This window comes from Peromyscus leucopus, chromosome 1 (assembly GCF_004664715.2).
Source record: "Peromyscus leucopus breed LL Stock chromosome 1, UCI_PerLeu_2.1, whole genome shotgun sequence".
NCBI classification, from domain to species: Eukaryota; Metazoa; Chordata; class Mammalia; order Rodentia; family Cricetidae; genus Peromyscus; species Peromyscus leucopus.
Genome location: NC_051063.1, coordinates 193422282 through 193544177, shown reverse-complemented (window position 1 = coordinate 193544177; position 121896 = coordinate 193422282). Strand labels below are relative to the sequence as shown.

The window sequence follows — 121896 nt, the reverse complement described above, 5'->3', positions numbered from 1 at the left end:
CTCATTTTGGATGGTTGTGAGCCACCATGTGGTTGCTGGGAACTGAACTCAGGACCTCTGGAAGAGCAGCCAGTGCTCTTAACCACTGAGCCACCTCTCCAGCCTCAAACCTATCTCAAACACTAACCTAAATAATAAAAATGATGATAAGTAAATAAATTAATAAATGAAAGTTCCCAGTTGGTTGTTGACCTTTATTTTTTTTTGAGCTAGATACTTTCTCAAATCCCCAGTCCCCAACCATGTCTTATCCCTAGGCACTTACTACTGGCTTCTGGCTTTGCGTGTATGTGTGTGTGCATGTGTGCACGTGTGTGCGTGCATTCCTGAATGTGTACATCTGCCTGTCTGTCTGCCTGTCTGACTGTCTGTCTGTTTTGTAAACCTACATGGTACACACAGAGGCAGTGAGGAGGATGTTGGATTTCCTGGGACTGCAAGAACAGCAAGTGCTCTTAACCTCTGAGCCATGTCTCCTCTTATGTTTTCTATTTCAGTCATGAAAAAAAAAATTTTTATTTACTTTGGTTTTTCAAGACAGGGTTTCTCTGTGAAACAGTCCTGCCTGCCTATCTTGGAACTCACTTTGTAGACTAGGCTAGCTTCAAACTCAGAGAGATCACCCTGTCTCTACCTTGGAAATAAAGGCATGCTGGGATTCAAGGCATGCACTACCACCTCCCAGCTCCTGGGAATGTTTTAGAACTCCTTGTCCTGTGAGGTTGTTGTGTCATGACACATACACTCCACACTGTTCCAACTCAGGGCAGCCCTGCCTGCCTTGCCAACTAATTGAAAAAAAAAAAAAAAAAAAAAAAAAAAAAAACAGTACACTCAGACTTAGGTTTTGGAAACAGTAATGGAGTGAAAAACACTCTCACAGAATGAGGACTCCACTCACCCAGGCTCCTGAGAGCTCAACAAGTTCAAAGCCTGATCACACACACTCATATACTGGTTCAAAACTAGGCAGCATAGTTCCCAACACTCTATATTTTAGATATTCCTCACCTAGGACAGAATTATACACTAGCTAGCTGGGAGTAGTTTGATATGCAGAAAAAGGAAAACTTAAAGTTTTCATAAGCGGTGATGTTAACGTGCAAGAAAGGTCAAGAGGCACAACAAAACCCACTATCAGAGCTTTATTAAGAGGAGGGAGGGAACAGAAGAGAGCAACCAAACCTGTGGAAGACATTTGCCTGTGGAAGAGAGAGAGAGGCGGGGAGAAGAAAGAGAGGGGAGGAGTCTGTGACTGGCTTTTTAAGGATTCCCCTGCACATGCGCATGTAGGCTTACAGAGCTACGCCATGCATTTGCAGATTGTGTGACTGCAATGTATACATTGCACAATCACGCAGCACACAGATGACATAAGACCCCTTGCTTGTCTACTGAACTGAGCATGTGCGGTCACATAGCTGGAGTGGCCAGAATCCTAACATTTAGTCACAAAGTTCGGCTGTGTTGTTTTTTGTTTTTTGTTTTAGTCTTTTTGCTGTTGTTGCTTTCCTTTTGTGGGGTATGTAATGTAATGTGTAAGGTGGATTACACCTTGGAATTGTCTTGGGCAGTTTGTAGTCCAAAGCTGATCTGTGAGTGGTGTTTTTCGGCTCAATAACATCATTATGAACCCGGTAGTCTCTTCCTTCTGGGGACTTCAGAGATTGCTGTTAGAAAAACTTAATCATTATTAATATCAAAACAGAAGGTTTAAACATTGGGAGAGCCTGCCAGGGGGTGGTGGCACACACCTTTAGTCCCAGCACTCATGAAGCAGAGGCAGGCAGATATCTTTGAATTTGAGGCCAGCATGGGCTACAGAGTGAGTTCCAGGAAAGGCTCCAAAGCTACAATGAGAAACCTTGTCTTGAAAAACCAAGGCAGGGGGCGGGGGGTGGGGTGCAGAGAAGGGGCCTGAATGGGCATAGAGTTGCCTGGAGCCCAGGGCTTACCCCTTCCCTCATAAATCAGTTCCCCAGCACTGCTGTCTGTTGTTTGTTTGATCCCAGGTGAATTATATTTGTGTTTATATTTATTTATTTAATTTTAACTTTTTGTTGCTGTTTTTTGTTTTTTGAGAGACAGGGTCTATCTGTGTCATCCTGCCTCTCCTGGAACACACTCTCTCTTCTCTCTCTCTCTGTGTGTGTGTGTGTGTGTGTGTGTGTGTGTGTGTGTGTGTGTGTGTGTGACTGTCTGGACACAGGAGTATAAGATATTTTATTTTTTAAAAGATTTATTTATTTATTATGTATAGTGTGCTGCCTGCACATATGCCTATAGGCCTGAAGAGGGCACCAGATCTCATTATAGATGGTTGTGAGCCACCATGTCGTTGCTGGGAATTGAACTCAAGACCTCTGGAAGAATAAATAGCCAGTGCTCTGAACCTCTGAGTCATCTCTCCAGTCTGAGAATAAGTTCTTAAGTTCAGTTCAGTCATCATGAAAGAAGGAGACAAGGCACTGAGGGCACATGAAATGAGCAGAGAATCATATTTAGCCATGGTTTGCAGGACTCTTTGATCAACTTGAATACTGCTGGAATAACCAAGAAAAAGTCCAATCCCAGGGTTGGGAGTGAGGCTGATCTCCATCTTTTCAGCTCCTTGGGGTCTCTGGACCTTCTGTTTCTTTGTTTGGTTTGTTTGTTTGTAGTGTGTGTGTGTGTGTGTGTGTGTGTGTGTGTGTGTGTGCTGTTTTTGTTGTTTTTCCCTGTCTGTAAACACACATTTCTTGCCTGCTGGTGAGGTGGTGATGAATACCTTTAATCCCAGCATTCAGGAGGCAGAGGGGCTTTGTGTTTTTTCTGTTTTCCTTTTTTTTTTCTTTTAAGTTCTGGCCCTCTAGAGGTCTAGAAAACACAGAGAACAAAAAGGACCTTGCAAAGTTTGTCACATGGTGGCTGCCATCTTGGTGAGGTCACCGGCTAAGATGGCTGCCATCCTCGTGAATGCTTCCATGTTGGTGAGGTAAACAGCCAAGCTAAAGGCAGTTCCTGAAAAGTTTAGATTAAACTAAATGTACAATAAAATAACAGAATAAATAAGAAATTAAGCTGGGTGGTGGTGGTGCATGCCTTTTATCCCAGGACTCAGGAGGCAGAGCCAGGTGGATCTCTATGAGTTTGAGGCCAGCATGTTCTACAGAATGAGTTTCAGGATGGCTCCAAAGCTACACAGTGAAACCCTGTCTCAAAAAAAAAACTCTTCAGACACAATGTGAGATCCTACTCATATTGAACCTCACATGTAATGGAGGGAACAAGTAACATGACTTTATAAAACCAAGTGAATGCTGAAAGAAAACAGGGACAGCCTAAGGGAGTTTGATCTGCAGTGAGCCCAGGGACGACTGGCCTGAGGAAGAGATAGCTACACTAAGAAATTAATGAGGAATAATATTCAGGCAGAAGGTGAAGAATAGTCTAGACAATCTGCAGCATTTGCTGAGTCTACATTGGAGTCTGTTTTCATCCAAGATGGAGTAAGAGTTATAGACATATATATATTTACCTGAAACCACCAAAGCTAAAACAGATGAGATTATTTTGTCAACAATATATAAGATAAAGTGTTACCAGCAATGATGGTCATGATCCAAACTTTGCAAAAGGAAGGGACTAAATTGGAACCAGGGAGATAATCTGGGCAAACTATTGAGACTCCCTCTAGTCGTGGAATAACTCAGTAGTAGAGTATTTGCTTAGCATGTCTGAGGCCAAAGGTTTAATTCCTAGAACTTAAAGAAACAGACAAGGAATAAAATATTTTCAGGATATCAACAAAAGAGTATCTAACTAGCCCCTGTAAACATTTCCATCTTGTAGATGTAGAGCTACTTAGTAGTGGTTATGGATCTCAGGGGAAAACAAAAAGGAATAAGTGGAAAGAGTACAACTGGATAAGGGGAAATCACTCCCACTATTCCACATCTCACAGAACAATGAGATCATTATGAATGACAACAGCTGAATGATGATTTCAAAATAGTGCAGGGGATCAATGATACTATGACTAAGATATGACAAATATATGAAGTCATAGCTATAACAACTGCCCTCATTTGATCATTCCATTTTAATTGTCCATGTCATACACATGCATGGAGATGGTGGGAGTCCAGCCCCCACATTTTGAAGGATTCTTAGGAAGAGGAGAGAGGGATAAGAAAAGATCATATAGAGGGCTGAAGAGATGTCTCAGAGGTTAAGAGCACTGGCTGCTCTTCCAAAGGTCCTGAGTTCAATTTCCAGCAACTACATGGTGGCTCACAACCATCTGTAATGAGATTTTGTGCCCTCTTCTGGCCTGTGGGCATACATGCAGGCAGAATACTATATACATAATAAATAAATAATTCTTTTTTAAAAAAAGAAAATATCACATAGAAAGAGAGATCTCGTTGACTAGAAGAAAGACAGAAACACAGGATAGTTTCAGGAGTGCCTGGATCAAAACAAATAGTTTCGAAGGCTTATTCAAAAGCCTTTTTATAGCATGCCAAGGGGGAGAGGCAAAAGACCTCCCCCTTCCTAGATCAATGCATAACATACAATCAAGTGTAGACACTACCAAACACCTGGTAACTTTGCCCATGATCAAATCATCCCCTTGTGCAGCCCTGCTGGCTAAAGCAAACTTGGATTCTCTGACCCTGAGTAATTTGGCCCTCACAAATTCCCCCTTCTAAACAATATAAATCTCAAGTGGGCATATGGAGCTTAACTTTATGCAGCTCTGAATCAGCTTTCTCCTAAGAGCTTGCAAGTAGCTGGAACAACCCACAGCAATACTCCTCCCTATAGCTGCCACATCTCCCAGTAAAGGAGTAGAGGATGATAAAGATAGAATGGCCTTTGTTGTTGTTGTTGTTGTTGTTGTTTTGAGACAGGGCTTCTCTGTGTAGCTTTGGAGCCTGTCCTGGAACTCACTGCAGCCCAGGCTGGCCTCAAACTCACAGAGATCTGCTTGCCTTTGCCTCCCGAGAGTTTTGGGATTAAAGGCATGTGCCACCAATGCCCATCCTCGAATGGCCTTTTTTAATGGATTCAAGATGTCTATAGCAGTCTTGGCTGCACCATGCCATTTTTGAAATCAATAAGCTCCTGATGCAACTGCATTAAATCTAAGAACTTTTTAGTATTACCATTAACATGAACAGATTAACAGCATAATTCTAGCATGAATAGTATGATACACAATTACAGTTCTTATAAACATATCCAAAAGCAAAGTTTTAATAGAACTATTTATACTTTACAAACTTTAGCAAACATCCAAAAACAATCTCTTAAAAGAACTATTTGTATTTCTTGCAACAAAACTTAGGGTACATTAACACAAGTTAACATTAATCCAAGCAAGGGACAAGAAATATTTATTTTTAAATTAAAGAGACCCAGGAATATTAACTCACCCCCCTTTTTAAAATAATTTTTGAAGCTGCATCTTGAGCCTGTATGGAAAAAACAATTTGTCTATACCTATACCAAGCAGTTCTATTAGTACACAAAAGGTTAATTTCTACACAAAACAATTCACGAGTCACCACAGTTAATAAAGCATATATGTATACACAAAACAACTCATAAATCATCACAGTTGGTAGAATCTATATGTGTAGGTAAAGTCAAAATTGTCCCATTGCAACTGAATCACTCCTATCCATCCTATTTCTTAAGTCTGAAAAGTTTAAAAACTTAGTTCTGATACCAGTCTTAAAGTTCCAGTAAATGTTCAAAATCAGGGCCTGGCTCATCAGCTGCCCTGAAATCTTTGTATAACTGTCCCAACTATCATAATCTTTTGCAGTTCCCTGGTGTCCAACAACCCCAGTTCAAACCAGCATCTCTGAAACTTTTGCTCTCAGCTACAGCTGTGCTTTGCAGTCTGTAGCCTTCCCCTTATGCAATTTGCTCCAGGGCTAAAGCTGTTAGCTCCACAATAGAAATCTTTGAATTCTCTCAAAGAGACCTTCTTACAGCCAGCAAACAGAAACTGCACCACTTTGGCTGCTGGCTTTCACAGTCCCAGTTATTGAATACCAAATAGCAGCAAAGCCTTTATCTTGCTCTTTTTTTTTTTTTTTTCAGTCCTATTCCTGGGGCCAGAGGCTCTCAAATGCCTCTCACCCCAGGAGCTCAAAGTTTCCTCCCAGTTGCTATGAGCCATGGCATTCATACAGCAACCCTGGCTCTGGGAGGAATCCCAGTCATGGTCAGTCATGGCTGCTGCACCCCGGCTCTGTTACCTGATCTGCCGGTGGCCTTCAAGTCCTCTGTGTGCTGCCTTGTTTGCAAAGCCAAATGCTGCTTCAGGGCCCCACATTCTGCTGCTGAGAGCTAGGGCTGCGTCAGTATCAGCAGTTCCCACAGAGCCCCGATTTGACTGTTCAACCTGGAGCACAGCCCTTACCTCCACAGCTCCTTGGGCTCTAGTGCGTTGAAGTTGCTCATCTGCGTGCTTCTTATCAAGCTGCTGCTGCTGCTGCTTCTCTGCCTGGGTCAGCAGTCTCTCTGCAAGGCTTCCGCTGCTCACTGCTGCTTGCCTTTAGTCTCTCCTGAGGAGTCTCTGCTGGGCTTTGGCCACCAGAAATTCTGGCTCTGGGTGACAGACCTGCTCTGGCCACTAGGTTCTGAAGTTTCTGCTGCTGCTCTCCAAGCCACTGCCTGCAGTTCACCTGGCTCACTTCGTGGCATCTCTGCTTGGCTTGTCAAGGTTGAATGCAGCCTCAAGCCATGTCTCTCTGGCTCTCAGAGCATCCTGGCTGACTGCACTCTCCTTGCCACAGCTCAGCTGTGGCAGAAAGCATGCAGAACCCCTCATCTTGTTCTGGCAAGGGGTGTTTGCTGTTTTTGATGGCTTCTGGAGCTTCTGAAGACACTCAAACATCTAAGCTCACTGTCTACTTGGTCCTGGATGCTGCTTTCTGTGTCCCAGGTCCCATACTAGGGGAAAAAAAAAAAACTACCCTAAGTTAAACCTTCACCAAAACTTTTTTTTATAACTTTAAACCTAACTTAATAAATAGATAGACAGAGAGAAACATAGACAGAGATAGGTACTTGCTGCAGCCCAACTTTGCTTTATATTTGAAATTCTACTCCTGCAGATTAGAATATAACTGCCTCCTTTAATTAATTAGTGGGCATGACCCCTTAACCCGTAGTGTTCCTTCTCTTTGTCCTCTGTACCTAAGCCCCATATTGGGCACCATCTATAGGAGCCCAGCTCCTACTTTTTGAAGGGTTCTCAGGAGGAGGAGAGAGGAATAAGAAAATACCATATAGAAAGAGAGACCTAGCTGAAAAGTAGAAAGACAGAAACACAGGACAGCTTCAGTAGGGCCTCAATCAACATCCAACAGCTTTGGAGATTTATTCAAAAGGCTTTTTATAACATGCCAAGGGGATAGGCAAAAGACCTCCCCCTTGCTAGATCAAAGCATAATGTACAGCTAGGTGTAGACCCTTCAAAGACCTGGTAACCATGCCCAGGGTCAATCCATCTCCTTATGCAGTCCTGCTGGGTAAAACAAGCACAAATTCTCTGACCCTGAGTAATTTGGGCCTCCACGGAAGATGTCACACTGAACCACATGATACACACAACCACATATCTACATAAAAAATGTAGAAACACAATTTAAAACCATACTTTATCAGAATATCATTAATACAGATAAATGTGATAAACAAATATATATATATATATATATATTAAAATCTATAAATATTACTGAGACAAATGGCTAAAAGACATTTAAAGAAATGCTCAACATCCTTAATCATCAGAGAAATGCAAATCAAAAAGACTCTGAGATACCACCTTATACCTGTCAGAATGGCTACAATAAAAACACCAATGACAGTCAATGTTGGAGAGGATGTGGAGCAAAGGGAACACTCCTCCACTGTTGGTGGGAATGTAAACTTGTACAACCACTGTGGGAATCAGTATGGTGGTTTCTCAGAAAATTAGGAATCGAACTACCTCAAGACCCAGCCATCCCACTCTTGGGCATATACCCAAGGAATGCTGATTCATACCATAAAGATACATGCTCAGCTATATTCACAGCAGCACTATTTGTAATAGCCAGAACCTGGAAACAACCTAGATGCCCGTCAATGGAAGAATGGATGAAAAAAATGTGGTACATATACACAATGAAGTACTACTCAGCAGAGAAAAACAATGAAAGCATGAAATTTGCAGGCAAATGGATGGAACTAGAAAAAATCACCCTGAGTGAGGTAACCCAAACCCAGAAAGACAGTCATGGTATGTACTCACTCATAAGTGGATTCTAGATATAAAATAAAGAACAATCAGACCACAACCCATAGAACCATGGAGGGTATATATATATATCATGGAGGTCCCTAGGACGACTGTGGCTTATAATAAATTTCTGTTTTACTCAATTATCGGAAAAAAAAAATAGCCAAATGAGTGAAAACACATGAACTATGAACCAAAGGCTGAGGGGCCCCCAGCTGAATCAGGCCCTCTGAATAGGTGAGACAGTTGATTGGCTTGATCTGTTTGGGAGGCAACTAGGCAGTGGGACCGAGTCCTGTGCTCATTGCATGAGTTGGCCGTTTGAAACCTGGAGCTTATTCAGGGACGCTTGGCTCAGTCTGGGAGGAGGGGACTGGACCTGCCTGGACTGAGTCTACCAGGTTGATCACGGTCCTCGGGGGAGGCTTTGCCCTGGAGGAGGTGGGAATGGGGGGGTTGCCTGGGGGGAAGAGGAGGGTGTGGGAGCGGGGAGAACAGGGGAACCCGTGGCTGATATGTAGAACTGAATGGTATTCTAAAATAAAATAAAAGGAAAAAAAAAATATTACTGAGAAATCTAAATGAACTATATTTAAGTAGTCATTAGCTCTATAGTTAAAAGATTAATTATTCAAATGCTAATTCTCAATGGTCTAATTCCCTGCAGGCCATAAGGCTTTTTTATATTTCTTTTTAAAATTTATTTATTTAATATATTTGGGCATGCATGTAATGGGGCATGAATGGAGGTCTGAAGACAATTCATGGGAGTTGGTTCTCTCCATCTACCTCTGAGTTTTAGGTATCAAACTCAGGACATCAAGCTTGGTGGTAAGTGTCTTAAGCCACTGTCTTAGTTTCTTTTCCATTGCTATGACAAGATACTTGAACCAAGGCAGATTATAAAATAAACCATTTAATTCAGGGCTTGTGGTTCTGTGACCACCATGTGGTGAGCATGGCAGCAGGTAGGCATGTGCTGAAACAGTAACTGAAAGCTTGTATCAACTGGTTCACAGCAGGAGGCACAGAGAACTGACTGAGAATTACATGGGCTTTTGAAACCTCAAAGCCTGCTCCCAGTGACACACCTTCTCCCACAGCGTCACACTTCCTAACCCTCTCCAAACAGTCGCACCAGCTATGGCCCAAGCATTGAAATATGAAAAATGAGGCTACATGGGCCATTCTCAGTTAAAACACCACACAGCAGAGCCAAAGACTTGAGAATTGTTTTCAATTGAAAATGTATTAAAATTTTCCTGTGGTGGCCTGAGAATACAGCTTAACAGGAGAATACTTACCTAACATTCACCAAGCCTCAGTTTAACCCTCAGCACTGCAAAAACAACAACAACAAATCAGTAAATGCATAGACTAGCCGAAACCTCTACTCTGCTGATTAAGCTGTTGAACTTTAAAAAACTCTGGTTTGTCACCTGTTTAAGGAACCACAGGGTCACATGCTCCACACCTTTATTCTCTGACTCACCTCCAGTCTCAGAAGTCAGATCCATTCTAGGGACAGCTTGGCAAGAACAAAGCCATCATCTGGAAGAAACACTCCTTCAATATGCTCAGGTCACAAAAGAGGAGAGCTGTAGCCTACACTCCTATGTCCCCTTACCCATCCCAGACCAGCACAAGCACCCAGTCCTCCCAGGCATAGGGCATCTACTGCATCCTTAGCAGCAAAGATGCCACTTCCTCAACCCTGATGAGAGGAAATTAATTTTCATGTTATCAAAAAAGGTTTCCTTACCTCTTCCAAGAGTGTTTTACCAATTCTGCCTTTTCCAAGACTGGCTTAATCTGCATCATCATCCTGGACAAGCTGTGCTGGGATAACTCGAGTGCTGCAAGAAGGAAAAAGGATCAGTACACAAGAAAGGGACCAGGACTGTGTACAGTGCAGTGCTTTATTAAATCTGAGTGCTACTAGCAGCCATTGTACTTTACTAGAAGTACTGTACTACACCTGCAACAAAGCACTTCACATATTTTCTCCCTGAGGCTAACTAGGTTCAAGAGCCCGCACACCCATTCTGTCCCAGACAAGACTTAAGACATTTTTTTTTCATGACAGGGAGAATTACCTCCTCCCCTCTGGATGGGAGAAGCAGTTATTGAAAATCTGCTCCCCAGAGAACTTACTCCTTGTACATTTCACTCCCTACCCATTTCCAGTAATAACCTTGCACTTCTGACCATAACGATCACCTTTTGTCTTTATAGGGGACAGCAATTCATCAACACCAGCACTTGGACTGATCTGACTAGCCTGGAGGGGGCAGGCTTACTTCCAAAACCCCGGATGTCCACAGTTGTTTACTTATAACAAGGAGCAGCTATTTTTCATTTGATGTATTTATTTCACAGGATTTCGACAACAGACAAAATCCCTAAAACAGTGTGATGTGTCTCTGGTTTTTCTAGTCTTGGGTCTCTTAAAAATGTGAATAAATCAGTAGAGGCTTACAAAGAACAGTCATAAACCAAGCATAAGAAACATCAACCATCAGGGCAATTTAGACATGGAGCAATGACATTAAAGGGATGAAATGTCTCCTGGCTAGTGCTCAATATTGCTAGCTTGTTAAATATTTTCTCTTTCATGAAACTGGTAGCCATTTAAAAGGGAAGGCCATGGATTCCAATCTGAGGATATCTAGTGATTTTCTAAAAATGCAAACACTGATTAACACACCAAACTTGTCTCCTAGGCACCAAACACTACCTAGTTAACAAATCACAGGCATTCATGAGCACAAGGACCACTGGTCCTCAAGAAATAAGCTAGGGAACAACTACCCAATGGCTTAGGTAACCCTGATGATCTCTTTGATCAGAAGCAAACCCAGGGTGATATCCATGGTGTTTATCCCTTGCTCAGGGGAAAGACATCAGGGTCATCTGGGTCCCTGACTTGCCAATGCATTGAGCACAGAGTACACACCCTGCAAAACCTGGCTCATCTGTGCCCTAGAGGAAAAGGCACAGAAGGGAATATGATACACAAAAGTAAAGGCCAGCAAAAGTCATGGGGAGGGACTTCTGGATACTGCTTCTTCAAAGAAAATTTTAAAAAACTGTGTTCAGTTTAGGATGGAAACAGCAGTGGGCCAGGCAGTGTTTGTGCCTGAGGAAGAGGTTGACACAGGCTAGGAACAAGTGCCAATAGGTGAGTGAGATGGTCAAAGGAGCTACTGGCTCACACTGAAAGCTCTGGCTGGAAGTTATAGATGTTCTTGTGTGTTGCTGGAGGGCTTCTTTCCAGGTTCCCCAAGCCCCGCAGTCCCACAATCCACTTATAAAATAATCACTCAGACGCTTATATCACTTATAAACTGTATGGCCATGGCAGGCTTCTTGCTAACTGTTCTTTTATCTTAATCTTAAATTAACCCATTTTTATAAATCTATACCTTGCCACGTGGCTGGTGGCTTACCAGAGTCTTTACATGCTGCTTGTCCTGGCAGTGGCTGCAGTGTCCCCCGCCTTAGCCTTCCGCTTCCCAGAATTCTCCTCTCTCCTTGTCCCACCTACTTCCTGCCTGACCACCTACTTCCTGCCTGGTCACTGGCCATCAGTGTTTTATTTATATAGAATGATATCCACAGCACTTGTGCTTAATGTGAATACATTCTGTGTGGTCAACATGTGTGTAGGGGGTGATGTCCACTGTGCGGAGTAATATGAAGTGGTGTGCTCTCTCTGGGTAGTTCAGTGTGGTCAGAGACCTGGAATTTACATAGATAATGTCAGTTTCTTTATGGGCAATAAACATTCAAGAAATTCTGAGAGAGCAGTGCTGTGCATTGTGGGACTTGACAACATCCCAGCCTTGGCCTGTGAGGAGCCAGTGATGCCCATAATTCCTTGGCCCAGATTAGAATTGTGTTTTCCCAATTCAAATAAATTAATTAATAAAACATCTCTCAAAGCTGTGCCAAGTCATTTGTGTTTTAGTTAATTCCTAAAGTAGTCAGGTTGATAACCAAGAAGAGCCGTCATAGGCTGCATTCGTTAATAAAAAGGAGAAGTGTTTGTTTGTATCACTCTTGAGTGACAAAGCCTTGAGTTACCTGGTACCCCACTCAGCTCTTTGGAATATCCTTTGATTATCAGAGACTTAGCCTTGAGACTTAGCCTTACTGTCCACAGGGCAAATCAAAAAACTCCGCTGTGGCCTCACATTCTTCAAAATCAAGATCCTACTTGATTTATGTCCTCTTTGGGGTCTCCAAACCTGAGCAGTCTCTGACATTGCAAGAAGCATGACTGGGCAGTGTGTCCTAGAGAAAACTAGTCTGAAAGTTTTCTTCTAGAACATTCTGGGGTAATGGGACACTCATATCTCTGAAGCTTTCTTATATTCTGATTGTATACGAAATGGAGCTCTAAACCTAGGAGGGGAATGGAGAAATGTCAATCAAAATAAGGCAGCCCTGAGCTCTTGTAGGAGCAGCCAGGCCTGTGACAACAAATTTACAGTTGTCCATGTCATGTCCAGACATTCCTGGATACCTTAAGGTTCTGGAGTCTCAGAGACCAGACAACACTCATGGAAGGAAGAAGATATAATCTCAGGGGCAACAAGGTGGATGGATGTCCTTAAGTGCTGGCACTTGAGCCAAAGAAGCAGACAGGCCTCCTCATGAAGTCCCCGGGCTAGGTGACCCCAGAAAAATAAGTAGAGAGGTTGTTGGCCGCTATGCCTCCCTTGGGGCTGACCTCACAGACACCGATGAAGCACACATTTCCTGTGTGTCTTTTTTTTAACCAATTTAAGTTCAAGGATGTGAGTCCCTTGAGAGGGTAGCTTCTTCCACCCTGTGTGGCTCCCTTTCTTCTGAAACAGTTCGTGGTGTCAGAACTCTCCCTACGTACCTTAGAATCCAGCTATTCTTTTCCTAAGGTGAAAATGATGTGTGTTCCAAAGTGGACAGAGATAGACCCAGAGGGCACTGGGACTCACCCAGGTGCATCACCCAGGAGTCTCCAGAGGATGCCCCCCTGTCCATGTCCTGGGTCTCTGAAGCCCCTTCCTCCTCCTTTCCCCCTTTCAGGCCCTCTTTGGAGCTGTTCTTGCTCTGCTTTACAGGCGAACTCTTTTGCACACTCCACTCAACATAGTGAGCTGCTACAAAAACTGTCCCATTCTCTGAGACCAGCAAAGGGCTCAAACCCTTTCTCTAGTCTTGGCCTCTCCACTTTAGCTCCCTGGCCAGGTTTCCTGAGACCCCTCCCTCCCATTTGCAACCACAGCAGCCAGGTCCTCCTGGCAGCGGCCCCTGGAAGTCGCCAGTAAGCTTCGCCCCAGCGCCAAGACCCAAGCACCAACCCTGTTCGCATCCACGGCTCAAGTCTCCACTCAAGGTCGCCACAAGAACTAACCGTACCTCAGTCACCTTGTGCCCTGGGTCAGAGCTGGCTCCACACCCAGACACCCGCCAGCCTGCTTGTTGCTTCTGGGTTCTCTGCCCCAATCACCTCACCTGCTGCTCGCCTGTGAGCTCTCACTTCCAGGTTCTTGAGCACCTGAGGGAGCGAGACCTCTTCACCTCAGAGGGGGCGGGGAGAGGGGCGCGCCTTAAGGCCACGCCCCATCTGAGGGCTTGCGCTGTGAATGTCCCCTGCGGTTGGCACATTTCCTTCTCACAGACCTCAGAGGGACGGGGCGCCATGGTAGCCATGCTCCTTCCCCTGGTAGCCACTCAAGCATTTAGTATGCTATCAGAAGGGAAAGAGTGGGGAAACTCCTGAAGCCTTGCCCACTCACACCGCCCTTGTCGGGCGAGTCCAACTGAGATCTGGGCGCTTGCCTTTCCCTAGAACACCCTCTGTCTCTAGGTTATGTGGTATTTCCTGTCTCCTAGCAGGAGGGTTAATGAGAAGCTTCCCTTTAAACAGAAGGCTGGACAGGACTCTTAAAGGTGTGGTTTGGAGGCCAGGCCTCCTGCATTCCTCAAAGCTGCAGTCCTTAGTGTGGATGGGCATCAGCAGTAGAGGGTCACATATCCAAGTTCCACTCTGAAACCTGGTGAATCGTCCAGTGTGGGTGCTGGGAAATAAATACAGATCCCCTGAAAGAGCAGTGGGTGCTCTTCTGCCTCATATTCTTGTCTTTTTTTTTTTTTTCGAGACAGGTTTCTTGTGTAGTTTTGCTTTCTGATCTTGTAGCAGTGCTGAACTCACAGAGATCGCTGTTGCTGGTGCTGTTAGGTGCGCCACCTTTTTTTTTTTTTTTGTGTGTGTGTGTGTGTGTGTGTGTGTGTGTGTGTGTGTGGTGGGTTAGGAGCATGCAGAACATACATGTTGGGGTCAAGGTCAAATTGGGGGAGTTGTTTCCTCTCCTTGTACCATAGGGCCCAGAGCATCAATCTCAGGCCCTAAGGGTTGACAATGATTGTTGGACCTGGTGGGTTTTTTGGGGGTGGGAATTTAGTCCTGGGGATGGAGCACAGGTCCTCACATATGCTAGGCAAGCACCCAACCACAGAGCTACATCCCCAGCAGATGTTTGTTTGTTACTGTGATGGCAGGGATGGAACTTGGGCCCGCCCTATGCCAGGTGAGCAGCCTACCACTGAGTGGCCCCAGCCTGCCACTCTTGTTTCTAACCTCTGACATGTTTGCATGCTACCTGGTTTTGTTAACACAGCCATGTCCTCAGGGTGACAGTGTCTTCCTGGAGATCCCCACAATTACACATACTCCAAGACGTCTGGACACTCAACTTTGGTGTCCCTGCTGTTAGAAGTAGTCAGAACCTTGATCCTTATCTTTGATCAAATCAATTTTTAAGCCAGCATGGTGGCACACACCTGTCATTCCAGCACTTGGGAGGCTGAGGCAGGAAAATCTTGGGAAGCCAGCCTGGGCAACGTAGTCAGCCACTGCCTCCATGTCTAGTTCCAGACACAAGCCAAGCATTCATACATCCCAAACCCTGGCAGGAAAGGTACATGGCACGCCAGAAATCAAGTGAAGCCTGATGGGGAAGCTGTGGCTGGAACAAGGAAGGCAGCAGCAGCAGCTGCTGGTATTCAGTGAGGGGCAAGGCCCAGGGGTGCTCAGAGGCACTGAGGTCTAGGGACCAAAGGACCCAGCAACAGGTCAGCCTGTTTCAGCCTGGAGTGACCATTTAAGGAGGAAGGGTCCTGAGTCCTGGGCCCAAAGCTGCTGGTGACTGCTGGGTTCAGGAGCAGGGCCATGGTGGGGTCCTGCTGTGATCAGAGGGTGCAGTAGAGCATCTGAAGGGCAGACAAGGACCAAAGGAGAACAGGCCACAAATGCAGAGACCTTATAGTGCTTCTATGAAGCAGCACTGGGAAGTGGGGTACAAGTGAAAGGGAGCAACAGAAAGTTTCTCTAGTGCTGGGTAGTTTAAGGGAGGGTCTCCAAAGCCCGTGGGCATCAGCACCATGGGACAGGAGGGTCTGCCATGGGAGTGGGTCCTGTCCTTTCCAAGACAGTCTCTATCAGAGAGGAAAGGGCTAGGCCTAGGAGGTAACTGGAAAGAGATGAGAGCGGGGATGTAAAGTGGTAGGAATACAATGCAACCATGAGGGAAGCAGGGACCTCAAGGGAGCATGGATGAGGTTATGTCATAATTGAGTTTTGCTAGCCTTATGCTGAACCAAGCTGGAGAGCCTAGGCTAGGCAGCCACCAAGGGGAGCTGGAGGGTCTATAGTGGGCTGGTTCTGAGTGAGTTTCTTATGGTCCTACTCATGGTAAGGCATGAGTCACGGTAGGAGGAAAGAGCATAAATGGGGCCAACATTGGCTCATGTGGGGATTGACCATGCAGGAAACAAGATCCATGTGCACTCACTTCCATGTTCCTGGGCTGCTTATAATTCTCCTGTCTTCAATTTTATTATTTTTTCTAAATCTGATAGCTTCATTTAATTGAGAGGCATGGTTGAGGTACAGAAGAATACAATACAGCTGTGATGAGTAATGTAGAGTGTTCCATGGTTGGCTAATGGTCTGAAATCTGGACTAGGCATTTAAGCCAGTGGGCCTGTTTGTCTAGGCTACAGGCTTAACATGGTTAAACAGCAACTGAGTCACTTTCCTACATCTGGGCTACATTTTTCAAGCTTTTCCTAATGCAAGTCCTGGGCAAACTCCCACTTGGCGTTTTATATCCTTTTCCTGTGCTCTTAAAGCCTCAATTGGATCTCAGTTGAGAGAGAACCAAATCTATGTCAACATGGCAGTCATCATGACGGTATCATCTGGAGTTATAGGAATGGTTCTTTTGTCTTTCTCCTAATTTCAAAAATAAGAAGGCAGGAAAAGCAAGACCTCAGCAGTCAGCCAGTCTTTACTCGGGGTGTACTGGCTGGTTTTATATCAACTTGACACAAACTAGACTCAGAGAGGAAAGAATCTCATTGGAAGAAATGCTTCTATGAGACCTGGCTATAAGTTGTTTTTAAAAATTATTTATTGATGAGAAAGTGCCCAGCCTATAGTGGTTGGTTCCATCCCTGGGCCCTATAAAAACCCAGGGTTCTGGGTTCTATAAGAAAACAGGCTGAGCAAGCCAGGGAAAGCAAACCAGAAAGCAGAACCCCTCTATGGCCTCTGCCTCAGCTCCTGCTTCCAGGTTCTTGTCCTCTTTGAATTCCTGTCCTGACTTCTTTTGATGATGAACAGTGATATCAAAATGTAAGCCAAATAAAACACTTCCTCCACAAATTGCTTTTAGGTCATAATGTTTCAGTGCAGCAATAACCCTGACTAAGATAAGGGGTAAAACACAAAACAGAAACTGACTCCACCAGGGAGAAGCAGATCCATGATGGTGTGGGTTTTTTTTTGTTTGTTTGTTATTTTTTGTTGTTGTTGTTGTTGGCTGGGAGAGGGTATGTGCATATGAAAGCAGGGGTTCTTGGAGGTCAGAGCAGGTACTGAATCCCCCAGAACTGAAGTTACAAATGGTTGTGAGCCTCCATGTGGGTACTGGGAAATGAATTCCAGTCCTCTTCAGGAGCAACAAGTGCTCAGCCACCAAGTCATCTCTTCTGTCTCCCTTTTAAAAATTACACTTATTACTTGAGGGGAGGTGAAGGATGCCTTGGCTGACATATGAAGGTCAGGGGACAGATCTACTGGAATGTATCTCTTCTACCAAGTTCCAGGGGTTGAATTGTTTTTCAGGCTTGGTAGCAAACCCTCTACCCAATGAGCCATCTCAGTAAAACTTAGTTTTCAGGGCTGGAGAGATGGCTCAGAGGTTAAGAGCACTGGATGCTCTTCCAAAGGTCCCGAGTTCAATTCCCAGCAACCACATGGTGCCTGAAAACCATCTGTAATGAGATCTGGTGCCCTCTTCTGGCCTGCAGTCATACATGCTGTATACATACTAAGAAAGAGAACTACAGAACAATCTCCCTCATGAACATTGATGCAAAAATACTCAACAAAATATTGGCAAACTGAATCCAAGAATACATCAAAACAATTATCCATCACGACCAAGTAGGATTCATCCCAGGGATGCAAGGATGGTTCAACATATGAAAATCTGTCAATATAATACACCATATAAAGAAACTGAAAGAAAAAAAAACCACATGATCATATTAGATGCTGAAAAAGCCTTTGACAAAATCCAACACCCCTTCATGATAAAGGTCTTAGAAAGATCAGGAATACAAGGAACATTCCTAAACATAATAAAAGCAATTTATAGCAAGCCAACAGCAAACATCAAATTAAATGGAGAGAAACTCAAAGTGATACCACTAAATTCAGGAACAAGACAAGACTGTCCACTCTCCCCATATTTACTCAATATAGTACTAGAAGTTCTAGCTAGGGCGATAAGACAACAAAAGGAGATCAAAGGGATACAAATTGGAAAGGAAGGATCTCTCATGTTCATTGATAGGAAGCATTAACATAGTAAAAATGGCAATCTTACCAAAAGCAATCTACAGATTCAATGCAATCCCCATCAAAATTCCAACACAATTCTTCACAGACTTGGAAAGAAAAATACTCAACTTCATATGGAAAAACAAAAGACCCCGGATAGCAAAAAGAATCCTATACGATAAAGCAACCTTTGGAGGCATCACCATCCCTGACCTCAAACTCTACTATAGAGGTATAGTAATAAAAACAGCTTGGTACTGGTATAAAAACTGACATATGGACCAATGGAATCAAATTGAAGACCCTGCACATATGAACACCTGGTTTTTTTGACAAAGGAGCCAAAACTATACAATGGAAAAAAGAAAGTATCTTCAACAAATGGTGCTGGAATAACTGGATGTCAAGGTGTAGAAGATTGCAAATAGATCCATATCTGTCACCATGCACAAAGCTCAAGTCCAAGTGGATGAATGACCTCAATATAAAACCAGTTACACTAAACTTAATAGAAAAGAAAGTAGGAAGTACTCTTAAACACATTGGCACCAGAGACCATTTCCTAAATAAAACACCAACAGCACAGACCCTGAGCACAACAATTAATAAATGGGACCTCTCAAAATTGAGAAGCTTTTGCAGGGCAAAAGACACAGTCAATAAGACAAAAAGATAGCCAACAGAATGGGAAAAGATCTTCACCAACCCTACATCTGACAGAGGATTGATCTCCACAGTATATAAAGAACTCAAGAAACTAGACATCAAAATACTAAACAGTCTAATTAAAAAATGGGCAAAATCAGAAATGAAAGGGGAGACATAACAACTGACACTGAGGAAATCCAGAGGATCATCAGGTCATACTTGAAAAACCTGTACTCCACAAAATTGGAAAATCTAAAAGAAATGGACAATTTTCTGGATAGGTACCATATACCAAAGTTAAATCAAAACCAGATAAACAATTTAAATAGACCAATAACCCCAAAGGAAATAGAAAGAATCATTAAAAGTCTCCAAAAAAAAAAAAAAAAAAAAAGCCCAGGATCAGATGATTTCAATGCAGGATTCTACCAGATTTTCAAAGAAGAGTTAATACCAATACTCAACAGAAGGAATGTAACCAAACTCCTTTTATGAGGCTACAGTTACCCTGATTCCTAATCCACACAAAGGTGCAACAAAGAAAGAAAGATACAGACCAATCTCCCTCATGAACACTAATGCAAAAATACTCAATAAAAAATTGGCTAACTGAATCCAAGAACACATCAAAAACATTATCCAACATGATCAAGTAGGTTTCATCCCAGAGATGCAAGAATGGATCAACATACAAAAGTCTGTCAATGTAATACCCCACATAAACAAACTGAAAGAAAAAACCACATGATCATTTCACTAGATGCTGAAAAGGCCTTTGACAAAATCCAACACCCCTTCATGATAAATGTCTTGGAGTGATCAGGAATAAAAGGAACATACCTAAAGATAATAAAGGCTATTTACAGCAAGCCAACAGCAAACATCAAATTAAATGGAGAGAAGCCGGGCGGTGGTGGCGCACGCCTTTAATCCCAGCACTTGGGAGGCAGAGTCAGGCGGATCTCTGTGAGTTTGAGGCCAGCCTGGGCTACCAAGTGAGTTCTAGGAGAGGCGCAAAGCTACACAGAGAAACCCTGTCTCGAAAAACAAAAAAAAAAAAAAATTAAATGGAGAGAAACTCCAAGCTTTCCACTAAAATCAGGGACAAAACAAAGCTGTGTGTTCTCCCCATATTTATTCAATATAGAACTTGAAGTTCTAGCTAGAGCAAAAGGAAAAGAAAAGGAGATCAAGAGAATACAAACTGGAAAGAAAGAAGTCAATCTTTCACTCTTTGCAGAGGATATGATAGTATACAGAAGTGACCCCAAAAATTCTACCAGGGACTCCTACAGTTAAGAAACACCTTCAGTAATATGGCAGGATAAAGATTAACTAAAAAAAGATCAGTAGCTCTCCTATATACAAATGATGAACAGACTGAGAAGGAAGTCAGAGAAGCACCACCCTTTACAATAGCCACAAATAATATATTATACCTTGGGATGACTAATTAAGCAAGTGAAAGACATGTATGATAAGAACTTTAAATCTCTGAAGAAGAAAATTGAAGAAGATATTAGAAAATGGAAAGATCTCCCATGCTCATAGATAGGTAGGATTAACATAGTAAAAATGGCAATCTTACCAAAAGCAATCTACAGATTCAATGCAATCCCCATCAAAATCCCAACACAATTCGTCACACACCTGGAAAGAACAATATTCAACTTCATTTGGAAAAACAGAAAACCAAGGATAGCTCAAAGAATCCTATACAACAAAGCCATCTCTGAAAGCATCACCATCCCTGACATCAATCTCTACTATAGAGCTATAGTAATAAAAGCAACTTGGTATGGGCAGAAAAACCAACAGGTGGACCAATGGCATTGAACTGAAGATCCTGATATTAACCCACACACTTATGAACACCTGATTTTTGACAAAGAAGCCAAAAATGTACAATGGAAAAAAGAAAGTATCTTCAACAAATGGTGCTGGAATAACTGGATGTCAAGGTGTAGAAGATTGTAAATAGATCCATATCTGTCACCGTGCACAAAGCTTAAGTCCAAGTGGATGAATGACCTCAATATAAAACCAGTTACACTGAACATGTAAGAAGAGAAAGCAGGAAATAGTCTTGAATGCATTGACACAGGCGACCAGTTCCTAAATATAACACCAGTAGCACAGACACTGAGAACAATAATTAATAAATGGGGCCTCCTGAAACTGAGAAGCTTCTGCAAGGCAAAGGATACAGTAAACAAGACAAAATGATAGCCTACAGAATGAGAAAAGATTTTCACCAACGCCAAATCTGACAGAGGGCTGATCTCCTAAATATGTAAAGAACTCAAGAAACTAAACATCAAAATAACAAACAATCGAGTTATAAAATGGGCTATAGAGCTAAACGGAGAATTCTCAACAAAAGAAGCTCAAATGGCTGAAAGACATTTTTTTTAAAATTTATTTATTATGTATACAGTGGTCTGCATGCATGTGTCCTTGCAGGCCAGAAGAGGGCACCAGATCTCATTACAGAGGATTGTGAGCCACCATGTGGTTGCTGGGAATTGAACTCAGGACCTCTGGAAGAGCAGCCAGTGCTCTTAACCTCCGAGCCATCTCTCCAGCCCGCTGAAAGACATTTAAGCAATTATTCAGCATCCCCAGTCATCAGGGAGATGCAATTCAAAACTATTCTGAGATACTATCTTACACCTGTCAGAATGGCTACAATCAAAAACACTGCAGACAGCTGATGTTGGAGAGGATGTGGAGCAAAGGGAACACTCCTCCACTGTTGGTGGGAGTGCAAACTAGTACAGCCACTGTGGAAATCAGTATGGTGGTGTAGCTAGAGTTTTCCTGCCTTGCCCACAGTCAGGACAAATCTTTGTCACCCGCCAGTCCCACAGCCACTCAGACCCAACCAAGTAAACACAGAGACTTATATTCCTTCAAACTGTATGGCTTCTTAATAACTGTTCTTATAGCTTAAATTAATCCATTTCCACAAATCTATACCTTGCCACGCTGCTCGTGGCTTACCGGCATTTTCACATGCTGCTTGTCTTGGTGGACAGCTGGCAGTGACTCCTTCTGCCTTCCTGTTCTTTTATTTCTCCTCTCTGTTAGTCCCGCCTATACTTCCTGGCTAGCTACGGCCAATCAGGCTTTATTTATTGACCAATCAGAGCAACACATTTGCATATAGACCATCCCCCCAGCACAGCCAAGTGCAGACCATCTCAGACACCTGCACTCAGGCCGTGGTCCTAATCATCCTCTATGTGGACCTGCTGGGTAAAGCCATGAGGAACCTGAGAACAGGCTCCCACAGGACATACAGAACATCCCACAGCACTGGTTTCTTAGAAAATTGGGAATCAATCTACCTCAAGACCCAGCTATAACACTCTTGGGCATATACCCAAGGAATGCTCAATCATACCACAAGGACATGCTCAACTATGTTCATAGCAGCATTATTTGTAATAGCCAAAACCTGGAAACAACCTAGATGCCCCTCAACTGAAGAATGGATTAAGAGAATTTGGTACATATACACAATGGAGTACTACTCAGCAGAGCAAAACAATGACATCATAAAATTTGCAGGCAAGTGGATGGAACTAGAAAATATCATCTTGAGTGAGGTAACCCAGACTCAGAAGGGCAAACATGGTATGTTCTCACTCATAAATGGATACTAGATAAAAAGCAAAGGATAACCAGACACCAACCCACAACTCCAGAGAAGCTAACAAGGAAGACCCAAAGAAGGATACATGGATCACCTTGACAAAGGGAAATAGATGAGATCTTCATGAGTAAACTGGGGATGAGGAGTAGGCAATGGAGGGTAAGTGATAGGGGATGAGGACTTAAGGGAACGAGATGGTTAAGCTGGAACAGAGATGGAGGGGGAAAGCAATGAAAGAGATACCATGATAAAGGGAGATGTCATGGGGTTAGAGAGAAACCCAGTGCTAGGGAAGTTCCCAGGAATCCCCAAGGATGATCCCAGCTTGGACTACTAGAAATAGTGGAGTGGGTGCCTGAACTGACCTGATTTACCCCAGTGATCAGACCAGTGAGTACCCTGTCATCACAGAGCCTTTCTCCAATGGCTGATGGAAGCAAATGCAGAGATCCACAGCCAAACAATAGGCAGAGCTCCAAGAGTCCAGTGGAAGAGAGAAGAGGGATTCTATGAGCAAGTGCATCCGGATCATGATGGAAACCTGCAGAGATAACCAAACCAAACTAGTGGGAACTCATGAAAACTGGATCAATGGCTGTGGAGCTTCTATGGGACTGGACTAGGCCCTCTGTATGGGGATACTGTTGTATAGCTTGATCTACTTGGGGGGGCCCTTGGCGGTAGGATCAGAATCCATCTCTGATGCATGGGTGGCCTTTTTGGAGCCAACTACCTATGATGGGACACCTCGTGGCTTTAAGGCATTGGGAAGGGCTTGGACTTGCCTCTACTGGATGTGCCTCCCCATGGGAGGACTTGCCTTCTTGTGGGTGGGAGTAGGGGTTAGGTTGGGAGGGGAAGGCTGGAGGGGTGGGAGGAGGGAAGAGGGGGATCTTTGATTGGTATGTAAAATGAATAAAAAAATTCTTAATAAAAAAAATTTGGCGGGGGAGAAGAAAGAAAAAGTAAATTGGCCTATTGGTATTATCACATATAAAATTTCATAAGTCTTCCTAAATGTTTGTTTCTGCTCTTTTCTACAGACACATAACACAAATGGTCTTTATGTAGTCCTAGTTCAATTAAAAATTAAAGCTCATGTTGGAGCTAGAGTGTGGCTCTTTCCTTCTCTAAACCCAAGCATGCTTATTAAAAGAAAATGTAAAATCTCTCTATCATGTCAGAAGAGCCACCTGATATGAGACAAAAGAAAAACCAAAATTAAGGGACTATTCTATTGCCAGTAATCTCATGATTCTTTGGTTCTATTTTTGATTCTTCAAAACTTTTCTTAAGGTATGAATTTTACATCAAAATTTATAAGATTTATATATGTATTTAAAACTTTTGTTTTTTCCCAGCCTTTTATTCTGAGGTGGTGTCTGTCTTTGAAGTTGAGGTGTGTCTCTTGTATGCAGCAAATGGATGGATCTTGTTTTCATATCCATTCTGTTAGCCTGTGTCTTTTTATAGGTGAATTGAGACCATTGATATTGATGGATATTAATGACCAGTTTTTGTTAATTCCTGTCATTTTTTGGTGGTAGTGTTGTATGTTTTCCTTCTTTGGTATTAGTTCATATGGGACTATCTATTGCCTGTGTTTTTATCGAGGACTATGGGGGTCCAGCCCCTCGATAGTCCCCTCCCAGGGTCCGCGGAAGACTCTATCAACCAGCTGAGAATCTATTCTTTAGGGTCGGTAAATCAGTCTACGCACGCAGAGTTCTTTGGTCCATTCACTTTTATTCCTCTGGCATAACATCCTTTATACACAGCTTCAGTTCTGTTCTCACGTCTAGCTCCTTTCTTGCCTGATTTCTCTCTATATTTATCTACTGTCCCCTCTAGGTTCTATCTTAATTCCTTCATCTAGTTCTGTCCCTTCTAGGTTCTCATCTATCTAGTTCTTTCTCCCATCAGCTTCTCTCCCGTCTCCTTCTCTCTCATCTGGCTCTTCCTCATCTTGTTCTTCCCCATCTGGCTCTTCCTCATCTTCCATCTCGTTCCTCTAGTCCTCTCTTTTAGCTCTTCAATCTAGTTCTTCCCCATCTCAGCTCGTTCCTCTCAAGTTCTTACCCATCTCGTTCTTCCATTCTCTTCTCTCTTCTTGTCTGTCCTCTGCTTTACAGTTATATATCTCCCCAAAATCACAATCCTCCCCTCCACCCAGGACACTCAGCCTGAACTTGCTCAGGCAGTGATTGTCCACTATCAGGATCAAATGGAGGGTTGATAAGAATTACAAAGAAGGGCACTAGTTGTTAATTACCATTTGTGACCCAAAGGGGAAGTGACTAATGAATCAACTAAAGGCTAAATATGGGTAATGTTTAAGAAGAGGGGTATTACGTGCACAACTATAACCTTAAATGTGTTTGGTAAAGGATGTTAAAAATCTATAAGTTGCTAGGTCAATGGGAGAAAATAAAACTGTCTTCTTTTTTCCTGTGGCTCCTATCTGTCCAAGCTGTCTGCCGTTTTTCTGCAGGGTGGGGGAAAGTGTGCTCAGTCTCTAGGCAACCTGTGTACAGCTAGATGCCTCTGGTGATAGTTAAAGGGAGATCTGGAACTGGAGGTAAGGTTTGGGAAAAGAGGAAGTAAGGCTTAATTGGCACATCCGCCAGGCCTTCTCAAACAGGTAGCCTGGATGCTCAAGTCTGTTCTAGAGAGTACAGAGGTATCTCTGATAAGGTACTTTCCTCCATCCGGTGATGGACCTGGCCAGATGCTACCAATAATGATAATTACAGGGAGGCTTGAACTGGGAGTTCTGGCTGAGCATAGCTATTAGCACAGAAGTTTATCTAAATATTCCTAGAAGTGGTTAGGTAAGTAGTTAGAGGTCTATAAAGTTAGTAAGGCTATAAGAAAGGAGGGGTCTGAGCTAAATTGTGTAAAGCTATTACTTAATGTCTACCTGACTTGGGCGGTGTCTCCTTGTGGAATTTACCTTAAGTCAGGAGACTCGCCTGTGGGCTGTTATCACTGTTAATCCTTGGAAATTGGGTGACCACCTGGGTGATGTCTCCTTTAGTCCTTGAAAGTGGCTAGGGGAGATATGATTGCAGAGAAAGCCTTTCCTGAGGCTGTTCTCCAAATACTTGGAATGTGTATGTCCAGAGAGTGATCAGTCCACACTGTTAGCCCTTCTTAGGGAAAAGTCAAATTGGGAAAACTATGAAGGCACACATGATTTTCATAACAGAATACAGCTGATATATAACAAGCCAAGTAACACCAAAAACTCCTTGGGATTTGGCTTCCTCTGGAGGAATTCTCTGATTCCTCCAGGTAGTGACTTTGTCATAACCAGCTGAGTTCTTATGATATATTCCTTTGGCTCGCAGCATGTTTTCATGGGTGTATCTAACTTCCTTAGATTGGATTTTTCCTTCAAGTGCTTTCTGTAGGACTGGATTTGTGGAGAGATATTGTTTAAATCTAGTTTTATCATGGAATATTTTGTTTACTCCCTCTATGTTGATTGAGAGTTTTACTGGGTATAATAGTCTGAGATAGCATCCATGGTCTCTTAGTATCTGCATAACATCTGACCAGGACCTTATGGCTTTTAGAGTCTCCATTGAGAAGTCAGGTGTTATTCTTATGGGTCTGCCTTTATATGTTACTTGGCCTTTTTCCTTTGCAGCTCTTAGTATTTTTTCTTTATTCTGTATGTTTAGTGGTTTGATTATTATGTGGTGAGGACTTTTTTTTTTGATCCAGTCTATTTGGTGTTCTGTAACCTTCTTGTATTTTTATAGGCATTTCCTTCTTTAGGTTGGGAAAGTTTTCTATGATATTATGATATTTCCTGTGCTTTTGAGTTGGTATTCTTTTCTTTCCTCTATCCCTATTATTCTTAGGTTTGGTCTTTCCATGGTTTCCCAAATTTCCTGGACATTTTGCGTCATGACTTTGTTGGTTTTAGTGTTTTCTTTGACTGATGAATCTATTTCAGTTTGGGGGGCACCCAGGCAGGGAGAATGGGATCTGTTCCTGGTCTGTGGCTAGGCTTCTGAAATCTGGTGCCTGTGGTGTGACACCTTGCACAGCCTTGGTGCAGTGGGAAGGGACTTGGACCTGCCTAGGCTCAGTGTGCTTGGCTTTGCTGACTCCCCATGGGAGACCTCAATTTGGAGGATATGGGGATGTGGTATGGCTTGGGAAAGAAGGCTGGGGGGTGGAAAGAGGGAGGAGGGAAGAGGGGGGTCTGTGGATAGCATGTGGAGTAAAAAATTTCTTAATAAAGAAAAATGAAAAAAAAAACTTTTGTTATGATATTAATGATCATATAGAGTACTAATTCTAGAAAAACAGTTTTATTTAGCTGCCTATACATGTTTTCATGTTTGAATCTCTTATCAGTTTTCTCCAGGGAATCATGACGAGGCCCACCATCAAATTTGAAGTGTCCAAAAAGATGATGGGGCCCCACAATGCCAATTCCACATGGACAATAATAATACCACTGAGCTGACAAACATCACCCAAAGATCAGCTTTGGACTACAAACTGCTCAGGACAATTTTGAGATGGCTAGCTGAAATGATCCAGCCTCACAGACTACTGGAACAATCAGACTACTGAGATAATCCCTGCAATTTCACATTATGCAGAGACTGGACAACAAATGATACAGCTACTGCTCCTAGGAATTGACAATTAACACAAATTTTTTTTGGATCCTCTAAAGATGCCTTCACCCCCAAATAGCAGGAAGTAATTTTAAGAGCATGATGCTTACATTCCCAAGAGGTGGGATGGTTGGTTTTTGGTCTTTCTATAGGTTTTTTGATAATTGTCATTGTTTAGGATGGTTGGTTACAAGTTGTTATTGTTAATGGTCTGGAAAAAGTCTAAACAAAGGAGATTAGATGTAAGGTACTTGTCTGAAAATAAAAAAAAAAGAAAAAGAAAAAGGAAGATCTTGATATGAGGTAGATTACTAAATCTACTCTGAAAAGAAAAAAGAGAGGTTATAGATATAATATAGATTAAAAAGAGGGTTATTGAATCTACTTTTAAAAGGCAACTACCAGTTTTAAATATTTTACATTGGATTAGATTTTTGTATATTGTATACAAATTATGTATATTGATACAAATTTCAGATTTTTTGTTAGACAATACTGTACATATATTTCTAATTTTGTTCAAGATATTGTTCTTATTTTACATACTGTTCACTTAAGTGTAATGCAATTTGCTAATCCTTGAAGGTTATAATTACCAACTAATTAGAATATAAATAAATGTAAGTTAATAGTCATTAAAATCAAATTTGTAGTCATATTAAGTATGCTTTCAAGGTCAAACAGACATATATTTTACATAGATGCTTCTTCAAACCCTTTGGAGATCTACAGAATATAGCACTTAAGATGTTTTTAAAAACATAGATGTTTTTAATGACTATGAGACTTATCTGTTCCTGGCAGCACCAATCTACTTCAGAGAAAATATAAGCATTGAAGAAACTACATATGGAGTTTACTTTCATTGTGGCAAAAGTTAGCCACCGGACAGAAAAATTCCCTCATATTGACTGCTGACTGTATGCTGTCCAAAATGGACAAGCAGGACACAAAAGAAAGGACTGCTGATCCTTGCCAAGACAAGATAGGAAGGCTCTTTAGAAAATCCTGCTTCACAGATGAGTCTGTCAAACATGCTAAGCCTGTAGGCTGAAGATGATGCCCCAGTGTTGCAGAGAAACCTCAGGTGACTGTCCAGGCAGCTGACTATTTCTGTCATAACTCACATTTTTTTGGAAGATGCTTGTTTGTACTTCTTGTTCTACTGGTTAATATTATTTCTTTCTCGGGTCTCTAAGGGAGTTGAAGATTAAATAGTATAGTTTTCTTTGCTAAGAAATTCAGAAGAGAAACTCACTAAGGTGTAAAGTACAGAAGATTGAAAGATATCAAAAGATAGTTTTGGTAATACATATTAGGATAGAAGGTAAATTAGATACAATCCTTTGGATTCACAAAAATAGGACAATGGGATATTTTCTCTGAATTTGTCAAATGCAAATGTACTAGACATTGTTGATGTATTTATTCCTTTTATATATTGTATATAGTTATTTTACTTATTGTATATAGTTTTCTTATATTAGTTATAATTTTTCTTTTAGACAAAAAAAGGAAAATGTGGTAAAATACTGTGTCCTCCAAAATATTGTGCACCCCAGTAATGTTTTACTGAGAATCAGAGGAAAAAGCCAGCCACTATATTAACATTGAAGTCAGGCAATGGTAGCACATGCTTTTAATCCTATCACTCAGGAAGCAGGGATCCATCTGAATATCTGAGTTCAAGGCCACACTGGGAACAAATCCCTGAATGGTTGTACTTGCCTTTATTCCCAGCATTAACCATCCAGGTCTGAAGGTCTCTACAGAAAGAAAGAAAGTGAGGTAACTTGGTGGACAGAGGAAATGAAATGCAGAACATAAAGGCATATAGGTGTGGTTATACAGGAAATATGTCTCTGGGTGATCCTCATGTCTTTCTCTTTGTCTGAGGATCTCCTAGCAGGTAAGAATATGGCCAGATTCTTTCTGATTTTCTAATCTTTGTTTTAACCCAAATATCTGGCTCCAGGTTTTTTATTTATAAGACTGTTTAGCAATTCATCTTACAAGCTCCCCCATGCTCAGTTCCCTAAGGGATGTCTCAGCAAGATTCTTCTGTTCAGCTCCCCCTTGCTCAGCCCCGAGGGACATCTCAGCAAGGTTTTTTTCTGCTCAGTCCACTATGGGACATCTTAGCAATCTACTTCTCTGCACTGATGAATGAAGATCTTCAAAGCCAAAACTCTTTTGAGAAAGAGATTTATTTGGGAAGGAGTCCAGGAGAGTGGTTGCCTCTACCAGGGTGGAGAGAACAGCACAAAACTGACCAGGCAGGTTGGTTTATATAGGATCTCTTGGGGTGGAGTTTACCTGGGATTGCTTAGTTTTTTTCTGCCCAGGGATTGGTTAGTTTTGTGGGCTATGGGCAGAGATGTCCCTGACCTCAGAGCCAAACTCTGTTTCTTTCACTGTCCTTTCTTGGTTTTTGACTCTAATTCTAAGGCTAGGACATATTTCTTCCACTGGCTCTGATTCTAGGGAACCAGAGTGTTTCTTTGGTACTGGTTTCAGAGTCAGAGCACATTTTCTTGTTTATGGATTTGGAGATAAAGTGTTCCTTTCTCTTGCTCAGGTCTCAGATCAAAGTTGTTTCTTTCCCTGGTTCTGGTCTCCAGGGTCAGGGTGCTTACTTTCCTGCTCTGTGATAGGTTGGTTTAACTGTTCAGTTGGCCAGGGGAAGAGGTGACTTTTATATCAGAGCCAAATTGTGTTTCTTTTACTGGCCATTTTTAGCTTTTGTACTCTAACTCTAAGGCCAGGGCATATTTCTTTTACTGGCTCTGACTCTAGGGACCCAGTGTTTCTTTGGTATAAAAAGAAGTTTAAGCCAGTTTTATGTTTATATTTCAATATGCGAGAGAATGTCTTCCATGAGTATATGTCACACACCAGAAAAGCGGGTATCATATCCCTACATGTGGAGTATCAGGTGGTTATGACCCTCCTAATTTGGGTGTTATCTGAATTCAGGTCATACCCCAAAAGAATTCTTGCTAAATGACCTGCCCAGCCCTCATAATACTTTTTATCCAGTAAGTTAAAAGGCTTTTACAGATTATCCATAATGCCAACAACAAAAACAACCAAAATAAATAAAGAAGAGGAAATAAACAATCCCTAGGAATCTGATGCACTAGTTGGGTATGCAAGCAAGACACTGCACACTGCCCAAAGAACCCTTTAAACTTGCCTAAATATCCCAGAGTGCACAACCCCAACCCCCCTCCCCACACACACAGCCATCATGCACCCCTGGCTCCATATCCTGGTCTACAACTTTGGAAGAAGACTTTTGCTTTACCAGACAGAAACCAGGGCAGATCTGGGCATCCGAAGTCAACAACTTCAGAAGAAATCAGCCTTCCTGAAGCACATGCTGGATCTAGGGTCCCCAGCCATGGCAGCTGTAATTGATGCCAGGCTCATCTTAGGGAACTCAGAGGCCCAACCAGATGTGGGGACCCCAGTCTGCACCCCTCACTTGGGCTCCATATCTTCATCTAAAACTTTGGAAGAGGACTTTAGCTTTAGCAATAGCCTGGATGGATCTAAGAATCTTTCCTTATCCCCCCAAAACCCAGAAGGGGCACTCTAATGAACCCAAAGACAACCTAGTCACCAGAACTCTTAGCCATTTTGGCCAGAAGATGAGAGGAAAGACAAACCAAAGAACAAAATGCCCATCTAACAAACACAAATACAGGAATCAACACCTAGGCCTAAAAATCACCCTAAGTCTGGATAGCTAAACACCAGAGTAAGAGCACAATAGAAAATGCAATATGGTATCACCAGAGTCTATTCTACAATAGCAAGACCTGAACAATACAACACAGCTGAAGCACAAGAAAATGACCTTAAAGTTATTTTTATGAAGATGATAGAGGTCTTAAAGAGCATATGAACAAATCCCTTAAAGAAATTGAGGAAAGACAAACATAAAATTGGAAATCAATAAATCCCTAAAAGGAAAACAAGAAAAATCAAAAATACATTTCAATACCTAAAAGCAAAAATAGAAGCGATAAAGAAAACACAAATAGAGGAACTCCTGGAAATGGAAAATCTGGGTAAGTGATTAGTAACTACAGACTCAAATGTCACCAATAGAAGAAAGGAGACAGAAGAGAGAATCTCAGGCATTGAAGAGACAATAGAGAAAATAGATTCATAAGTCAAAGAAAACGTTAAATCTATTCCTACCACAAAATATCCAGGAAATCTGTAACACCATGAAAAGACTAAACAAGAATAACAGGAATAGAAGAAGGAAATGAAACTAGCTCAAAAACTTACAGAATATACTTAACAAAATCATAGAAGAATAACCTAAATAAAGACATGCCTAAAATTTTCCCAACATAAATAACTGTAAGCATACAGAATATCAAATAGATTGGATTAGAAAAAAAAAAATTCCCCCATGCACAAAACTCAAGTCCAAGTGGATCAAAGACCTGAACATAAATCCAGTTACACTAAACTTAATAGAAAAGAAAGTAGAAAGCACTCTTGAATGCATTGGCACTGGAGACTATTTCCTAAATAAAACACCAACAGCACAGACCCAGAGCACAACAATTAATAAATGGGACCTCTTGAAATTAAGAAGCTTCTGCAGGGCAAAAGACACAGTCAATAAGACAAAAAGACAGCCAACAGAATGGGAAAAGATCTTCACCAACCCCACATCTGACAGAGGATTGATCTCCACAGTATATAAAGAACTCAAGAAACTAGACATCAAAATACTGAACAGTTCAATTAAAAAATGGGCTAAAGAGCTAAACAGAGAATTCACAAAACAAGAATCACAAATGGCTAAAAGACATTTAAAGAAATGCTCAACATCCTTAATCATCAGAGAAATGCAAATCAAAACGACTCTGAGATACCACCTTACACCTGTCAGAATGGCTACGATCAAAAACACCAATGACAGCCAATGTTGGAGAGGAGGTGGAGCAAAGGGAACACTCCTCCACTGTTGGTGGGAATGTAAACTTGTACAACCATTGTGGAAATCAGTATGGCGGTTTCTCAGAAAATTAGGAATTGAACTACCTCAAGACCCAGCCATCCCACTCTTGGGCATATACCCAAGGAATGCTGATTCATACCATAAAGATACATGCTCAGCTATGTTCATAGCAGCACTATTTGTAATAGCCAGAACCTGGAAACAACCTAGATGCCCATCAATGGAAGAATGGATGGAAAAAATGTGGTACATATACACAATGGAGTACTACTCAGCAGAGAAAAACAATGAAAGCATGAAATTTGCAGGCAAATGGGTGGAACTAGAAAAAATCATCCTGAGTGAGGTAACCCAAACCCAGAAAGACAGTCATGGTATGTACTCACTCATAAGTGGATTCTAGATATAAAATAAAGAACAATCAGACCACAGCCCATAGAACCATAGAGGCTATATATATAGTATGGAGGTCCCTAGGACAACTGTGGCTTATAATAAATTTTGGTTCTACTCAATTATTGAAAAAAAATAGCCAAATGAATGGAAACACATGAACTATGAACCAAAGGCTGAGGGGCCCCCAGCTGGATCAGGCCCTCTGAATAGGTGAGACAGTTGATTGACTTGATCAGTTTGGGAGGCAACTAGGCAGTGGGACCAAGTCCTGTGCTCATTGCATGAGTTGGCCATTTGAAACCTAGAGCTTATGCAGGGACACTTGACTCAGTCTGGGAGGAAGGGACTGGACCTACCTGGACTGAGTCTACCAGGTTGATTGCAGTCCTTGGGGGAGGATTTGCCCTGGAGGAGGTGGGAATGGGTGTAGGCTGGGGGTAAGGGGAGGGTGTGGGAGGGGGGAGAATAGGGGAACCCATGGCTGATATGTAGAACTGAATGGCATTGTAAAATAAAATTAAATTAAATTAAAATAAAAATAAAAAAATACAAAGAAGAAAAAAAAGAAAAGAAAATTCCCTTGCCACATAATAATCAAACACTAAACATACAAAACAAAGGAAGAATATTAAAACCAGCAAGGGAAAAAGGCCAAGTAACATATAGAAGCAGACCTATTAGAATCACATTGGACATCTCAACATAGATCCTAAAATCCATAAGGGCTTGGACCAATCTCTTGCAGACTCCAAGAGACCAAGAATGTCAGCCAAGACTACTCTACCCAGAAAAACTGTCAATGACCATAGGTGGAAAAAACAGTATTTAACAAATTCACATTTAAGCACTATCTATCCCAAAACCAAACCCTATAGAAGATACTAGGATAAAAACACCAACTCCAGGAAGTTAACTACACTGATAAAAAAAACAGGCAACAGGGAAGTAGGTAATCTCAAACCAGCAAAACCTAAAGAAGCAAAGCATACAGACACAGAAAGATGGACAGATACACAGACACACATACACTACAATCAGCAATAAAAAAATAACAGGAATTAGCAACAATTGGTCATTAATGTCCCTCAATACCAATGGACTCAATTCACCAATAAAAAGACACAGGCTAATGAATTGGATACAACATTCTGATGCATAAAAGAAACACACCTCAACATCAAAGAAAAGACATTACCTCAGAGTAAAGCGTTGGAAAAAGATTTTCCAATCAAATGGACCAAAGAAGCAAGCTGATTTACCTATCCTAATATCTAACAAAATAGACTTTCAATGAAAATTCATCAAAATAGATGGGAAAAGGCATTGCAAACTCATCAAGGGAAAAATCCACCAAGATGATGTCTCAATTTTAAACAAGTATGAACAAAATGTAAGGGTACCCACACTTGTAAAAGAAACATTATTAAAGCTTAAATCACTCATAGAGCCCCACAAATAATCATGTGTGACTTAAACACCCAACTCTCACCAATGGACAGATCGTGCAGACAGAAACTAACACAACAAAACTAACAAACATGATTCAAGTATACATAAAAAACACTGAAAACTCACTACTGAGTTACCACTGGGTCAATGAAGAGATAAAAAAGTTAAAGACTTCCAAGAATTCAATGAAAATGATGTACAACATACTCAAAGGTATGAGGCACAATAAAAGCGGTGCTAAGAGGAAAGTTCATAACACTAAGTGCCTTAATGAAAAATTTGTAGAGATCCCATACTAATGACTGAACAGCATATCTAAAAGCTCTAGAACAAAAAGCAGCAGACACATTTAAGAAAAGTACATGGCAGGAAATAAACAGAGAGCTGAAGTCAATAGAATAAAAAAAAAGAGAGAACAATACAGAGAAGCAATAAAAGAGTTGGTTCTTCAAGAAAAATCAACAAATAGATGATCCCTCATCCACACTAATTAAAGACAGTGAGATAATGTCCAAATCAACAAAATTAGAGACTAAAGTGGGGACATAATAACATACTCTGAGAAAATACAGAGAATGATAGCACATTTGCATCTGATCTCTATAACAACTTTTTCTACAAAAGCTTGATATCGGCTGGGCAGTGGTGGCGCACGCCTTTAATCCCAGCACTTGGGAGGCAGAGGCAGGTGGATCTCTGTGAGTTTGAGGCCAGCCTGGTCTAGACTGAGTTCCAGCAAAGGCACAAAGCTACACAGAGAAACCCTGTCTCGACAAAACAAAATCAAAAACAAAAAAAAAGCTTGATATTTAATCATTCTCCACATACCAACTAAATAAACATTACAAAAACCCTCTGAAGGTGATTGCTTTCACTATATTGTGTTCTTTCTGCCCTTCATTTTCTCTTGCTACCTATAGACAGGATAGCTGCAGTTCTCACATTCATATTACAAATGAGAGTGCATTAAGATTAAAATCATGAAATGAGATGATTTTGAAATCCTAACATTCCTGTGTCTGTTAAGTATCTTGGTTACAGGCCTATGCCACCATGCCTGGTTTAGTGGCTTCATTTCCATTTAATGAGTCATTAGATTGATAGGATGAGTAAAATGAGCAGTGATAATTCTGTATATTCAAAAACTACAAATCTACATTAGCTTGAGTTTCACAATCTGTAGAATAAGGACAGTACTCTGCCCTAGTCCCTTGATGAATTATAATAGACTCAAAGATAAAGAATACTGCTCAAAGTTGGAAGACTGGATGTTAAGCAGGGAGGGCTGCATTAGATAGAAGCCTTCTTTTGTTAGAGTTAGGATCAGAGCCCGCGTCTGGACTAACCTAACCATCCAGGCTCAGCCATTCACTCTTATTAAGTCAACTAAAAGAACCAAGTTACACTAGGTGGTGGTGGTACATGCCTTTAATCCTAACAAATGGGAGTCAGAGAGAAGTTGATCTCTGTAAGAAGAGTACAGTGCATGTCAACTTGTCCTCAGGTATGCCCCAAGCAGTGCACTCTATTATTAGAACCTCAGGCTTTCACACCCAAAGCTCACATCTCATTGTAAATGCTTGATTACCTTAGCCTTGGCAAGACTTCAGTTCAAGTCTCAGGATCTCCTCATAACCTGAATGTCATCTATAGTCACGACCATTCAGGGTTCCTGACTGAAGGTTTTTCAGGCATCAGGAAAGCAGAATATGTACAGACAAGTCAGACTTTTATAATTGCACGTTTCTTTTCTCTCATTACAGGAGGTATAAACTCAAGCAATGCTACACCTAACATGAGCTTCTGTACTCCAATTGCACCCATTTACCACAATGGAGATGAAACCACCCTTGTGGCTTCAGTTAAATGGTCAACCATCATTTAAAGACTTTTATGTTTTTTTTAAAAAAAAGACTTTTATTTTCAGTTTCTTTCTTGGTCATTCACTGTATTTCCTCTCATTTTGGGGAGATTTAGGCTTGAAGAATGTTTTAGGTACCATGTCTAAGTCATTTTCTGGTGTTTTCAATCTTACATTTCTTCTGGGTCATCAGAGATGAGGTACAGATGATCTTATATCAGCCATTCACACCTTAAATGTTATTAATGACATGTTTATGTGGTTGAATAGAATGCTCAGCACTTAGAACACTGGCTGCTCACACACAGGGCCCGACTTTGATTCTCAGCACCCACAAGACAGCTCACCATTGTTTGTACCTCCAGTCACAGGAAATCAGATGCCATCTACTGATCAGCACTAGGACCTGGCATGCACTTGGTATACACACTGGCAAAACCTATGCACTTAAAATTCATTCTCTTTTAAATCTTTTATAAGATAACAGGCACATTAAGAAAGCCTTTTTTACAATATGGAATCACATACGTATCTGTCTCTTCATCATTTGAATATCTGATGCCCTAAGAGGCCAGGAGAATGCACCAGATTTCCTGGGCCTGGAAATACCAATCTGACCAATCTGATGTAAGTGCTAGGAATCAAACTTAGGTACTGAAGAGGGTCAGTACTACTGAGCCAACTTTCCAGGCCCTATATATGTCATTATAATAGTGAAGATGAAGGTGTCCCACTGGTCCTTCTGTGTCCTATTACTTTAAGGTGAGGAAAGTTCCCAGTAGATGGTTGTCAAAGGATTCAAGTATTTCTATACCTCTGTGAATGGACTCTTTATATTGCTTCTTATTTTGATTGTTAAAATGGTCACCTTTTGTTTTGTTTTATTTGTTTAGTTTTTTTGAGACAGGGTCTCTCTGTGCAGCTTTAGAGTCTTTCCTGGAACTCACTCTGTAGACCAGGCTGGACTCAAACTCACAGAGATCAACCTGCCTCTGCTTCCTGAGTGCTGGGATTAAAGGTGTGCACCACCACTACCCAGCAACAAAGTTCTCTTAACATGAGAAACATAACAAAAGCTTTTATTGAAACCAGTAAGAGTCCAGCCAGATTACATTAGGAAAAGTTTCAAAATTTGAAATATGCTTCTCTTTTTGGGACAGGGTATGACACATAGCAATGGCTGAACTGGAGTTCACTATAGGTACCAAGCTGGCCTCAAACTCACAGAACTGACCCAGCACAGTCCCCAAATTGTTGGTATTACAGCTATCCACCTCTAAATCCAGATGATGTATGTTTTTAAATATACTATCATTGAATCAGAGAATGAAAGGATAAAATACGATTTAAAAATGAAGCATCATTGTATTGTTGGACAGCAAATTTCTTAAGATTCTATAATTCAAATGGGGAAATCAATATGTTCTCAATAACTGGTTTATTTTCTTTGTTTTGTTAACTTCTTCCATTTAAAAATGTATGATGAGCCAGGTGGTGGTGGCACATGCCTTTAATCCCGCACTCAGGAGGCAGAGGCAGGCAGATCTGTGAGTTCGAGGCCAGCCTGGTCTCCAAAGCAAGTTCCTGTCTCAAAAAAACAAAAAAAAAAAAAAAAAAAAAAAAAGTATGACTGCATTTGTGGTATACACCTGTGCCATGATGTGTATATAGCACTGTGAAGACAACTTACAGGTGTCTATTATCTACTTCCCCAACATGAGTCCTAGTGATGAAACCAATGAATCATTTGGCTGCAAGTGACCTCAATGGTACTTATTCTGGTTTAAAAATCATTTATGTATGTGCTGATGTGTAGGAGTGTCCATTCGCAAGTATATAAATTAGACAAAATCTTATAGGAGTAATATCAGACATCTAGAGCTAGAACTCAGGTCATCAGGCTAGTAGCAACCAACTTTCATGAATGAAGTATTTCTCTGGCATTCAGTAGTGGTTCTGAGAAAGTGTTATAAACAAATGTTTAGTCTTCAGAAGAAACATTTTAAAAATGTATGGTCATATAAATATTTTCATATGCAAAGATTTATTATTCAAACTGTCCTGTGTTCCTCTATCATTGTATGAAATTAAGTTTACAATCTGAAAATAAGACAATAGTTTGCCATTGTAGTATTTCTATTAATCTTATTTCAGCACCAGTGAGATGGTTCAGTGGGAATGGTCTATGGCTGAAAACCTGCTCTTGATTACCATATTAAGAGGATCAAAAGTAGAAACTACAAAGTTAACTTTGGTATCCACTTACCTGTTATGGGCCTACAAACTCATAATAAAATGACACACAGACACACTCCATAAATATTTGTTACAAAAACATCTTGATGCCATTACATTTTCTGGCATATCTGGATAATTCCCTTAGAAGGCAGTACTTCAAGATGAAGTGCCAAGTGGTTTAACTAATGGGGACAGGGAGAAGGATAGAATCTCAAATTACACATGCACACACACACATCAATTGAACATCAAGCTATGGCACGTGATACATAGGTAATTACTGATTATCTTACTTTATTACATCTTTACCACATAAGTGAAAATACTGCTTTGAATACACAAAAGAAGTATTTAACGTTTTTATATTCTCTTCTAATAAGCATTTTAGCATTAGCATTGTTAAATTGTGTTGACAGAACATCACACATTAGGAGTATATTATCTACCCCTGGATTTGCACTGAGGATGTGGACACATGAGGACCATGAGTTCAAATGTATCCTTGAATCATTACTGTTATCCAAGTCAAGCTGAATAACAAACAACAAAATGTTGCACAAATCCTAATTGGTCTTAATAAAAATTCAGAGCCAGGTATTGGGTAAATGCTGAAAGATCAGAGGAAACAAGCCACAGACACTTCTCACCTTGCCAACTCCTCAGCTGAAAGGGGAAGATCCTGTCTCCATGAATCCCCAGACTCAATGCCTCTGGGTCCCTAGTGGAAAGGATTGAGTTCCTGCCTTCTCCTGCCTTATATGCCTTTCTCCACCAGCCATACCATTTCTTGTCTCAATGTTTCTAGTGCTGGGATTAAAGGTGTGTGACTCCCAAGTACTTGGATTAAAGGAGAGAGCCATTGCTGACTGGCTGTTTTTCTTTTAGATTGGATTAATCTTGGGTAGTCTAGGGTTGCCTTCAACTCACAGAGATCCATATGGATCTCTGCCTCCCTAGTGCTAAGATTAAAGGTGTGTGCTACCACTGCCTGGTCTCTATGTTTAATCTAGTGGATGCCTCTGTCCTCTGATCTTCAGGCAAATTTTGTTGGAGTATAAACAAAATATTGCCATAACAAAATCTCAAGGGAATTTGTGAAAATATAAAAAACAAAACCAGGAGCAACCCATCAGCATTTCACAGACACCCTTAATTGAAAATTATGATCACACACTGACTGATATTTGAATAACAATGGACCACTTAGATGATGGGGATACTATTCCATACATTACAGCAGAAATATACCTATCACTAAGAAAAGGACAATAGAAGATGAACAAATGCCACACAAAGAATATAAGGAACACAAACTAAACTTCACTAAATGGATTTGTCACACATATAGCACATGTTTCTACCACAAATGATTCAAAATAGAAAATGCAGTGAATTGATCTCCACCATCTGTCTTGAGTGAATGTGGTAATTCACTTCCTTCAAGGTTACAATGAAAAGTTAATGAAACATGATTGCTTTTCTTGAAGCTAAAGACAACTCTGAAATCCAGAGTCTTTACCAAATTGTGTACATGAATAGGGGCTTACTCTTCTATGAGTTTGTCCTTATTTCCTGACTTCAAAGTGATATAAGTAGGCTTTAAAATATTTACAGCAATAGATCTATAGCTGGGCAGTGATAAAATCTTTATTTCCAGGATCAAGTTCTGATTTTTGACAACTCCTTGTGATTGCTGCTACAAGATCCAAGGGTCTAAAGTTCTCAGGAAACAGCATGCCCATTCACACACCCAGAGACACACATAAACAATACAAAATTATAATTAAAATTGATTTTTAAACAGACAATTATCACTCATGGGAGACTTTTTCTTGTAAGAACTCATTTCTGTAACAAAGATGTTAAGGCACCTAACAGCTTACATACAGTTTTTATTCACCATGAATTGGTTCATGTAACAGAAAGCTGTAACAGAAAGCAAGCACAGTCTTGAAGTCTGAGAAGTCAATCCTTCTAAGTTGATGGTATCATTTGGAAGATTTAGGAAATACTAACCTGCTGGAGGAAGTATGTCACTGAGGGAAGACTTTGAGAATTTACATCCACAAACCATCTCCAGTTCCCACTCTGTGCTTGATGCTGCAGTTAAGGATGTCAGTTTTTAACTTCCTGAAATAGCTGTCATGTCTGACACTTGTTGCCATGCCACTTTTTTGATGATCCTGTATCCCTCTGGAACCCAAGGCCAAATTAAATTGTAAGATGACTATGATACAAGGGCTCTGAAGAAAAAGGTACCCTGACTGTCAAAAGTCAGGCTATACCTAGATATTATATCACAGCAACAGAAAAGAAACTAATACAAATCTGTGTGGTGATATTTTATTTGTGCTTTCATAAATAGAGCTTGCCTGGAGATCATGGGGGAAAGGCCACCCATTTTAAGTAAACAAAGACGTCAGGCAGCACACGCCCTTAATCCCTTAGCAGGCAAGATCTCTGTGTGTTTTAGACCACAATAGGGAAGAGCCAAGCATAGTAACACATGCCTGTAATCTCAGTACCAAGCATAGAGACCTGGAGTTCTGTACAGACAGACAGAAAGTCCAGAGATGTGTAGGAAGAGGAAGTGAGGTAGCTGGGCTAAGAGAGCCAATGAGAGGGCTGAACAGCAAGGCATATAAAACCTGGGCAGAGAGGAAGTCACACATATTTGGAAGCTGCAGAGTTGGTGAGCAAAGGTTGGCTTGTGGCTATCTGTATTTCCCTGATCTAAGGCTTTCACCCCTACAATTGGCTCCATTTTTTTTAAATTTAATAAGATCATTTAGAAGTTCATCTACACATCTGAATTAGTTATTTCATTTAATTGATGAGAAGTATAAAATCTAAAAGTGTTACATTATTGTTTATCTTCATAGTGCAGGTGTTACAGCTCTGGGGGCAAAGGTATCCTGATGCCAAAAAGAAGTCAGGCTCTACCTACAACTGTAAAGGAAAGATATCCTATATACCTACAGCTATGAGTGGAAAGGTATCCTGACTGTCAGAAGTCAGGCCATACCTATAGCTGTGAAGGGACAATATACTCAATATTTACAACTGTGAGGAGAAAGGCGTCCTGACTATTGGAAAGTTTAGCACTACCTGAAGCAGTTGGAGGAAAGTATCCTGGATAGCTTGGGCTCTAAAGGAAAAGGTACCCTGAAGTGTCAGAAGTCAGGCTATAACTAAAGCTGTGTTTCATTGCGGAATGCTCTCCCTGCAGAATGTAGCAATCCTGCTCCTCTCTAAAAGAGAGCCATTACAGTTGGACTCTGCTCCACTCCCCTAATGGAATTTCCCAGCAGAGATGTCCACTTCTTCTCATCTCTAGACCAAATTGCTACTTCTCTGCTTCAGTCAAGTAAGGGGGAAACTGCTGCAGAAACATAGTGGTCTCCAGGGAGAAGTTGTTACTTTTACTCCACTCCATTAAGGGAGTTTCCCAGCAGAGTTACCATTGCTTCTCTGCTCCAATCCACAAGTGAAAAGTCTTCCCCTAAAACTCATTCAAGACATTTATTTAGGAGGGCAGAATCCAGAATAGTGGCTGCCTCTGCCAGAATGGAAAAGAGCAGCTACCACCTGAACAGGCAAAGCCCTCATATAGGGCTTCTTAGGGGCAGAGTTTTTCCAGGGAAATTTTCACGGTGGGAATTGGTCAGATTTCAATGTCTGAGACTGAACATGTTCAGATATAGGCTGGATTTTGTGCTCAGGGATTGATTGGATTCAAGGTCAGGAATTGGTTGGTTTGTGCTCACTTGGTCAAAGATAGACTGTGTTTCATTGGCTCAGGTTTCAGGGCCAAAGTGTGTTTCTTCCACTGGTTCTTTTTAACTGTTTGGGTCTTTTCTTCAGGGTCATTTGTTTCCCTCACTGACTCTTGATTCAGGGATGAAGTGTGTTCCTTTTGTGGTTTCAGGTCAATGTGTATTTCTTTGGCTCCAGCTTCAAGGACAAAGTGTGTGTCTTTCACTGGCTCTGGTTTCAGGGTCAAGGTGCATTTCTTTGGCTGGCCCTTTAACGCTATACCTATGGCTTCCTATAGTAATAAATTCATTTTTTTCCATCAGATTGTTGGTGCAAACAATATTAAAAAAGACATCCTAAAGCTTTAACAGATTTTTCACATTGTCAAGTTTTTTTCTACAGAATACTCTTGTGAAACTGATTATAAGTGTGTTGGCTAACAATCTTATCAAATACTTTATATTAAGAAGCCCTCTCTAGCCAAGATAACCATCTTCAATGGCACCATCAACCATCAGAGTCATATGCCCCCTACATGCACTGATTGGCAACAGGAAAGGCCCAATCTCCAGAATGGTCAGGCCACTTCTCTAGCCCCTCCCCTCAGCCAGTGTAGCAGCAAAGAGTGGCCAGCAGTCTTCTCCCTCCTGCACCTTTGCCATACATCCCCTGTGGCACAAGAGACCACTGGAGCCATAAGGTTCCCATGCTTTAATTGGGAAGATTGAACATCAGAGCCATACACCCCTCCTGCACCAATTGGAAGAAAAGTGACCTGGAGCAGCACATTTATGGATAAAAGGAAGAAATGGATAGATGGCAGTGTAAGAACACATTAGACAACATAAAGAGCAATAAGGCACCACCAGATCTTAGTGATCCTACAACAGCAAGACCTGAACATCCCAAAGCAGATAATCTAAGAGAAAGAGACCTTAAAAACAACTTTATGAAGATGATAGAGGTCCTAAAAGAAGACATGAAAAGTTCCATAAAAATGAAAAAAAAAAGAAAAACAAAAACAAAAAGGAGAGGAAAACAGAAATCTCTTAAAGTCAAGAATCCCAAGAAAAAAGATTCAAACAGGTGAATGAAACAGTTCAAGACTTGAAAATTGAAAGAGATGCAATAAAGAAAACAAAAACTCAGGGAATTAAGGAAAAGGAAAATCTGAGTAAACAAACAGTAACTACAGAGGCAAGCTACCTAACCAACAAAATACAAGAAATGGAAGAAAGAATCTTAGGCATTGAAGATACAATAGAAGAAACAGATTCATCAGTGAAAGAAAATGTTAAATCCACCAAATTTTTAAACAAAAAATATCCAGGAAATCTGAGACACCATGAAAAGACTAAATCTAAAAATAATAAGGACAGAAGAAGGACTAGAATTTAGCTCAAAGCAGAGAAAATATATTCAACAAAATCATAGAAGCAAACTTTCCCAACTTAAAGAAAGACATGATGACTATGAAGGGAGAAGAATCATACAGAACACAAAATAGACTGGACTACACCAAAAAACAAAAATCACCTCACCACATAATAGTCAAAACACTAGACATACAGAATAAAGAAAGGATATTAAGAGCAGCAAAGGAAAAAGATCAAGTAACATACAAAGGCAGACCTATCAGTATTACACCCAACTTTTCAATGGAAACTCTGAAAGCCAGAAGGTCCTGGACAGTTGTTCTGCAGATACTGAGACCATGGATGCCAGCACATTCTACTATACCAGCAAAGCTTTCAATCACCAAAGATGGAGAAAACAAGATATTCCATGACAACACCAGATTTAAACATTACATGTTCACAAATCCAGCCCTACAGAAAGTACTAGAAGGAAAACTCTAATCCAAGGAAGTTAGCTACAACCATCAAAACACAGGCAATAGATAACCTCACACCAGCAAATCCTGAAGAAAGAAAACACACACATACTACCATGAAAAACATAACAGGAATTAACAGACACCGGTCATTAATATACCTTAATTACCAGTGGACTCACTTCTACCATAAAAAGACACTTGCTAACAGAATGGGTGTGAAACCAGAATCCGTCCTCCTGCTGCATACAAGAAGCACACATCAACTTCAAACACAGAGAGCAATGATAGAGATATCTTAACAGAGTGTACCACTAAGTGAATGGGGAGAAATCTGTGGCTAGGAAAACCCCAGGAACTCACAAGATTTTCCCTAGCTAGGACTCAAAGCAATGGTGGATAGGGAGCTCAAACTAGCCATCCCCTGCACTCAGATTGGTGTCTACCCTAATTGTGATCATAGAATCTATATCCAATGACTGATGGAAGCAGAGATCCGCAGATAACTACTTGATCAAGATCCTGGAGTTCAGTTGAAGAGAGGAAGGACTGAATATAGCAGCAACGTGGGTGTGTTGGGATCATGATGGGAAAAACCAGAGATAACTGACCCAATCTAGTGAATGGGAGCTCATGAACTCTGGACTGACAGCTGGGAAGCCTGCATGGGACCACACTATTCCCTGTGAATGTGGGTGACAATTATGTGGCTTGATATGCTTGTGGATGCTCTGGCAATGTGATGTGGACTTACTCTGGGTACACGAACTTGATTTTTAGAGCCCATTCCATTTTGTGGGATACCTTATTCAGCCTTCATTCAGGGGAGGAGCTAGGTACAGCCTCAATTTGGTATGCCAGCATATGTTGACTACCCAGAGAAAGCCTTACTCCCGTTGACAGAGGTATGAAAATGGTATGGGGAAGATGGGGGAGTGAGAGGAGGGGAGGGAGGGAGAACAGGGCTTGGTATATAAAAGGAAAGAAAAATACTTTAAAGAAAAAATTATATAAAAAAAAAGAAGCCCTCAGTAGCTTTTTCAGGTGGTCAAAGACTATTGCAATATGCCAATGCATTTTAGGAGTACTATGTTATTCAAAGGATTAACCACACTGATTACATAAACAGGGTTTTTCTGCAGTATGGGTTCTTTTATGTTTTCAGTGACTATTGTGACATAAAAAAAAAGCTTGACCTACTGATTACATTAATAGGTTTCCTCTCTAGTAAGTGTTCTTTTATGCCTTTGAAGAATACTTTGACATGCCAAGGCTTTACAATATTCATTACAAACATAGTGCTTCTTTCCAGTATATGTACTTTTATTCATTTGAAGAGCATAGTGACATGCAAAAGACTTACCACAATGATTACATTCATAAGGCTTATCAAGTATGCGTTCTTTTATGTCTTTGAAAATGACTGGGACGCACAAAGGCTTCACCACACTGATTACATTCATAGGGTTTCTCTCCAGTATGGGTTCTTTCATGTATTCGGAGACTATTGTGATCTGCATAGGCTTTACCACATTGATTACATTCATAAGGTTTCTCTCCAGTATGTGTTCTTTTATGCCTTTGAAGATGACTGAGTCGTGCAAAGGCTTTATCACATTGAGTGCATTCATAGGGTTTCTCTCCAGTGTGTGTTCTTTTATGTACTTGAAGATGACTATGACATACAAATGCTTTACCACACTGAGTACATTCATAAGGTTTCTCTCCACTATGTGTTCTTTTATGCACTTGAAGAGTACTGTGACATACAAAGGCTTTACCACATTGATTACATACATAGGGTTTCTCTCCAGTATGGGTTCTTTCATGTATTCGGAGACTATTGTGATCTGCCAAGGCTTTACCACACTGATTACATTCATAGGGTTTCTCTCCAGTATGGGTTCTTTTGTGGCTTTGAAGATGACTGTGTTGTGCAAAGGCTTTACCACACTGATTACATTCATAGGGTTTCTCTCCAGTGTGTGTTCTTTCATGCCTTTGAAGACGACTGTAATGTGTAAAGGTTTTACCACATTGCTTACATTCATAGAGTTTCTCTCCAGTATGTGTTCTTTCATGCCCTTGAAGATTACTGTGTTGTGTAAAGGCTTTACCACATTGAGTACATTCATAGGGTTTCTCTCCAGTATGTGTTCTTTTATGCATTTGAAGACTTTTCCGCCATGCAAAGGCTTTACCACATTGAGCACATTTGTAGGGTTTCTCTCCAGTATGTGTTCTTATATGCATCTGAAGAGTACTTTGAAATGCAAAGGCTTTACCACATTGATTACATACATAGGGTTTCTCTCCAGTATGTAGTCTTTTATGAAATTGAAGATGACTGTAATATGCAAATGCTTTATCACACTGATTACATTCATGGGGTTTCTCTCCAGTATGGGTTATTGAATGTATTCGGAGACCAGTATTATCTGCAAAGGTTTTACTACACTGATTACATTCATAGGGTTTCTCTCCAGTGTGTGTCCTTTTATGCCTTTGAAGATGACTGAGTCGTGCAAAGGCTTTATCGCATTGAGTGCATTCATAGGGTTTCTCTCCAGTGTGTGTTCTTTTATGCATTTGAAGATGACTATGACATACAAACGCTTTACCACATTGATTGCATTCATAAGGTTTCTCTCCACTATGTGTTCTTTTATGCACTTGAAGAGTACTATGACATATAAAGGCTTTACCACATTGATTACATACAAAGGGTTTCTCTCCAGTATGGGTTCTTTTATGTCTTTGAAGATGACTGTGTTGTGCAAAGACTTTACCACACTGATTACATTCATAGGGTTTCTCTCCAGTATGTGCTCTTTTACGCTTTTGAAGATGACCATGATATGCAAAGGCTTTAACACATGGATTGCATTCATAAGGATTCTCACTAGTATTTGTTCTTTTATGCAATTGAATAGTACTGGGATATGCAAAGGCATTATCACATTGAGTGTATACAGAAGGTATCTCTTCGGTTTGACTTCTTTCTTGCCTACAAGGATAATGAAACATGTCAAAGCTTTACCACATTCAATAACCTGTTGAATCTTTATTGTCTGTATGAATTAATTTTACAATTTGGTCCAAATGTAAAGAAGACTTAGATATTTTTAAATCACTCATTAAGTTTACACTCATGTTGTTCCCCTTCCTTAAGAGTTGTTTTGCACCTTTGATGGTTAGATTCTTTATTACATGACTCACATTTACAGAATCTTTTTTCTATGTGAGATTTTTCACATATTTGCAGAGAACTGGAAAAACTTAGAGCCTTACCTCCCTTATTGCATTCCATCAATTTTCCTGTACTGTGAGTCATACTACATTTGCTAAGTGAACTAGGACAAACAAAAATATTTACATAGTCCTAGTACTCACAGGACTTTTGTGCAGTGCTTGATGATGGATTAATAATGAAACTGGAAAACCAATTATTTGTACACTTGAATCAAATTCAACAAGTGTATTCAAACTGGGAACTGCTAAATATCTTATAATTGTCCTGAGAGAGATATATGTTATGTCTTTCCATATCCCTATGCACATAAGGCTTATATCCAGAGTCACATGTGATATACCTAGTAAAAAAGAAACAAATTAAAGATTTCCACATTGAATTAAGTTTGACATTCTGTCCTCATAGACTTGTGGTACAGGGATTTTGATTTCTCCACAACTGCCCCTTGACACTGGACTCTAACTGCCCCTCTTACTAAACGCTGGTATCACAACAAGTATATGCATAACACCAGCTTTACTATGGATTGTTTGCTTATTAGAAGGTTTTGGAGATATACTTATCACATCTTCAATGTTTATACATTTTATAATATGAGTGGCATGAAAAAATTAGACTGTAAGTTCTGCAGCATAGCTCTAATGTTGCTATGATTCAAAGTGTGATATCACTAAAGGCACTGTTTCCTTGACTGAGGTATGTGAGAATTTAATAATTATCACTGGACTTTAAGTGGTGTTTTTGTTTGTTTGTTTGTTTGTTTGTTTTTACACTGTTGCTTTTATTTAAAACCTTCAGGACATATTACAACTACTTTAAGGGCACATTTGTATCAGCTTCCACATGAAAATTACCTTTCATGTCCTCTAGAACTTTGACAATATTCTTCAATATTATGGTCTTCCCAAATGTATCCTAAAATATAGTAGCAGAAAAATGTACGTTATATAATTGAACATTGTGAAAATTTTGACTCACTATACCTTAGAACCATGACTGATTTAGTCACATCTTTCTTCTTTCTCAATCAAATTATAGAAGAACATCAATAACAAGGAACTGCTGTCCCATTACTATAAAATATGAAGGAAAATTTAGTCTTACCTATACTAGTGAGGTTCCTGTAGGTCTCCAACATCACATCTTTGTAGAGATTCTTCTGGGAAGGATCCAGCAAGGTCCACTCTTCCCAAGTAAAGTCAATACGCACGTCATCATAGGTCACTGTATTCTAAAATATCCCATACATACGTACAACAGAAAGCATAATACTGACAACATTATATATATATAGTAAATGTATACTTCTTTGACATTATAGTCATGTAATTCTGGGCCTTCCCACACTTATTTCATGGCATAGATATTTTATAATGTAATCACCAAGTCACTTTAGAAGGAAACTGCAGTATGGGTTCTTTTGTTTTCAGTGACTACTGTGACATAAAAATTCTGTATCCTTTGCAAAAGATATGCCTATTAACAAACACAGAGACAAGTAAACAGATCAATACAGAGTACACATGAGAGAAATTTTATGAGCAATTACTAACTACAATAAAGAAAAATAAGATGGACAAACTGGGTGTATGGCCTCATGTCTTCAACCTTAGCACTCAGAAGGCAGGGACATGTATAGCTATGCAGTCAGGTCCAGAATGGCCAGAAGTACATATTAAGACCCTGTCTCCCATGCAAAAATCAGAAAACAACAACAAAAAGAAAGAACTCAGAGGTTTTCACTGAAGTTCCTACAAAGAGTTATGTATTCCTTGCAGCTCTGTATTCATCTTCAGAAACCTGAAGTGTCTCAAGTAAAACTGTAACATCAATAATATTTTACTACAAAGGCACTGTTGTGTTTGAGCAGGACAGATGAAAACATTAGCAATATAAATGTTGATCACAAATAATCAACACAAGACAGGAGATAGCTCAGTAGTAAAGAGGTCTCGATGTCCTTGCATATACATGGGCTTAATTGCCAGTACTTACATGGGAGAATCAAAACTATCTACTGTTCTAAGTTCAACATTTCTGAGACCATCTTGGATCACTATGAGGACCAGGTAACCACATGGTACATATCCACGCTTACAGGTAAAAAACTCATATTCATTTAAAAAATTCAAACCAAACACAACAGGCATGAAGAAGTTCATGCACTTACAATCCAATATCTCAGAAGACTCAGGCATTATCAATGTCATGAATACAAGTGATTCTGGGAAAAAGAATGAACCCTCTGCCAAATTTTAAAATTCAAAATATGGGTGAAGCTCACTACAACATCATATGCTTGACATCTACAAAAACCTAAATTCCAGGCCCATCACCCAAAAAAAAAAAAGCCAGGAAATCTTGTCAACTGTTAATCTCAGGTCTTGGGAGCCAGAGTCAAGAGGATCTCTGAGTTTGAGGACAGCCTGGAGTACAGAAGTGTACTTCCAGGACAGCCAGGGCTACACAGACAAACCTTGTCTTCAAAAACAAACAATTAAAACAGCAGGCTAACAAACTGCTTTAGCACTCAATACTAAATGTTTCTACTGTATTTTAGTGATTTAGAGTTAGAGTCAATATGATGATGAAGATATGACAACAGAAGGAAGCTGGCTGATTTAGACAGAAAGCAGGAAATGGGTTGAGGCTATAGAGACTCATATCACACCAACCATGAGGAATTTCATCCAGAAATGTTCCTCCTACTAAAGATTTTACAAGCAATGGAAAGAAAGTCACCATGGAGAGACACATGTTTAAATACATCATCCTGTCTGGGAGGTTTATCATTCAATCAACTACATTCCGACTCAGGTCACTATAGGCTCATGGTCATCTATGAAGAAAATGCATTTAGTCACTTCTGTGATCATCATACTCTGCAATAGTGCTTACACTGTTCAAATATCCAAAGTCTCTTCTGTCACTCAAGATAATCTCAGGATGGGGACCTTTTGTAACACAAGGAAACAAATTCCATCTTTCCAACATACAATGGCACAGAATACCATTCATATTCTGAAGGGGATAAATGGAGACATTGTGTTATGGGGGAAGATTGGACAAAGACAAGCATGAAGCAAGCAGAACAAACATCAAATCCTATATCAATGTCTCAGATGCATGGGGCTTCAGTTTCAAAGGGCTTACATGGCCCTATCCCTGAAACTTCACATAAATCTCTTTCTTTGGTTACTGCTACTCCCTATATGCAGGTAGGTCTCCAGGGAAGATGTCTTATAGGTTAGGTGTCTCAATGTCTTCTGGTCTCAAAATGCAACCCAGGCTGTTGTGGAATATTTTAAGATGTGTTATACTTGTTTGTACCGTGGAACTTTTGTTTTAATGATGCAAAGATGTGTTGCATTCTTTTATGTTGCATTTGACTAACTCTGTGAAGCTGTGATACTTCTAAAGCCTGTCTAAAACACATGATTGGTCTAATAAAGAGCTGAATGGCAAAAAGCTTGGCAGGAAAGGATAGGTGTGGCTAGCAGGCAGAGAGAATAAATGGGAAGAGAAATCTGGGAAGACAAAGGGAGGAGCAAGAAAAGAAGAGGACTCCAGGGGCCAATCACCCAGCTACACAGCAAGCCATAATAAGAAGTAAAAAAAGGTATATACAATAGAGGAAGATAAAAGCCCAGAGGCAAATGTCAATGGGATAATTTAAGTTAAGAAAAGCTGCCTATAAACAAACCAAGCTAAGGTCAGGCAATTTTTAAAAAACAACGACAACAACAACAACAACAACAAAAACCCTCTGGATCTGATTTGAGAGCTGAGTGGCAGGACCCCAAAAGAGTAAAGAATAAAAAATGAAAAGACCAACAACACCAGGCTTCAAACCTCACAGCTTCATACAGTGAACTCTTAATGTGTGCTCATTGATTTTCTGACTCTGCCATAGATGCTTGCAAGAATGCTGACAATGCTGGATAGTAACCACAGTCTAAGAATCCGTGACCTTAAATTTTGACCTTTTCTTGTTTCTAGGACCTGTACATGTTAGGTGATCCTGCAAAGTTTGATTTCCTAATTGGGATGGACACTAACATGCTTGAACTACAGGTGCAGAAGTTTTGTATGAAGTTGCTTCCTAGGACTAGGACTCACTTTGCTTACTCTTTCTATAATTGAATGTTTAGCTGCATGGAGTCTTACCCCTAAGGTTCCTTCAGTTACCCTTAGGGCTTCCATTCCATAGCAAGGGCCTTCTCTATAATGGTGATAAACTCCTTGAAAATTCCTGCTGGTTTCAGTACTTGACTGCTCTCTGAAACTATCTTTTCATGTTAATTTATTTTTGTCCCACTTATTTTCTTTTCACTGTAGACGCGAATGAGTCATCACAAATAAACATCCAACAAATTCAATATTCCATTTAAGGAATTAGCCCATTAATTTTTATTTCTGCCTTACTAAATTTCCAGGACATAGGCAAAATAAGAAAGACTTTGGAGCCAAAATATGACCTTTTGCTTAATTTTTTTATGGAATCTATCTATTTCCAACTGAAACTGCTGTTCCTCTTAACATTCCCATTTCCTAGTCCTAAAAGAACAGCCAATTAAGTTCTGTGTACTAGTTCTTATGGTTTTTGCCACCTTATGTCTTGATATCTTCCAAAAGACAATACTCCCAGCTTCTACCTAACAATAAAATAACTTTTGTTGCTACATTTTTTTTGTTATAACTTGTTTTATCCTGCTGTCATTAAATTCTCTAATCAAAAGCATCTTGGGCAATGAGTGGGTTTATTTGGCTAATTGTATCTGATCACACCCCACATTTTGGGAGATTAGGACAGAAAGTCAAGCTAACAATTCATGGCAAAACCTATTGGCAAAGATTGTTTGTTCCTGGCTTTCTCTCTTGTCTAGTCAGTGTCTCATACTCAGTTAGCTCCAATTTTTAGCCTAGACCCACTTTTTTAGGGATATTGGCACCATAGCTGGAACCCTAGGTGGAAAAGCCTTCCAATATCAATCATCAATCAACATAATCTCTCACAGACATAACAGTTTCAGGTTATTATGGACAAAGCTACTTTGAACATAGTTTAGCAAGTATCTTTGTTGTAGGATAGAGAAGCATCTTTTGGGTCTATGCCAAAAAATGATATAGCTGCGTCTTGAGGTAGATTGACTCCCAATTTTCTGAAGATTGCAAAATGATTTCCACAGTGGCTGTACAAGTTTACACCTGCAATAGCAATGAATTTTCTTGTTTTTTGTTCTTGACAGAATTAGATATCACTTGTGTTATTGGTCTTAACCATTCTGACAGATATAAGATGAAACTACAAAGTAGTTTTGATATGCATTTTCCTGATGGCTAAGGATTTTGAAAATTTCTTCAAATGCTTCTCAGCCACTTTAAAGTCCTCTACAGAGAGGTGTACCTCAATGTAATTGATTATTTGGTTTATTGGTGTCTAGTTTCTTGAGTTCTTGATTATCCTGAGCAAGAGCGGGGCAACCCATAAGCACATAGACAGACAATCACAATAATCTCAGTTAATCACAGTACCATCCATAGATGCAGAGAGGCTAAGTAACAAAATAGTTCTAGGTGAGATGCATGGCTCTCCCTGGGAAGAGGAAATAGAATAGATTTTGGGGGTACACAGGAGGCAGGTTGGGATGCAAACAGGAAGGATCAGGTTAGTAAGGAATGAACAGAGTGGGAGAAGGCAGGGAGAGATGACTGGAATAGGGGACCTTTTAGCAGGGGACATGGAAATAGTACAATACAAATTTCCTGGAAAATATAAGGGTGACCCTAGAGAGGACTCTAAGTAAGTAAGAATATGGAAGCTGAACTAGCCATCTTCTGTAAGCACATTAGAATCCCAATGATGGGACTGAGACACCAAGCTAGCCATAAAACATTACACCCACACTTGTCTTGCATGCTACATATGCTGGGGCAATGATGTCTAATAGATTCTGTAGTGGCCAACCAATGAATGGTGTAACTTGAAGCCCAAGCTCTGAGAGGAAGCCCATGCATGACACTACGTGAAAGGCCAGGAACCAGAACTTGGATGGTTCAGAACTAGGGTAGACTCAAATACAACTGATCAAAAAAAAAAAATCAATGAAGTTATTCATAACTATATTCTGCTATAATCATAGATTATTGCATATCCCAATTATCATCAAAGAGGTTTCTTCCAGCAGCTGATGGGAGCATATGGAGAGATCCATACTCAAACATTAGCTTGAGCTCTGGGAATCCTGTGGAAGGAGGGGGTGAGGCTTATAGGATGCAGTGTAGTTGAGGAAACCAGGAGAATATGACCCACAGAATCAACTAAGCAGGGTTCAGAGGGGCTCAGAAAAACTGAAGTGGCAGGTGTGGAACCTACATGGCTCTGTGCTAGGTCCTCTGAATATGTGCTGTGGTTCTTTAGCATGGTATGATTGTGGGACTCTTAACTGCAGGAGTCACAGTGTCTGACTCTTTTGACTGCTCTTGGGACTCTTTTCCTCCTATTGGGTTACCTTGTCCAGCCTTGATATAAAGGTTTGTGCATAATCTTATTGCACCTTGTTATGATGTGTTTGATTAATATACCTGTGAGGCCTGCTCTTTTCTGAAGTGAAACATCTAGGAAAATGGGGATTTGGGGGAGGAAGGACTGGAGGGAGTGAAGGAAGGTGAGTTTGGAGTTAGGAGAACAAATAAAAAGATTTAAAAAAATGAAAATTCTTTTACTCTAACTTCAATGATGCTCACAATCGGTAACAGCCCAGTGTATATGCCCTAAATCTCTTTTGATTCTTGACTATCACATCTTGTAAAATCAAGAAACAAATGAAAGATTTCTAACATAAGACATATTCCCATTCAGAAAAAGAGGAATATGAAGTATTCCAGCTCCCAACTCAGGCAGACATTCCCTTCTCATGTGCATGTCACACCAGCCAGAAGAACAGGTAGGCAGCCCATGAAATTTCTACACTCCCTACATTCCCACAGAAACAATCCCCTGCCAACCTGTCAGCTGCAACCTACAAAGCCATGTACCCATCCCAAAATCACATGGATATCCTCTGCTCAAGTACAAGCCAATAATTAAGAATAGGTAGGCAAACTGAGGCAAAGCCTCCCTGCTGGACCAGAGTCCATGATAGCCATCCGAATTCCACATAGACTGCTCACCTATAGACCTCCATTCTTTCTATAAGCCCCAACCCTACTTCCCTGTTCATCTCTGCATTGGATCCTCCATCTTGGATGAAGACTCCTTGCTCAAACAAAGGACATACCATCTTCCAGATGTCCATGTAGGCCACCTGACCAGAGATCTCCCACACTCTCTCGGTGCCCCCTCTACACTAACACCAAACTCTTCCCCTCTCCCCTTTTGTCAGCCCCAAATTTGGACAAACACTCCCTGAAGGAAAAAAAGGGCCACATCAACTGCAAGATTTCTAGCCTTCAACTTGGATTGAGAACCACGCAGACCAGAAGATCAGAGAGCAAATGGAAACCAAGGAACAAAACACCCATCCAACAAAGACAAACTGAGAAATTGGCACCTAAATCCATAGTCACCTCAAACCCAGATACCTGGACACCATCCTAAGAACAACAACAGCAACCTAATCAACAACAGCAAGAGCCATATGTCACTACCAGATTCCAGCTATCCTACTACAGCAAGCCCTGAATATTCCAACACAGTTGAAGCACAAATAAGACCAACATTATAAAGATTTTAGAAGTTCTTAAAGAGGATGTGAGTGAATCCCTTAATGAAAGCAGGGAAAGGATAAATGAAATATTGGAGAAGATTAACAAATCCCTTAAAGAAAACAAAAAACAAACAAGTAAACAGTTGATGAAGATGAATGAATCTGTTCATGACCTGAAAATGGAAATTGAAGCAATTACAAACAATGCAAATTGAAGGAATGCTAGAAATGAAAATCTTCGTATTTGAACAGGAACTAAGAAGGCAAGCTTCACGAAAAGAATACAAGACATGGAACAGATAATTTTAGGCATTGAAGGTAAGATAGAAGAGATGGATAAATTGATGAAAGAAAATGTTAAATCTAAAAATTTCCTGAAAGGTAACTGCAGGGAGCCGGGACAATCACCATTATAAGATGTCGCTGACTTTCTTGCATTCTGAAGATTTATTATTTCTAAGACAATGCTTTCGATGAAATATGCGCCTCGGCTTTGCACATGCGCAAGCTATATATTGGTCCCTAACCAATCCTGTGGTGGCAAGCTAATTTCAGCCAGTCAAGGAGCGATCTGTGCCTCTTTTCCCTATATAAGCAGCCGCTTTTAGTGCTCAGGGCCCCTCACTTCCAGCTCTCCCTTAACCAAAGGCTCTCCAATAAAGTGTGATCTGAGAAGAATCCTTGAGTGGTGGTCGTTCTTTCTCGCTGGTCGAGAGGAGACCGCCGCAGGTAACATCCAGGAAATCTGGAACACTATTAAAAGACTAAACCAAAGTATAATAGGAATAGAAGGAGAAAATTTTCAGCTCAAAAGCCTAGCATAAGCCAAGCGGTGGTGGCGCATGCCTTTAACCCCAGCACTTGGGAGGCAGAGGCAGGTGGATCTCTGTGAGTTCAAGGCCAGCCTAGGCTACTGAGTAAGTTCCAAGAAAGGTGCAAAGAAACCCTGTCTTAAAAAACCAAAACCAAAACCAAAAAAAAAAAAAGTCTAGGATATATTTTTTAAAAAATTCATAGTAAAAATTTTTCATAACTAAAAAAAGATCACAGGAGAACATAACCCAAAAAAATCACTAAGTAGGGCTCACAGAGACTGAAACAGCAATCACAGAGCCTGTAGGTGTCTGTATCAGGTCCTCTGCATATGTTATCATTGTGAAGCTTGGTGTTTTTGTGCAACTCCTAACAGTGGGAGTTGGGGTAGTTGTCTCTGACTCTTTTGCCTGCTCATGAAACCCTTTTCCTCCTACTAGGTTGCCTCATCCAGCCTTGAAATGAGGGTTCGTGACTAGTGTTATTTTAACTTGTTATGAAGGGTTCTGTTGATATCACTGGTTATCTGCTCTACTCTGAAGAGAAATGGAGGAGGAGTAGATCTGGTGAAGAGGGGAGCAGTGGAGAGAACTGGGAGGAGTGGAGGGAGGGAAACTGAAGTTGGGAAGTATTGTATGAAAGAAGAATAAATTTTTAATAGAAGAAAGAATGAAATGTGGACACAGTGTGGGAAGACAATAAATCTCGTAGTTCTGTTTTACACAGGTGAGATTTCTTTCCGAAAGGGCTTAGATAGTTCTAGTCATAAAAATCTTTATACATGTCTCTCCCTTGCTACTTCTACTCCCTGTATGCAGCTCTCCATGGCAGATGTCTTTTAGCTTGGGCATCTCAACATCCTGTCATTTCAAAATACAATACTGGCTTCATCTTCACAGCTCCATGCAACAAACTCTCACAGTATCTTCACTAGGTTTCTGACTCTGACAAACATAGATAGGTGCTACAGTGCTGAACTGAAACTACAGAGGAAGAACCTACTATAAATTTTGCATCTTTCTTCTTTCCAAAACCAGTACAACATGGGTTATCCCTCTAAATTTGGCTTCTAAGGCGTGATGGATGCTTCCATGCTTGGACCAGAGTTAGAGCAGGTTCTGTATGAAGTTGCTTCTTTGGATTAAGAAACAAGTTGCCTGTTCCTTCCATATACTGAAGGCTTGGATGGAGTCTTATCCTAGGGTACCTTCCTAGGATTCAAATGCCAAGAAGGGCCTTCTCTTTAATGGTGTTAAACTTCTTAAAATTCCCTGACTCTGCTTCACCATAGGACTGTAGTTTGAAACTATCTAGTGCTATTTTTCTCTACAAAAATGACTTTTCATTTCTTTCTGCACCACTTGTTTCTTTCCCCCTATAGATCTGAATGAATCACCAGTAATAAAAAGAATAAATACTTTGTCCAAGAAACCATACAGTTATGTTTTAATTCTGTCTTACTCAATTTCTCAGGGAATGGAGAAAATAGGAATTATTTGTGGACAAAATATTATACAAATGGCCTCTATCTAAATTTTTCATGGAATCTATTTTCCACTGAAATCCTATGACCTCAATCCCCAGTTTGCATTACTTTAAACACTTCCACGTTCTTAGTCCTATAAGAATAACTGATTAAACTCTGTGTGCACCTATGGCATTTGCCACATTCTTCCAAGTCAACATTCCCACATTTTTACCCAGCAACAAAATCACTTTTGGTGTACTACATTTTGATCTAACTTGCTTGTTTCTTGCTGTGATTGAATTCTGTAACCAAAAGCATCTCAGGAAATGAATAGGTTTATTGGCCAATATTGCCAGATCACAAACGACAATTATGGGAGCTTAGGATAGAAACTCAAGATAGGAACAGAAGGGAAAAAACACAAGGAAACTGTTTATTGCCTTTCTCTTTTGCTCAGTCAATGTCTCATCCTAAGCTAGAGCTTTTATCCATCTCAGAGCCACTTGCTTGGGGTATTGAAACCTCAGTGGAAGAGCACTCCCTCATAATCATCATTAACACAATAGTTAACTAGCAATTCTGATCTGAGCAAAGCATCAATTGATGTTCCTCAGATGATGCTAGGCTACATCATGGTGACAGCTAAAACTAATTAAAACAGACAATAATATATGAGAAGATTTTAAAAACACAAAACAATTATACTAACTATATCAATCATTTAAGCAGCAAAAACCCAAAACATGAAGATAGCAGCAACTGGGAAACATAAATTTGTCAAGAAATGAGAAGAAGTGAGCCTCTAAAATCAAGAAGAGGAATCTAAAACTGTCTCTCCACAGAAATTTCCCAAGTCAACACAAGTTCAAGGAACTCATAACATAATACAGTAAATTTTGTGAAGAAATGGTGAAGATCTATCTTTTTCCAGAGAAACAACAATAAATTTAGACGACAATTAATAAAATCAACAACATAGATGGCACCACTGACCAAAGAAGACAAAAAGATATACCTATAAACATATATCATGATCCCTTAAACAAGAACGCTAGGATTCTAATTAAAATTCAACCACAGGAAATCTCTGGATAACACTAATCTTGCTTGTGCACTCCAGTTCTGTCCTTGGCCGTTAATAGAAAAAAGATTGGATGAGGAGAGCTATTCCACTCAAATTGGAGATATTTGCTTGAAGCTTTCTGGTATTTCAACTATGCAGAAAATAGTTTTGATTACTGAAAGGAACTCATTATCTTATAATAAAGAAAATTATATTTGTTAGGATCACTTAAACACTATTTTGTTTCCTATGGCTGATGATTACCTGTAAGTCAGTATCAGACTGGGTGTTCTTGTTTATTGGGGGGGCTGCCACCCAGTTTCCAAATAAATCACACAGAGACTTATTCTTAATTATAAATGTCCAGACTTAGCTTGTCTTGTTTTTGCAAGCTTTTCTCAACTTGTCCTATCTACCTTTTACCTCTGGGATTTTACATTTCTCTTACATCTGTAAATTTTACTTTCACTCTTACTCTTTGGCTGGCTGTGTGGCTGGCCCCTAGCATCCTCCTCTCCTTGTTCTCTTACTCTTTCTCCTTTTCCTCACAGATTTTTCCTTCTGTTTATACTTTCTGTCTGCCAGCCCTGTATATCCGTTCTCCTGCCTCACTATTGGCCATTCACATCTTTATTAGACCATAAGGTGTTTTAGACAGGCAAAGTATCACAGCCTCACAGAATTAAACAAAGAGCAATGTAAGAGAATACAACACATCTTTAGATCATTAAACAAATGTTCCCCAGCATAAACAAATAACACTCCTTTAAATAATATTCTATCACAAGTGAGAAAATGAAAATCAAATGCAAGATAAAAGATTTTTAAAGAAACAGTTTATGGTTTGTTTTATACACTTAAAGCTCTAATTGCTTTATGAATCACAAGAACTTTTGAAAACAAGTTTATCGCCAGATTCTGTATGTGTTTGTGTGTGAGAGAGAATGTCTTCCCTGTGTGTACAAGTGACATACTAGAAAAGAGGGGGTCAGATCCCCTAAATCTGGAGTACCAGGTAGTTATGAGCTTCCCAACTTGGATACTGGAATATGAACTCAGGTCATCCCCAAAAAGAATACAGGCTGCAACCACTACCCAGGTACATGGTACTTTTTACACAATAAGATAAAAGTCTTTCATGGATTAACAAAAAAAAACCTAAATAAGCAAAGATCTAAATAATCTATGGAAACATGATGCATCAATATTAAGAAGGTATGTATGGTAAATTTACAGCATGAATTCAATACAATCCAAAGAAAATCCTCAATAATTTATGATAGGATTTCTGATTCCAATGCTACTTGCAAAGTGGAAACACTCAGAATGCTCAATAGGATTATGAAAACATAATACACATTGATGCCATGTGATTTCTATATTTACCACAAAGCTACAATAATCAAGAATATGTGCAATATTTGTGAAATAATAAAGGAGACAGAAAGAGCCAAGAACAAAAGCAGAAACATATAGTCAACTTTTAATCAAAAGACCAAAGGAAACTCAGCCAGGAAAAGTGTGATCTTGACCAATGTTACCCAACTACTTATAATTCTATGTGTATAGAAATTAACACAGACTACACAAATCCCACAAAATTAACTCAAAGTGACCATTGAACTGTTATGTTTCGGACATTCCAGCTACTGATATTTCTTTCAAACAGAGAGGCCCTGAATGATAGAGCTCTCTTGGCAAATGGAGGTAATTTCATGCTATGGCTTTGCAAACTCTCATGTCCCCTTGTGGGTATCAGGCAAACAAAGTGCCACTGATGCGAAATCACAAATCAGTGATTCAATGTCTATTTACTGGCACATGGGTTATGGCACATGATGTGGAATCCACCCTATTCACCTGCCCAACAACATGCAAACTTGAACTATCTCTGCAGCTCAGAAACTACTTTTGTCCCCTGGAACTGGAATTCCCTGAATCAGGTAGTGATTGGTATCAGAAAATTTAAAACATTCTAATCACATACTTGTAAAGGATGCTTCTCAACACTACTTTCTACCAGTTGCTAAATTATCTGTAACTTTTATAAGACAGACCTGGAAGTTGAGTGCAATGTTCAGAATGTCTAGAAACCCTACCATGGTGGTATTTTCCTCTGTCTTCCCACTACATACTAAAAGCAAAGCCTATGTGTTTACAACAGTCACATATATTACAAGTATCACAGTTTACCAAAGGCAGGGTGGTAGAGCCTCTTCTCCCCAAAGAATCTACTTTCAGGGAATTTCAAAGGGCCATGGCACCATTCAGTACATGGGCCACAAGACCACATCTGGCTGATGGTTCATCTCAGTCATAGAAGCTCTGACAGTTCAGCAGAACTGCTCCTCTTAGTCTGTGGTCATTGTTCTCCACACTCACCATAACATGGCTTGTGGTCTCACTCCCAGCTCCCTACAGCAGATCAGAACAGAATCCTAGAAAGAACCCACAAGCTGCCTCCCACTAGTACTCCTAATTGCTAAGCCTTCCCAGGGTCCCACATTAGCTAAGGCCACCTAGCTTGGACTCAGAAGAGTAGCAACTCTTCAATTGGGTAATCAGAGATCAAATGACACAAACATCAAAGGCCCTTCCACCCTAGGGACAAGACAGGACCCTAATCTGGGAAATTTGTCTTTCAGTAGAAATTCTTCCTGTGTCCCAGAGCACACTGTCTGTTCCTCTTGCAAGGCACACAGCCCTTTCTGCACAAATTCCAATACACACTGAGGGTCCAGTGGAGTCAACCCTTTGCTTCATAGCTGGGAAGTCCTTCGACCAAACACAGGTCACATTCAAACAGTAACCATCTTAATGTATAATTATTGTTAAAGAAAAATAGTCCAAGTAGTATCAGGACATATCATGAATGTAATAAACCAATACAATTAATGAATATCATAAATATAATTACTGAATGAATACTGTGAATGTAATCAATGAATACAATAAGTGTAATTAATATCATGAGTGTAATTAATGAATGTCATGAATGTAATTAAAAAATAAATTAAAAAAACAAAAAAAAAGAAAAAGAAAACAGTGCAGGAAATCAAAAATAATGAGTCATCAATGGTAGGGCTTGTAGGAAGGAAGGAGACTATGGGCATGATATGGTCATAAACTCAAAAAAATATTTTGAAAACTTGAAACAGAATTGATGGCCATGTGTGTTCCAGAGACAAGGGATTTGTATGAGATTCAAAAAAAATTACACATTTTTTTTAATGAGGCTATACATCTTTTTTTTTTTTTTTTTTTTTTTTTTGGTTTTTCGAGACAGGGTTTCTCTGTGTAGCTTTGCGCCTTTCCTGGAACTCACTTGGTAGCCCAGGCTGGCCTTGAACTCACAGAGATCCACCTGGCTCTGCCTCCTGAGTGCTGGGATTAAAGGCGTGCGCCAGCACCGCCCGGCCGTGGCTATACATCTTAAACAAGGAAAATAACAGTCTGTTAGGTAGGGCCACAATGCTTTATCAGATCTTCTATATTGGTTGAACTAGTAGAACTACAGTAATTTTGTTTCACATGAGGTCAACCCTTTACTCAGATTATGGAATACTCTGGTGAATGGGCATTTATAGATCATCTAAAATTGATTACATGACTCCATACTGCTAATCGCAACTACTGTTGAAGCAGGAAAGCTCTCTTCTCTCTCTCTCTCTCTCTCTGGCCTGCCCCTCCCTTTCTGCACTTTCACTACATCAGCTTTAAAAGTTGATGAGTGGACTCAATTCTTGCACATTTGTATGTCCCCCCAAAAAGCCAGAGAGACCCGGTGGACATTCATTAGCTGCTCTACTTTTACTTCTCACTGGACAGACAAGCCTAGCCTGGAAGGAGTTGCAGGATGGTCCTTCCAGCACTGGGCAGCAGAGGGAGGATTAACTGTTCAATGAAATTCACAATTAAGTAGCATGAGTCAAGCATACACGACAGGAGACATTCTTCTACACAGAAATCAATTATCAATAGCACTTAAAAGAAAAGGAATGAAACCGTTAATGACCTAGAAACATTAGATAACAGAAACAAGTAGAGATAAGAACAGTAATGCACTTAAAGAAAATGTTAAAAAATAATACCAATAAGTGATATTTTAAAATGATAAAAAAAATAATGTATTTTTAAGATTAAAAACTTAGGTATATTGACTTCAAAAAAAGTAGGACCTTCTCTAGTAGAGGGAATGTCGTTTAAAGAGATAGATTGATTCTGCACATATGCACTTATTGGCTTCTACGATCTGTAATCTGACACACAAGAGTTACAGTCAATGGCCTTTTTCTCAAACCTTTGAGCTGACATAACTGTGTCAAGCAGGATTGAACATATCTGCATAGGAGAGTTGCCTAATTGAAAACTTAATATCTCTTGATACAAGTCACCTTCCCAAATTGTACACTAAACAGTCTTCTCTGTCTTCACTCACCCATCATCAATTGGTACATGCTGGGAAATTACAAAACCATTACCCTGCTACAATTAGGTTCCTTTTCATAGTGGTGACTCCAGCAGCTCATTACCTACCATATTCCCCCCAGTAGTATAAACAATAAACTATTCCTTCTATTCTGGTCTTTAGGTAGAAACTATGCTCCACCTACAAATCCTTTTCTTTTACTGCAATGGATATTCAATCCCATGACTCAAATGGATAATTTTGAAACTCTGAGCTGATACAATCATTTGAGATTTCAGAGGTCTTCATTTGGCTACTTGCTCCCACCTAGCCTGGGAAGGACCCACTACACTGGCTATGTTAGCTCAGCCAGCTGCTCCTCCTAGTCTGGGGAGAGAAACTTCACTCACCATAGCCATCCATTCCATCCCATCTGGGGACAGCAGCCCCTTGCTTACCATGGGTGGTACATTCTCTATCAACAGTAGAGCCCATGACCAAGTGCACACAAGCCACCTTCCAACTTCCTCAGCAGGAGCTGAGCCAGAAGCCTGGTACTAGAAGAACACTCCCATCTGATTAATGGGTCTGCTTGAGTCCTTGATTGGCTATTGAGAGGAAATGACAGGCCCTGGTGAGCTGAAGGGACACAGCACAGTGTTTCCAAGGCCTGGCTTCCACCAGAAGCACAAGTCTATCACAGATGGGCTGAAGATATGTGCCAAAAATCAACAGCAAGTATCTTACTAATGCAAACGAATGGATTTCGTTTTAAAGGGACATCTAAAAATTCAAAAGTAGGCCAATTGGACAATGATGCACAAGAGGAACATAGGATAACTCAAGTCTGGCCTGCATTAGGACACTCATTCCTGTCTCTTTTTCTTTCTAGATGACCAGTCAAGGCCCAGCCTGGAATGACTGACACACTTGGACTTGGAGGCAGGAAAGAGAAGGTGGAAATAATGCAATTATAATCCCCAAAAAATAATGTTAAAGGTTGAAACAGGCTATAGGAACATATGCTCCAAAGGCTAGGGATTTGTATTTGAGCACACCAAGGAATACTCAGATCATTTCTTTCAGGCTGTGCAAATCTTAAACCTAGAAAACAATAGTCCTGTATGGCAGGGCCACACCATTTTATACAGATCTTCTATTTTGGTTGAACTGGAGTTACTACAGTGAATTTAGATTCATGAAAGTTCAGTTCCTTATCCAAATTCTTGATTGCCGGGTCTGTGGCCATGCAGGATACTTATTGATCATCCAAGACTGATTAATTAGTATTTATTGGTTATGTCAGCTACTGTCACATCAGGAAAGTGTTCACCCTCTTTCTTGACCATCACTTCCTGTGCTTTGACTACACCTGCTTTAAAGTTCTTCAGTGAACTCAATTATTGCACAGGTCTCTCTTCATCTATACATTTTCATAAAAGCCAGAGAGATTGGAGGATTCTCATTCACTGGTCTTTTTTTCCTTCTCACTGACCAATCAAGGCCCAGACTAGAAGGAGCGGCAGGACTGTCTTCCCAGCCGTCAGCAGCAGAGACAGGATTAAATGATCAAAGCAATTTCCAATTACATAGTGTGAGACGTGAGGAAGCTACAGGAGAACCTGCTCTAAACAGCAATAAATAACCAATAGCACCTGAGAAAAATGGAAAGAAATTCCTAATGTCTGGGAAGAACTGGAGAATAAAACAAATAAGAGATTAGAGCAGTGATGCATTTAAAGAAAATCAAATTTAAAAAGTGAAACCAGTAATTGACATTTCCTGGTAGAGCAAATGGCATTAATAAAATACTGTTTGAGCTTGCCCCTATGTGCAACGTTAGCTACTGAAATCTGTATGTAACCTGACACATAGCTACAGCCACTGGCCTGCACCTCAACACTCTGGGCTGACTCCACTGTAGCAACCAGGATTGCACACATCTGCAAAGGAGAGCCACCTACTTGGAAATTAGATGTTAATTAACCTCCCCAAATTGTACACCCATTAATCTGGTCTGCCTTCATTCACATGACATGAATTAATATATGCTGTGAAATGAAAAAAAAAGTCACTAACCCTGCCACAATCAGGTCCTTTTCCTTAACGGTAACGCCAGCAGCTGATTGCCTACCCTGTTTCCCCCTGCAGTCTACACAATAAGCTATTCCTCCAATTTTGATCTGAAGGCAGAAGCCATACTCGACATGCAAATCCTTTTCCTGTGACTGCAATGGAGAGGTGACCTCAGGACTCAAAAGGGTAATTTTTAAACTCAATGGTGCTATAGCCCATTAATTTAAGAATTTAGTTAGTTTAATCAAAAGGAAAGGAAGTTCATTGCTCTAGGGAGCAATGGGCTGGGATCAAGGACACCTGACTCAACAGAGGAGTGCTATCCTCAGAGACATTATCTAAAATGCTGGAAGTACAACTGTTCTAGAATTAATATGCCTTCCCAAGGAGAATTCATTCACTCTAGCACACTTAAATGATTAATGAATAAAAATCCCTTTAGGGGCTGGAGAGATGGCTCAGAGGTTAAGAGCACTGACTACTCTTCCAGAGGTCCTGAGTTCAATTCCCAGCAACCACATGGTGGCTTACAGTCATCTATAGTGAGATCTGATGCCCTCTTCTGGCCTGCAGGCACACATTCAGGCAGAACACTGTATATGTAATAAATAAATCCCTTAAAAAATCTCTTTAATAATTGCATGCATCAACTCTGGCTAATGCTCAAGGAGCAGCCAACCTAGAACAAATTTTGCATCCCATATATGATAACATCCTTAAGACTCTTTTAGGATCAGGACCCAGGTTATACTTTGAACAGTTTAAAGAGGGACAGGACACTGCAAGTCCAGCCATTTAGGCAGATGAAGACTTACAGACAATCTTTTAGATAATTCATTATGATCTATAGTTAAAAGATGTGTCAATACATTTAAAAGATATATCATTGTCTTTAATTCTCACCCATACAAGGGGTAGAGAACACAAATACAAGAAACATCAAAGAAAAGTCAGCTCTCAGCATTGTGTATGCTGTTCTTAGATGAACAGTCCTGCTGAGCTATTTTAACCTCAGAATGAGCCTGCTTTTTGCCTCTGAGCATGCAGCCTCAGACCAAGGCCACAGTTGCTTCCATAAAGGACCAGAAGGACTTCATTTTAACTGGCCCTGACAGCTTTCTGTCTCAGGGCTCTGACATCCCTGTAGAGAATTCCATTTTTTTAAAGATTTATTTGTTTATTATGTACACAGTGTTCTGCCCACATGTATGTCTGCACATCAGAAGAGGACACCAGATCTCATTATAGATGGTTGTGAGTCACCATGTGGTTGCTGGGACTGAGCTCAGGAACTCTGAAAAAGCAGTTAATTCTCTTAACCTCTGAGCCATCTCTCCAGGCACCAGAATACCATTTTTCAAATTTTATTTTAGTTTATGTATATAGGTGTTTGCCTCCAGGCATCTGTGTACAGTACCTGTAGAGGCCAGAAGAGGGTATCAGATCCCTTGCAACTGGAGTTACCATGGTTTCTGGGAATTTAACCTGTGTCCTCTGTAGCAACACCCAATGCTCTTAACTGCTAAGCTATCTCTCTAGGTGGCTTCTTTACTAAAAATATATTTTCATACATTTTAATTAAAATGTATTACATAAATTTCCCCCTAATTTGTCTTCTCCCCATCCCTTCCCAAATTCTTCCCTTTCAATTTCTTTCTTTTTAAGCATATGTGAATATGTAGGCACAAATATATAAATGAAACCTGCTGAGTCCATTCATGGTGGTTGTGTGTATATGGTTTCAGTGCTGAACACATTAAATTGGATATGCAGTTAGGGAGCTCATCCCCGTCTAACATTAATTCTCCCACCTAAGGAGAATGCCACTCTTTAAAAAGCAACAAGAAGGGCTGGAGAGATGGCTCAGAGGTTAAGAACACTGGTTGTTCTTCCAGAGGTCCTGAGTTCAATTCCCAGCACCCATATGGTGGCTCACAACCATCTGTAATGGGATCTGGTGCCCTCTTCTGGCCTGCAGAGATACATGCAAATAGAACACTATATACATAATAAATAAATAAATCTTTAAAAAAAAAAAAAAAAAGCAACAAGAGCCAGGTGGTGGCGGCGGCGCATGCCTGTAATCCCAGCACTCAGGAGGGAGAACCAAACAAACAAACAAAAAAACAACCCCCCCCCAAATAAAAGCAACAAGAGTCAGACCCCAAAATGATCTGGGCTGTCTTGGACAGGGAACATTATCTTTTTCTTTGGTTTTTCAAGACAGGGTTTCTCTGTGTAGCTTTGTGCCTTTCCTCGAACTTACTTTGGAGATTAGGCTGGCCTCGTACTCACATTCACCTGCCTCTGCCTCCCAAGTGTTGGGATTAAAGACATGCACCACCACTGCCCGGCAGGGAACATTATCAAGAATAGAAAACATTGGCCAGGCAGTGGTGGTGCACACCTTTAATCCCAGCACTCAGGAGGCAGAGCCAGGCAGATCTCTGTGAGTTCGAGGCCAGCTTGGTCTACAGAGCAAGATCTAGGACAGGCACCAAAATTATACAGAGAATCCCTGTCTTGAAAAAACACAACAACAACAACAACAACAAACGAATAGAAAACATTACCAAAAATAGAAAACTTGGGGTGGTAAATACCTCAGCTAACAATTGATGGAGCCATGGCTCTGAAGTTCTGGTGCTACAGCAAAGTTTATGGACACTGTCCTGAACCAATCAGTCTCCCTTGGTTCTATGGTTCTCCCACCATACGCCATTAATCATTTTCCTCTTAGATGATTTTGAAAGCCTTAAATTCCTACCTCTACTTTCTAAGTACCCAGATTACAGGCTTGTGCCACCATGCCTAACTTAGGTGGCTTCAACAACAACATTTTGTGAGGCATTAGATTGATGGGATGAGTAACATGATGAGTTACACTTAACTATGTTCAAAAGACTACTTATCTCTGTGAGCCTGGGTTTCACCATCTGCTGAATAAGGAGAGAACACTTCCCAATTACTTTGATAAGGTGTAAGAGACTCAATGGCAGGTTGGGGATTTAGCTCAGTGGTAGAATGCTTGCCTAGCAAGCGCAAGGCCCTGGGTTCAGTCCTCAGCTCCAGGAAAAGCAAAGAGACTCAATGGCAAAGAAAATGAATACTGTTCATAGTTAGAAGACAGTGGACTTAAAGGCAGGAAGGCTGCATTGGTTGGGAACCTTCTTCTGTTACTGGACCCCTGGCTATCCTACCAGTCGGGCTCCACCACTCATCCTCTGCAAGTCAATTAAATGAACCAAGTTATCCAGTGAATGACATGCCCACCTATATTGCAAGCACTCTAGAGGCAGGGGAGACATATCTCTCTGATGTCCTAGAACAATCTAGTCTATAGTGGGTGTTCCAGGTCACAAAGGAGTTATAATACTATTCTAGAAGGAGAAGAAGAAGAAGAAGGAAGAAGAAGAAGAAGAAGAAGAAGAAGAAGAAGAAGAAGAAGAAGAAGAAGAAGAAAAGAAAAAAAAAGCAAAACTACTAATGAAAATTTAAAACATGATATTAACTAATTTGGAACAATCACCAAAATATAAGAGAAACAATCCATCCTTGGGGTCCTAACAGGTTTAGACAGAAAGCCAATATATACAAAAGTAATCTATAAAGCTGTATAATAAATTTTTCCCATCTCTAAAACCCTCCCACATGCTCAGATGCCGTCTCTCCTGTAAGGTGTTCAGATAAATAGTAAATGTTTTTTCAGTAGAGACATTCTCATTTAGAGTACTCAGTCTTTTCCCACAATGAGATTCCCAGGGAAATTTCAAGGGGTCTACTGTTTCACTAGTTGTTAGTCAAAGGGAGACATATAAATGTCTCCTTAGAATATCCTTATTCAAATGTCTCCTTAGAATATCCTTATTCCTACCAGGAAGGTAGGTTACAGGGATTGACAGGGTGGGAACTGAGGAACTTTAAGGCCCAAGTTGGGACCACAAAGTGGGGCCTTCAAAAAATTGTCACTGATGGCTACATGTAGTTGTCAAAAACAGGAAAGAGTGGGAGACCTGCAGGGCAGTGATCCACCACAGCTGAGAGGACACAGAGAGCACAACAGGGACAGCTTGTGCTCAGGTACACCCCAAGCATTGCTTTCTGGTCACGTGATCCTGGGCTTCCATAACCAAAGCTCCCTCCCTAACAATTTTGCCATACTCTACAGTTCTTCATAAATGTCTGATTATCTCAGCTTTAGCATGACTTCTGTTTAAGTCTTAGGAGATCCTGACAAGCTGGCTGTTATCTGGATTCACCACAATTCAAGACAGCAAGTTTTACACCTATAAAACCAATTACAGGCAGCAAGGAAGCAGAACAGGATCCCATTCAGACAAGTCAGTTTTCACGCCTCCAAGTTCCCCTGATCTCTCCTTACAGGAGGCATAAATTCTAGCAAGGGTACACCTGGCATGCCCCTTGTGGGCTTGCATTGTTGCTCATTTCTGACACTGGAGATAAACTCAGAATTGTGGCTTTGGTCCAGCAGTCAAACACTTTTTGAGTCAATTACACTCCTGATCATTTTTTTTTTTTTCCTCTTCCCTCATTTTGTGGAGATTTGGGCATGGAAATTTCTTTAAGAACCATGTCTCAGCTAGTTTTGGATGCTGTCAATCTTCTGCTTCTTTTTGGTGATCAGTGTTGAGGTAAAGATGAAATCAGGATCATCCATCCATATCTTCTCACTATAATGATGTGTTCATGGGGCTGAATAGATGGTTTAATGCCTGAGAGCACTGGCTGCTCATTCACTGGGCCTGACTTTGATTTCCAGCACCCAAAAGACAGCTCTCAACTGTCTGTACTATGGATACTAGAGATCACATGCTCTGTTATGACCTCCACTAGTACCTGGCATGCACTTGACATATGCACTGGCTAAACTTAAACACCTAAATTTCATTCCTTTTGAAAATAACATATACATGAAGCCTGTATTAAAATATGAAATCATGTATATATGTCTTTTCACCATTTGTATATCTGGTATCTTAGAAAACCCAAAGGATGCATCAGATCTCCTTGCCTAGAAATACAGGTAGTTCTCAGGCCTCTGATGTGGCCACTAGGAATCAGACTTGGGTACGAGGGTATGCAAGATGAGCATGACTATTCAATAAACTTTTCAGCTCCCTAATATGCCAGTAAAATGTAGATGAAGATGCCAGATTACTCCCTCTGTCTATCACTTGAAGGTGATGAAAGTCCCCTCTAGAGGGTTTTGTCAAAGGATTCAATGGCTTTCTATCACTCTGTGAATGGACTTTCTCCATTGCTTCTTATTTTCATTATTATCACAAGTCTCTTGATGTGAGTAAAGATAACAAAAGATAACAAACCTGAATTTTGTTGAATCCAGTCAGGGTCCAGTCAGATTATATAATAAAAGTTCCGGGGCTGGAGAGATGGCTCAGAGGTTAAGAGCACTGACTGCTCTTCCAGAGGTCCTGAGTTCAATTCCCAGCAACCACATGGTGGCTCACAACCATCTGTAATGAGATCTGGTGCCCTCTTATGCCCTGCAGTCATACATGCTGTATACATAATAAATAAATCTTTAAAAAAAAGTTCCATAATTTGAGATACGCTGTTTCTTTCTGGAATTTTTTAAGACAGGCTATCTCTACATTGCCACGGCTGTCCTGGAACTCACTTTTTGAACCAACCTGACCTCAAACCTCAAACTCAGAGAGATTGGACTTCTGTTGTCTTGCAAGTGCTGGGATTACAGGCATGCACCTCTAAGTCCAGCTGAGATGTGTTTTTTAAAGGATCTATCTGTAAAACAGACAATTAAAGGATAAAATACAATTTTAAAAGAAACTATCAATGTTCTTATGAACAGTAATACCTCTTGAAATTCTGTAATAATGTAAAGTGGCAAATCATTTCATATATTCTCAATAACTGGGTTATTTACTTCGTTCATTTCATCCATTTAAAATTATTTGAACTATGTTTGTGAGTATTTACCTCAGCCATCACGTATATGTGGCAGTGAGAGGACAACGTAAAGGTGTCTCTTATCTATTTCTCTTATATGAGTTCTAGAGATGAAACCCAGAGAGTCATCTGGCTGCAAGTGACCTCAGTGACACTTATTTGGGTTTAAAATTATTTATGTATGTGTTGGAGTGGGAGTATGCATGTGTCACACCCTGAGCATAGAAATAAGTGAAATTTTTATAGGAGTAATTTGAGTCTTCCAGAGATTGAACTCAGGTCATTAGGCTTAGCAGCAACCAACTTTACCCACTGAAACAATTCTATAGCATTAGACTGTGGTTCTGAGAAAGTGTTACAAACAAGAGCTTTATCCTCAGAATAAACTAATATAACCCAGAGGAAAGGAAAAAGAAAAAAAAGAGGTAACAGTATATCATTTCCATTTGCAAATAGGATCTATTATTCCAATTGTCCTGTTGTCCTCTATCATTAGATGACAATATGTTTATAATCTGAAAAGAAGGCAATATTTTACTGATATAGTATTTCAACTAATTTTATTTGAAGATCAGTAAGAGAGCTAAGTGAGAAATGTCTGCAAGGCTGGGAACTGACCTTGATAACCACATGACGAGGACCAGAAGTAGACCCCACGAAGCTGCCTTCTTGTCTCCACATACCTGTCATGGCCTAAAATCCCATAAACATTTTATACACACCAGAAATGGGTTGTTTGTTTTGTTTTCTTTTGTTAATAAATTTCAATGCCATTACATCATCTGGCATCTCTGAATAATCCCCTGGGAGGCAGTACTTCAAGATGAAGTGCCAAATGGGAAATTAGGGGGACATGAAGAAGCATGAACTTCAAATAATGTATACATATCCATAGAATGTCACTCTATGTTATGAAATATTGGTGTGGACCACATGCAATCACTGCTGCTTGATACATTTCCAGCATTTCAATATTGCAAACTGATCACACTTTTCCAGCACCTTTTACTTTTATTTTTAATGATTCTCACTATTAAGGCCTTTCCCTTCGGGAAATTTTGTGTAGGTTTTGGTAAAGAATAAAATGTATACAATAATATGCTCTGTAAACAAAATAATTCTTTGGAAAAAAAAAACCTTGTCACCATGGATACAGCAATTCCATTATGCCCTCCTAATTACACCAAGAACAGGACAGTTAGAGATTTACAAGGTACACCTGATCCCAAGGATGAAATGCCTCCTATTCAGATCCACAGCCTGAGGCAATAGTCACAGTATAATCCACAAACCCACAAAGAATAAGTAACAAGGACAGCTGTAAGTTGGGTGCACAGATCTCCCAAGAAAGAGGAAACTGAATTGATTTTGTGGGTGGATGGGAGGCAGGACCAGTAATCATCAAGTGAGGAACAGAAGAACAGAGGGAGAAAATGCAGGGAGACCTGACTGGAAGAGTGGAGATTTTATGCGGAAATGTGGAAAACTAGTGAAGTAAAAACTTCGGGGAAGCTCTGAGTGTGAGTATTCTGAAGTGAGTACTCCAAGAAAGTGAAAGTACAGAACTTGAACTGGCCAGCTTCTATAACCACACAAGAATCCCAGTGGTGGGAGTGGGACACCAATCCAGCCACAAAATCGCTGGCCCACACTGGTCCTATCTGCAAGGTATGCAGGGGCAATAGCAGCTCAAAGCTTGTTTAATGGCCAGCCAATGACTGGTGTAACTTGAGGCCCAGGCCACAAGAGGGAGCCTTTGCCAAACACTGCCTGGATGAACAGGACCTTGAAGTAAGGAGGCTCAGAGAATTAGGGAAGAACCAAATACAACCTACCAAAAAGAAAAAAGTCAATGAAATGATTCCTAACTATATTCTACTATAATCAGAGAGTGCTGTCTACCCCAATTGTCATTAGAGGGGCTTCTTCCAGCAGCCGGTTGGAGCAGATGCAAAGATCCTCATAAAACAGTAGCTGGAGCTCTGGGAACCCTGCTGAATATCAGAACAGAAGGCAGTGCAGGAGCCCGAAGGGTCAAGGACACAAGGAGAACCAAACTCAACTAAGTGGGGACCATAGTGGGTCACAGAGCCTGAAGCAGCAATCTGGGTGCCTCCGTGGATCTGTGGCAGGTCTTGTGCATATGTTACGGTTGTTTACCTTGGTGTTTGCGTAGGACTCCGAACAGTGTGTGTGAGGGGGTGTCTCTGACTCTTTTCCTTGGTCTTGGGACACTTCTCTGAAAGAATGACAGGGTTGTAACCATCTTAGAGAATGGTCAGACTGAGGGCAGCAGGCCCTGGGAAACCCACCTGAGGATGTGCTGCCCATAGACCCAGAAAATTATGAACCACATAAAAAATGAGGTCCAGACACTTCCTGCTATAAACTAAAGGACATGATAGATTATATATCATAGTTGTTAGAGGGAACAAGTTTCTTACAGACAAGAAATGGGATGTCTAACTGTCAGAGAAAATGGGTCTGCCCAACACTATGCACACTTGAAGTATCTTGGCAACTAAGAACTTTTCTCTCCTAAAACTAAACTTCCCTGAATCAGATCAACCTTATATTAGAAATTTAAAAAATTCCAATCACATATTTCTGAAGGATGATCCCCAATCATTTCCTATCTACTGGTTCCTAAACTATTTGTAACATTTATAAGACAAATCTGAAAGTGGAAAACAATGCTCAGGACTTCTAGAAACCAGAACTTCAGTTTTCAAATCTGTCTTCCCATTGCACATCAAAATAAATGCCTGTGTGTGCACACTGGACACATATATTACAAGCATTATGTCCTTCCATAGCCAGGGTGACAGAGTCCCCTCCTTCCAGGGAATCCACATCCAAGAAGGCTCAGGAGAGAAGAATCACTGCCTAGGTCACAAATGGACCAAGAGAACCACATTCTGACTCATAGTATATTCCAGTCCCAGCAGCTCTGACAGCTCAGTAGAAGTGCTCTCCAGGTCTGGGGTCAGTGAACACCACATTTCCTGTGACAAGGCTTGTGGTCTCCTTCACAGCTACTTACATCAGAACCAGAGGAAAATCTTGGAAAGGGCATGCAACCTATCTCCCACTGCTACTGATAATTGCAAGGCCTTCCCAGAGCCCCACATTACCTAAACTCACCCAGCTGGGCCTCAGGACATTAGCAGCTCCCCTACTAGGTGATCAAAGGACTCAACAGCACAGGCCTTCCCAGCTCTGCCCTTCTACCCTATGGAGAGACAGGGTCCTAATCTGGGGAATTTGTATTTTAGTAGAAATTGTTCCAGTCTCCCAGAGCACTTTCTGTTTCTCTTACAAGGAGCAGGATCTTTAGGTGAACATCCCACTACACACGCAATGTCCAGTGCAGCCACCCATTGCCTCATAGCTGGGAAGTCCTGTAGCCAAACATAGGTCACATTCAAACAGCAACTGTTGTTAAAGCAAAAAGAGCCCATCAATTAGAAAACAATGAGGGATCAAGAAAGGGCCTGTAGGCAGGAAAGAGACTGTGGACATGATGTAGTTATAATGTCAAAGAATCCTTTGGAAAAGTTGAAACAGGCTTCATGGCCATGTGCTCCAGGGATTTGTTTCAGAGGATTTCTCATACCTTTCCTCTCAGGCTGGACATCTTAAACCAGGAAAATCCAGTCCTGTTAGTCAGGGCCACAACATTTTACCCAGACCTTCAATTTTGGTTGAACTAGTGTAAGGGCAGTGATTTGGTTTCACAATAAGGTCAGTCCTTCATTCAGATTCTTTATTGCCCTGGTCTGTGGATCCCAACACATGACAGTCAGGACATTTATGGATCACCTAAAGTTGATGACCTGACTCCCCACTGCTAATCTCCACTGCGGTCACATCAGGAAGGCCCTCACCCTCCTGCTGCCCCTCCCTGTCTGAACTGTCACCACACCTGCTCCAGTGTTGTCAGGGAACTCAGTCCTTGCACAGGGCCCTCTTCATCTGTAAGTCCCCAGGAAAGGCCAGAGGTAGTGGAGGACACTCATTCACTGGTCTAATTTTCCTTCTCATGGACCAGTCAAGGCCCAGCAATGAAGATTTCTTTCATCCTTCTTTCTGCCTCTCCATTTCTACACTGTCACACTACACCAGATTCAAAGATGTTTGATGAACTCAATTTTCGCAAAGGTCCCTCTTCTTTTGTATGAGCCCAATAAAAGCCACAGTGATTGGAGGACACCCATTAGCTCAAGACAGCCTGGAAGTCACATGACTGTCTTCTCAGCACTGGGCAGCAGAGGCAGGATTAGGTGTTCAAAGCAGTTCTCAACTTCATACCAGGAGGCAAGCTGAAGCTAGAGAAGACATTACTCTACATAGATATAAATAATCAATAGCACTTGAGAAAAGAAGCAATGATATTATTAATGACTGAAAAATATTGAAGAACAGAAACAAGTAGAAAATAAAGAAGCAATGCATTTAAAAAATGAAATTTTAAAAAAGATACCAATAATTGATGTTATAAAATGATAAATATAATTTATTCTTAAAATTAAAAACTTTACTATATTGTCATTGGAAAAGACTAGGCCCTATCATAAAGGATATGCCATTAATAAGAGATGGATCTAACTTTCCCATAGGCACATGATGGCTGCTGACATTAGTAACCAGGCACACAGGAAAAGTTACAGTCGAATGGAGTGTTCCTCACTTGTTTTTTGGTAATGTAACTGTGTCAAGCAGAAGTGAACATATCTGCATTGGAGTTCCCTAATTGGAAATTCAATATTCTTTGGCTCAAGTTAACAATCACAAACTGTATCCCACCAATCTGGTGTTCATTCACATGACATTGATTAAAAGATGCTGGGAAACTGTTAAATCACTCCTCATCCCATAATCAGGACCTTTTTCATAATGGTGACTCCAGCAGTTGATCAGATGTAGCAGGAATCTTAAAGGTACTTATTAATAAAATCAAACCTGAGGCCAGTTATTGGGGTGAACCCTGGAAGATCAGAGCCAGAACAAGCCACAGCTATCTCACCTTGCCAATTCCTCAGCTGGTCTTGCTTCCTCAGACTGGAAACTTCTGTGTCCTCATCCCAATGGCTCTCAGCTGAACTGCTGCTAGAAGCCTGAATGCTTAACCAGCCAAATGCTTCTAGTTTCTGGTCCTCACGCCTTATATATCTTTCTGCTTTCTACCACCACTCTCTAGGATTAAAGACTGGCTTTCTGGGATTAAAGGCGTGTCACCATGCTTGGCTTTTTCCAATGTGGCCTTTCTCACAGAGATTCAGAGGGATTTCTGTCTCTGGAAGGCTAGGATTAAAGGCGTGTGCTATCACTGCCTAACTAGTGGCTTTTCTGTTCTCTGACCGCAGATAAGTTTATTAAGGTACACGATATTTTGGGGAACACAATACCACCACTGCCCTATTTCCCCCTGCAGTGTACAAAATAAACTATTCCTCTTCATCTGATCTGAAGACAGAAGCCTAGCTCCACATGCAAATCCTTTTCCTGTGACTGCAAAGGAGAGTCGACTACATGAGTTATATGAGCAATTTTAAAACTCTGAGGTGGTACAGTCATTTAATTTAAAAATGTTGAAAGTGTAATACAGAGAACAGCAAGTTCATTGCCCAGGAGAGGAATAGGCTAGAATCAAGGCCACCTAAGTCAACATAGGAGAGCTTATCTCAGAAACATTTTTTCTAAAAGGCTGAAAATGCAGCTGTTCTAGATTTAATATGCCATCCAAGGGAGAAATGACTCCACACACTTACAAGATTAACAAAGAATCAACGAATCACTTTATTGATACTATGCATGGCTAATGCTCAAAGGGAAGACAGCCTAGACAGACTCTGCATCCCACATATCCTGTCATCCTTACTTTCTTTTGGGTTCATTGCTGCAAGCCACAGGAAAGTGCAATGGAATTCGGCTACTATGAGAAACACGATTACTTGGAAAGGTCAAGGACTTTTCTGAAGGTCAAGCCATGGCTTAAGAAGTCTTGGTGATATTTTAGCTTTTGTATATATATCAGCCAGTTCCTACAATGATTTTCTCGTATGCTATATATGCTTCTAAGAACTTCTATGCCTAGGATCCTAGGTGTAGCTTTGTTTCTTGTGCAAATGAAGCTCAAACCCTCCTTTCTATCAAAGCCCAAATGGCATTCAAGAGCAATTGACTCGGAACAAAAGGGTTTTTTTGCATACCAGGTGCAAAGTAGCTTTGAGACAGGTTTCCTGGCTCCCAGCAAAGTTACCCCACCCTGCCATTATATGTCAACACAGGAAAATAGAGGCTGTTTTATTTGAGTGACTTATAGATTCATTTACCTAACCATGTGTAAGATTGTAGTTTGAGCACAATTTATGATAGACTCGTAACGTTTCACCTAAACATTTATAAGAATATTTTGAGCACATAAATTCCCAGGCCTTATCTGACCCCACCTCCTCTATTCACTCCCCTTTTGGGTTGCAAATGTAGCTGGCTATCATGCCTCTGGTAGGGAGCTTGGAAGCTTATGTCTCCTAAGAACTGGTAAGACCTTGTATCATCAATTCTATTTCCATCAACTCTACTTTTCTGCATCACAGTTCAGCAGTGGAGTGCCACTTTGCACAGGAGATACTGTTTAAAAGCTTTACAGAATTAACCCCCGATGGATTCTAAACCTAAATGTGGAAAGTTCTAAGGGCAGTGCTTCTGAAAGATATGAGAGGGACCAGGGCTCTCTGAGTTCACCAAATCTGTATTCTATGGCGACAACATAAGCACTAAGGATGCTGGCATTTCACAGTGATGTCAGCACCAAGGTTATTTCAAAGCACAGCCCCACTCCCAATGCTCTGCACAGATGCAGCCGGCAGAGAAAGTTACACAGAGGCTGCCAGCTGGCCCAGGAATGGCAAAGACCACACAGGACCATGCAGAACTACACCACGTACTACCAGGCAAGAACATGCCCAACTCTTGAGTCTGGCCCCTGGTTCCCACCCAGCCAGGAGAGAACACACCACACTGGCTCCCATGACTCAATTGGCCACTCCTCCCAGTCTGGGGATAGGCCCCTCGCTCACCATGTCGTGGTTTTCCAGCTGGCCCATGCTCTCTGCTCAGCTCCCTGCAGCAGCACTCAGAGCACAGCACACAAAACCACTGGCGCCAGCTTCTCTTCAAAGCCGAGCCTGAAGCTGGTGACCGGAAGGACCCTGCACAAGTTCTGACTGGCAGGTCACCTGAAGGGCCTGATTGGCTAGTGAGACCTGAGTGACAAGAGCACCTCCCACTGTGTTTAAAGACACAGCACAATGATTTCTGACCCTGCCTTCCAACCCAGACCCAGACCTTTTTTGAACCAGCAGAGAGACATTTCAATAGCACCTGCCCCTGGCTCTAACAGCAGACCCTGTTCTCTTCCTGCCCTCCATAGGCCCTTCCCCTTCATCCTCCTGGACACAATGTGGGTAGCTAGCTTTTACAGCACACTATACTATGTGGAGTGGAGTGATTCCCTGTCACACAGGAGGATGGATACCCAGAATATTAACAACTAAAGAGAGATTTAAGCACACAAAAGGAGATCTTTGTTAGGTGGCTTCATGCTGAGTTCAGGTGAATTGAATGTACTTTTTACTTGCTTGTCACAGGGACTTCAGACAACCAGGAAAGAATAGAATTTAAATTATATGGGTGTTTTCCATGCATGTGTCAGTACACAGTACTTACAGATGCCAGAAGAAGGCTGGAGATGCCTGGGACTGGAGTTACAGCAAATTGTTAACTACCATGTGGATTCTAGATATGGACCTGGGTCCTCTGTAACAACAGCCAGTGCTCTTAATTGCTGAACCATCTCTCTAGCCCATCTTTTTATTTAAATTTTACTTCCATAAATTGTTAATTAAAAGATATTACATCCATTTTCCCTTTTGTCTCTTCATTCACTGCATTCCCAAATCCCTTCTAAATTCTTCCTTAAGTGTGGGTGAACTGTTATGCCCAGATCATGGGGATCGCCAAAAGACCACCATGAAGACTGAATCCTGCATGTAAAAGCAAAGAGCCTTTTTTTCAGGCTCTGGGGCTTGGTCCCTCCCTCCATCTGTCTGATGCAGTGGTGAGAGCAGAGAACCCCAAGGTCAGCTGGGGTGTTTTTTTTTTTTGTTTTTTTTTTTTTTATCATAGTAGGGGTTGGAGTGAGGGGATTTCCAGGGTTTAGGACCCTGACTGGCTGACAATTGTCTAGGGGTGTCTTGGTAAGAAGGAAAAATAGGTGTGTACTAGGCTCAAGGACATCTGGCCACCTTATCTAATGGTTGAAATGTTTCAGATGTTAGGTACTTCCCCATCCCTGAGTTGGTCCCTGGGTGGTGTTAGCTTATAACATTTTCTTGACTTAGCTTCTGTGACAGGCTTACTGGTAGGCAACACCTGGATCCATAAACTAATACCACCCAGGGATCCACCCAAGGATGGGCCTGCAACTAACTGAAAGTATCTGACATTCCAAACATTTCAACCATTACATAAGAAAAGATAAAATCAAGATCACCAAATGTCTGTGTAAGGTGTCAGGTCCCCTAGAACTGGAACTACAGACAGTTGTGAGCCACCATGAGGGTGCTAAGAAATTAATCCACATCTTCTGGAAAGATAGTCAGTGCTTGTAACCACTGAGCCATCTCCCCAGCTCTATCATTCAGTTGGTTAACTCTAATTTTAAATGATGGCTTTAGAACTGGAGACAGATTTTTTACTTCTCTCTCCTTGGTGATTGGAGCATTGATGTTGGTGTTTCCCTTTTAAACATCATTTTACTTAATATTTCAATTTTAATAGATTAAAGAATGAATGCCTACTAGATTAAATTAATAAATAAGTAGCTTTCCAGTAAGTAGTAAGTGCCTATCAACTTGATAAAAACAAATAACCTAATCTTACAATGTATTTAATGGCTCATATTATTTTATAAATTTTTCATCAGAAATAACTTCCAACCAGGTGTTGGTGGCACACGCCTTTAATCCTAGCACTCGGGAGGCAGAGGCAGGCAGATCTTTGTGAGTTTGAGGCCAGCCTGGTCTACAGAGCAAGATCCAGGAAAGGTGCAAAGCTGCACAGAGAAACCTGTCTTGAAAAAAAAAAAAAAGGAATAACTTCCAACCCTATGCTTCACTGTTTTCCATATTCTTTAACTTTATACAATAGGGAAGGTATTTTTCTTCAAATGTACATAAACTGGTACTGAAGTATTTGCTAAGAGTGTTTGAGATGTGTAGTTAAAGTATAAATTAAAAATTAGAACTTAAAAGTATAGAAATTTAATTGACTGGGAATTTCTGCTTATTAGTCAGGGTTCTCTAGAGTCACAGAACTTATGGAATAAATCTCTCTTTATCCATTTATTATCTATCTATCTATCTATCTATCTATCATCTATCTTTCTATCTATCTATCATCAATATCTGTGTGTATACACACAAACACACACACACACATACAAACACACACACACACACACACAAACACACATAGTGGTGTATTTGGGAGGACATGGAGGTATGAGAAGGGAGTGTGGGAATTTGTTGGAATGCCTTAGAGGCTGCAACCCTAAAATAGCAAGGTATGAATGGAAAGTTGATGAATCTAGTAGCTGCTCAGTCCCACTAGTCCTGACTGTGGGCCAGGCAGAACTGGAGAAAACTTCATCTACATGGGTGTCTCAGCTACTTTTATTATATGCTGGAATCCCAAGAAAAGAGGCTTCAATGCCAGGGAAAAAATGGATGTGCTGACAAGGCCAGTGAACGCAGACAAAGAAGTAATACATAATCTTCCTTTTTCTCTTGTCCTTCAAGCAGAAGGTGTGACCCAGATTAAAGGTGTGTCTTCTATCCTCAAAGTCTAGATTAAAGGTATGTGTTATCTAGCCTCAAGATCTGGATCAAAGGCATTTTGTCTTCTTGCCTCAACATCCAAATCACAATTGTGCCCTCCATTTCTGAATTATAGTTCATTCCTCTTGTATAATATTGTGGGACCAGCCTTAATATTATACATCCCAGGGGCTCAGGAGAGAGAACTACTAATGGCGAGGACTACTTTTGGGAAACAGAATCTCAGCACACAGAGCTCTATAGTCCACTTGCTTTAATTCCTCTGGCATAACATCCTATATAAACAGTTTTAGTTCTGTTCTCGTGCCTAGCTCCTTTCTTGCCTGATTTCTCTCCACTTATCTGCGGTCCCCTCTAGGTTCTATCTTAATTCCTTCATCTATTTCTGCCCGTCTTAGGTTCTCATCCATCTAGTTCTTTCCCATATCAGCTCCTCTTCCATCTCCTTCTCTCTCATCTGTTTCTTCCTCATCTTGTTCTTCACCATCTGGCTCTTCCTCATCTCCCATCTCTTTCCTCTAGTACTGTCTTCTAGCCCTTCAATCTAGTTCTTCCCCATCTCAGTTTGTTCCTCTCAAGTTCTTACCCATCTAGTTCTCCCATTCTCTTTTCTCTTCTCCATCCCCTTGTGCCCTGGGCGTCCTGGTATATATACACATACAAGCAGTAATCCCTTAGCAGTGCAAAGCCAGGCTATTAGGGTCAAATGGAGGGGTGATAAGAATCCAATGGAGGCAATAATTGTTAATTATCATTTGCAACCCAAAAGGGGAGTGACTAATGGGGAAATGAATTAACTAAAGGCTAAATTCAAGTAATATCTAAGAAGAGGACTCTTATGTGCTCAACTATAATCTTAAATGTGATTGGTAGAAAATGTTAAGAAGCTTTAAGTTGCTGGGCAGTGGTGGTGCACGCCTTTAATCCCAGCACTCAGGAGGCAGAGGCAGGCGGACCTCTGTGAGTTCGAGGCCAGCCTGGGCTACCAAGTGAGTTCCAGGAAAGGTGCAAAGCTACACAGAGAAACCCTGTCTTAAAAAAACCAAAAAAAAAAAAAAAAAAAAAAAAAAAAAAAAAAAAGAAGCTTTAAGTTGCTAGGTCAAAGGGAGAAAATAAAACTGTCTTCTTTTTTCCTGTGACTCATATCTGTCCAAGCTATCTGCCATTTTTCTGCAGGGTGGGGTAAAGTGTGCTCAGTCGCTAGGCAACCTGTTAGATGCCTCTGGTGATACTTAAAGGGAGATCTAGAACTAGAGGTAAGGTTTGAGAAAGGAGGAAGTAAGGCTTAATTGGCACATCCACCAGGCCTTCTCAAACAGGTACCCTGGATGCATAAGTCTGTTCTTAGAGAGTAGAGAAGTATCTCTGATAAGGTACTTTCCTCCATCTGGAGATGGACCTGGTCAGATGCTGTCAATGATGATAATTACAGGGAGGCCTGAACTGGGGTTCTGGCTGAGCATAGCTGTCAGCACAGCAAGTTATCTAACTATTCCTAGAAGTGGTTAGGTAAGGGTTAGTTAAAGGTCTATAAAGTTAGTAAGGCTGTAAGAAAGGAGGGACCGAGCTAAATTGTGTAAAGCTATTACTTAAGGTCCACCTGACCTAGGCGGTGTCTCTTTGTGGAATTTACCTTAAATCAGGAGACTTGCATGTGGACTATTATATTACTGCTAGTCCTTGAAAGTGTCTAAGAGAGATATCTGATTCCAGAGGAAGCCTTTCCTGAGGCTGTTCTCCAAATACCTTGGATGTTTATGTCCGGAGAGTGATCAATCCACAGTTAGCTCTTCTTAGGGAAAAGTCAATTGGGAAAACTATGAAGGCACACATGATTTTCATAACAGAATACAGCTGATATATAATAAGCCAAGTACCACCTAAAGCTCCTTGGAATTTGGCTTCCTCTAGCGGAATTCTTTGATCCCTCCAGGTAGTGACTTTGCCATAACCAGCTGAGTTCTTAAGATATATTCCTGCGGCCTGCAGCACATTCCAGATATAGTCAAATTGACAACCAAGAATAGTGATCACAATCCACCCTTTGTCAACTTAACACACAATCATATCTCCTTATGCCATGATTAATTTCCAAATGAAAAACAGTAACCAGGTATAGTTATGCCTAAACCAAACATAACTATTCCACATAAAATTGCAAATGCATTATATATTTAGAATAATGGCAATGTTCCATGAGGGATATCTTTCTAGTATCTCAAACTTACATCTGATAAGAAATGATATTTTCTTAATTGATGTTGCAACATATGATAAAGAAATTGACAAAACATACAAATATCTGTAAAAATGAATTATTAACAAAATACAACAGAAACACACATGTCAGTTATAATCCTCATTTCTGTAACTGGTCACATGGCCTTAGATGGTATGTAGAACTACATTCCTCCATTACACATTCTGTATTTCTTCTACTCTCTGAAAGCACTTCAGCAGGTCTTGGTTCTTTCCCTGGAGAAGTGACACAAACCTTCATTCTTGATGGGTCTGTGCCCTTTGTCATCCTTCCTGGATTTGATTGTTGTAGTGAAAGGACCAAGCAAATGCCATAACAGGCTGCTCAGTCTTCTCTCAGAGATTAAGCCTCAATTTAGTTTCCTGAGACTTGACCAAGCAGTTTCTGGGAAGGCTATGAGGTAATCCTTGCAGTAGCTCCCTTTCTGCACATACTCTGACTGTTCAATGTTCAGCTAGTTGTTTACTGCCTGGGACTCCTCACCAACTAAGAACTATGTTCGTGGGTCAATGTGAATGTGTGAGGCCAGCCAGCCTTCATGGCAGCTCAAGGACTGAGCCTGGGTCACTGAGTCAGCCCCCACAGTCAGTAAGTGACAGGCTAGCCAGCCTCCACAGCAGCTCAAGGACACAACCTGGGACTTGTCCAGGCCTGCCCAAAAATGATAACTATAACCCCCAACCAGTAAATTCAAAGGTTATATACCCTCACCCAATAATATGATACAAAGGCTTGTACCATCATGCTTACAGTTTTTCCCTTTCAAAACTCCTCATTATGAGAGCTCAGATCTGCTGTCAGAGTATTGGACATGGACCAAGCCCAGGCTTGCTTGTTATCAAGCAAGTGTTTTGAAATAAATCCCAGCTCTGTGGTAGGGGTCTTGCTTGGGGACTCTTGCAATGCAGGCACAACAGTAGTTTCCCATTAACTTTAATCATGGGGCACAGTAGCAATAAGAGATGCCCTAAAGGATCTCATGCATTTCAGAAATAGTCCTTTTTACCTACATTGTGGAGAAGCAATACAATTTCCATATGGTAATCTGGATATATCACCCTTCTTGATGATGTTATGCCTTTTTTAGTCTGTTGTTTTAAGGGCATCTGAAGTGCAAAATGACCAGGGGGAAGTCTGAGCTTTCATTTCAATGCAAAGTTTGTTGTGCCTCCTGCCAGGAGCACACCTTCTTCTGAACCAAAACTTCTAGGCCAGCAAAACTTAGAGTTGCAGAAACAGACCAAGAAATAATTCAAGCCACATAACTGTCACCCATATTCAGAGGGTGTAGTTTGGTTCCATGCAGGCTCCCCAGCTGTCAGTCTAGTGTCCATGAGCTGCCACTAGCTTGTGTCAGCTATCTCTGGTTTTTCCCATCATGATCCTGAACACCCTTGCTCCTATAAGCCTCCCTCTCTCTTCAACTAAATTCCATGATCTTAGCTAACTGGTTGGTTGTGGGTCTCTGCATCTGCTTCAATCAGTCACAGGATGTAGATGCTAGGATGAAAATTAGGGTAGACATCAATCTGAGTGTGGGGGAAGGCTAGTTCAAGCACCCTCTCCACCATTGCTATGAGTCTCAATAAGACAATCTTGTTATTTCATGGAGTTTTCTCTAGCTGCAGATTTCTTCCCATCCCCTTAGTGGTATACTCTGTCAAGATATCTCTATTATTGTTCTCTGTGTTTGAAGTTGAGGTGTGCTTCTTATTTGCAGCAGAAGGACAGATCCTGGTTTCACACCCATTCTGTTAGCAAGTGTCTTTTTATGGTAGAAGTGAGTCCACTGGTAATTAAGGTATATTAATGATCAGTGTTTGTTAATTCCTGTTATGCTTTTCATGGTAGTATGTGTGTGTTTTCTTTCTTCAGGATTTGCTGGTATGAGGTTATCTATTGCCTGTGTTTTGATGGTTGTAGCTAACTTCCTTGGGTTAGAGTTTTCCTTCTAGTACTTTCTGTAGGGTTGGATTTGTGAACATATACTATTTAAATCTGGTTTTGTCATGGAATATCTTGTTTTCTCCATCTGTGGTAATTGAAAGCTTTGCTGGTATAGTAGACTGTGCTGGAATCCATGGTCTCTTAGTATCTGCAGAACATCTGTCCAGGACCTTCTGGCTTTCAGAGTTTCCATTGAAAAGTTGGGTGTAATACTGATAGGTCTGCCTTTGTATGTTACTTGATCTTTTTCCTTTGCTGCTCTTAACATTCTTTATTCTGTATATCTAGTCTTTTGACTGTTATGTGGTGAGGTGATTTTTGGGTTTTTTGGTGTGGTCCAGTCTATTTGGTGTTCTGTATGATTCTTCTCTCTTCATAGTCATGTCTTTCTTTAAGTTGGGAAAGTTTTCTTCTATGATTTTGTTGAATGTATTTTCTGTGCTTTGAGCTAGAATTCTGGTCCTTCTTCTATCCTTATTATTTTTAGGTTTGGTATTTTCATGGTGTCTCAGATTTCCTGGATGGTTTTGTTAAAAATTTGGTGGATTTAACATTTTCTTTCACTGATGAATCTATTTCTTCTATTGTATCCTCAACTCCTAAGATTCTCTTTTCCATTTCTTGTATTCTGTTGGTAGCTTGCCTCTGTAGTTTCTGTTTGTTTACTCAGATTTTCCTTTAGTCACTGGATGAGAGTTCTATCATGACACCTGGAAAATACCTAGATGTCCTTCCATTGAAGAATGGATAAATAAAATGTGGTACATATACACAATGGAGTACTACTCAGCAGAGAAAAACAATGACATCATGAGGTTTGCAGGCAAATGAATGGAACTAGAAAAAAGATCATCCTGAGTGAGGCAACGCAGACTCAGAAAGACAAACATGGTATGTACTCACTCATAAATGGATACTAGATGTAAAGCAAAGGATAACCAGACTGCAACTCACAGCTCCAGGGAGGCTACCTAGTAAAGAGCACCCTAAGAAAGACACAGGGATCACCCAACGACAGAGAAATGGGTGAGATCTACATGATCAAACTAGATGTGAGGGGGGGGGTAATGGAGAGCAATAAATGAAGACCCTGTCTTTTATTCTAGCACTCACTAGGCAGAGATACATATGAACCTCTGTGAGTTCAAAGTCACCCTGGAATATATGATATAGATTCAGTCTAGGAAAGAAACAGAGCCAGGCAGTAGTGGCACACAGCTTTAATTCTAGTACTTGGGAAGCATACACACCTTTAATGCTTGGCAGAGAAAGGGATATAAGGTGTGATGAGACAGGAGATAAAAATTTTCTTGACTGAATTTTATATGTATATGTATACATATAAAATTATCTAAAACAATTATAAGAAAAATATATTGTTTTCCTTAATTCTTGAACAAATTGGAGTCCTAAAAAGAAAATCCTTTCCAGATGTTCCAATTAAATGGATTTAAAAAGAAAGCTGGTGTAGCTATCATAATACTGAAAAAAAATGGACTTATAATTATAACCCCCCCCCCCAAATATTTACAGTGTTGAAACAGGCTACATGGCCATGTGCTCCAGAGACTAGGGATTTGTATTAAAGCACTCCAAGTATCAATCACACATTTTTCTGAGACTGCATATCTTAAACCAATAAAATATCAGTTCTTTTTTTTCCCCCAGACAGGGTTTCTCTGTGTAGCTTTGTGCCTTTCCTGGAACTCACTTGGTAATCCAGGCTGGCCTTGAATTTACAAAGATCCACCTGCCTCTGCCACCCAAGTGCTGGGATTAAAAGCGTGTACCACTACTGCCTGGCCTAAAATATCAGTTTTTTTTTTTTTTTTTTATTAATATCAGTTCTTTTAGGTAGGGCCACACCATTTTATCCAGTTCTATTTTGGTCAAACAAGTGTAACTACTGTATATTGGTTTCATGGTAAGTTCAGTTTTCTTATCCCGATTCTTGGTTCCCTGTTCTGCAGATGCAAGAAATGGCCAGTCAGAACATTTAATAATAATCTAAAATTGATTACCTGACTACTTGTTTCTTTTTTTAAAGAAATTTTTTATTCATTTTACATACCAATCACAAAGGCCTGTCATCCCTCTTCCCATCCCCCATTCCCTCCTACAAGAAGGTAAGGTCTCCATGGGGAGTCAGATTACCTCACTACTTATTTCTAATGTGAACTATGGTCAAAGGAGGAAAGCTTGCATGCTCTTTCTTGTCCATCCCTTTCTGTGCCAGGTCTCCACCTGTTTTAAAGTTGGTCAGTGAACTCAATTCTTACACAGGTCCCTCTTCATTTTTAAGTTTGCAATAAAATCCAGAGAATTGGAGGACACTCATTCACTGATCCTTCCTTCTCACTGACCAGTTAAGGTCCAGCCTTAAAGCAGTTGCAGGACTTTCTTTCCAGCATTGGGCAACAGAAGAAGCATTAGGTTTTCAAAGCAAGTTTCAACTGCATAGTGTGAGGCAAGCTTAAGCTACAGGAGACATTGTTCTGAACAGAAATAAATAAACAACAGCACTTGAGAAAAATGGAAAGACTTTTTTTTGGAAAGACTTTTTTTTCCACATTTATTTATTTATTTATTTTTAAAGATTTATTTATTTATTATGTTTACAGTGTTCTGTTTGCATGTATTCCTGCCTGCCAGAGGAGGGAGCCAGATCTCATTACAGATGGTTGTGAGCCACCTTGTGGTTGCTGGGACTTGAACTCAGGAACTCTGGAAGAACAGTCAGTGCTCTTAACCTCTGAGCCATCTCTCCAGCCCCACATTTATTTATTTATTTATTTATTTATTTATTTATTTATTTATTTATTTTGGTCATATTGTTTTTTTCCTTTTATTTTATTTTACAACACCATTCAGTTCTACATATCAGCCACGGGTTCCCCTGTTCTCCCCCCTCCCACACCCTCCCCTTAACCCCAGCTCACCCTCCATGCCCACCTCCTCCAGGGCAAAGCCTTCCCCGAGGACCGCAATCAACCTGGTAGACTCAGCCCACGCAGGTCCAGTCCCCTCCTCCCAAACTGAGCCAAGCGTCCCTGCATAAGCTCCAGGTTTCAAACGGCCAACTTATGCAATGAGCACAGGACTCAGTCCCACTGCCTAGTTGCCTCCCAAATAGATCAAGCCAATCAACTGTCTCTCCTATTCAGAGGGCCTGATCCAGCTGGGGGCCCCTCAGCCTTTGGTTCATAGTTCATGTGTTTCCATTCGTTTGGCTATCTTTTTTTCAATAATTGAGTAAAACCGAAATTTATTATAAGCCACAGTGGTCCTAGGGACCTCCATGCTATATATATATATGGTTCTATGGGTTGTGCTCTGATTGTTCTTTATTTTATATCTAGAATCCACTTATGAGTGAGGACATACCATGACTGACTTTCTGGGTTTGGGTTACCTCACTCAGGATGGTTTTTTCTAGTTCCATCCATTTGCCTGCAAATTTCATGCTTTCATTGTTTTTCTCTGCTGAGTATTGTGTATATGTACCACAATTTTTTCATCCATTCTTCCATTGATGGGCATCTAGGTTGTTTCCAGGTTCTGGCTATTACAAATAGTGTTGCTATGAACATAGCTGAGCATGTATCTTTATGGTATTAATCAGCATTCCTTGGGTATATGCCCAAGAGTGGGATGGCTGGGTCTTGAGGTAGTTCGATTTCTAATTTTCTGAGAAACGGCCATACTGATTTCCACAGTGGTTGTACAAGCTTACATTCCCCGCAACAGTGGAGGAGTGTTCCCTTTGTTCCACATCCTCTCCAACATTGACTGTCATTGGTGTTTTTGATTGTAGCCATTCTGACAGGTGTAAGGTGGTATCTCAGAGTCGTTTTGATTTGCATTTCTCTGATGATTAAGGATGTTGAGCATTTCTTTAAATGTCTTTCAGCCATTTGTGATTCTTGTTTTGTGAATTCTCTGTTTAGCTCTTTAGCCCATTTTTTAAATTGGACTGTTCAGTATTTTGATGTCTAGTTTCTTGAGTTCTTTATATATTGTGGAGATCAAACCTCTGTCAGATGTGGGGTTGGTGAAGATCTTTTCCAGTTCTGTTGGCTGTCTTTTTGTCTTATTGACTGTGTCTTTTGCCCTGCAAAAGCTTCTCAGTTTCGAGAGGTCCCATTTATTAATTGTTGTGCTCAGGGTCTGTGCTGTTGGTGTTTTATTTAGGAAATGGTCTCCGGTGCCAATGCATTCAAGAGTGCTTCCTACTTTCTTTTCTATTAAGTTTAGTGTAACTGGATTTATGTTCAGGTCTTTGATCCACTTGGACTGGAGTTTTGTGCATGGAGACAGATATGGATCTATTTGTAATCTTTTATATATTGAGATCCAGTTATGCCAGCACCATTTGTTGAAGATACTTTCTTTTTTCCATTGTATAGTTTTGGCTCCTTTGTCAAAAACCAGGTGTTCATATGTGCATGGATTAATGTCAGGGTCTTCAATTCGATTCCATTGGTCCATATGTTGGTTTTTATACCAGTACCAAGCTGTTTTTATTACGATAGCTCTATAGTAGAGTTTGAGGTCAGGGATGGTGATGCCTCCAAAGGTTTCTTTATCGTATAGGATTCTTTTAGCTATCCTGGGTCTTTTGTTTTTCCATATGAAGTTGAGTATTTTTCTTTCCACGTCTGTGAAGAATTGTGTTGGAATTTTGATGGGGATTGCATTGAATCTGTAGATTGCTTTTGGTAAGATTGCCATTTTTACTATGTTAATCCTACCTATCCATGAGCATGGGAGATCCTTCCATTTTCTTTTTTCTTTTTTTTTAAGGCAAAACAAAATTTATCATTTATTTACAATAAAATTAATTAGGATGAAAACCCACTATATGCAGCTGTATGTTCCCTTTAAGTCATTTCTTTTGTAGAAGTAAAAAGTTAAGACTAAAATTCAGACAGACATTTAAAGGGAAATCTTCTGCCTTAAGAATCTGAAAAGCAAACTGTAAGTAGTTCATTCTACAATAAAGTTACTTTTGTAGGACATAAACAACTTTACATTATAAACAAAGAATGCCACATGTTTAACTTAAAATTCTGTTTGTCCTGTTACAACCTTAAGCACAATAAGACAAAAACAAATTCAGTTGGCTTCTAGTCTCAGAAAGCTTTGTAGCCCTAACAGATGTGGAAAGATGGTATTGAGTCTTTCCTTTGGCTCAGTTAGGCGATGAGGAAGTTCACCGAGCTTTTAAGGACTCTGTCACATTAACATGAAGAACATACCAATCCTTACTTTTTAAACATCATCTTGAACAGTAAACAGAGCTCAATACAAAATCTGAAATTAATATCAATTAAAATCTAATATTATTTTGGAAACCCCCAGCAGTGTCTGTCCTTACTGAAAAATAGCAAACCTCCCAGTGTGGGGTACACACCAGCACCCCAGCACTTGGGAGGTGAGATCCTTCCATTTTCTGATATCTTCTTCAATTTCTTTCTTTAGAGATTTAAAGTTCTTATCAAAAAGGTCCTTCACTTGTTTAGTTAGTGTTATCCCAAGGTATTTTATATTATTTGTGGCTATTGTAAAGGGTGATGTTTCTCTGACTTCTTTCTCAGCCCTTTTATCATTTGTGTATAGGAGGGCTACTGATTTTTTTGAGTTGATCTTGTATCCTGCCACTTTACTGAAGGAGTTTATCAGCTGTAGGAGTTCCCTGGTAGAGTTTTTGGGGTCACTTATGTATACTATCATATCATCTGCAAATAGTGAAAGTTTGACTTCTTCCTTGCCAATTTGTATCCCTTTGATCTCCTTTTGTTGTCTTATTGCTCTAGCTAGAACTTCTAGTACTATATTGAATAAATATGGGGAGAGTGGACAGCCTTGTCTTGTTAGTGAATTTAGTGGTATCGCTTTGAGTTTCTCTCCATTTAATTTGATGTTTGCTGTTGGCTTGCTATAAATTGCTTTTATTATGTTTAGAAATGTTCCTTGTATTCCTGATCTTTCTAAGACCTTTATCATGAAGGGGTATTGGATTTTGTCAAAGGCTTTTTCAGTATCTAAGGAGATGATCATGTGGTTTTATTCTTTCAGTTTGTTTATATGGTGTATTACATTGACTGATTTTCGTATGTTGAACCATCCTTGCATCCCTGGGATGAATCCTACTTGGTCGTGATGGATGATTGTTTTGATGTATTCTTGGATTCGGTTTGCTAATATTTTGTTGAGTATTTTTGCATCAATGTTCATGAGGGAGATTGGTCTGTAGTTCTCTTTCTTCATTGCATCTTTGTGTGGTTTGGGTATCAGGGTAATTGTAGCCTCATAAAAAGAGTTTGGTAGTGTTCCTTCTGTTTCTATTGTGTGGAACACTTTGAAGAGGATTGGTATTAGTTCTTCTTTGAAAGTCTGGTAGAATTCTGCACTGAAACCATCTGGTCCTGGGCTTTTTTTGGTTGGGAGACTTTTGATGACTGTTTCTATTTCTTTAGGGGTTATTGGTCTATTTAAATGGTTTATCTGGTCTTGATTTAATTTTGGTATGTGGTATTTATCCAGAAAATTGTCCATTTCTTCCTGGTTTTCCATTTTTGTGGAGTACAGGTTTTTGAAGTATGATCTGATGATTCTCTGGATTTCCTCATTGTCTGTTGTTCTGTCTCCCTTTTCATTTCTGATTTTGTGAATTTGTGTGCTCTCTCTTTGCCTTTTGGTTAATTTGGCTAGGGGTTTGTCTATCTTGTTGATTTTTTCAAAGAACCAACTCTTTGTTTCATTGATTTTTTTGTATTGTTCTCTTGTTTTCTATTTCGTTGATTTCAGCCTCAATTTGATTATTTCCTGGCGTCTATTTCTCCTGGGTGGGTTTGTTTCTTTTTGTTCTAGAGCTTTCAGTTGTGCTGTTAATTCATTGGTATGGGATTGCTCCATCTTCTTCATGTATGCATTTAGAGCTATGAATTTTCCTCATAGCACTGCTTTCATAGTGTCCCATAAGTTTGGGTATGTTGTACTTTCATTTTCATTGAATTCTAGGAAATCTTTAATTTCTTTATTTCTTCCTTGACCCATTGATGTTTCAGGTGGGCATTATTCAGTTTCCATGAGTTTGTGGGTTTTCTATAATTTTTGTTGTTGTTAAGGTCTAACTTTAAGGCATGGTGGTCTGATAAGATACAGGAGGTTATTCCATTTTTTTTTGTATCTGTTGAGATTTGTTTTGTGGCCAAGCATGTGGTCAAATTTTGAGAAGGTTCCATGGGGTGCTGAGAAGGTATATTCTTTTGTGTTAGGATAGAATGTTCTGTAGATATCTATTAAGTCGATTTTAGTCATAACATCTGTTAGGTCCTTTATTTCTTTGTTAAGTTTCAGTCTGGTAGATCTATCTTTTGGTGAGAGTGGTGTGTTAAAATCTCCCACTACTAATGTGTGGGGTTTGATGTGCATTTTAAACTTTAGTAGTGTTTCTTTTATGAATGTGGGTGCTTTTGTATTTGGAGCATAAATGTTTAGAATTGAGACTTCATCTTGGTGGATTTTTTCCCGTGATAAAAATATAATGTCCATCCTGATCTCTTTTGATTGATTTTAGTTTGAAGTCTATTTTATTAGACATTAGGGTAGCTACACCAGCTTGTTTCTTGGGTCCATTTGCTTGGAAAGCCTTTTCTCAGCCCTTTACACGGAGGTAGTGTCTGTCTTTGAAGTTAAGGTGTGTTTCTTGTATGCAGCAGATGGATGGGTCCTGTTTTCTTATCCATTCTGTTAGCCTGTGTCTTTTTATAGGTGAGTTAAACCATTGATATTGATGGATATTAATGACCAGTGTTTGTTAATTCCTGTTATTTTTTGTGGTTGTGTTGTGTTGTCCTTCTTTGGTGTATGTTGGTGTGGGATTATCTATTGCTTGATTTTTCATGGATGTGTTTAGCTTCTTTGGGTTGAATTTTCCCTTCTAGTGCTTTCTGTAGGGCTGGGTTTGTAGACAGGTATTGATTAAATCTGGTTTTATCCTGGAATATTTTATTTACTCCGCCTATGGTGATTGAGAGTTTTGCTGGGTATAATAGTCTGGGTTGGCATCCGTGGTCTCTTAGTGTCTGCATAAGATTTTTCCATGATCTTCTAGCTTTCATAGTCTCTATTGAGAAGTCTGGTGTTATTCTGATGGGTTTGCCTTTATATGTTACTTGGTCTTTTTCATTTGTGCCTTTTAATATTTTTCTTTGTTCTGTGTGTTCAGTGTTTTGATTATTATGTGGCAAGGGTTCTTTTTTTTGGATCCAGCCTATTTGGTGTTCTGTAAGCTTCTTGTATCTTCGTAGGTATTTCTTTCTTTAGGTTGGGAAAGTTTTCTTCTATGATTTTGTTGAATATATTTTCTGTGCCTTTGAGTTGGTATTCTCCTTTTTCTATCCCTATTATTCTTAGGTTTGGTCTTTTCATGGTGTTCCAAATTTCCTGGACGTTTTATGTTGCTACTTTTTTGTCTTTAGTGTTTTCTTTGACTGACGAATCTATTTTCTCTATTGTGTCTTCAGTGTCAGAGTGTTCTATCTCTTGCAATTGGTTTGTTATGCTTGTTTCTGTAGTTCCTGTTCGTTTAGTCAGGATTTCTATTTCCAGCATTTCCTCAGCATGTGTTTTCTTTATTGTCTCAAATTCATTTTTCAGATCTTGGAATGTTTCTTTCATCTGTTTAATTGCTTTTCCTTGGCTTTCTTTGATTTCTTCCCATTTTTTGTTCATTTTTTCTTCCATTTCTTTAAGGGAGTTTTTTATATTTCCTCTTTAATGGAGTTTTTCACTTCCTCTTTAAGGGAAGTTTTTATTTCCTCTTTAATGGAGTTTTTCATTTCCTTCTTAAGGGAAGTTTTTATTTCCTCTTTAATGGAGATTTTCATTTCCTCTTTAAGGGAAGCTTTTATTTCCTCTTTAATGGAGTTTTTCATTTCCTCTTTAAGGGAAGTTTTTATTTCCTCTTTAATGGAGTTTTGCATTTCCTCTTTAAGTGAATTTTTATTTCCTCTTTAAGGGAATGTTTTATTTCTTTTTTAAGGGCCTCTATCATCTTCTTAAAGTCATTTTTAGGGTTGATTTCTTCTGTTTCTTCTGTCTTGGTATGTTCAAGTCTTGCAGGTGTAGAATCACTACATTCTGATTTTACCATATAGGTCTTTATGTTGTTGCCTGTATTTTTGCACTGGCGTCTACTTATCTCTTCCTCTGTGCGGTGCAGTTGGTATCTGTGTCTGAGAGTGCCTCTCTTGTTCTAATTTTTAGTCTTGGTTTAGTAGGAGTTCTTGGTTAAATTGGTGCTATTTGGCTGTTTCTTCAGGGGCAGCTGATCTCAGTCTGTGAAGTATACACTTATGATTCTGGGGATCTGGTTTGGTGGCTGGGCAGTGCCTTCTTCTGTGTTCCCAGGTCACGTTTTGTTCATTCATCAACTCCTCAGCTGATCTTGTTTCTTCAGACTTCAAACTGTAGGGATCTGAATCCTCTCCCGGATGGATTTCAGCTGAGCAGGGTAGTCTCACCAACACCTCCACGCTGTTGGGTTTTGCAGGATCAGCAACTGGGCCCTGGGTTGATTCATTCTGGTTCCATCCCAAGGTGAGAGCTTCTTCAGGGGGTGGGTGGTGGGTGGGGGATGGGCTTAGAGGCATCCCTGTTCCAAGCTTTTGATTAAGAGTTTGTTTTCACTAGCTCTTCAGCGGGTAATAGCTCTGTTTCTGGTCTTTGTTGTGACTTTGTTTTGGCTGCCGCCTGCTGTGCCTGCCTGTCTGCCTCCACTCCGGGCCTGCCTGCCTCTGCCAGGCCAGTCTACCTCTGCTGGCTACTGCTGCTGCCGCAGGGCCTGTCTACCTCTGCGGGTGGCCGCTGGGCCTGAATGTCTCTGCGGGCCGCCGCCGGACCTGTCTACCTGTGCCCCCCCCCCTCCCGGCTTGTCCGACGCCGCCAGGCGTGTCTCTGGAAAGACATTTTTAATGACCTGGAAATAATGGGGAATAGAAACAGATTTAAAAAGACTAGAGTGATGATGCATTTAAAGAAAATCAAATTTAAAAAGTGAAACAAATAATTGTGTTTTTAATATGATAAACATAATTGAGAAAATACATAGCTATGTTGACTTTGTAAAAGAGAAATCCATTCCCTGGTAGAGGGAATAGCATTAATAAGATATTATTCACAATTCCCCATGTGCAATGTTAGCTGCTGAGACCTGTGACCTGAAAAACATAACTAGAGCTAATGGATATAACCATGACAAGCAGGATTGAACATATCTGCATAGGAGAGTTCCCTTGTTGGAAACTAAATATTCATAGGCTCAAGATAACCTTCCCAAATTGTACACTCAAATTCTGGCTGCCTTCACTCACATGACATGAATCAATATATGCTGAGAAATTACACAATCAATGATCCTGCCACAATCAAATCCTATTTCATAATGGTAATTCCAGCAGATGTTTGCCTACCCTATTTCCCCCTGCAGTGTACACAATAAACGATTCCTCCTATTCTGATCTAAAGGCAGAAGCCATGCTCCACACACCAATCATTTTGCTGTTACTGAAATGGACAGTTGACTGTAGTACCCAAGTTTTTAATTTTAAAACTCAATGGTGATTGAGTTCTTTATTCTAAAGATGTAGTTGATTCAATCACAAGGACAACAAGGTCATTGTCCTGGGAAGCAATGGAGTGGGATAAAGGCTATCTGATCCACCATAAGAAAATTTATCTCAGAAAATTTTCCTACAAGACTGGAGGTACTGCTCTTCTAGAATTAAATATGCCTTCCCAGAGATAAATCATCCCACACACTTAAAATTTGTTTAATAAAGGAAAAACCTCCTTTATAAAAGCATGCATCTAGTGGTGGTTAATGTTAAAAGAGGAGACAGTCTAGCATAGATTTTGTTTTCCATATATGCTGTCATCCTTAAGTCTTTTTTAGGTTCAGGCCCAAGGTTACACATTGAACAATATAAATAGGAACAGGAGAATGCAAGTCTAGCCACTTAGGCAGATGGAGATTTACAGAGCAAAACTATCTTTTCAATCATACATTAGGATCTAAATATATCATAATGCATGATTCAAAAGATAAATAGATCATAATGTATGGTCTAAAAGATACATTTAAAGATGTATCAATGCCACAATTCTCACATATACAAAAGACATAGAACACAATTTAAAAAATTTCTTAAATGAACAGCTATTCTGAACTATTCTAATCTCAGAATATAGTTTCTTTTGCCTCCAAGCAAGCTGGCTTAGAGGACTGCCACAAATGCTTCTATGAAGGACCAGAAAGAGTTTGCTTTAATCAGCCCTGACTGTTGCCTGTCTCAAGGCTGAGATATTACTGTACAGTACTTCATTTTTTAAGTTTTATTTCATGTATATGGGTATTTGCCTGCATGTGTCTCTTTGCAGTACCTGCAGAGGCCAGATGAGGGAGTCAGATCCCTTGGAACTGGAGTTAGAGGAGATGATTAGCAACCATTGTTTCTGGCAATGTAATCAGTGCTCTTTTTTTTTTTTTTTTTTTTTTTTGGTTTTTTTCGAGACAGGGTTTCTCTGTGTAGCTTTGCGCCTTTCCTGGAACTCGCTTTGGAGACCAGGCTGGCCTCGAACTCACAGAGATCTGCCTGGCTCTGCCTCCTGAGTGCTGGGATTACAGGCGTGCGCCACCACTGCCCGGCTCATAATCAGTGCTCTTAATTGCTAAGCTATTCCTCAAGCCAAATTTTTATTTAAAATTTATTTTATAGATTTTAATTAAAATATTTTACATCACTTTCCCCCTTTCTTGTCCTCCTCATGCATTCCCAAATTCTTCCCTTCCAATTCCTTCCTTGTTAAGTATGTGTGAATAAGTATGTGCAAATATACGAATAAAACTTGCTGGGTCCATTTCTGTGGGTTGTGTGTTATGGTTTCAGGACTGAATGTGCTGTTTTGGATACACAAATAGAGAGCTCATCCCTGACTGAGGCAAATGCACCCCCTTCCAGAAGAATTTTACTCCTTATTGAGCAACATGAGTCGGACACTTAAGTAACCTAGGCTGCCTTGGGCAGAAAACATTATCAAGAATAAAAACCCTGGAATGGCAAATACCTCACTCAGCTAGAACTTACTGATACCATGGCCTTGAAGTCCTGGAGCTACAGGGAAGGTAATATAAACACTGCCTGAGCCAATCACAATATCTCTAGGTTCAATGGGCCTCCCCACTGACCATTCTCATCTTGGATGACTTTGAAATCTTGAAATTCCTGCCTCCACTAAGTATCATGGTTATGGGCCTATGCTACCATGCCTGGCTTAGTTGGCTTCACCTAAATTTACTGAGTATTAAAATGATGGGAGGTATAAGATGAGCAGTAACACTTAAATATATTCAAATACCATTTATCTTAATGAGCCTGGGTTTTACCATCTGTCAGATAAGGTAAATACTCTGTCCTAGTCCCTTGATGAATTATAATGAATTCAAGGATAAACAATATTGCTCATAGTTGGAAGACAGTGTACTTTAAGGCAGGAGGGCTGTATTTGATGGGAGCCTTCTTCTGTTACTGGAGTTAGGACCCAAGCCTGTGTTATGACTACTCTAATGAGCCAGGCTCAGCTTCTCACTTTTATTAAGTCAATTAAAAGAACCAAGTTACACTAGATGGTGGTGGTGCATACCTTTAATTTTAAAACTTGGGAGGCAGAGGAAGGTGCATCTCCATAAATTCAAGGTCAGCCTGGTCTACAGAGCTACTTCCAGGACAGCCATGGCTACACACACACACACACACACACACACACACACACACACACACACCTGTCTTGAAAGACAAAAAGAGAGAGAGAGAGAGAGAGAGAGAGAGAAAGAAAAAAAGAAAGAAAGAAAAGAAAAGAAGAGAAAAAAAGAAAGAAGTTAGTTGTTTGTGATTTGCCCACCTATAATTCAGGTATACTGGACACAAGGTGGACAAATCTCTCTGATGTTCTTGAAGAGCCAATTCTATATAGTGAGTTCCAGGCCATCCAGAGATTCAAAGTGAGACTAGTCTTTAAAAGACAGAAAACAATAGAAAAGGGCAAATTATTAATAATAATTTGTAAACATGAAATTTTTCAGCATGACTAATTTAGAACAGTGATGAAGATATAAGGTAATTAATCTATCCTCAGAGTCCTAATAGGTTTAGCTAGACAGCAAGAGATATTCACAACCAAGTAATATACCTAAGCCATATAATTAAAGTTTTCACATCTCTAAAACCCCCACTGCTGTGGATATTGTTCTATATAAATAAAACACTGATGGCCAGTGACCAGGCAGGAAGTAGGTGGCCAGGCAGGAAGTAGGTGGGACAAGGAGAGAGGATAATTCTGGGAAGCAGAAGGCTGAGGAGGAGAGACACTGCAGCCACCGCCAGGAGAAGCAGCATATAAAGATGCCGGTAAGCCACCAGCCATGTGGCAAGGTATAGATTTATAAAAATTGGTTAATTTAAGATATAAGAATAGATAGCAAGAAGCCTGCCATGGCCATACAGTTTATAAGTGATATAAGTGTCTGAGTGATTATTTTATACGTGGATTGTGGGACTGCGGGGTTTGGTGGAACCTGGAGAGAAGCCCTCCAGCAACACCCCACACAACCTCAGCTCCTGTTTTGCTGTAAGGTGATCAGGTAAGAAGTAAATATTTCTTCAGTAAAGACATTCTCATCTGGAGGCGTCAGTCTTTTCCCACAATGAAATTCCCAAGGAAATTAGAATTTTGTGGTGTTTACTCTTTCAATAGTTGTTATCCAAAGAGAGAGATACCACGTACCAGGGATTGACGGCATGGAAACTGAGGAACTTTAATGTCCCAGTGGGGACCACAAAGTGGGGCCTGAAAGGTACTGTCACTTACAGCTACATGGGTTGAAAAAAGTAAAGAGTAGAAGCCCTAGAGTGGGATGACCCACCACAGCTGAGTGGATACAGTGTACAGTTCATGCCAACTTGTCCTTGGTATGTCCCAAGCACTGCTCTTTGGCATTTGAACCTCAGGCTTTCACAAACAAAGCTCCATTCTTTTTGCTTGATTCTAAAGGCTCCCTCAGGGGAGGTAGGGACGAGGTGTGGTATCAATGGCACAGACATCAGGAGTCAGTGGAATACGAACAACAAATTCATTTATTTAATAATGGGGATGGCCTTATATACCCTCCTCCCAACCCAGTCTGTGTTGCAATCTGTTGGCATTGCATGGTCATCTCTCATTGGCTGGGCATGATCAGAAACTATGACAGCACCAGTTGCTAGGCCCTCTGGCAGACTCTGCATGACCAGGAACTCTGACAGCATCTAGGGACTCTGACAACACCTGTCACTAGGCCATCAGGCAGACTCCACATGGTCATGAATTCTGACAGCAATTAGGAACTCTGGCTGAATCTGTTGCTAGGCCCTCAGATAGCCTCCAGGTTGGCTCATAAGGAAATACATCATATGCATGCTTTGGCAACTGGTCTGAGCCAATTTCCTCGACCCTATAGGCCTGTGCTACTACATATCCCTAACAATTCTTCTAAACTCTATAGCTCTTGTAAATGCTTGATTGCCTATGCTTTAGAGAGACTTCAGTTCAAGTTTCAGTATCTAGTCATAACTTGGATGTTATCTAGAGTCACCACCATAAAGAGTTCCTAATTTAAGATGTTGCAGGCATCAGTCTGTGTGGTTTGACTCTGCGCCTACTTGGCCCCCACCCCAAAGGGAACAACAGCAAAGGACCCTGCTACTTCTGGTGCCGAAACCCGGGACATTTGGTATTTGAACAGGGTCTGTTTGTCTCCCTTTACTCATGTGCAGAGCTGTTTGAGAAGCCCCCTTGAGCGGTACATTTCAGTGAGTAGGCCCCCTACATTGTGTAAATTTGGTCCCTTCAGCAGGTAAATGCTGGGACCCCCACTTTCTTCTTTCTTTTTGGCTTGTTTGTGAGTCTGTCTGTACAGTAGGGTGGCATATACTTTTGTTCAGGCTCACCTGGTGTTTCCAAATAAGGACTGGTCCCTCAAGAAACAACAGCCACCATCTAAGTATTTTTAGTTGTATATATGTATGTATATGTTTGTGAATGCATGCATGTGCTTGTGGGTTGTGATGCCTGGAGAGATGGATCAGTAATTGGTAGATCTTTTCAGAGAACATGTGGGAACGTGATCTGTGGATAAGAATTCTGTTCCTGGCCAGAAAAAGGCCCTTCTCTCTGCTTCCCCCATGTATTGGTGAAATTATTAAGGTCATGCCACATAGTTAAAAGGAAGTCCAGGTGAGATATATGTTTTTAAATGACCTATCATTGAATCAGAGAATGAATGGATAAAATAAAATTTGAAAAGTGACCATCATTGTTTTGATGAACCATAATATTTCTTGAAATTCTATAATTTAAATGGGAAATCATTTAATATGTTCTTAATAACTGGTGTAATTTTCTTTGCTTTGTTAATTTAATTGATTTTAAAATATTTGAACTTTGTTTGTATGTATACAGCTGTGCCATGATGAGTATGTAGCAATGAGAGGACAACTTAGAGTTGTCCACTATCTACTTCCCCTATGTGAGTTCTGGTGATGAAACCTAGGCAGTCATTTGGCTGCAAGAGACCTTAATGGCACTTATTTAGCTGTAAAAATATTGATGTATGTGCTGATGTAAGAGTGTGCATTTGCCACTGCCCAAGTGTAGAAATAAGAGAAAAAAAAACGAGAGGAGCATTATGTGTCACTCAGAGATAGAACTCCAATCATCAGGCTTTAGCAGCAACCAACTTTAATGAATGAGGCAATTCTCTGACATTAAATTGTGATTCTGAGAAATTGTTTTAAACAAATGTTTAGTCCTCACAATAAACAAATTAAAAAAAGTATGGTCATAAAAATATTTTCATATGCAAAGAGGATTTATTATTTAAATTATCCAATGTTCCTTTATCCTTGTATGAAATTAAGTTTACAATCTGAAAAGAGAACAATAGTTTTTCCATTGTACTATTTCTGCTAAACTTATTTGAGCACCACTGAGATGGCTCAGTGGGAAAGGTCTGTGGTATGCAAGGCTAGAAACCTGACAGTGATCACCATATTAAGAGGAACAAAAGTAGAAATCACAAAGCTGTCTTGTGGTATTCATATATCTGCCATGGGCCTACAAACCCATATTCACATTACACACACAACATACATGTTTTTTACAAAATAAATCTTAGTGCAATTACATTATCTGTCATCTCTGGATAATTGCCTTAGAAGGCAGTACTTCAAGATGAAATGCCAAATGGGTAACTAATGGGGACAGGGAGAAGAATGGAACATTAAATTTTATATATATATATATATATATATACATAGAGAGAGGGGGGAGAGAGAGAGAGAGAGAACATCAAACTATGCTATGAGGTACACAGTTGACTGCTGATTATCATACTTTATTATGTCTTTACCAAATAAATAAAAATACTGCTTTGAATATACACATGAGGTAGTTAATGTTTCTTATATTCTCTTCTATTAAGCATTTTAACATTAACATCATTAATTTGTGTTGACAAAACAACACACGTTGGCAGTATATAATCTACCTTTGGATTTGTACTCAGGTGGTGGATACATGAGGATCATGAGTTCAAGTTAAATAACAAACAACAAAATCTCAAGAGAATTTATGAAAATATAAAAAACAAAATTAGAAACAAAAACCTACCACCATTTCACAAACACCATTACTTGATTACACACTGCCTGATATTTAAATAAACAATGGACCACTTAGATGATGGAAATACCATTCTATATATTACAGAAGGAAGAAAAACTATTGCTAGGTAAAAGCACAATAGAAGATGAACAAAAATCACAGAAGGAATATAGAGACCACAAGGTAAACTTCACTGAATGGATTTGCCACACATATACTTTAGTATCTACCTCAAATGTTTTAAAATAGAAAACACAATGCAGTGATCTCCACCATCTGTCTTGAGTGAACATGGTCATTTAATTTCTTCAGGGCTACAATGAAAAATAAGTGCAACATGATATTTTTTCTTGAAGCTGAAGACAACTGTGATGTCTAAAGTCTTTACCAAATCATTTACATGAATAGGGCTTTTTTCTCTTATGAGTTTGTCCCTATTTTCTGACTTCAAAATGATATAAATCGGCTTTCAAAATATTTACAGCACTAAAGACATGGCTGGGTTTTTAAAAAATGTCAATTCACAGGAAAAAAAGTCTGATTTTTGACAAATTCCTATAATTCCTGCTCCAAGAAGATTCAAAAGTGGAATGTTTTTAGGAATCAGCATGCATATACACATACTCACACTGACACCACAAATAAAACAACTCTCTAAACAAACAATTTTTGACTCATGAAACTTTTACTATTGTAAGCATACACACCTGTAACACAGGTGTTGAGGCATCTAATGGCTTACTTAGAGTTTGTCTTCACCATGAATTTGTTAATGAAACAGAAAGCAAGCATATATGCTTGAAGTCAGAGAAATCAATCTTTCTAAGTTGGTGGTATCATTTGGGAAGTTCTAGGAAATGCTGCTTTGCTGGATGAAATATGTCACTGGGGGTAGGCTTTGAAAATTTACATCCACACATCATTTCTGGTTCCACTCTTTGCTTCATGGTATGGATTAAGGATGTGAGTTGTTAGCTTTCTGCTTTTGCTGCCATGTCTGACACTTGTTGCCATGCTACTTTCATGGATGCTGTATCCCTCTGGAACCAAAGGGCAAATTAAACTCTTTTATAAGTTGACCTAGACATTATACCACAATAATAGTAAGTGAACTAATACAAATCCTTAAGGTTTTACACCTGACTTAGTTATTCATGCAATTGAATACAAGAATAAAATTTAAAAGTGTTTCATTATCATTTAAATTCATAGTGCAAGTGTGGTAGCTCTGAAAGGAAAGGTACACTGACTTTTGGAGTCAGGCTATACCTACAGCTGTGAAGGGAATGTATCCTGGATACTGACAGCTGTGAGGAGAAAAGAATCTTCACTGTCAGGAAGTCAAGCTACGCCTGAAGCTGTGTTCCAGTGGGGAAAGGTAGAATGCAGCAATGATGTTCCTCTACAAAAGAGAGCCATTACAGCTGGGCTCTGCTCCACTCTGTTAAGATAGTTTCCCAGCAGAGATGTCCATTGCTGCTCTGCTCCACTCCCCTAAGGGAGTTTCCAAGCAGAGTTGTCCATGGCTTCTCTGCTCTACTCCACTAGGAACTTTCCCAGCAGAGATGTCCCTTTCTTCTCAGCTCCAGCCCAAATGGTTACTTCTATGCTTCACTCAGGTAAGAGACACTGCTGCAAAAACGTAGCAGTCTCCCATAAAAAGTTGTTACTTCTGCCCTGCTCCTTTAAAGGAGTTTGCCAGTAGAGATGTCCATTGCTTCTCTTCCAATGAGTTTCTGATTTGCTCTGGTGAAAGGTCTTCACCTAAAACTCATTCAAGAGATTTATTTGGGAAAAAGGAATCCAGAAGAGTGGCTGCCTCTACCAGGATGGAAAAGGGCAGCTGCTAACTAAACAGGCAAAGGGCTTATATACGGCATTTTAGGGGTAGAGTTTTTTTCAGAGAGATTTTCAGGGTGGGAATTGGTCAGATTTCAATCACAGAGGTTGAACAAGCTCAGAGATTGGCTGGATTCCATGCTCAGGAATTGGTTGATTTGTCACACAGGGGTGGTTGGTTTTGTGCTCAGCTGGTCAAGGGTAGAGTGTGTTTCTTTGGCTCTGGTTTCGGGGTCAAGGTGCTTCTTTGACTGCAGTTTCAGGGCCAAAGTGTATGTCTTTTACTGGCTCTGGATTCAGGGTCAGGGTTTGTTTCTTTTGCTGGCCCTTTTATCCTGTAGATAGGGACTCATAAATTTGGTTTTCCCATGAGTTTTCTAGAGCAAACAATATAAAAATAAACATAATAATGCCTGAACACGCCGGGCGGTGGTGGCGCACGCCTTTAATCCCAGCACTCGGGAGGCAGAGCCAGGCGGATCTCTGTGAGTTCGAGCCAGCCTGGCTACAAGTGAGCTCAAGGAAAGGCGCAAAGCTACACAGAGAAACCCTGTCTCGAAAAACCAAAAAAATAATAATAATAATAATAATAATGCCTGAACACATTGTTGAATTGTCAATTTTTTCCCACAGAATAAATACTCTTGTGTAACAGATCATAAGTGTGTTGACTAAAGATCTTACCAAATACTTTATAATAAGAAGCCCTCAATATCTTTCACAAGTAGTCAAAGTCTATTGTAATACACAAAGGCTTTGACAGATTGATCACACGCAAAAAGTTGTATTCCTGTTTAAAGTGTAAAACTTTACCTCACTGACTACATTTATAGGGTTTCTTTGCAGTATGATTTTTTTCTCACAATTTTGAAGATTACTGATATATGCAAAGGCTTTACCACACTGATTACATTCATAAGATTTCTCACCAGTATGTGTTCTATGTATGTGGAAATTAATCTGTGTAGAGGCTTTACAACATTGATTTCATTCATAGGGATTCTCTCCAATATGTGTTCTTTTATGCATTTGAAGACTTCTTTGACATGCAAAGGCTTCACCATATTTATTACATTTATAGGGTTTCCCTTCAGTATGTTTTCTTTTATACTTTTGAAGACTTTTATGATATATAAAGGTTTTACCACATTAATTACATTGATATAGTTTCTCTCCAAATGTGTTCTTCTATAGAGCTGAAGATGACTAGGAAATGCAAATGCTTTACCACATTGATTACATTCATATGGTTTCTCTCCAGTATGTGTTCTTTTTTTTTTTTTTTTTGGTTTTTCGAGACAGGGTTTCTCTGTATAGCTTTGCGCCTTTTCCTGGAACTCACTTGGTAGCCCAGGCTGGCCTCGAACTCACAGAGATCCGCCTGCCTCTGCCTCCCGAGTGCTGGGATTAAAGGCGTGCGCCACCACCGCCCGGCTTAAAGACTTTTATTGTCAGTTTCTCTCATGATTATTCTTTATACTTACTCTCATTTTGTGGAGATTTGGGCTCAGAAAATTCTTTAAGCACCATGTCTAAGTTAGTTTCTGATGGCATCAGTCTTATATCTCTTCTGGGTCATCAGGGCTGAGGTAAAGATGTACTTAGATGAGCCATTCATACCTTAATGCTATTAATGGCATGTTCATGGAGGTGAATAGAATGCTCAGCACTTAGAACACTAGAAGGTGATCCACAGGGCCTGACTTTGATTCCCAGCACCCACAAGACAGGTCAGAACTGTCTGTACCCCCAGTGACAAGAATCAGATGCCATCTTTTGATCACCACTGGTATCTGGCAAAGCTTATGCACTTAAATTTCATTTTTTTAAATTCCTTTTTAAGATAACTGGCACATGCATAGAAGCTTTTTTACATTATGGAACCATATACATATCCGTCTTTTTACCACTTGCATATCTAGTGCCCTAAGAGGCCAGAACAATGCACCAGATCTCCTGGACATGGAAATACAGACGGTTCTGACCAATCTGAAATAAGTGATGGGAATCCACCTTGGGTACCCAAGAGGAACATTACTACTGAGCCAACTGTTCAGGTCTCAAATATGTCATTAGAATGCAGAAGATGAAGATGCCCACTGCTCCTTCTGTCTCCTATCACTTGAAGGTGGGGAAAGTCCCCTCTTGATGGTTGTCAAAGGATTCAGTGTGTTTCTATGCCTCTGTGAAAGGACTCTTGAAATTGCTTCTTATTTTCATTGTTAACAAAGTTCTCTTAATATAAGATAACAAAAGCTTTTGTTGAAACCAGTCAGAGTCTAGTCAGATTACATTAGGAAAAGTTCCATAATTTGAGATATGCTTTTTCTTATTGGAATTTTTTTTGAGACAGATATGTCCACAAAGCCATAGCAGACCTGGAGTTCACTGTGGGTACCCAGCTAGCCTCAAACACACAGAGATTGACCAAACACAGTCTCCAAAGTACTGGCATTACAGCTATGCACCTCTAAGTCCAGCTGAGGTATGTTTCTAAATGACCTATCACTGAATCAAGAGAATAAAATGATGAAATAAGATTTAAAAGGGGACACTCACTGTTTTGATGAACAGTAATATTTCTTGAAATTCTATAATTTAAATGGGCAAATCATTCAATATGTTCTCAATAATTGGTTTATTGTCTTTGCTTTGTGAATTTCATCCATTTAAAAATGCATGAATTGCATTTGTGGTATATACCTCTGTTATGATATGTATATAGCACAGAGAGGACAACTTACAGGTGTCTATTATCCACTTCTCACTGTGAGTTCTAGTGATAATACCTAGTGGGTCATTTGTCTGCAAGTGACTGCAATGGCACTTATTCAGATTTAAAAATTATTTCTGTATGTACTAATGTGAGGGAGTGTGCATGTGCCAGTATGCATGTGTAGAAATAAGACAAAATCTTGTAAGAGTAATATGGGTCAACCAGAAATAGAACTCAGGTCATCAGGCTTAGTAGCAGCCAACATTAATGAATGAAGCAATTCTCTGGCATTCAATAGTGGTTCTGGAAAAGTGTTATAAACTAATGTTTAGTCCTGAAAATAAACAAATTTTTAAAAATGTATGGTTATATAAATATTTTTATATGCAAAGAGGATTTATTATTCAAACTGTGCCATGTTTCTCTATCCTTGTATGAAATTAAGTTTATAATCTGAAAGTAAGACAATAGCTTACTGTTGTAGAATTTCTCCTAATCCTATTTGAGTACCAGTGAGATGGCTGAATAACAAACAATAAAATGTTGAACAAACCCGAATTGGTCTTAATAAAATCTTAGAGCCAAACATTTGGGTGAATGCCAAAAGATCAGAGGAAACGAGGCACAGCCACTTCCCACATTGCCAACTCTTCAGCCAAAAGGTGAAGATCCTATATCCACAAGTCCTTACACTCAATGCCTGAGTCCTTACTGAAAAGAACTGAGTTTTTGTCTTCTCTTGTCTTATATGCCTTTCTCCATCCAGCCATATCATTTCCTGTTTCAACCTTCCTAGTGCTGGGATTAAAGGTGTGTGGCTCCCTAGTACTTGGATTAAAGGTGTGAGCCATCACCACCTGGCTCTGTTTCTCTTTTAAGGTGGATTAACCTGTGCTGTATAGGGTGCCCTTGAACTTGCTGCTTCCTGAGTGCTAGGATTAAAGGTATGTGCCCACTGTCTGACCTCTATGTTTAATCTAGTAGCTGCATCTGTCTTCTAATCTTCAGGAAAATGTTATTTGTTAGAGAATAAACAAAATCACCACAGCAAAATCTCAAGGGAATTTGTGAAAATAGGAAAAACAAAACCAGGAACAACAACCCCTTACCATTTCACAGACACCCTTACTTGAAAAGTATGATCACACACTGTCTGATATATAAATAATGTACTTAGATGACTGGGATACCATTCTATACATTACAACAGAAAAATAGCTTACTAAGTAAAAGCACAATAGAAGATGAACAAAAGCCACCGAAAGAATATAAGGAGCACAAAATAAACTTCACTAAATGGATTTGCCACACATAGCATACTTTATTATCTACCTCAAATGTTTCAAAATAGAAACCACAATAATTGATCTTCACCATCAGTCTTGAGTTAACATCGTTAAGCAATTTACTTCTTTCAAGGTTACAATGAAATGTTTAGAATCTTTGCCAAATTGTTTACATGAACAGGGTTTTACTCTTGTATGAGTTTGTCCCTATTTCCTGACTTCAAGGTGATATAAATAGGCTTTAAAATATTTACATCACTAGATATATGGCTGGGCAGTTATGAAATGTTCATTCCTAGGTCCAAGGTCATATTTTTGACAACTTTCTGTAGTTCCTACTATAAGAAGATCCAAGTATCTAATGTTCTCAGGAAGTGGCATGCACATTCACACACTCACACAAAAACACACTGACATCACAAAATTACAATAAAATTTTTAAGCAAACAATTTTTTACTCACAAAAATTTCTCTCTTGTAAGCACTCCTTTCTGTAACAAAGGTGTTAAGGCATCGAATGGCTTACATACAGAGCTTTTCTTCACTGTGAATTGGTTCATGTAACAGAAAGCAAGTACACAGGCTTGAAGTCTGAGAACTCAATCATTCTAACTTGGTGGTATCATTGGGGAACATTTTGGAAATGCTGCCCTGCTGGAGGAAATCTGACACTGGGGGAAGGCTTTGAGAATTTACATACACATGCAATTTCCAGTTCTTACTCTCTGCTTCATGCTGAAGGTTAAGATGTGAGTTCTTAGCTTCCATATATAGCTGCCATGTATGATACTTGTTGCCAAGCCACTTTTGTGATGATCCTGTGTCCCTCTGGAACTCAGGGCCAAATTAAACTCTTCTATAAGATGACTCTTATAAAAGGTACCCTGACTGTCAGAAGTCAGGCTATACCTAGAGCTGTGAAGCAAGTTGTCCTGGATATCTATAGCTGTGAGGAAAAAGTTCAGTACTCTCTGAAGCAGTGGAGAGAAGGTAACCTGGATACATAGGTCTCTGAAGAAAAAGGAACCCTGACTGTAAGAAGTCAGGCTATACCTAAAAGCTGTGTTCCAGAGGTTAATTCTCTCCCTGTAGAATGTAGTAATCTTGCTCCTTGCCTTAGGAGAGCCATTACATCTGGGCTCTGCTCTACTCTGTTAAGAGTTTCCCAGCAAAGCTGTCCATTTCTTCTTCACTCCACTCCACTTTGGAGTTCCTGAACAGAGATGTCCATTTCATTTCAGCTCCAACCCTAATTGTTACTTTTCTACTTCAGTCAAGTAAGGGGGAAACTGCTGCAGAAATGTAGCTGTCCCCAGTGAAAAGGTGTTAGTTCTTTGATTCTTTAAGGGAGTTTTTCAGCAGAGGTGTCCATTGTTTCTCTGCTCCAATCCACTAGTGACTTTCTGATCCACTTTGGTGAAAGGTCTTCACCCAAAACTCATTTAAAAGACTTATTTAGGATGGAGGAATCCAGGAGAATGGATGCCTCTGCCAGGATGGAATAGGGCAGCTGCCAACTGAACAGGCAAAGGGCTTATATAGGGCTTCTTAGGGGCACAGAGTGATAATTAGTCAGACTTCCATCCCTGAGATTGAACAAGTTCAGAGATTGGCTGGATTTCAAGCTCAGGGACTGGTTGGATTCAAGCTTAGGGATTGGTTGGTTTGTGCTCACTTCATCAAAGGTAGAGTGTATTTCTTTGACTCTGCTTTCAGGTCCAAAGTGTGTTTCTTTCACAGGTCTCTTTTAACCTTTTGTTTCTTTTTTTAAGGTCAGGGTGTTTCCTTCACTAGCTCTGCATTCAAAGATAAAGTGCTTCTTTTGCTCTGGTTTCAAGATCAGTGTGTGTGTGTTTTTTTTGTGTTTGTGTGTTTTTTTGGCTCTGGTTTCAGGGACAAAGTGTGTGTATTTTACTGGCTCTATTTTCAGGGTATGTTTCTTTGGTTGGTCAATTTACCCTACACATAGGGCTTCACATAGTTATAAATTCACTTTTTCATGAGATTGCTGGTGCACACAATATAAAAAATGGAGATCATAATGCTTGAACAGATTGTTGACACCATCAAATTTTTTCTACAGAATCAATACTCTCAGGAAACTGATTGTAAGTGTGCTGTCTAATAATCTTACCAAATACTTTATATTAAGAAGTTCTTGGGGGCTGGAAAGATGGCTCAGTGATTAAGAACACTGGCTGCTCTTCCAGAGGACCCAGGTTCAAGTCTCAGCACCCACATGACAGCTCACAACTGTCTATAATTCTAGTTCCAGAGGATCAGATACCCTCACACAATATACACAGGTAAACACCAATGCACATAAAATAAAAAAAAAATTAAATAAATAAAGAAGTTCTCTCTTGCCAAGCCAATCATCCCCAGTGACAACATGGACCTCCTAAGTCATATGCTCCCCTGTACCAATTGGGAACTAATATCCAGACTAGTTAGCACAGTTCTCTAGCCCCTCCCCCCACCAGGGCAGCCTAAAAGAAAGTACAGCAGCCTCCTCCCACACCATTCCACAGTGGCAGCAGTGTCCACAGGAGCCATATGACCCCCTTCCATGCACTGACTGGAGAAGAGGTAAGATTCAAATTGTTGGATTGGACAGCTTAGTTCTCTAGCCCCTAGGTTCCACAGGCACAATTTTTGCCCCACCCCCAGTCAGTGCATTCCCAGAGACCTGGTAGCAGTCTCCCCCCCCCCCCCCCCGCACCCCATTGCCAAGATGCACTGGGGCACCAGTGACCACCAGAACCATATGCCCCTCCTGCACCAATTGGAAAGAAGAGTAACCACAAGAGCCAAAGACCCCTCCTACAGCAATTGGAAGAAGAGCAACCTGGAGTTCCACCTGTATGGGTTAAAGGAAAATATGGATAGACAGCAGTGTAAGAACACGATAAAAATGTAAAGAGCAATACGGTACCACCAGAACCTAGTGATTCTTCAACAGCAAGACCTGAACCTCCCAAAGCATATGATCCAGAAGTAAGAGACCTTAAAAAATAGAAGCAGTCATCAAAAGACTCCCAACCAAAAATATCCCAAGGCTAGATGGTTTTAGCATAGAATTCTACCAGAACTTCAAAGAAGAGATAATACTAATAATCCTGAAATTGTTAGGAACAATAGAAATAGAAGGAACATTGTCAAACTCTTTTTATGAAGCTACAGTTTGCCTGATACTCAAACTACCTAAAAATACAACTAGGAAAGAGAATTACAGAACAATCTCTATCAGGAATATTGTTGTTGAGAAACTCAAAGCTATTCCTCTAAAATCAGGAACAAAACAAGGATGTCCACTCTCTCCATTCCTATTCAATATAGTACTCTAAGTTTTAGTTAGAGCAATAAGACAAAAAATTAAAATAATAAAAAAGAGATCAAGGGGTAACAAATTAGAAAAGAAGTCAAACTTTTGCTATTTGCAGATGTTATGATAGTGTATATATAAGTGACCCCAAAAATTCTGCCAAAGAACTCCTATGGCTCATGAACACTTACAGTAATGTGGCAAGATACAAGATTAACTAAGAAAAAATAGTAGCCCTTCTATATACAAATGATAAATGGGCTGAGAAAGAAACTAGAGAAACATCTCCCTTTACAATAGCCACAAATAATATAAAATACCTTGGGGTAACTCTAATCAAACAAGTGAAAGAACTGTATGACAAGAACTTTAAGTTTTTGAAGAAAGGAATTGAAGAAGATATCAGAAAATAGATCTCTCTTGTTTTTGGATAGGTAGGATCAACACTGTTAAAAAGGCAATCTTACCAAAATCAGTCTACTCTTACAATGTAATCTCAATCAAAATCCCAACACAATTCTTCACAGACATTGAAAGAACAATGCTCAGCCTCATATGGAAAATCAAATATCTTAGGATAGTCAAAACAACCCTATACAACAAAGGAATTTCAGGAAGCAACACCATCCCTTATTTCATGCTCTACTATAGAACAATAATAATAAAAACATCTTGAATAGGCATAAAAACAGACACATTGATCAATGGAATCAAATCAAAGATGCTGTTATTATTCCACATCCCTAAAAACATCTGATTTTTAACAAATAATCCAAAATTATACAATGGGAACAAGAAAGAATCTTTAACAAATAGTGCTGGCATACCTGGATATCTACATGTAGAAGAATTCAAATAGATTCATATCTACTGTCATGCACAAAACTCAATCCAAATGGATCAAAGACTTCAACATAAATCCAGTTACACTGATCCTCTTGGAAGAGAAAGTGTTAAGTATCCTTGAATGCACTGACACAAGAGACCACTTCCTAAATACAACACCAGTAGCACAGACACTGAGATTAACAATTAATAAATAGGACCTCCAGAAACTAAGAAGCTTCTGTAAGTTGAAGGACACTATCAATAGGACAAAAAGGCAGCTTACAGAATAGGAAAAGATATTTACCAATCCCACAATTGACATAGGGCTGATCTCTAAAATATATAAAGAACTCAAAAAACTAGACATCAAAATATCAAATAATCCAATAAAAATGTGGAACAGAACTAAACAGAGAATTTTCAACACAAGAATCTCAAATTGCAGAAACACATTTAAGGAAGTGTTCAACATCCTTAGCCATCAGGGAAATGCAAATCAAAGTGACTCTGAGATACCATCTTATGCCTGTCAGAATGGCTAAGATCAAAAACACTGGTGACAGCTTATGTTGGAGAGGATGTGGAGAAAGGGGAACACTCCTCCCACTGCTGGTGGGAATGCAATCTCATTCAGCCACTCTGGAAAACAGTATGGCAGTTTCTCAGAAAAATGGGAATCAACCTACCTAAAGACCAAGTAAAACCACCATTGGGCATATACACAAAAGATGTTCAGTAACACCAAAAGCACATTTACTCAACTATGTTCATAGCAGCATTATTCATAATAACCAGAACCTGGAAACAATCTAGATGCCCTTCAGCCAAAGAATGGATAAAGAAAATGTGGTACATTTACACAATGGAATATTACACAGCATTAAAAAACAATGTCATCATGAAATTTGTAGGCAAATAGATGGAACTAGAAAAAATCATCCTGAGTGAAGTGTGGTGGTATTTTATTTGTGATGAAATGTGATATTTTATTTATATGTTAATAAATAAAGTTGCTTGGAGATCAGAGGTCAAACAGCCATTAAGCAGAGGTCCTGCAGTGGTAGCACACACCCTTAATCTGATCACATGGCAGACAGAATCTCTGTGTGGTCAAGGACACAGCCAAGGTAGTGGCAGGTGCCTTTAATCCCAGTACCAACCATAGAGACCTAGAGGTCTGCATAGACAGGCAGTGATGAGGAAGTCATGTGGCTGGGCTTAGAGCCAATGAGAAGGCAGAACAGAAAGGCAATAAAAACACAAGTCAGGCAGGAAGAAATCTCTCTCTGGGGAAGCTACTGCTGGTGGTAAGATAAAGCTAGTCGTGGCTCTCTGATCTCTTTGGCTGTTATCTCAATATTTGGCTCTGTGTTTCTTATTTACTAAGACTGTTTAGAAATTTGTCTACAGTAACCCAGATCTGGAAAAGTAAACATGATATATAATCACTCATAAGTGAATTTTAGTTATAAGGCAAAGGATAACCAGGCTACAATGCTAACCGCAGAGAAGCTAGGTAAAGAGGAAGACCCTAGGAGGGATACTTAGAGATTGCTCCAGGAAGAAGAAAGCATTAAAATTTCCTGGATAAACTGGGAGGGGGAGTTGAGAGGAGGGGATGGGAGGTGGGAACATGAGTGCTTGAGATGTCCAAGTAGGGAGAGACATGAGGAGGGGGAGCAATGAAAGAGATAACTTGACAGAGTGCACCATTAAGTGGATGGGGAGAAATTTGAAGCTAGGGAAAACACTAGGAACTTACAAGATTGTTCCCAGCTAAGACTCAGAGCAATGGTGGAGAGGTGCTTGAACTAGCCTTCCCCTGCACTCAGATTGGTGTCTATCCTAATTGTCATCATAGCACCTACATCCTGTGACTGATGGAAGCAGATGCAGAGACCCACAACCAAGCACTTGACCAAGATTCTAGAGCTCAGTTAAAGAGAGAAAGGAAGGATTACAGGAGCAAGTGGGGTCAGGATTATGATAGGAAAAATCACAGAGGTAGCTGACCCAAGTGAGTGGGAGCTCATAGACTCTGGACTGAAAGCTGGGGAGCCTGTATGGGACCACACACACCCTCTGAATATTGGTGACAGTTATGTGGCTTAATATGTTTCTGGGTTCACTGACAATGGGACCAGGACTTATCCTAGGTAAATGAACTGACTTTTACAGCCCATTCCCTATGGTGGGATATCATATTCAGCCTTGATGCAGGTAGGAAGAGCTAGGTCTAGCTCCAACTTGGTAATCCAGCCTGTGTTGACTACACAAGGAAGGCCTCACCCACTATGAGGAGGAGATGGTGAGGGATGGTGAGAGGTGGGGGAGTGGGAAAAGAGGAGGGAGGGAGAACAGGGGAGGCATGTAAAAGGAAAGAAAAATATTTTAATTTAAAAAATTATAAAAAAGGAGCCCTCAGTAGCTTTTTCAGGCAGTCAAAGACTATTGCAATATGCAAAGTCTTTAACAGATAGATTGCACACAAAAAGATTTACTCCTATATAAAGTACAAAACTTTACCACACTGACTATGTTATAGGGTTTCTCTGCAGTTTGATTTTGTGTCATGATTTTGAAGATTACTGATGCAGGAAAAAGCTTTTCCACACTGATGACATTCAAAAGGTTCTCTCCAATATGTGTTCTTTTAAGCATTTGAACAGTGTTATGATATGCAATGAATTTACCACACTGATTACATACATAGGGATTCTATGCAGTACAGAATTTTTCATGTTTTCAGTGACTATTGTGACAGAAAAAAAGCTTGATTGCACTGATTACATCCATAGGGTTCCTCTCCTGGGAGTGTTCTTTTATGCCTCTGAAGACTACACTGACATGCAAAGGCTTTGCCACAATCATTATATTCATAGGGTTTTCCTCTCCAGTATGGGTTCTTGTATGCCTTTGAAGAGTACTATAACCTGCAAAGCATTTACCACATTGATGGCATTTATAGGATTTCTCTCCAACATGTGTTCTTTTATGCCTTTGAAGAGCACATGACCTACAAAGGCTTTACCAGACTAATTACATACCAAGAGTTTCTCTGCAGTATAGGTTCTTTCATGTTTTCAGTGACTAATGTGACAAAAAAGCTTGAGTGCACTGATTACATTCATAGTTTTCCTCTCCAGTAAGTGTTTTTTTATGCCTCTGAAGACTATTGTGACATTCAAAGACTTTAAAACATTGATTATGGGTGGAGATGAGCAGACACAGGTAGGCCTGTGGCGGCGGACCACGGAGGTGGATGGGCCCAGGGACGGAGACGGGTGGAATCAGATTGGAGCGGGGACACCCCTGGCCCCAGTGCCTGGGGGGGAGGCTATCTCAGTGAGTCAGAGCCGGAACGAGTCTGAACACTCTGTCTGAGGACAACCCAGGGCCCAACTGCTGATCCTGTGAAACCCAACAACTTGGAGGTGTTGGTGAGACTACCCTGATCAGCTGAAACCCATCTGGGAGAGGATTCAGATGCCTACAGTTTGAAGTCTGAAGAAACAAGATCAGCTGAGGAGTTGACAAATGAACAAAACGTGACCTGGGAACACAGAAGAAGGCGCCACCCAGCCACCAAACCAAATCACCAGAATCATAAGTATATAATTCACCGACTGAAATCAGCTGCCCCTGAAGAAACAGCCCAATAGCACCAATTTAACCAAGAACCCCTACTAAACCAAGACTAAAAATTAGAACAAGAAAGGCACTCTCAGACACAGACACCACCTGCACCGCACAGAGGAAGAGATGAGTAGACGCCAGTGCAAAAATACAGGCAACAACATAAAGACCTATATGGCAACATCAGAACCTAGTGATTCTACACCTGCAAGACCTAAACATACCATGACAGAAGAAACAGAAGAAATCAACCCTAAAAATGACTTTAAGAAGATGATAGAGGCCCTTAAAGAAGAAATAAAACATTCCCTCAAAGAGGAAATAAAAACTTTCCTTAAAGAGGAAATGAAAAACTACCTTAAAGAGGAAATAAAAGCTTTCCTTAAAGAGGAAATGAAAAACTTCCTTAAAGAGGAAATAAAAATTTCCCTTAAAGAGGAAATAAAAACTTCCCTTAAAGAGGAAATGAAAAACTCCATTAAAGAGGAAATAAAAAACTCCCTTAAAGAAATGGAAGAAAAAATGAACAAAAAATGGGAAGAAATCAAATCAAGCCAAGAAAAAGCAATTAAACAGATGAAAGAAACATTCCAAGATCTGAAAAATGAATTTGAGACAATAAAGAAAACACATTCTGAGGGAATGCTGGAAATAGAAATCCTGACTAAACGAACAGTAACTACAGAAACAAGCATAACAAACCAATTGCAAGAGATGGAACAGAGAATCTCTGACACTGAAGACACGATAGAGAAAATAGATTCGTCAGTCAAAGAAAATACTAAAGACAAAAAAGTAGTGACACAAAACGTCCAGGAAATTTGGGACACCATGAAAAGACCAAACCTAAGAATAATAGGGATAGAAGAAGGAGAAGAATACCAAGACAAAGGCACAGAAAATATATTCAACAAAATCATAGAAGAAAACTTTTGTAACCTAAAAAAGAAATACCTATGAAGATGCAAGAAGCTTACAGAACACCGAATAGGCTGGATCCAAAAAAAAAAGGTCCCCTCGCCACATAATAATCAAAACACTAAACACACAGAACAAAGAAAAATATTAAAAGACACAAAGGAAAAAGACCAAGTAACATATAAAGGCAAACCCATCAGAATAACACCAGACTACTCAATAGAGACTATGAAAGCTAGAAGATCATGGACAAATCTCATGCAGACACTAAGAGACCATGGATGCCAACCCAGACTATTATACCCAGCAAAACTCTCAATCACCATAGGCAGAGTAAACAAAATATTCCAGGATAAAACCAGATTTAATCAATACCTGTCCACAAACCCAGCCCTACAGAAAGCACTAGAAGGGAAAATTCAACCCAAAGAAGCTAAACACATCCATGAAAAATCAAGCAATAGATAATCCCACACCAACATACACCAAAGAAGGACAACACAACACAACCACAAAAAATAATAGGAATTAACAATCACTGGCCATTAGTATCCATCAATATCAATAGTCTCAACTCACTTATAAAAAGACACAGGCTAACAGAATGGATAAGAAAACAGAACCCATCCATCTGCTGCATACAAGAAACACACCTTAACTACAAAGACAGACACTACCTCCGAGTAAAGGGCTGGGGAAAGGCTTTCCAAGCAAATGGACCTAAGAAACAAGCTGGTGTAGCTATCTTAATATCTAGAGAAAAAGGATGTTTCAAAAGAGAAGAAGTCTTGTGGCAATGCCTCAGTGGTCCAGGTAACTACTAGAACTCGGAAATCCGCGACGGAGACTAAGGCAGCAGAGACGAAACACATAGATGTACATACAGGAAATAATAAAGAAAAAGTCAGTAAAGCCAAGAAGAACAAAAGAAAGGTGGATGCTGAAGCCCATCCATCAGATGAGCCTGTGAACGAGGAACCAGTGACAAAAAAGAAAAAAAAAGATGGAAAGCAAATCCAAAAATAGTACCGAGGTGCCAAAGGATGACAGCAAGACGGAGGAGACTAAGGGGGAAAATAAAAAGCAAAATATTTCCATTAAAAAAGGTGCAAAGAAGAAACCTCAAAAAGGTAAATCAAGTGAGAAGGGCAGCAGACCTGCTCAGGAGACGCAGAAGGAGATGGCTCCAGCAGAGCCTCCTTCCATGGAGCTGGCTCAGGAGGAGGTCTCTTCTGGTCCTGCGCTCACTCAGGTAGTGGTCACTCCTACAGGCTCTACTCAGCCCAGGCTTCCTTCTCCCATGGATATCGCTCAGACTGGGCCTGCTCAGATGGAGCTTCCTTCTCCCCTGGAGCCTCCTCATAGGGAGCCGCCTCCTCCCCTGGAGCCTGCTCAGAGGGAGCTGCCTTCTCCCCTGGAGCTTCCTCAGAGGGAGCCGCCTCCTCCCACAGAGCCTCCAAAGATGGAGCAGCCTCTTCCCATGGAGCTTACTCAGATGGAACAGCCTCCTTCCATGGAGCCTGATCAGATGGAGCCTCCTCCTCCCATGGAGCCTGTTCAGAGGGAGCCGCCTCCTCCCATGGAGCCTGATCAGATGGAGCCACCTCCTCCCATGGAGTCTCAGCAGGGACATTGTCAGAAGAGGCTGCTTTGTCCTTTGGACCATGCTCAGGTGGAGGTTGCTCAGACAGGGCCTCCTCATATGGGATCTGTTCAGAAGGAGTCTCCTGCTGTCATGGAGCCACCTCTTCAAGTGAAATCAGTTACCAAAAGGTCTTCTCCCCAAAAAGAGAGTACCAAGGAGAAGTCAGGCATGCGGAGTGAGGTGGTGCGGCAGGAGTAAGTCCTTATTGAAGTTGGCTTAGTGCCCTTTAGAGATAGCCAGCTTCTGAAGGGAAGCAGGCGCACACAGGATCTTCCAAAGGGAAACTCAAGAAGAGACGAGACACCCAAGGACCAAGAAATTGGCTCTGATGGGGAAGGAAATAAAATGACCCCTCTCAAGAAAGTGGGAACAGAGGAAGCTGGCAAGAGTCTAGCTACGCTTGCTGCTCCCAAGGAATCTACCAGTGTCTTATCCTCGGAACAAAACTCAAATGGGTCAGGTGGTGAAACGTTACATGCTAAGTGTCAGACTGGTTCAGCTGGGCTTTGTGAAATGGAAGTGGACACTGAGCAGAACCCAGACAGTGTCCCTGTGAAAGCCTCAGCACCCAAACCGGCGTCACCATTGCCTCCTGTCCCATCACCAACCGTAATGCCCTCGCCTCCTATCACTTTGGCTGTAAACGAGTCACTGGACATTGATGAAGACGAAGGCATCCACAGCCATGATGGAAGTGACCTGAGTGATAATATGTCTGAGGGAAGTGATGATTCTGGGCTGCATGGGGCTCGGCCATTCCCACAAGAAGCAAGTTCAAAAAGCAAGAAGGAGGGGTTGGCAGTTAAAATAACCAAGGGAGAGTTTGTTTGTATTTTCTGTGATCAGTCTTTCAGAAAGGAAAAGGATTACAGCAAGCACCTCAATCACCATCTGGTTAATGTATACTTCCTTGAAAAAGCAGCCGAGGGGCAGGAGTAGTGAGCCGGCGGTGGAGGGCGGCTCGTCACAGTTTGTAAGCAATGCCTCACTTTTAGTTTAAGGCAGTAGACACACACAAGCTCGCTTTAATTAGTGTCCAGTGCTGATTTTTAAGTGACATTATTTCCTTAGGATTGTATGTGTTACCTAGTGACTTGCAAAAACCTTAGTAAATCCTAGGGAGTTAATGTAAGAAAACAGATACTTAATCTGTTAGCTTGTGCAGTGCAGTGAAGAAAGGCAGGATGGTAGGCGATGTTCTCCGGGGTGTCTACCTATGTGGAACCAGTCGGGTGTTCTGCCCTTTTCACTTCACTTGCTATTTTTAGTTCCTTGTTTAGGCTGATAAAAATTGGCGTAGCAAATTACTTGAAGAATTTGCCTGCTTTATATAAGTAAAGTTAGCACTTTAAGGTTTCTTTAGAGATGAGGAAAGACATTTAAATTGAAGAAAAATTCTTTCAACAGTGGACATTGTATCTGTCCAGGTAATTGCTTCCTGACTTATGGTCGATATTTTGTGCTTCTATGTTAATCATTATGAAAAGTGATTTTTGGTGGGTTTTTAAATTTTTTTTTTATTTTGGTGCTTTACTGGCTTAAGATGTTGCACATGGTTTTTTGTTTTTCTTTTTTAACCTATGCAGTTAATTCCCCCCCTAGAGATAGCATTGTGTTTAATAGTAACACTTTATACATATATGCATGTTATTTTTTTTCTTTTCGGTGGTTACTTTTAGGCTTGTTTGCAAAAGGTCCATTTTTCTTTGCTGCAGTTGTCTTTTTTGCAGAACAATAGTGTGTGCAAGTTTATGAGCAATGGAACACGCAGGTTCAATCTATTGTTTTTATTTTTTTAATCTTAACCTCTTGATCTATGCCAGAAGCAGTTTCATGTAAGTTATTTTGATGGTGAGCATATGTGTAATTCTACAGCTCTCCGGGTCTGGTTTTTGCAGTAAGTCACTAGATCCCATATTGAACACAATTTAATCTCAGTATCAGCCATTAGAGTTTTTTTACTTTGCTGTTTCTAGCTTATTTCTTACAGAGTGAGAAGTCATTCTTTGAAGAGTTTCTTTTTTCAATAGATGGTTGATGTTGGGATGTTTACTCAAATCAAGTGATGAGTGATGAACTCCAAGTCATCCTTGGAAATAGCAAATCTGTAGCCCAACATAATTATCCTTTAAACTAGAGAATATCACTTGTGAGAAAGCCATCGTGGCCACATGGCTGATCTAGAGTGGAGTGCTGAGTTCTGGCAAACAGCTGCATCTTTCTTCCAGTGAGTACCTAAACAGGGCTGATGTGAATTATGTACAGTCCAGATTTTAAGAATCATACTTTCTCGGGGCTGGAGAGATGGCTCAGAGGTTAAGAGCACCGACTGCTCTTCAGAGGTCCTGAGTTCAATTCCCAGCAACCACATGGTGGCTCACAACCATCTGTAATGAGATCTGGCGCCCTCTTCTGTATACATAATAAATAAATAAATCTTAAAAAAGCCGGGCGGTGGTGGCGCACGCCTTTAATCCCAGCACTCGGGAGGCAGAGCCAGGTGGATCTCTGTGAGTTCGAGGCCAGCCTGGGCTACCAAGTGAGTTCCAGGAGAGGCACAAAGCTACACAGAGAAACCTGTCTCGAAAAACAAAAAAAAAAAAAAAAATCTTAAAAAAAAAAAAAGAATCATACTTTCTCAGGGATCTCCACAAACTATTGGGTGTCCTCGCTGCCCCTGTGAGACAGCCTCTGTAAGGGAGAGGCCTCATGTGACTTTGTCCCTGGTGTTCCTCTGGGGACACCTGTGTGAGAAACTGCATGCTCCAGAACCAGCTCTCGTGTCCTTTGGCAATGCCGGAGTGTGAAATAGTTCAACGTGGGATTTTTCTTACTAGTAGTAACAAAGGATGATCCCAATCGGGAATCGTGATTTTTTTTTTTTGATGGTGGTCATGTTCTGTTTTGAAATAACCTCTGTGTATTTCATTTATTCTCTTTTACCTGGCGATCTCTGAGCAGGCTTCAGATTTTGACAGTTGATGAAAGATACAACAAGCATTAATGTGTGGGTGAAAAGCTTGGTGAAATTCTGAGTGAAGTTTTAGTTAAAGTTGGTTGAACTTGGGATTGACTGGGAGGCCAAAGATTTAAAAAGCAGAAGATTCTCTCAAGACACAAGTTGTGTGATAATAGTGTGTTTTGTGTGTGTGAATGAGAATTTGTAAATGTTGAATTCTAGGCTCCGACAATCATTGTTAATGCAGATCAAGCTGCAAGTATTTATGTTTTAAAACTTAAATTATAAAGCTAGTTACGTCTTTCTAACAACTAGTTTTAATGTTTATGAGCATATTTTACCTACATTACCTTTTCAGGATGTTGAGAAAGATGCATCACAAGCACAGGCTGGAGGCTGGGGGCTAGATGGTTTTGAGGAAGAGGTCTTGGTGGACTCTTTCATAGAGCAAAGGGAAGCAATGCCTTCTGGAAATGAGCTAAGTTTTAATCTAGTCTTTAAGATTAGAAGTCAAAAACAAAAATATTAAGGAAATGAAAACCTAATTGATTTTGAAGTATTGTTATGTGGAATTGAGTGGGACTTTTGAGGCTTTTCATCCAGAAAACAAGGACTTGGTTGTCAGGCCTATATTAGGCCTAAACCTTGGTGCCATGTAGTTGTACTTAAATCATTTCAATGGAAAGTGTCTTAGTGATTGGAACTTCTAGTGCAGTTTGGAGTTCTTCCATTTGAAAAATGTGATATTTGCATGGGATTGTTTGAATTTTGTTTTCTAGTCCCTCCCCATCACCACCCTCATAGTCTGAAGGTAGATTTTTCTCTTGATAAAGGAACAAAAAAAGTGAATATCTTGTTTGTAAATAGGTATCTAGTAACTAGTGGTAAAACTTGAAATGGTAGAATTTTTTAAAGCCTAATTCTAGGTAGCCTTAGGAAAATGTATCTTAATTATTTTTGAACCTGTATTCACCTTGTTTTTTTTTTTTTCCAAATATGTTAAGTTATATTTTCCTTTTTAAGAGCTGCTTCTTATTTGGGGCTACTTTTTTTTTTTTTTAATTGAGGCGTAATTCATAAAAGGGTACATTGTTTTGATGAGATTTTTTACAACTGTGGCTGGATGTCTTTCTTTAGTCTTCCAAGAAGGGCCATTTTACTTTTTTAGAGTTACTTTTTAAAGTCATGAGGTCAACAACTTGGACTACTATGCATGTAAGTGCTAATGCAAATGAAAGCCCAAGTTGACCTCCAGCAGCAGTTCATTCTATGTTGACAGTGAGAGAACACTTTGCCTGTTAGGATACTGTTACTCGTGGACTGAAATGCTGAAGAAACCCCTCCCCTATTTTGTTTTTTGCAAAAATCAAGGTATATTCTAGGGTTTCCTGGTTGACCTCAACAGATAAGCTGAGCTGATAGTCTTAGTTCAGAAATGATCTGAATGTAGATTTACAGTCTACGCGTACAGCTGACTAAGTGA

The 121896-nt window shown here is 40.2% G+C and overlaps 2 protein-coding genes across 3 annotated transcripts; one reads left to right on the top strand and one right to left on the bottom strand.

Moving 5' to 3' along the window:
- Positions 1–5217: 5217 nt before the first annotated feature.
- On the bottom strand, positions 5218–78061 carry LOC114685187 (zinc finger protein 431-like). Of its 2 annotated transcripts, XM_028859804.2 has the most exons (5): positions 77471–78061; positions 48007–48133; positions 47757–47817; positions 9592–10143; positions 5218–6951 (listed from the first exon to the last, which is right to left on the bottom strand). In XM_028859804.2, exons 1-4 carry the CDS (start codon positions 77495–77497, stop codon positions 10095–10097), a joined length of 264 nt encoding a protein of 87 aa, XP_028715637.1. In that variant the 5' UTR covers positions 77498–78061; the 3' UTR covers positions 5218–6951; positions 9592–10094. The 2 variants fall into 2 exon arrangements, with proteins under 2 accessions (XP_028715637.1, XP_028715635.1); XM_028859802.1 differs by lacking the exons at positions 5218–6951; positions 9592–10143 and adding an exon at positions 44942–46656.
- Positions 78062–116580: 38519 nt separating this feature from the next.
- LOC114685189 (RE1-silencing transcription factor-like) lies at positions 116581–118393 on the top strand (the record flags this gene model as incomplete). Its single annotated transcript, XM_028859807.1, is given in 2 exon segments — positions 116581–116802; positions 116804–118393. Coding segments are annotated over 2 exon segments (1812 nt in total), but the record flags the coding sequence as incomplete, so codon positions are not given.
- Between the last annotated feature and the right edge of the window lie 3503 nt (positions 118394–121896).

Coding starts and splice junctions, on each gene's coding strand:
- LOC114685187 (XM_028859802.1), bottom strand. CDS start 77,497: ATGGGCCAGCTGGAAAACCACGACATG. Junction 48,134..77,470: donor AGCTGGAAAACCACGACATG/GTGAGCGAGGGG, acceptor GGGATATTTTAG/AATACAGTGACCTATGATGA. Junction 47,818..48,006: donor CAGGAACCTCACTAGTATAG/GTAAGACTAAAT, acceptor ACTATATTTTAG/GATACATTTGGGAAGACCAT.